The following is a 144,179-nucleotide window of genomic DNA, read 5'->3' as shown; positions in this document are numbered from 1 at the left end:
GTCTGGAGGGGGCTACCTGTGGGTGGCATCATAGGTGAGGGGGGCTGGTGTCCCGTCTGGAAAGGGCTGCCTGCGGGGGGCATCACAGGTAAGGGGGCTGAGGGGTGGTGTCCCGTCTGGAGGGGGCTGACTGCAGGGGGTGTCACAGGTGAGGGGGGCTGGGTGGTGGTATCCTATCTGAAGGGGGCTGCCTGCTGGGGGCATCACAGGTGAGTGGGTTCTGGGGGTGGTGTCCTGCCTGGAGGGGGCTGCCTGCGGGGGGCGTCACAGGTGAGGGGGGCTGGGGGCTGGTGTCCCGTCTGGAGGGGGCTGCCTGCGGGGGGTGACACAGGTGAGGGGGCCTAGGTTGGTGTCCCACCTGGAGGGGGCTGCCTGCGGGGGGTGTCACAGGTGAGGGGGGCTGGGGTTGGTATCCCATCTGGTGGGGGCTGCCTGCAGGGGGTGTCACATGTGAGGGGGGCTAGTGTCCCCTCTGGAGGTGGCTGGGGGCATCACAGGTGAAGGGGGCTGGGGAGGTGGTGTCCTGTCTGGAGGGGGCTGCCTGCAGGGGATGTCACAGGTGAGGGGGTCTGGAGGGTGGTGTCCCGTCTGGAGGGGGCTGCCTGCGAGGGGCGTCGCAGGTGAGGGAGGCTGTTGTCCCATCTGGAGGGGGCTGCCTGCGGGAGGCATCACAGGTGAGGGGCGATTGGGGGTGGTGTCCAGTCTTGAGGGGGCTGCCTGCGGGCGGGCGTCACGGGTAAGGGGAGCTGGGGGTAGTATGTGGACTACAGTGGTTCATGTGCAGTAGGTGGCTATGTGGACAGGGTGGAGGCCGAGGGTGTAGGGTGAACTCACAGGTTTTGTAAGGGATGTTGGGTACACATACAAGGGAGCGCGCGGTTTTGCTTGGGTATGGGCTGGGCTTGCGTGGGGGGCAACCTGGGAATGCAAGGTGTTGTCACACGATTTTGTTGGGTTACGGCCTTGGAATGCGAGTAGTTGTTGCGAGGGAGGGCACGTGTTTTCTCTGCGGTGCGGTCTGGGAATGTGAAGTGTTGTCACGCGATTTGGCTGGAGTTCGGCCTGGCCCTGTGAGGGAGGGCACGCGTTTTCTCTGGGGTGCAGCCTGGGAACGCATGGTGTTGCGCGATTTTGCTGGGGTACAGCCTGGCCTTGCAAGGGACGGCACGTGTTTTCTCTGGGGTGAGGCCTGGGAATGCGTGGTGTTGTTGCGTGATTCCACTGGGGTACGGCCTGGCCTTGCGAGGGAGGCCACACATTGTCTCTGGGGCACGGAACGGAATGCGAGGTGTTGAGGCCACGTGTTTTCTCTGGGGTGCGGCCTGGGAATGCAATGTTTTTTCGTGCAATTTCACTAGGATCTTGGATCCTGGTCCAGGGATGGCGAGGGCACTTGCGCTCTGTTAGTCCTTTCACTTGCTTTTTGATGTGCATGGGGGCGTGTTGGGGGCTTTCCTCGCGCAGCTGGTTTTTACTTGCACGGCGGTTGGTAATGTCTTGAAATCCATGAATACCGTGGCGCAGAATATTTGTTTGTGCCATCGCTCGCGCAGGGTCCTTCTCCGTGTGCAGACCTTGTGCCATTTATGCATCCCATTCCATGAATCTTAATGTGCAATCTATGCCATTTAAACTTGACTGGTTCCAGTTTCTACAGATGTGTCTGTCCTGGGCAAGCTTACCAATGGTTTTTCGAAGACTTCTACTGTGAACCTTATCTCCCACCTTTATTTTCAAGTTTGACGTACAGCCAGTGAGAAGACAAAGTAGCTCTTTTTTTAATTCGTGGGGGGATCCTGTTAAGTTTGCCCTTAGGTGCAAGCCTGGTTCCCTCTGTGTAATTTTCATCATTTGCACGTCGGTATGCAAAAGAAAGGTGTGAAGTGGAGGCAAAATCCCTTTTGCACTCCAGCGAGATAATTGAGTAAATGCTGCCTCCTATTTACTCATGGCAGGCAGCATTTAGAATGGATTCCTACTGAATATGCCTGCTGTTAGATGCTGTGAAAAGCAGGTGGATTCCACAGGACGCCAAAGCATTGGCGCCAGCATGAAAATGTCATGGTGGTTTAAAGGCTGTTGTATTTTTATGGATGGCAGGAAGGGGATTGAAGAATCGTAAATTACGATCTGCCTCTCCGCCATACAAATGAATGAAAATATGACATGGAGTGTTATTCATCCGTTAAATGTTCTCACGTTCTATTTATGCATGAATATGTCATACCTCCAAATACTCAATTACAACAGTAGAAAGTGAGCCTAAAAACATGTGCGCCTGCAAGTTACCATTGTTGCATCAAAGACCACCAAACTCTTACCACCTAGCACTCTGCTCCTAAAGCTCACCCACACCGGGTCCACCCTGTCAGTCTTAGCTACAGGGTCATTTGTCTTAGATCAGCCACTTGATTTAGGTCCCTTGTAGGATTTGAAATCTAAAAGGAAAAGCAGAAATATCTGCACATGTGTTACCACCATCAGTCAGTAGTTGGGACCAAATGTGTGGGGTGGGCAGTTCCAGTCAGAGATTGAGGCGAACAAATCAACTTGTTTTGATACGACTATTCGAAGGATTCCGGAAGAGATAAGGAGTCATGCTTGCGAAACGCTATCGTGAACATATGTGCATGAAATATGAACAAAGTAAAAAGAGGTCGAATGCTTCCGAAGGATCGTTTATAGGCAGACAAAGAAAAGAATACGCGATTTAGAAATAAATGCACAATCTAGAACTCACAATGGTAAATGTCCATTGGTAAGCAAATGGAGGTAGAAGTACTTGCCACACCATGAAGAAAAGAAGGAAACTGGATCGCAAAAAAATGCAGTTGAATTTAATGTTTAAAGGTAATGTATATGGGTCCAGAAGCCCGATCCAAAAGAGTGAAATCCACTTCATGATTTTAGAATAGCCACACAAAATATATTTGAAAATGGTGAAGGTCTATGATAATCCTGAAAACCTGGTGTTGTGCAGCTCTTGCACAGCAGACTTGGAGGCCCTTAATGAGAAAACATTATTTCTCATCTGTACTTTTTAATGTCTTTTAGCTCTGATCCATTCATTGAGCAGCCTAATCATAGCATTTTGTTGAGCACTGTATAGTGCTAGTACAATAGAAAACCCCCAATCCACACGTATTACAAACAGTTATTATTTTGGATGTAGTGTATCTTTTTTTACGTTTGCAATCATATTCACACAAAACAGAACAACTATCCTGCTTAAAAAACCGCAATCTAAGTTATGCAGAGCACTTTTTGAAATGCACGGACCATGTTGATTTCAAGGAAACGCCAAAATCAGTCCCAAGCAGTGTCAATCCTAGTTGGCAACATGAACGAAAAACTAGCTGATAACAGATCAAACAAGAGCCCAGAGATGTATGCTGTAAAATAATTCTTGCATACAGCAGAGGTGTTATCTGGATGTGCGTCAAGCCCAATTCATACAACTGGTCATACACACATTTCAAGGGATTTCTTGTCGAACTTACACTTCATTTTATATTAGTGCCACATCTGCAAGCTTTGTCAGGGTTATTCCGAGCGCCAATATCTATTACATGCACACATTCCTAACAGCTGTATTTCCAGCAGTGTTTTCCAATCTGTCAACCGATAGGTGACTCAGATTGGCAAAGGTTGAAATAAAATCCCGAATGAAGGGCGTATATACTAATCCCCTTTAGTCTCAGACGTTGTTGACTGCATGCTGAGCTCGGTTTTCCACACATCTCAGCGTTTCAAGAGTGTGTCCACTAATCCACCACCTGTTGAATGCCTTTTCCTGCTGCTCCAGGTCAATTTGTATCACTTTGTTCTTGCTAATAGGTTCTGCAGGCGGCGCATAGTCGCCACATTTGGAACTGCTATGACTCCAAAGGCCTGTGGATGTTTGGCCCCACCGAGGATTTTGTCACTGAAAAAATGCTTGTTGGAATATACAAGCCCGTCACTGACACGCAAGCATCACGTGAACAATGGTGTGAACTATATTTACATTTTTAGAATTTCGCCTCCCAATTCGGTGCACTGTGGTGGCAAGTTATTTTTATTGAATTCGTTTCAGGCTGCTCTGTATGATTCTGCTCGCTGAGGTGTGGATGAATTATGTTTAGGAATCGTAGGGACTTTTTTTAATGTCTATTAGACACTTAAAATATCTACACACCAAAAACGTAAGTAATCAACAAAAGTAGTTCAAGGCAGCCATTTTAAAAGAAATTAAATGTGCATACAGGGGACCGCCGACATTAGCACTTTGGTGCTGTTGGGACCCATGCATTCAAGTTTCAACTTTTGCAAGGTGGAACGGAAAACCGAAGATTAAAACTTGTAAAAAAGTAAATGCTGCCTGCAAATTAGCAGTCTAATTTTAAGGTGAATGTTATTTGCATGCAGGGGACCACCAATGCTAGGACACTGGGCCTCATCACGAGTTGGGCGGTAGCTGTTAAATACGGCGGTAACGCTATTACCGCCGCATTTAAGGGTTGGCCCAATCACGAGGTTGGCCCTGCGTGGAGGTGAATGCACCACGACGCAGAGGGAATTTTCTGCGTTATTAGCGCTGGTGCAATTTGCAGTGCTGCTAATAGCACCAACCAGCCCCACTGGAGAATGGGCATCTACTGCCTTACCGCTTCTCGTGATCCGGCACTAATAGCGCCAGACCGATTAGTCTTAACGCTATTTGCTTTGGCGGTATCCCGGCACAATTACCATCGGGATACTGCCAATCTTGTGATGAGGCCCTCTAGAATCTGTTGCCTCCCCTGCAAGCAATTTTAAACATTCCGAAGGCAGAGGGGCAAAAGCAAAGAGTAAAGCGAAGCAAACTCGCTTTTGCTCTTTCATTTTCCTCTCCGTCGCGTGAAAAATAAAATACCACCTGTAAAGTACGCTATGCAGACAGCATTTTCTAATGAATTCCTATGGAATCCACCTGATCTTTAACAGATGCTACACGAAGACGGTTGCCATAGGAATCTATTTGTTTCCCGGCTGCATGAAAATCTCACGCAGGCATGAAAGGAAATAACAAACCAGCCAAGGAATGCAGGACGGAGATATAATCTCTCCTCCGTGCCCCTTCTCTGCCTTTTAACTGCAAGAACATGGGGCTGATCAGGAGATTGAGGCACAAAATCATTCTACCTTGATTTTATGCTACTTTTTCCTGTTCCACCCCATTAAAAATGAGGCTGTTTGCTTTGCAAAAGGCACTTCTAATGGATTCCTGCAGAATCCATTCCTTTTACGCATGCATTCAAATCGCATGCAGGCATAAAATCATGTGTTGTATTAAGCTGCAAGAGGACTGCACAGCGGAAATGTAAACTGTGTTTCATGCCCATATTCCACCTAGAAATGGCAGCAAAATGCCCTGTTGGGTACATATATGGCATAGACCCTCATTTTAAATCGGGCAGAGTGGTAAATCAGGGTGTAAAAGAAAGGCACAATGCTTTTATGCCTTAATTTACCTCACTGCCCCTTTTTTCAAGCAGTGATGGCGCTGATAAGGGTCACACAGATACGATCTCCACCCTGCAATCCTTCTCTGTCTTGTCAGAGTGTATCATTGCATGCATGCATGAGATTTTCATGCAGTTGTACAGAGAATGAATTCCTATGAAATCTACCTCCGTTGTGCACCTGGTCAAGACCAGGTGGATTCCATATGAATCCATTAGTAAATGCTGTCTACAAATCATATATCTGTGGGATGTTTTAACCCACTTTTTGCTCTGCTATGCTGCAGCACTGTGTTATGATGGTGCCAGAAACATCAAAAGGGCTGCAAAACCCTTGTGCGCAGCAAAACTTCTGGAAATCTTGCTTTGCAAAGCGCAAAAAGATGGCTGCCCAATCTGCCACGCAGGTCGTCAGTGGTGGAACAGAGATCTCACCCCTGAAATATGTCACTGGGCTCCACAACAGGTGAAAATGGAGTACAGAAGGAAAACGCAGTGTTTTGATAAATGAAACCCAAAATCTTGCTTTAAATCCCTTTTTCTTTGTTGCTGAAACTGCAGAAGGCCGGTACAAAACACCCTCAAACATCTAAAATTCTTGTTGGGTGCTACAATTCACTTAGTCTCAGAAATCATTGTGAACTCCTGAAACGCTGGAAACATAAATGGATTTCCACAGCAAAAGTGGCCTGTCTTTGGATGTCAAAAATCTCTGGGGAGCAGAGGACTGCAGGCATGACAGACAGCTGCCAGGAGCCTGCCTGATTAAACTTTAAACATGTCTAAACTGAAATCAAATGTTTGCAATCTAAGAGGCCTGTTATTGAGAGTAACCTATGTTGTAATTGTTTGAGCCCATGGTTTAAAATCTGGAATGAGAATTCTAGCTGCTATTTGCAATCACATGTTTGTTTTAAGCTAAGGAAAAATGCAACAGAATTAACAATTAAATCAAGCCTCTCTAAAGATAACCAAACTGGAATAACAGGTTTCCTCACAGAAGCCTTTCCCTCCAGCAGGAAATCACACCAAAGCGATAATTATAGGGGTTGGAAAGAACCTGGTCTACAGAGGAAAAAGGGAACAATGAAAAGCTGCTCCTAAGGATATGTGAGATGTGAGGACAGTCGTAAATGGCCTCTGCCAAGAGCAAACATGGAGGAGACTGCTCTTGGACTGCAGGGGGACAAAGAGAGGCGGACCCAAACAAACATCTGTGGCTGAACATTTACAAAGAACACTTTTTAAAAGACTTATAATTTGCCAGTTAAAATTGTGAAAAATATCAAAGTAACAGATTTGTGAATCTAAATTTTGTCTGCACATTTCAAGAGGTGGCAAAATCGTGTGACATGTTCTGGAAAGAAACGGCAGAAAATGTGATTTTACACAAAATGTATTTCTGCTAGAAGTATGAAACTTTATACACTTATGCCCATGTTAAATGCACACACTTGTAGAAATGTGCTTATGAATTGGACATTGTGTTCCTGATGAAAAGGACAAAATTCTGTGAAAAGCAGAGACAAGATCCCACAGCTATGGGGTTTTGAGGGATAGCTGCTAAATAAAATATGTAATCTGTATATGTTATTCTTATAGAGGTTGCACATGTGTAAATATGTATGGTGCCAAAAGTAGATTTTGTGTTCAAGGGGCTAGGGGTGGATTCTCAGCCTCATAAAATCACACTATAAAGGTGACACACAGTTTCTCTCCTCCTATCAAGGCAGAGAGGATACTCTGACCAATCACCTGCCACAGGGGAAAGCTTAGGCTAAACCAGCCCACACACCCCCTTTATCATAGCATAAATAGAGACAGCTCACCACTCAAAAAGACAGACAGATTCACCCACTATCCTGATACTGGCAGAGCACCCTGCTGCTGAACTCTCCATCTTCCTTGCTCCAGACTCCAGAAACTTGGCAAAGCAGAACCCATTGCATAGCTGAACCATTTTCAGCTAGGCCTCAAATTCCAGAACCCCACAAACCTAAGGGGAAGCATCAAAATATAGCCGGGCTGCGCTGTACTGCTTGCCTGCTGAAATAATTATCATCAGAACCAAAAAGGGCAGATCCAGTCCAGTCCCATGCCATACTGTGACCAGAGCGCCTTGCTGATTGCAGATCCAATCCGATGTGCACAGCTGTCTGTCCTAGAACCAGATCCAATTCCGTGACCAGAATCTGGACAGACCAGAATCCTGACGGGTCTGTTTAAAAACATATCTAGTGAGTTTCTATAGATAGAATTGTGTCACTAGCATATGTACCTTGCTTAGTTAATCCCTATCTTAAACCCATCCTATCTTGTATTCATAACCTGCATTGTTAGGAGTATTTTTGAATTGTCTGAACTCTCTATCCAATCCCTCTTATCTTCCGCCTGTACTAGTATTGTTAAAAGTATCTCTGCGCTGATCTTTTCTCATCTGAAGAAGGCGAGTCCTTAGCAGGCAGTCATTCTGATCAGGTGAATGTGTTCCTGTGGGGTATTCGTTTTGTTCATAGTCATCCTCTAGTGCAGTGGTCTTCAAACTTTTTTGGCCTGTGCCCCCCCTGAGCAAAGTTTGGGCAGGCCGGGCCACCCCAAAAATGTCAAATGGACAGTATGTACAAATTGCTATGAAATATTGCGCAATGTCACTGCACCCTACTCCCAGTATAGTCCCTGGGCTCCCCCAAATGCTCCCATCACGGTCGCTGGGCTCCCTCATCCCACTCCTACCAAGTCCCTGGGCTCTTCCCACCCTGCTTCCACCACTATCTCAGTGCTCCCGCCCATCCTGCTCCCACCACAGTCCCTGAGCTCCCCCCCACCCACATTCCCAACACAGTCCGAGGGCCAGTGGGATCTGGGTTTTTTTAAGTGGCGGGGCATAAATATTTCCCATACAAATGCCATAGCGACCGAGCGCAGCGAGGGAGTCCGAACCAATCAAGGGAGGTTCGGGGGGTTTCCCCCCGTGAATTCTTTTTAAATAATTGGTTAAAATGTTGCATTTTAGACCATAGTTTAAAAGAAATGGGTAAAAAGCCAAACGGTTTGCAATTGGCGCTAGGGTGCCAAGGGGGAAAGCATGGTATTTTTGACTAGACATCTATGATAGATATCCAGTAAAATAAATACCATCCCTGTCCCCTGGGCTCCACAGCACCTCAGAAGGAGAGCTGATTTTGGCAGGTGGGTAGGGGGATTGTGCAACAAAGGCATTTTTAAAATGCCTTTGTTGTACAACCCTCCTTCCCCACTCTACCCCCAACCCCCAAAATCAGCTCTTCGGACCAAAACAAACGCACACAGTTTAGCCAGCCCAGGAGCACTCCCTAAGCTGGAAAAAGCAGCGGAGGGAGTGCTTAGTGTTTCACTGGGCTGACTCCTCAGATCCTCCATAATGGGTGAGGGGGCCACTGGGTGGATACCCCCTCGGCCATTATGGATGAGCTGCTAGCCTCCGACTGGCCCATAGGGCAATAGGAAAATGCCTGTACTAAAAATGCAAAATGCTAGTGTAGGCCAATCAAAATGGGCCACTTTTTTGGCCAATGTGGGCTAGTTTGATGAATTACTTCACTATGCAGCTAGTAGTTTTGACCATTGTTGCTGAATAAATATTCTTTAAATATCAGCATTTGCTTACATTTTGACACCACACGCCCTTGGGTACTATTTAAATGGTCTGTGACTAAAGGAATGAATATATCCATTTGCAACTTCGGGCCACTTTTTCATTGGTGTCTGAGTCAGTTTTATGGTCCAGTCTGACCATGTGTGCTGCCCCTGGCCATTTCCTCCAACCTAAAAAAAAAAGAAAGAAAAATAGTATTTTTTTTTGTGTTTTTTTTTTACATTTCATGCTGCTGGGCTCTCGGGCTTCCCCTGGGATGCGGCCGCGCCCCCCTGGGGGGGCGTGCCCCACAGTTTGAAGACCTCTGCTCTAGTGTAAGAAACCCATTTGTCATTTTAAAAGTGCATTCCTGTTTTCCATTCTTGCGAAAAAACTGAAACATCCATAACTTCCTCAGTTTTCGTGCTAGAAACAAAATTTCAACTTCTGCTTGTAGCTAACATCCACAGCTTTAAATCGCACCCCAAATCCACATCGTTCTCCCGTTATCGCGATTATCGCGCAGTGAAATGATTGTCGCAAATTTTGTTTTCGGGAAATTATGACACATGTAAAACAGCTTTTGATTGCTTCCAACTTGAATTTTAAGATTTCAAATTGTTTCTTGGTATTAAATCATTGCTTGTGTTTGTGTGAAACTATCCAAAGCGGCTCCCATAAGAATTGATAGCAATTTCAGCAATTTAGACCATATTTAGTGTTTTTGCCCAGTCCATCCTCAAAGATAACTTTAAAAGCCATTCTGACCGCTTGATAGTCAATTCCGTTTTTCTCTTGTGTTTGCTGGGGGGGGAGTGGGATTGATATTTTGTTTGAATTCTGCCATTCCTGAATACCTGTTCTCTCCTATCTCTTTACATTGCCTATTGGGGGATTTAGGGGTGTGCTGGCGGAACCTTTAACCACAGTGCTATCTGATCTGAACACACACAAAAGTATTATTTCTGTGCTGAATTGTTTTGCTCACTATTACTCCTTGTGCATTAAAGAGATTATTCAGTGTTACATCACCCCATTGGTGATTATTGTGTACCCATTAAAACATGTGTGTGATTGAATTATAAATACATAAATAAATATTTTAACTTGCAAACCAGCCTGATTCCTGGTTCAGTGTGACCGGGTGTGGGGAAGGGGATTCCAGGAGAGGGGCGTGATATGGGTGGTATATCGTTCAGTCGTATATCGTTCAGAATAAAGAACTTTTAGACAAAAATAAATAAGGATTTCAGTTGTGCATTACATGCTAGGCATTGACTTGGGTGTGTGTCAGATTGAAATCACTTACAGCTTGGGGGCTCGTCACGAGATCCTGAATTAGACATACCACTTGTGACAGTCTAACACAGCATGCTAACTGACAGGCTACATACACCCTGTTGGGCTACCATACTGTGCTACACTGTAAAAACACGCTTCAATAGAAATACTCAAAGGAGGTGGGCCTGTTTTGCAAAAGTAAAGTAACCCTGAGATAAGTCAGAAGGAAATTATTATTTCCAGAATGGCGACCCCAGTGGAATTCAAATGGCAAAAGAACACCTACTTCACAAATTGTCAGGGGTGAATAGGTAGAGCAGGATGAGAATGTTTGGCTGTAGGAAATCAAACAACAAATCACTGCCATAGAATTAGATAAATGGCAGGACCAGGGTCCATTACACCAGGCACTTAGTGAATTGTATATGGCCCCAAGAGTAAAAGAAGAGCAATGTAAAATTGCCAAAATAGCGGCTTACCTATACCTCCACATTGGAGTAATAAAGGAAAAATATGCCGAAAACCTAGATCTGACAAAGAGGCAAGTACAATCCCTAAAGAAAACCCAAACTGATTTGGACTCTGCAGAGCAAAGGTTACAAAAGAGCCAAGAATCAGAGAGAGAAACCAGACAGTACCTGACAAAATTAAAGGAAGATCTGGATCTCCTGCACCAAGAGAAGGTAGAGCAAGATACCAAATTACTGACACTGCAAAAAGAGTGTCAGGAAAGATTGGACTCTCTGCAACAGAGCCAACAAAAGCTGGAAGAGTAATTAACCTTTAACAGAGTATGCGCAGAACAGATGGTCACTTTAGAGAACCGCATAGACCAATTAAAAGAAGAAAATACTACATTAATTATCAAAGACCTTGAATCCCAAACAGAGTTTGATGAAGAGCACCAGAAAGCTGGTGCATTCAAAAAACAAAGGGACGACCTGGCTGCAGAGAGGGGTACTCTAATTCAGGAAAGGGACGCCTTAGGCCAGGAATTCAACCATTTAAAAACCAAGGTGGAAGAAAATCACTTGGCCCTTCAGGGACTGGGTGAACTCCAAATGGACTACGAAAAGCTGTTAGAGCACACCAGGAGGGTGGAAGATGCTCTGGCAAAGAATAATCAGGCTAGTAAGGATCAGACTCAGGAGGTGAGCCTCCTGCAGCAAAAATTGGACAAATGCTCCCAAATCAGACAGGAATCACAGAGAGACAATGAGGCTCTTTGTGAAAAAAAATGACAGGCTCCATAGACAGATAGCCATGCAGGAACAACTAATAGAGACCATTAAGGCCTTAATAGAAGAACAAAAGGGGCAGATTCTTGCATGCCATCAGGCAGTAGGGGCTGAGAGAGATGAGGTCAGATGGGAGAGGGAAACCCCTGAGCATAACCTCAGGAACCCTGTTCTCGCCAGAGACTTTAACCCCTTCAATCCCATGGACTCTGCCACCCCCATGTCCACTGGCTCACATGAACCAAGGGCCACGGGATGGTAGACTTCAACCCAATGGGAAATATGGGGCTAATAGGTCAGCGCCTCCCAGAAATGGATGGGCGGGCATCTATGTACAGGTTCCCAAGTGCTAGGGCCATCTTCACTGATCAGGGAGACTCCGGTGAGGGGAGAATCAGAGAAATGGATCCTCAGAAATATAACCTACCAAGAGATAAGGCAGTAAAATTTGGTGGGGAATTCCATGAGACTAGGCCCACTAAGAGCATACTAAAACCTCTTCCCAGCTAGGATAGTGTGTGGGGGGGGGGGTACTTAACCAATCCTGGGAACAAGGAAGAGTCAGAAGACTCTTCTGAGCACCACAGGTCCCAAGAGGCTAGGCCCCCACATTCTGCCAGCCATTCCCAAGCTCACAGAATCCGGAAGTGTCTAGAAGACCAGACAGCCACCTCTGGTAGCAGTGCCTCTGAGGCAGAGGATGAGTGGACCAGGATGACAAGAACTAAAAAGGCTAACAAAGTTAAGAGGGCTTTACTCAAGGATCCCCTGAAGCAAATAAAAGCTATTAGGAGCGTCATCACGCCCTACCACAAAAATGCTAAATATTCGGTTTGGGAGCACCTTGAATTATTTGAGCAGATGATGGAGACTTTCCATCTGAAGGACAGCCCAAGCTGTATTCAGTATGTAAAATGGATGTTTTCTCCTGAGTACTCCAGCTTCTTTGCGGCCTGGAGGATCAGAACCATTCCAGATGGTCCACCTATAGGGCGGCCATCCTGAAACATTTTTCCATTCATAGGAACCCTCAAGAGGCTCACAAGGCAGCCTACAACTTACAATGTGGGGAAGACCAGTCCCCACAAGAATTTGTTCAGGAATTGAAACTTGCCTTTGCGCAGACCACTAGAAGGGTGCACACTGACAGTAAGGAATTTGTGAACACCTTCTTTCATGCTCTCCCTAAGTACATTATGACCCAGCTAGTGAGGGACTTTCATGAGAAAGACTGGGTCATTGAACAAGCAACGCGCATCTATGAAGTACAGCAGCCGTTGGAAAGTAAAAATCTTAGCAAAATCCCCAAACCAACCAACACCCCTGCTGCTGCTAAGGTGGCAGAGGTGAAGGTTGCCCCCATTTTAGATCTGGAGATGGGGGTGCCTAAAAAGACGCAGGTTCCGACCAACCCCAAACCCAGAAGGCCCTCGGGCCAATCCCAAACAGGGAGTCAGGGAGGTAACCCCACAAATGGGACCCCTAAATCCCCTGACTACATCAGCCCACGCTACAAGGTAAATCGTCCCATCTGGGCTATGTGTGGACTCCTCCAGCCCAAGGGGGGGGGGTCCAATCAGATAGCAGGAAACCCAGGAAACTTCCCTCCTCATTTTTCCCTGGAGGGCAGTAATCCCCCAAATGCTAGACCAAATTTCTTTCCCCAGTACCCACCAAACTTCAACCCCCAAAACAGCCCTTCTTTCTTTCCTGAGCCCAGACAGCCCAATCCGGGAGAGGGGAGGCCAAGTGTGGAGGGGTACCAAAACTATCCTAACCAGGGGTATTATGGGAAAAGGGATAGTTACCCTTCCCGGGATTAACCCAGGGTAGACCTGAGGACCCCGTACCAGCCAGAGCGGGTGTCCCAACTAGGGCGCCAGGTCCAGCACATGGCACAGGATCTGGGTTGCATGCTGAGGGCTCAACAGAACCCTCAGATGAGCATGGCGGCTCAGAATTCCTCAAATCCGGGGTCTGGTGCTCCAGAACAATGACGGGGGAAGAACCCTGACAACCCACCAGTTCCCAGGGAGGAAGCACAAGGGGAAGGGGGGTGTAAAGCCTTAGAGGAAGCTTCCTTCCCCACTTGTGGAAAGCCGCTGGAAACCCAGGAACCAGAACCAAAATCTCCTGTCCCCGAAAGTCTGCAACTCAAGGAGCAGAGGGTGGGTAGGAGAAATAAAGAGCCTAAAAGGCCCATTTTGAAGAGGAGGAGGTGCCAATCTTCCAGTTTGAAGGAGAGGGGTCCTCGGAGGATCCTGGGAAAAAAGATCTTCTCCTTCAAGGATGGGGGAACTCCTCCCAAAGAAAAATGGGTCCCAAAGATTCCAAATCCAGACTGGGTAGATGTGGGGACCGAGTTAAAACCGCCCATCATCAGTACCCAGAATGACCAGCACGAAAATCCCCTGGTTCAAACCCATCCTGGTGGGGTGGGGGGGGCAGCCCAGAATCAGAAACAGGGGAGCCCAAAACTTCCCACATATCTAGCTGTCACCTTTTTCTTACAGGTTCCCAAGATCCCAAACAGAATCCTGCCCAAATCACCTCTCTGTTGATATCCAAAGCAAGGAAATTAACCCACCAGCTGGCCAAAAATGTGCATTGTCTTTGCCCCCTTGAGGAAAAGGAGGGAAGATATTATGCCCCGGTCCAAATACAGTGGCAATGTACAATTTTGGCACTGGTGGACACTGGACCCCAAGCCACCCTTCTGTCAAAAAGGGCCTTTGATCAACTGAATTCGGGAAGGGGGGAGAAATACCAAATCCCTCCCACCCCTCTTCCTGGACAACTTCAGAACTTCGATGGGAAGGAAATTCCTGGCGAGGGGACTGCGGATTTAGACATTAAAATTGGGTGACACATGGTGAAGCACCCGGTCATAGTTGTGACTCCAGAGGGCATACCTTGTTTACTAGGGAATGACATCCTTCGTAGATTGTCTCCCCTCATAGATTATGTAAACATGGTCCTCTGGACCCAGACTAACCGACCAATAACATTAAAACAGAGTGTCAACCATGTTAGTTTGAATGGCACTTGCCACATGGTTGAACAAAAATCTGACCAAATTGAATTTCACTTCCAGAATAATCAAATCCCAGATGTGATAGTAATTGCAGTAGGACAACAAACTGGTGATGGGGGGGTCCTCTATATTTCTTAAAATTAGCCTTCCTTTCAGTTTAAGGTGGAATTCCACACTGGAAGAAAACACTCTGAAATTCTATACAAATTCACAATCAGAAAATCCCATTCCTATAGTCCAAAAAGATGAGAAATCTGCTCAAAGCTTGGCTGATATTCAGAAAGTTGGAGAGCAGTTGTTCATCCCTATTCAGTTAAATGAGGGGAAGGACTCTGTTCTCGCCCGAGTATGTGTGAAGAACGGTAAGAGCTTCATCAGCGTGGCCATGTTCTGCAAACTCCCAAAAGATCCAGCCATTCCCACATTTAAACTGGTAGACAAATGGGAAATGGACCTGGAAACACCCAATTCCAAACATCTCATGCCTAGCAGGTGTATGCTCAAAATGTCCATAGGCAACAAGAGCATAGTCCATAATTGTTTGGTCGTACGAGATGTCCCTGCTTCATTTTATTGAGGCAGTGACAATCGCTATGCCATTAGGTTGGACCTAATAAACTTCAAAGCTTGGTCCCGATTAGCGGGTAATCCCATAGACTTTGATGACCCAGAGAAAGCATTTCGGTCAGTTCAACTGCTGCCATATGAAGTTGAGATTCAGATTGGAGAGGAAGTCACCCTCCCAGAACAGACCTGACAATTTTCACTGGAAGTAAAAATTAAAAGAGGACAGAAACTGAAAAACCCTGACGCCTATGTCCATCTCAATGCCCATTTCCAATAGCAAGGGTTGGGGGTAAACCCAACACCACTAGTCAACACAGAACACGACACCATTCCAATAGAGGTGTATAACAGCAACCTAAAGAGTATCACTGTGGACGCAGGCACCATTAGTGGAATGGCGGTTGATGACTGACATTTTTCCATAGATTTAGGTAATGAACTGTTAGGACCAATCCCCAAGGACTGTTTTGACAGTGATAGCGACAATGACACAACACCGGACAGGATCTTCACCCGGCATGGGGGGAATTTACTGGTGTACTCTTCCTACCCTTATGGTAAGGAAGATGTGACCTGTGACTTCAGGAGGGATGAGGTGATCTTTCAAGTCCACAAGGACTGCCTTCCCCACCTGAAGACATCAGTCCAAATCAATACTTTGACCAGGGACACCTCCACCCAGCTGGAGGAGGCCACTGAGATAGCCAAACCGGAAATCTTTCCAGGCTTCAGGCAGATGGTTGAAGAGAGAGGCAACCTAGCTGATGCCTGTGAGACTCTGGAGCAAAAGCAAAAATAGAAACAAGTTGTCTTAGATTTTCAAGATCTCTTTGCAGTGGACTCATATGACTGTGGTCGCACCGACATCCACACAACAACAATTCCCACAGACCCTGGCATGACTCCAGTGGTTGTGAAGCAATATCGCTTGCCTCTCGAATCAATGGAGTTCCTTACTGAAATAATTAAGAACCTTGATTTCCGTGGGATAATTCGTCCAGTCCACAGCACCTTCAATAATCCGGCCAGTGGAGACTCTGTGCTGACCTAAGGGAGCTCAACAAACGGGTCCATACTTCCCGATGGCCTCTTCCCTACATTGACCAAGGGCTGGCCCAGATCCAGGGGTCACAGGTATTCACTGCAATTGACCTGGCCAATGGGTACTGGACTGTACCTGTCAGTAGGGAGGACCAAAACAAACTAGCCTTTACCTTCGAGGACAGCAGTACACGTGGACCTGGACTCCCTTCGGATACATCAACTCTGGCAATAAATGTAACATCTTTCTGCATAAGGCCATGCCCGACCTGGGTGAAAGGGGTAACCTGTCCTATGTAGATGATGTTCTAGTCAAAAGCTCAACTGTGGAGGAACACATAGGGGAGATCCGTTTTGTTCTGACACAGTTGAGGGCTGCTGGAGCAAAACTCTCAAAAGGCACAGTGGTGTAGAACCCGTGTCAATTTCTTGGGGCATGAGATAACTCCCCAGGGTCTCTGTCCCCATGAAAAGAAAGTAGAAGCGCTCCAGAAAATAAAAGACTCCACAACTCGACGGGAACTAAGGAGCCTCCTTGGACTAACTAATTACAGCAGAAAGTTCATTGAGGATTACGCAGAGATCACAAGACCCCTGATCCATCTGTTGAAGGGGGGGTCAAGTGGGAGTGGGGTCCAGAACAAGCCAAGGCAGTAAGACAACTCAAAAGAAGCCTCTCACAAGCGCCTTGCCTAGCTTACCCTGTCAAAAACAAGGAGTTCTTCTTGGAGACAGGTTTCTCAAATACATGCTTGACTGCAGTAATGTATCAAAAGCATGACAAGGTCAATAAAGTAATCTCCTATGCAAGTAAGACTGATCCTCTGTGGAGGAAAAATTCAACGATTGTGAGAAGGCACTCCTGGCAACGGTGTGGGCATTGAAGAATTTCCGCCCGTTTATCCAGGGGGAACACATCATAGTGGAGACTCCACACCATCCTTTGCAATATCTTCAAAGTGACAGAATCCGGGCCGGAAATGTGAGTAATTCCCGAATTACCTCCAGGATTCTGTCAATGCAAGGCTTTCCTGTGGAGGTCAGATATGGCCAAAACAAGAAGAGTCCCCTCGCGCAAGGTCTGGCTGACTTGCATGTTTGTGCCAGAGAAAACTGTCTCAAGGACGAAAGTCTTAAAATCAAGGACAACATGGAGGCCTACCTTAATTCCCCACACAAAGTCTATGAAGAACACCAGTGTGAGGGAAAGCCCACTGTCTATGTGGATGGGTGTTCCTACCATGTTGACAACAACGGTGAAAAATAACTTGTGGCCGGCGTAGGGAATGCTTGAGTGAATGATGCCCCAGAACCCTCCACTGGGTACAAAATCGGTCCCCGAAGTAGTCAAGTGGCAGAGTTGATGGCTGTGCATCAAGCCATCCTCACTGCTGTCCAACACCAACTCCACAAACTGGTCATAATCACAGATTCAGATTATGTATGGAACGGTTCGTGGAGCACCTGGTTAATTGGAAAACCAGAGGCATGCTATGTGCTAATAACAAACCATTAAAACATGGAAAATTAATACAAAATTTTGATGATCTGGTCACCTCGAATGGGATGACCATCTACTGGAAAAAGATCAAGGGTCATTCTAAAGTAGAGGGACCAGACAAAACTGGAAATGACCTAGCTGATCATCTGGCTAAAACCGGCGCCATCCAAGAGGATCTACTTGTGATCGAGTCCCTGTTGGGGGAAATCCAGGTCACTGCTATCACTAGGTCCCAGACAAATGCTCACAATGAACTCTCAACTGCACAATGGAGTAAGGAGACCCGAGATGCTGATTTTATTACGGCTCAAAAAGGGGATCCAATAATTGGTAAGTTTTATCAACACATTGGAACCCTGAGAACTTTCCCCTGACGGATACCTATTACATTGGGAAAGAGGACCTCAGAGTGTTGATGAAATGTCTAAAAATGTTCTGAATCCTCGACGGGGTGTTGGTGAGGAGATCGGTTGTATTGTGCCTGTCTGAGGTGAGGTAGCTTGTGATGTCATGTGGAATGTTTATGAGTGGATGATGGAATGTTCTGAGTGAGTGTTCTGTATAGTGGCAGTTAGAGCTGGCCTGCTCTGGGTGATGGGAGCCGGTGTTGTCACAGCTAATGTCCTTTATATTTGGATCTGTAACTAAGAATCTGGAAATAAACTTACTTGAAGTGAACTTAATGTGCCTGTAACCTACTTCATAACAATGGCGACGAGGTGGTCTTCGGTAACCCGTGCTACAAGCTGAAGGACTGAGGACCCTGCAGCGGGGGATGCAGGAAGGACAAGCTGCTGGACAAGGACAACATCGCCCCCAGAAACTGTAAGTCCCATCACCCAGGGCATGGGGAAGGAACAGGAGAACTGGCTCATTGCAGATTGGAACAAGCAGTGTTAAGTTCCAGGGAGTGCTGGATCCACGGGACTAAGTGAAAAGAAGGGCCAGTAGCATATGGGAAGTGCAGTTGTCAGCTGGGTCTGTGAGCTTAAAGGGCCAGGCTGCCGGAGAGAGAGAGAGCAAGCCCAGTGGGTGAGAGGGAAATACCTAACTCTTGTGCTGCGTGAACTGTAGAGTGCAACTGTCCCTCTTGGAGCGGGAGCATTGCCCGTGAGGGAAAAGCAGACCTGTATTTTGACAGCAGAGTGGATGCAGTGCCCTGTGCGTCCATAAGCACATTGACTAACAGCTGTAGTGAGAAGTTCCTCGGAAGGCTCCGTTTGGAATTAGCTTGCCCAGCATTAAAGGTGTCCCAGAAGTCTTGGTTTGGACTAGTGACGGTTTGGCAGCAGAAGCTTCTCACTGTTCTGCTCCTGCTGTGGCAATGATGACGTAGTGTTCTTGGGAATGGAGTTGGTGATCGGGTCGAACGCCCGTAAGTTCTAAGGATCAGAATCATAATAACTGCGTCTCGTATTACTCGAAGCAAATGGTGAATGCTGCGAGTAAAGCACCCTCACCTCCACGCAAGGTTACTAGCCTATGATGTGGCTATCCAGCATATGAGGAAGTGACTGTTTTACGTGCCTAGCGTGAGCACGATGTATCCAGAAGACTTCGCAGGGCTGTGTTGCACATGTGGAGTTGAGGGGAGAAGCAGCTATGGCATCAAAAGCGAAATTAGGGTATTTTCGTAAAAGTATTCGTTCAAGTTCATCCAGAGAGGAGGAGGGGCACTGTCTTTCAGCAAGATCGGTGACAAAAGTGCGGCGCTCCGTGGAAAAAGGATGACGCATGAACAAAGACACCGCACTTTATTTGGAATGGTTTTGCTGCGTGGACGCTTATGTACGTTGCCGCAGAATGTTGAGGTGGATAACGAAACGTGTATTTCACTTATGAACAAAGTGTCGTCAGTGACTGCTTATCTCGAGTGCTCTGCATACGAGCAGAAGATGTATCCTTTGCGGTTTGGAACATTTGCTTTTAATGGTGCAATTGTGTTGTATAATGTAAAGGGAGCCTTACAATACAAGTTCGGGTTAATGTGCTGCAGTAATTGAAGATGTTTAGTTGCATTATATGGTGTTACGCTAATATGTTTAAGATTGGGATTTAACATGTACAGCAAATGCTTTTAAATGAAGTGAACCTGGTGGTATTTCCATGAACCTTTCACATGAAGAGTGTGGTGAGTGTGTGTAAATGCTTACTAGGATGTGTTTGGGAATGGTTGTCAAAGGTGTCACATAGCATTTGGTTCTGGATGGGTGTGTGTGGTATATGCTGATTGTGTTTTCAAATGTATGAAGTAATGGTTAATGTTTAACTTCATTTGAGGATTTGCAGCCAGTTTTGTTGCTTGAATGCGACAAGGACTTATAGGTTTGCTTTAGAGCCTAAAAATGGCTATGGACTTTTAGGTTCATAAATGTGTTAATTTTGGGGATTTTGCTTTCTTTCAGCAACATGGTTATTGTATTCAAATGTTTACAACACAGTCCTCGTGAGTGCTTGGTGATGGGTGAGCTTATATTCAGCATGAATTATGCGTGTGGGTCTTAGTGGATATGTCAGGTAGCAAGTGTGTTTGGTGTGAAGACACTTCAGATACAAGTGTTGCAATGCGAAATGCATGGTCTGAGTTATGGGGTAATGGCTGTGGGCGCTATTATCTTTCTATTGGGATATCGGTCTGGTTTATGGAGCTTAACTCATTAGGTAAAAGTTAGGTACTTTTGTTTTAGAGCGAGGTAGTGCCTCGGCTCGTTTTAGCAAAAAGTGTTCGATTTGGATTGTCCAAGTATAGGCATTGGTCTGGTTATGTAGTTTTCTTGATTTGATAACAGTTAAGTACCCGTGTGTGGGTTTTAGAGCGAGGTAGCGCCTTGGCTCGTTAAGCGAAAAGTGGTTTTAGTGCGAGGTAGCGCCTCGACTCTGTAAGCAAAAAGTGGTTTGATTCGGTTTATCCAAGTTATGTCTGGGTGCTGCTCTGGTTAAGGAGTTTGTCCTTAGATAGGTATTATTTGGAACAGCAAGGTGGTTGTTTTGGAGGGAGGGTGCGCCTTCCCTAGGGTGTTACCCTTCTCATCGTGGAGGACAGTAGGTAGCTGGTGATAAAAAGGAGTAGCTGGGGACGCCTGGTAATGACCCGTTAGTATGGTGTATGGTATGTCCTGAGATGGTGAGAAAATTGTTTTCTATGTTACTTGTGACATTTATTGTGGTTTTGTTTTATCTATTGGGTCAGCAGTAAATTTGTGTGAGGATATCAGCTTTGCGAATAAGATCGTTTAGTTTACCAGTCATTGATGTTGGCATTGGGAGTGCGTGGCCACTGCTCCCAATGTGTCTGGGAGGTTTGTACAACGTGGTCTGGTGTGACGTGTATGGTGTCGAGTCCATGGGTGTTTCTGATCTCAGTGATGTTGTGTGTTTCCACTTTGTGAATCCCTGTTGGAGTGAGGCTGTGGTTGTCTTTTTGGAGGCTTTGAGGTCTCAGTTCTCTAGAGTGGCAGTCTAGAGGCCTGCTGGAGTTCCAGGGTGGCAGCCTGGGCACCCGCGTTGTGTAGGCGGGGGCAGGCGGTAGGAGGTGAAGCAGTTTTGTGGTGGTTTAGGGATGTAGGTGAAGTATCCCAGTTTCAGGGTTTGTCAGGTCCTGGGGTGAGAGCCCGGTTGCTTGTTTGTGGCAGGAACAGGTAGATGGATGACAGTATTTTTGTGATTGGTATATGGAATGTAGTTTGTCAGGGTGTGATGTTTTTATGGTTGGGTTTGGCCGTGGAAGTGTCCGTTTGCCAGTTTAGTGTCATGTGTGCGTATATCTTGGAAGGTGGGTTGTATCGAGTTGTCCTGGTATGTGATTTGTTCTATGTGTATGGTTTAGTAAAGGAGGGAGGTGTGTTGTATTGTGCCTGTCTGAGGTGAGGTAGCTTGTGTTGTCATGTGGCATGTTTATGAGTGGATTATGGAATGTTCTGAGTGAGTGTTCTGTGTAGTGGCAGTTAGAGCTGGCCTGCCCTGGGTGATGGGAGCCGGTGTTGTCACAGCTAATGTCCTTTATGTTTTCATTTGGATCTGTAACTAAGAATCTGGAAATAAACTTACTTGAAGTGAACTTAATGTGCCTGTAACCTACTTCATAACAAGATAAATAGCTGGCCATGACCAGTGGGTGGTCCCTACCTCATTCCGAAGCCTGATGCTAAGTCACGCCCATGATGCGGCCACAGCCGGTCATCGGGGGTTTCATACGACATTAGAAATCTTGCGAGAGGTTGCATACTGGCCACACGTGGTGCAGGACCTCGGCCAATACTTGAAGGGGTGTCTTGTGTGTGCACAATTTCAGCCAACATCATTCACACACCGTGCTCCCCTCCAAAAGAGGGGGATGACACTGCCTTGGTCAGATTTACAAGTCGATTTTATTGGGCCCGTGGTTCGCTCCTCTAGGGGGAACAAGTACATGTTGACCGTAACATGCTTGTTCACTAAATGGGTGGAATGTCTCCCGGCCCCAAATTGCAAGGCAGAAACAGCAGCTGCCCTGATGATCAACCACATCTTCTCGCTTTTTGGACTACCCCAAAGGATTGAGTCAGACTGAGGTAGTCACTTCACTAGCGAAGTGATGACAAAGATGTGGGAGATACTTGGGTCAAAAGGAAATTACACATTGCCTACCGGCTAGTCTCTAGTGGTGGAGTTGAGAGATACAACAAGACTATTGTGAGCATATTATAAAAGTTTGTGGCAGATTCTGGGCCAAGTTGGGACATTTGATTACCTCTTGTCCCGATGGCCATCAGATCTACCCCTTCTTCAACAAAAATGTCTCAATTTCAGCTGATGACTGGACGAAGGATGGTGCTACCCCAGCATCTGGTCTACAGAACCCAAGAGCAGACCTTGATAAATACCTCCACAACTCATGAGTATTTTGAGAATCTGAGAAAACACCTTCAACAAGCGTTTGCCTATGCTCCGCGAACCTAGAAAGATCTGCAGACAGTATGAAGACCCACTATGACCTTAAGACAACTAAAAAGGAATACCAAGTAGGAGTCCGGGTCTAGTTGTACAATTTCCAAAGGAACCAAGCCAAGCAGCTCAAATTCCTCCCAACTTGGCGGGGTCCTTTTGAAATTGTAGACAGAATCTCACCAGTCGCCTACAAAATCTGCATCCCCAAGGGCAGTTTGGCAGAAGGGGAAGATAAGTGGGTCCACATAAACCAGCTGAAGAGTTGCCATCCCAAGCATACTTTGCGGCAAATAAAGAAGCCAACCGGAAACCCAGAGGGGGACATTCCGGATAGCTAGAAGAATCCACCTGTTAAAACCATTAGTAAATACAGGCGGGGAATATTGTAGATTGTATTTCAATGTATGCATCTGCCCCACTACATGAGTAGTAGTGGGGAAATTTCCATAACCATGCTCTGTTCTGTCTCATAGGATTGGAACCAAAAATTTCTAACTACCAAGGAGGACCACTCGGGGACCGGGATGACAGACCTAAGGAGCCCGGAGTAACGCTCCATGCTCCCATCCAGAACCGGCAAGGAGAGCATGTTGATCCAGCACTGATGGGAGAAGCAGCTGAATTTCTCAACCTGGACCAAAGAAAGAAAGAACATCCCAATCTCCCGACTTCCCCTTGATGGGCGGTCAAACTCAAGTCGTAAGGGGGGGTTCTGTGGGATGTTTTAACCCACATTTTTCTCTGCTATGCTGAAGCACTGTGTTATGATGGTGCCAGAAACATCAAAATGGCTTCAAAACCCTTGTGTGCGGCAAAACCTCTGGAAATCGTGCTTTGAGAAGCACAAAAAGATGGCTGCCCAATCTGCTACGCAGGTTGTCAGTGGTGGAACAGAGATCTCACCACAGAAATATGTCACTGGGCTCCACAACAAGTGAAAATGGAGTACAGAAGTAAAAGCAGTGCTTTGATAAATGAAACCCAAAATCTTGCTTTAAATCCCTTCTTCTTTGTTGCTAAAACTGCAGAATGCCAGTACAAAACACCCTCAAACATCTAAAATTCTTGCTGGGTGCTACAATTCACTTAGTCTAAGAAATCATTGTGAACTTGCAAGGTCCTGAAACGCTGGAAACATAAATGGATTTCCACAACAAAAGTGGCCTGTCTTTGGATGTCAAAAATCTCTGGGCAGCAGAGGACTGCAGGCATGACAGACAGCTGCCAGGAGCCTGCCTAATTAAACTTTAAACATGTATAAACTGAAATCAAATGTTCGCAATCCAAGAGGCCTGTTATTGAGAGTAACCTATGTTGTAATTGTTTGAGCCCATGGTTTAAAATCTGGAATGAGAATTCTAGCTGCTATTTGAAATCACAAGTTTGTTTTAAGCTAAGGCAAAATGCAACAGAATTAACAATTTCAATCAAGCCTGGCTAAAGCTAACCAAACTGGAATAACAAGTTTCCTCACAGGGGCCTTTCCCTCCTGCATGAAATCAAACCAAAGCGATAATTATAGGGTTTGGAAAGAACCTGGTCTACAGAGGAAAAAGGGAACAATGAACAGCTGCTCCTAAGGAAATGCGAGGTGTGAGGACAGTCGTAAATGGCCTCTGCTAAGAGCAAACAGGGAGGAGACTGCTTTTGGACTGCAGGGGGACAAAGACAAGCCGACCCAAACAACTATCTGTGGCTGAACATTTACAAAGAACACTTTTTTAAAAGACATAATTTGCCTGTTAAAATTGTGAAAAATTCAAAGTAACAGATTTGTGAATCTAAATTTTGGCTGCACATTTCAAGAGGTGGCAAAATAGTGTGACATGTTCTGGAAAGAAATGGCAGAAAATGTGATTTTACACAAAATGTATTTCTGCTAGAAGTATGAAACTTTATAAACTTATGCCCATGTTAAACGCGCACACTTGTAGAAATTTGCTTATAAATTGGACATTTTGTTCCTGATGAAAAGGACACAATTCTGTGAAAAGCCGAGACAAGATCCCACAGCTACAAGGTTTTGAGGGATAGCTGCTATATAAAATATGTAATCTGTATATGCGATTCTTATAGAGTTTGCACATGTGTAAATATGTATGGTGCCAAAAGTAGATTTTGGGTTCAAGGGGCTAGGGGTGGATTCTCAGCCTCATAAAATCACACCATAAAGGTGACACACTGTTTCAATCCTCCTATCAAGGCAGAGAGCAGACTCTGACCAATCACCTGGCACAGGGGAGAGCTTAGGCTAAACCAGCTCAGACACCCCTTTATCATAGCATAAATAGAGACAGCTCACCACTCAAAAAGACAGACAGATTCACCCACTATCCTGATACTGGCGGAGCACCCTGCTGCTGAACTCTCCATCTTCCTTGCTCAAGACTCCAGAAACTTGGCAAAGCAGAACCCATTGCATAGCTGAACCTTTTTCAGATAGTCCTCAAATTCCAGAACCCCACAAACCTAAGGGGAAGCATCAAAATACAGCCGGACTGTGCTCTACTGCTTGCCTACTGAAATAATTATCATCCGAACCAAGAAGGGCAGATCCAATCCAGTGCCGTGCTGTGACCATAGTGCATTGCATATCCAGTCCTGTGCCGTACTGTGACCAGAGCGCCTTGCTGATTGCAGATCCAATCCGATGTGCCCAGCTGTCTGTCCTAGAACCAGATCCAATTCCCTGAGCAGAATCTTGATGGACCAGAATCCTGACGTTCCGTATAAAAACATATCTAGTGAGTATCTATAGATAGAATTGTGTCACTAGAATATGTACCTTGCTTAGTTAATCTCTATCTTAAACCCATCCTATCTTGTATTCAGAGCCTGCATTTTTAGGAGTAGTTTTGAATTGTCTGAACTCTCTATCGAATAACTCTTATCTTCCTCCTGTACCAGTATTGTTAAAACTATCTCTGCGCTGATCTTTTCTTATCTGAAGAAGGCGAGTCCTTAGCAGGCAGTCATTCTGATCAAGTGGCTGTGTTCCTGTGGGGTATTCGTTTTGTTCATACTCATCCTCTAGTGTAAGAAACCCATTTGCCATTTTAAATGTGCATTTCCTGTTTCCATTCAACGACCTCCACTAAAACGTCCATAACTTCCTCAGTTTTTCTGCTAGAAACAAACTTCTGCTCGTAGCCAACATCCACAGGTTTAAATCGAATCTAAAACCGCATCCCAAATCCATATGGTTCTCCCGTTATCGCGATTATCGCGCAGTGAAAAGTTTGCTGCAAATTTCGTTTTTGGGAAATTCTGACACGTGTAAAACAGCTTCTGATTGCTTCCAACTTGAATTTTAAGATTTCAAATTGTTTCTTGGTATTAAATCATTGATTGTGTTTTTGTGCAACTATCCAAAGTGCCTCCCATAAGAATTTATAGCAATTTAAGCAATTTAGACCATATTTAGTGTTTTTGCCCAGTCCATCCTCAAAGATAACATTAAAAGCCATTCTGACCGCTTGACAGTCAATTCTGTTTTTCTCTTGTGTTTGCTGGGGGAAAGTGGGATTGATATTTTGTTTGAATTCTGTCATTCCTGAATACCTGTTCTCTCCTCCTATCGCTTTACATTGCCTTTTGGGGGATTGAGGGGTGTGCAGGGGGAACCTTTAACCACAGTGCTATCTGATCTGAACACACACAAAAGTATTATTTATGTGCTGAAATGTTTTGCTCACTATTACTCCTTGTATATTAAAGAGATTATTCAGTGTTACATCACCCCATTGGTGATTATTGTGTACCCATTAAAACACAGTGTGATTGAATTGTAAATACATAAATAAATATTTTAACTTGCAAACCAGCCTGATTCCTGGTTCAGTGTGACCGGGTGTGGGGAAGGGGATTCCAGGAGAGGGGCGTGATATGGGTGGTATATCGTTCAGTCGTATATCGTTCAGAATAAAGAACTTTTAGACAAAAATAAATAAGGATTTCAGTTGTGCATTACATGCTAGGCATTGACTTGGGTGTGTGTCAGATTGAAATCACTTACAGCTTGGGGGCTCGTCACGAGATCCTGAATTAGACATACCACTTGTGACAGTCTAACACAGCATGCTAACTGACAGGCTACATACACCCTGTTGGGCTACCATACTGTGCTACACTGTAAAAACACCCTTCAATAGAAATACTCAAAGGAGGTGGGCCTGTTTTGCAAAAGTAAAGTAACCCTGAGATAAGTCAGAAGGAAATTAATATTTCCAGAATGGCGACCCCAGTGGAATTCAAGATGGCAAAAGAACACCTACTGCACAAATTGTCAGGGGTGAATAGGTAGAGCAGGATGAGAATGTTTGGCTGTAGGAAATCAAACAACAAATCACTGCCATAGAATTAGATAAATGGCAGGACCAGGGTCCATTACACCAGGCACTTAGTGAATTGTATATGGCCCCAAGAGTAAAAGAAGAGCAATGTAAAATTGCCAAAATAGCGACTTTGCACTGCTAGACGAGGAAAATTGTTGGAACAAACTGATCGCAGGTGACAAACCAGGCTGGGCCCTAGCCACGGTAAACATCATACAACACACCATCAACTTGATGCGCTCCTTAGAGGCCCAGTAGGCCGCCGCTCCTCCGGCAGACAGCCTCTAGTCAGGCTGCCATCTATTTGTCTCTGTACTAGCGGGGAATAGCTCGCTAGCATGCCGCACGCTTTAACAGCAGTCGCTTGTTCTACTTTGGCATAGGTTGGTTGATTTCCTCAGCTTCTCGCCCATAACGTGACCCTTGATCTTCTAGAACCAGACACTGAATTAGAATTTATTGAGTCGGACCTTCAGTCCTTTTTCGTTCGTTTTTGTAAAAAATCCAAAGTGATTAAACACAAAAAATAAATAAATAAATAAATATTTTAACTTTGCAAACCAGCCTGATTCCTGGTTCAGTGTGACCGGGTGGGTTCCAGGAGAGGGGCGTGATATGAGTGGTATATCGTTCAGAATAAAGAACTTTTAGACAAAAATAAATAAGGTTTTCAGTTGTGCATTACATGCCAGGCGTGACTTGGGTGTGTGCCGGATTGAAATCACTTACAATCCAGACATCATTTACTTGTTCACAAGATGGAGGAGTAAAAGTGAGCTCTTCTTGCTGTTACTCTGACCTTTTCCCCTCTGCCTCATGGAGGCTGGTGGTGCCCTGCAGGCAATTTGTGATTTTTTAAATAAAACATGAGCCTGCTATATGAATAAAGTGTTGCGGTAATGCCTTACCTTTCACATTGGGGCTTTATAAATAAACAATAAAGAGCTAAGAGAGGTGTATTGTGTTCCACCTGTCTTACACCTTGTTTTCCGATCTGGGGGATTATCATGGTGGGCCATTTTCAAAGGCCTGGTGCACATTGACAAACTTGACTACTGAGATTTTCATGCAGGTATCCAACAAATGGATTTCTATTCAATATTCAATATGCTTTGGTTTTGCACCTGGTCAAGACCAGGTGGATTCCATAGGAATGAGTCTCGGGGGAATAGCTCAGGGGCAACGTGCTCACCTTGGTAGCAAGACGACACTGAGTAATGCATCCTATCATATTTGGCAACACCGCTTACAAGTGTATTGAAAAATGAAAGTGAAAAAGCAAATTTGCTTTGCTTTTACTTTTTCTTTCTCTTCTCGATCTTGTGAAGTTTAAAATTTGCATTCAATGCACCCAACAGCATGTAAGTCCTAATGTTGGTGGCCCCCTAAATGCAATTAACATTTTTTGTAAAATGTACTGGTTATTCCTTCACAGAGGGTCAGCACCATTGGCATGAGTGAGATTGCACTCACTCACTCACACATACATATCAGTTTCACCAATGGTCGGGATAATATCACACCCACTCTTGCAGATGAGGAGCAGGAGTGGTCAGTGTAACATCAAGCTTATTCTTATCCATCAGGAGAGGTCAGCTAACAAGGTCCCTGACCAACCTGCCACCAATCTGTGAAAATGGAGGAGACATTAGATATATGTATAACTAATGGAATTAAATGATCATATATGTGACTATTAAAATGTGTGATTTCCTTAGTGAGTCATCCGGTTCTAAGGATGATCCCTTCCATGATTTGTCTTCTTGAAAGTCCAAAGATGAATCAAAGGAGGGGTAGGAGGCCCTTCCTCTAAAAAGGCAAAATGCCACAGGGGATTGACCAAAAGCAAGCCTGGTGTAAGTGGTCCAATCTTGCTGTAACAAGTGACCCTTGTCTTCTGATGCCATACACAGAGCTCCTTGTCCTGCAGGAAACAGATAGTTCAGAATGGAAGAGAGTCCTTACAGAAAACCTAGATGTTTAAATCTCTTATGAGGCCACTTTTCCTATCTGGCCACTCTAACACTGCCCCTTTCACATGCCGTGTGACTTCAAAGGCCCTTTGAAGTGCAAGACCCTGGTGTGAGGCTGGACTTTGTTATGTTTGTGCCCATTTGAAGTATGATTCTAGGGAGATCTCCTGGGGAAAGCTCCAATGCTTTGAGGGGCAGTGTTACCCTTCCTCCTGGTGAATCAAATTAAGGCAGCGACTTGGCTATTGTTTCACTTGGAGCAGCTGTTAAAATGAACCTGGCAACGAATATGCATTGATTAGACATCACTGACATGGACCCACAGGGCTGACACTTGTAGGATATCAAATTGGGGTGGCTTTAATAATTGTGTGCTCTTATCATTCACCATACCATAACCGGGTATGACATATTCCTATGGATTATCCTGCCACCAGAATGACAAGGCAAATATTATTGCATTGTATTTCAGAGGTGCACAAGTTTAAATGCTACCTCTGTCTCTAGGGATATGGTGACTCATTAGCTGTCAGGAATGCACCTGCAACCTTTGAACCTGCCCTGTGTTACTGGAGATCAGGGGCTGCAAATGTCAAGAGACTGGTGTAGCAAAGATACATGTATGACATTGACATGGAGCCTTTATGAAAGGGGGTCTGATTAGTAAACCTCCCTTTTAGAAACAAAATTACCTGCATCATTGTATTTATTACTACAAATCAAAAAAGCCAGTCCGTTCACCCCCTCGTCAGATGGCCTTCTACACACACTCATTCACTAAACATTGCAGCATTTCATTTGCTTGACATATCTGTAATAAAACCATGACCAATGATGTTGCCATGAGTGAGATACTTAATAAATAACATAACCAGTGGTAGTTCACTGCTCTAAGGAAATTAGCAGCAAAACGTGTTGTCTTCCATTTAGAGAAACCATGAAATCCAAGCTATAAACACGAGTGAAAGCCTGCATCCGAAGGGATTGTGTCTTCCAACGTATTCCTTATCTTGATAGATCACTACCAGCTTGCTGGCCTCGGAATTATTTTTCAGTAGAGGGTGCTGCACGTCGACGTCCCTCGAGTTGGTGTACCCCGACAGCCTCCGTATCAGCGCCAATGTCATCGTGTGTATAAATAGACTTGCGCAGCATCCGTTGCTCAGTTCCGTTTTTCCACGCTTCGTGGGCCTCGGAATCATGTTGCTCAGTTCTTTCTTCAAGTATTTCTTATTATTCCTCAAAGATATATTCTTCATTCGATGGCTTCCTCTTCCGAACCGTCAACCCTCACGGTCCGGATTGTGGGAAGAAAATGTCATTGACGGATCCTCACAGGATCTGTTTGTGGTGCCTGGGATCGGAGCATCACTGTTCGGAATGCGAGGACTGGATGTCCATGACGGCGAAAGCCTTGAAGGAGCATAAGGGGAAGCTAGAAAGAGGTAAGACTCTTAAAACTTCAACTTCTTCTAAAGTTTCCTCGGTGGAGTCGAGACATTCGTCTCCTCGCCGTCACAGGAAACATTCTCGCTCAAGGTCTCGAAGCGGTTCCCATCAGTCTTCGAGATCTAGACACTAGAAAAAGAGGCATCGTAGATCTCCCTCTTCTTCGTCTTCTTCTACTTCGCCGGAAAGGGTCACCTGCCCACGAAACACAGCTCTCCGGCTAAGTGGGAGGAATTCCGTAAAAAATTGCTTAGCATCTTTGAGAAAGCGGCCTCGACCCCCTCGGAGACGGCTAAAGGTGAGACCCTGGGTGAAAGACCCGAAAATTCGAAACGCTGCAAGTCGTTGCACCCGGCGAAAGAAACTGCCCGAGAGCGTCATGAACCCTTGAGCAAAGGCAGTAAGACCGCGTCATCGACGCGGTCGTAGAAGGTTCCTTCAACTCATAAATCTGCATCATCAATGCCTTTATCGAAGGGTCCGTCGACACACAAATCGGTCAAATCGACGCCGTCTTCGACGCCACTATCGACACCGATAAAGGACAGACCTACTGCTGTTACTACATCTCAGTCAGTAGACGTACCGAGGGCTTCGACCATGACCTCGAGGATGTCGTCGATAACCTCGATGACTCCAAATAGGATTCCGATCCTCTCGAGTTCTTCGAGGCCTCTTCATACTTTTTCGACGCCTTTTTCGGTTTCATCGAAGCCTTTGACTTCCGTGTTGACAACTTCGACGTTTTCTCAACCAGTGACTATAAGCTTGGCCCCTTCTGCTTTAGAAATGGGTTTCAAACCATACCCAAGGTCAGATTATTTCAGAGCTTTGTCCTCTATATATGAGGAAGTGGAGGATTCTGACCATGAAAGACCCTTTGGGTTACAGAGGACCACTACACCTATACCAGAGGAATGTATCTCTGAAGAGAATAGATTGAAGGACCTTCAAGACTCTTTGCATGAGGCAAGTGGTTTAGATACTACTCTAGAAGTAGAATTCGCTAAACCAGACCCAGGGGAACAGGCTGATAACCCTTATAGGGTCTTAATGGCCAGAATAATACAGTTCATGGGGTGGTCTACACCTTCACCTTCTTTTCAACAGGATGATCTTACGGACATTTTACTTAAAGGCCGACAGGAAGATCCTGTGGTTCCCTTTCATACTGCATTGCAGAGCAAAATATCTGTCAACTGGGAAACCCCTGAGATTATCCCGGCAGTTAACAGAAAACTATCTGCCAAATATAGGGTATCTGCTTCTGACCCTAAATATTTGAGAAAACATCCGACCCCAGACAGTTTGGTTGTACAAGCAGCAACTTCATCAAACAGTAGATCTGCATACCCTACTATTCCACAAGACAGGGATGATAAAAGGTTTGACGCTATGTCAAATCAGCGGCTGACTGTCTCCCGGAAGGAGAGGAAAGGGAAGCATTTCTGGACATCATTAAAGATGGTAAAGACGCAATGTGTGAGTCCCTTCAAACTGGCATTGATTCTGCTGACAGTATCAGCAGGGCCATGGCGGCAAGTACTACAATCCACAGATTTGCGTGGTTGCGAAAGTCTGGTTTTGCTCCAGATGTACAGGCCAGACTTTTGAATATGCCCTTTGACGGCACTTCTTTGTTTGGAAGAAGGCTGATGACAGCCTAGAGAAGTTACAAACATCCAAGGCAGCAGCGAAATCTCTTGGAGCTGCAATCAGTCAAACTCCGTATTGCCCATCAGGAACCTCTTGGAGGGGTAGGTCCTTTCGCTTTTATTCCGTATTCGGAAAAGGCAGAGGACATCCGGCTCAAAGGGGCCAAAAAACGATTCACCCACGGTGGACGGGTTAAAAGTACAAAAGCTACAGCAGCAGCAGGTGCCTCCTTGCCCTCGGCATCTGCATCAGCTGCCTCTAAACCACTCTGAGGTCTCTCCTCACAAGACACCAGTAGGGGGCAGGGTAACCCAACATCTGACGGAATGGCAGGCTATTACGTCAGATGCTTGGGCATTGGAGACAGTTGCCCAAGGTTACTGCCTGCCTTTTCTACGCACCCCTCAGAGTCATCCACCGGGAACAACTCTTTGAAGTTTCCAGATCCGCTCCTTTCACAGGAGATTCTAGACCCGCTAGAGAAAAGTGCCATAGAACCGGTACCTGTAGCGGAGAGGAACAAGGGTTGGTATTCCCCCTATTTTCTAGTACCGAAGAAGGACGGAGGACTGAGACCCATCTTGGACTTACGAGAATTGAACAAATTCCTCAGGAAGGACAAGTTCAAGATGGTGACTCTTTCTCAGATCCTTCAGGCCCTCCAACTTCAGGACTGGCTGGTATGTCTAGACCTTCAGGATGCTTATTTCCATGTGCCAATCCATCTCAAACACAGGAAATACCTGAAGTTCGCAATTGGCAACTCACACTATCAATTTCGAGTTCTGCCATTTGGGCTGACCTCCGCCCCGAGGTTCTTCACCAAGCTAATGTCGGTAGTGGCTGCAAATCTAAGGAGGGAAGGGATCCATGTCTACCCCTACCTGGACGATTGGTTGATCAGAGCAGTATCTTTGGAACAAGCTCAGATCCAACTAGATTATGTCTGCCACTTCCTTCACAAACTGGGCTTCTCCCTCAATTTAAAGAAGTCACAGATGATACCATCCCAGAGACTCCAGTTTATCGGAGCGGTCCTGGACACTTCCTTGGGAAAGCCTCGCTATCAGAGGTGAGGGCTCAAGATATTCTGCAGATGGTCACCAAGTTTCAAAATGCCAACGTCTCCCAGCCTTCGACTTTTTGAGGTAGCTAGGCCTCATGGCATCCTGCATCTTCCTTGTGCCAGAGGCTCGCCTGAGAATGAGATCCCTCCAGTGGGCACTAAGAACCCAGTGGTCGCAATTCTCAGGAAGAATGACAATTCTCCTTCAGGTCCCAGACAAAGTGGCTCAAGAGCTTCAGTGGTGGGCCTGTCGGGAGAACATTTTGAGAGGAGAACAGTTTTGGCAACCATGGCCGGAGATAACAGTAGTCACGGATGCCTCACTCACGGGGTGGTCTCCATCGGAGTCCAGACTACATATAAACCTGTTGGAGCTGAGAGCTATCAGACTAGCGCTGAAGGCTTTTCTGCCAACTGTACAAGGGAAAAATGTCCTAATAATGATGGACAACACAATGGCCATGCACTACCTAAACAAAAGAGGAGGTGTAGTATCACTGCCACTGTGCAGAGAGGTGATGCAGCTCTGGTTTTGGGCAATTCAACAAGGAATCTCTCTATCGGCAGTTCACTTAGCCGGAGAGAAGAACTTGACAGCGGACGCTCTGAGCAGGCAGAGCACAGTCTCCCACGAGTGGGAGATAGCTCAGGAAGTCCTTCAAGAGATCTTCACCCTTTGGGGAACCCCTCAAGTGGATCTGTTCACCAACAGTATCAACAGGAAGTGCGATCAGTTTTGTTCAAGGGAATTTCCCCCGAGAGGAGATCTAGAGGACGCTTTTGTAGTGGACTGGGAGTTTCCACTTCTCTATGCGTTACCTCCAGTCCCTGTCATTCCTCATATGATCAGGAGGTTGAGAAGATTCCGGAAGACTATGATCCTAATTGCCCCGGATTGGGCCAGGAGAACGTGGTACCCGGACCTTCTGGACATGTCCATCTGCCCTCCGATTCGTCTTCCACGCAGGGGTGATCTTCTCTCGCAGAAGGGAGGTCAGGTTCGCCATCCAGACATCAGAACTCTCAACCTTCACGCTTGGTATCTGAAAGGTTGAGATACAAGGATTGAGACCTCCCAGATGACATCATGGAGGTGTTGCTTTCGGCTAGAAGGCCAGCAACAAAGACTTTATACCGCTGCCGTTGGAACAAGTTTTGCAGCTGGTGTAGAGAAAAGAATATCGAACCCTTTTCATGCGGTACACCAATGGTGTTATCTTTTTTGCTCTATTTGGCGAATTCAGTTCTTAAAGTTGGTACGATCAAGGGCTACCTCGCATCGCTGTCGAATCTTAAGCGCACTCCGAAGGAGCCATCATATTTCAAATTACCCCTAGTAATCCAATTTCTGAAGGGGTTGACTAATGTCTATCCCCCAAAAGCCGTTCCAAGTTCCCTTGTGGGACTTAAATCTAGTCTTAAATTTCCTGATCGGTACTCCCTTTGAACCACTCCATTCTTGTTCATTAAGATTTCTCACCCTTAAAACAGTCTTAGTAGTGGCTTTGACATCTGCCAGAAGAGTGAGCGAATTACAAGCTCTATATTTCAAGCCTCCTCATACAATTTTTCACAAAGACAAAGTTGTCCTACAAATGAAGCCTAATTTCCTCCCAAATGTAGTATCTGAATTCCACATCACTCAGAAGATAAACTTACCTTCATTCTATCCTCCTCCCCATCCTGGGTAATAGGAAGAGAGGCTACATAGGCTGGATCCAAGGCGAGCCTTGAGTTTTTATATCAGCAAACTTGCTAAGATTAGGCAAGCAGACCAACTGTTTATAGGTTATGCAGGACACAAATTAGGATTGACAATCACAAAACAGACCATTTCCAGATAGATTATTTCAGCCATTCTAGAATGCTACAAATTGGCAGGGAAAGAGCCCCCTCAACACCCTATGGCTCATTCAACCAGGGTTATCGCAGCCTCTTCGGCCCTCCAAAGAGGGGTACCGATTCGAGACAAATGTGCGGCTGCCACATGGTCGTCCGCACATACCTTTACAACATTCTACAATCTGGATTCCTCCTCTAGCTAGGAGACAGGATTTGGCAAAGCTGTGTTACACTCTGTTCATTCTTAAAGGGAAATATTCCAATTTTACTCCCACCTCCATTTACACACCACTGCTATGGGAGTCTATCAAGATAAGGAATACGTCGGAGGACACAATCCCTTCGAAGAACAAGTTACTTCTTACCTTGTAACGTTCTTTCGATGGGATGTTCCTCCGACGTATTCCTTATCGCCCCTCCCATCCATCCCCTCAGTAAAACTTCCCTTGTAGTTGCAGCTTATGCTCCTTCAAGGTCAATAACCAATTCATGCACAGCTACTCTTAAGCTTCAAAACGGAACTGAGCAACGAGTGCTGCGCGAGTCTATTTATACACACGATTACATCGGTGCCGATACGGAGGCTGTCTAGGGACACCAACTCGAGGGACGCCGACGCGCAGCACAATCTACTGAAAATTGTTTACGAGGCCAGCAAGCTGGAAGTGATCTATCAAGATAAGGAATACGTCGGAGGAACATCCCATCGAAAGAACGTTACAAGGTAAGAAGTAACTTGTTCTTTCATGCTTCTCTTTGGTTCTTTCCTCAGAGCCACAAACCTGGAAAGTGGTCACCAACCAAACCAGAGAGCCCTCTCTGGTCTGGGCACTAGTGGACACAGCCGAGTACCCTATTGTACTCCCCGACCGCGCGGACACCGCACCTACAAAGAAGTAAGGCATCCCCTACCTCTGTTTGCCCAGCCGTGTGCACTTCATATTTTTGTCCTTGTCCGGAACAGCCTTCTCTTAAGATGGCTGCCGGCAAATAGAGGAGTTTGTTGACACTCTGCTAGGCAACCTTTCCACTCTTATCTCGGAACGCATCCGCCGGCAGGTGGAAGCCGGCCCCACGAGGCGAAGGCCGAGAGGATAAGGCCCTGTTTGCCCCTGAATATCCAGTGCCTCCTGAATCATGGGAAGGGGAGGAGCCCTCTCCCTCTCATCAGGATCAACTTGCCCAACCCGTGGGCCTTCGAGCAGCCGAATACCCTACTGTACTCCCCGACCACCAGGACCGCGAGGACACTGCACCTACAAAGAAGTAAGGCATCCCCTGCCTCCAGACCGTCGCATCTGTTTGCCCAGCTGTGTGTACTTCATATTTTTGTCTTCATCTGGAATGGCCTGCTCTTAAGATGGCCGCTGGCAAATAGAGGAGTTTGTTGACAGGTTGCTAGGCAACCTTTCCCCTCTTATCTCGGCACGCATCCGCCGGCAGGTGGAAGCCGGCCCCTCGAGGCGAAGGCCCGAGAGGATAAGGCCCTGTTTTCGCTTTCGGCGCCCTTAACCCACCCTCTCTCGAACTCCCAGCCTCTGCAAGACTACTGAAAAAGCAGGTAATGCGCCATCGCCACTCTGTCCGCGTCTCACTGTCTTTGCTATCTGTGCAATGATCTCTCTCACCCACGAAACTGACAACCCCTCTTAGGGCGCAAGGTGAGGCTCCTGACGTGTGCGACTATCCCATTAGTACTAGAACTGTCAACTCGCCACAACACAGGTTTGGAGGTTATGCCTATCCATAGTCCACACGAGCACTAACCCAATCCTTGCACCAAGTGTTTCGTCCTGACTGTATCATCCTGATCAGGCTCGGCCTATATCACAAAGTGCACAAAGTATAACGAGCGAACTGCCTAACTTTGTACATGGTTCGTCTGCTGTCCTCTGAATTCACCTCAATGGAGGATGCTATCCTAGTACTGTACTATGATTTTGGATCTGTATAGTCAATCACGCCAGCTGCCTAGCTTTTGACCTATGGTCTACAACCCAGTGTTGCTATTTGATTATTACCCCCTGATCCCTGTACTGCATATTCCTGTATAGTAATGCATCTGCATAATTAATCATGCAAGCTACCTAGCTTTTTACCAATGATCTACAACTCAGTGATGTTATTTAAATGCCATTCCCTGATCCTCTGCACTGCTTATTACTGCATATCTATAACACACTCTGCACATTACTCGCTCAATACCCCATTTGAATGCACCTTCCTGTTGATGCTACTTTAGCACCAGCTCTGTGTACCCGTCTGAAATAGCCTATTGCCTACTACTATGTGCCAATCAAAATAGCCTATTGCCAGCTATTGTGTACCCATCTGAAATAGCCTATTGCCTGCTACTATGTGCCAATCAAAATAGCCTATTGCCAGCTATTGTGTACCCATCTGAAATAGCCTATTGCCTGCTACTATGTGCCAATCAAAATAGCCTATTGCCAGCTATTGTGTACCCGTCTAAAATAGCCTATTGTCTGCTACTATGTGCCAATCAAAATAGCCTATTGCCAGCCACTGAGTTGCGTTCATACCTTAGCCCATACTGGACCATCCTACTCTGAATAACACGGTCCCCTGCCTTTGCTGAGCTAGACTGCATTTTCTACCACTCCCACCCACCCACTACAATGTGCCTTAGCAAGACCCAGGTGGCCTCTTTGTTGTGCGACACCATACTACTTATTGCCTTAATTATGTCTTTTTCTAAATGCGCACCCTGTCCCACTCTGGACAGAAATAGCAGACTTTGAGGTAGATTACCCGGCCTTCACGAGCCCATAGGCTATAGTAACAAGGCTCTTAACACCAAAAACAAATCTACCTCCCGGTACCCTGAGCCATGTCCTATCCTCACCATAACCCTACAACAACACTACTCAACCTAAACTCATTCTAATAAACGTAACCATACTATCTGGAGCTTTGATCCAACGCCAGGTCTCTAGTGGCCCACGCCACTGAAATAGCTGACACCCTATACTCTGATCACGTTGACCTCCTGGCAATTACCGAATCCTGGCTGCACGAAGCAGCAGGTCCAGCACTGTCACTAGCCATTCCCCGAGAACTATCAGTTAATTCGAATGGACAGACCTAACAGCAGAGGAGGCGGTCTGGCTGTTATAGCAAAAACTAACCTCCCTTTAAGACTATTACCTCAACCTCCCCTCAAATCATGCGGACTGCTCATAGCCAAATTGCCTATCTCTAACTGCCACACCTTAACAATCTACCTAATATATAGGCCACCTGGACCCATTGGAACCTTCGAGGAGGATTTATCTAGCCTCTTAGTCACCAATATGAAAGACTCCTCACAAATCCTACTACTAGGCGACTTTAACTTAGGATTTAATGACCCTGATGACAAACCAGCCCAATTTATAGCCACTATGCTAGGTGAACACGGACTAACCCAAAAAGTTTGTACCCCAACACACGACAAAGGAAGGACAATGAACTGGGTTGCTACCTTGAACTGCGATATTACCATCAACAATGGACAGACCACTACCTTATCGACTTTGCATTGACTCAACAAAGAGAAAATGATGGCACCAGAGCCAAAAAAATATCACTCCTGACAATCTCCTGCCACTGCTACTCCCGACTATCAATGCTCTACCTTACAAATTGGATCCTGAATTCCTTGTAAAAAGTTTCAATAATGGCATGAAGAAAGCATTAAATACTATTGCTCCTCTAAAGCTACAAAAAAGCAAACAACAAGCACACCTAAATGCCTGGTTCACTTCACCCCCCACATAAAAGAATTAATGCAAAAAAGGAAATTAGAATCTCAATGGCGACACACCCCATCTGAAGAAAATAAACTGAAACTTAAACATTTTGCTAATAATTACAAAAAATAAATTCTTCTCACAAAACAAATATCTTCAATGAAAGAATCTGCAATGCAAGTTCCAATACTAAGTAACTGTTTGACATCCTAAGGGAGATGTAATCCCTCATACCCCCACCTGACAACATAGCCAAAGACAAACAATGGTGCACCAGTATTCAAAATGCTCTAGCCAATAAAATAAAAACACTCCAAGCCAAAATCTCCCTTAAAAAGCTTCTCTAACTCCTAACGAGACACCACTCCTCTCTAGCCCCACGACAAACAACTCACTAGGCCCTGACCCATTTAAATTTGCCAAAATCTCCATTCTGGAAACCGAAAGGATCATCGCATCCCTCAAACTGTCCAACTGTAAGGGAGACAGCTGCCCAACCCAACTAATCAAGGATGCTGCAAGGGACGTAGCCCCCTTCAAACTGATTAATTCATCCTTCTCTACCAACACTATCCCAAGCAACCTTAAAGAGTCATGGGTTTTACCCCTCCTCAAGAAGCAAACCCTAGACCCCTCTCTTTCCACCAACTACAGGCCCGTTACCACGCTACCCTTCCTTCTCAAGATAATAGACAGAGTAGCATACTTACAAATCCAGGGCTATCTTGAATCTAACCAGCTCTTAGGTGCCCTCCAATCTGGGTTTAGACCACCGCACGGTACAGAGACAGCCTTAATTGATCTCAAAGTACATATTGATGAGCTCAACGACAAGGGAAACACCGCCATGCTACTCCTCCTTGACCTGTCACCAGCCTTTGATTTGGTGGATCACACAGCCCTGTGCGAACACCTGGCACCGGTTGCCCACTTCTCAAATGAGGCAATAGCTTGGATCCAATCATTTTTGGACAACCGCACAATTAGTTTTCTCCACATTGGCATCAGCAGACCCCATCAAAATAGTTTGCGGTGTACCCCAAGGCTCTTGCATCTCACCAACTCTGTACAACATCTTTACCAAGCCCCTATTTGACAAATTGGACAGACTGGGTGTCAACTACACAAATTACGCAGATGACACTCAGATCCTTATTCCCCTTTCAGCCAATTTTGACTCCGATATGGCCTTGGTAAACAAAATATATCTCATCATTCAGACATGGGTGGCCACGCACAGCCTCTGCCTGAATGATTATAAAACTGAAATCCTGCTCCTCGGATCCGCGACCAACCTAAAAAAAATTAGCCCAAACTACTCTGTATTCAACATTGATGGCAACATAATTCCAGTTGCCAAGGCAGTGAAAACACTAGGCTTTCATCTTGACTCTGCCTTGCCACTGAAGAAACAAGTGAACTCCCTAGAATCCACTACCGCCTACACTTGCAAGCTTATTAGGGCATGCAGAGCCTTCCTCACCCAAGCTAGCTGCATCATCCTTGCCAATGCCCTAATACTCTCCAAACTCAACTATTGCAATGCCTTGTATTTGGGAGCCAACAAATACATCATTGACAAAATTCAAACATTGCAAAATAACGCCCTTAAAACTGCCCTTAACCTACCCACCAGAGAGCACATCTCTAACATAAGAAGAGAACATAAGTGGCTTAATTAGTGACAGAATTTCACTTTAAACAGCCTCACTTACCTTTAAATGTTTTAACAACACAGCCCCCCCTTACCTGGCAGCAAGAATAGTGAGAAGAACATCGACCCGCCCTACCAGTACGGCCAATTCCTACTGCCTACAGATACCCAAATTTAGACTGAAGAAAACAGACGGCAGCAGTTTTCCGGTTAAGGCAGCCCAGTTCTGGAATGCTCTCCCACTTGCATTAGAACTGACCAATCCTACTATTGCTTCAGACGGAATATTCTCACATGGCTATATTCCAATGACTCCAAAGATTAACCTTGCTACAACCTACACCTATAGATCTTACCTAATCTGCCTGTATATTTGTACATTCCTCAACAGATTTGCCGAAACTACTGCCCATGCACTCTCGCCTTGAGGCCAGCCGAATAGGGTGCACCATAAGGCCGATGTGTATGTGTGGTCATCATTACTGTACGTAACGTGATAACATATAGTAGTACTGTGGAACAAGGCGGAACTCGAGCTAGTGTGGGATGGTTTTACCCATGCATCCAAGCCCTACCACAGAACTGTACATTACTGGCATTGAAAACATCATGATGGCCAGAACTCCCCAGAAAATGCACAGGGAAAACATGAAAAATAGGTTGCCATCCATTTTTGCCTCTGTTAATGTTAATACAAGAGACCATTGTCAGGCCCTATCCTTTGGCTACACACAGAGCAAAAACCAGTGCAAAGAAATATGGTGCTGTTCAAAATCTGAAATGTATTAATTCAAGACAGCTCCCAAAAAGGGGTGCAGTACAGGCGCTCGACACTAACCGGCGCTAGCGGTCTAAACACTGACAGGAGGCCTGTCTTTCAGGAGCTGACAAGGAACCTGAGTTAGCTGGAAACTTCAAAGCCTTGCTGGTTAATGAGAATTCTTAACACCTACTCTTCCCAGGCCCCACATCAGAAGGCAATCTAATCTAATTAAAAGTTCAAGAGGCCTCTGTCCATGAGAAGCAGTCACACCTCAGAACTCCACACAACAAGGCAGGAAATCACAGGTTTCTGTTAACCAAATGCAGAGTGGCACCCTGGACTGATGCCCAGCTAGCAGGAAAATCCAGACAAAGGATGCCTTCAGCTGAATGGGGTATGCTGATTTTGGGTGTTAACAGTCAACAACAACTGCTTTGGGAGAGACAGGCCATGTGACATCTGACTCAGCCAGCTAGGGGCGGAGGCAAACCCTTGTGGATTCAGAGAGCCCAGCAAATGTATGTTTTTGCTTATAAAATATTGTATGAAGCTGACAAAAATGTACAATTTGGAGATTTTTAATATGAAGAAGGTCCCTACAATTTGAGACTAAACTCAACTATGTGTGATGTTCTGAGACCGAACCCTGCGATTTATTAATCTTGCAGACACTGGGTTTATGCTAGAGACATGATAACTTATATTAATACGCTCAGGGAGAGGGTGAAAGTCTGTGTAAATTTTGAGGAAAAACCAATATGGCGAAAGTCACTAAAAAGCGCAAAATGTTGTCGTTTCTAAACCCAAGCTCGTAGAAACATGTGCCTTGAACCAAACTGTACCTTAAGCAATCAGTGATGTGTACATGTAATTTCAACGACGTGTGTATCTGGGAAACCTGTTAGTTATGAAAACTTCATTTTCTAAGTAAAAGCAAAGGGGTGTTTCTTCAATAGATTGTAAATTGGTAGCACTGGATAACTCACAACTCTGTTCCCCAGTCAGGCGACAGAGAATCCTATAGCCTATCAGGATCCTCAGAGGGTTGGGCATAGAAAGTCAGCCTTCCCACCCACTTTCAAAAGACATAAAAAGACCCACTGAAACCCAGGTAGGGACTGCTCTTTCCACTTTCTTGCGAAGCACTTTGCCGGACCAGACAATATCCAGAAGGACCATATCCAGAACTTAGACTCCAGATAGATTCCAGAACTTTGAAGCAGAAGGCCTACTGCAAGCTAAAAGTATTCTCAGCTGGCCTTACAATTTTGCAAACTGATTTACCCCAGACTTCCAAGGGGCACATCAGAATAAAACAGCCGGGCTGTGCTGTTTGATTCTAGCCAAGAACTCTGTGCCAGAACCAGACCGCTGTGCAGTGTCAAGAACTTTTGCCAGAACTGCAGACCAGACCCAGAACCAGACCGCTGTGCAGTGCCAAGAACATTTGCCAGAACCAGAGATCCAGACCAGCAGAAGAGAGAGAACCGCAGCTAAACCTGTTGACCAGATCTGTGACGAGGCCCATTCCTTCCAAAATTAGGGGTGAGTATCCAGCCAGAGCTGTGCAAACCAATCTCTTAGTTTAAAATAATCTAATTCAAACCATTTTCACCTATTTAGAACTGCATAGAAATCATGTGCCCATTCTGTAATTTCAAACCTGTGAAAGTGTCATTTGTCATTTGAATCTTACTTTATTTCTGAGAATCTACCTCCACTAAATTGTCCGTATCTTTTGAACCGCACGTCCTAGGAGCGAGACTTTCTACTCCTTATAATTTTTCCGTAATCACGCTCGACGCACTCGGAAAAAGTGCAGCGAATTGCAATTTGACTCACACTTCTTCACCAATCAAAAATAGTTGCCTCTTGTTTGCATTGCTGAAATTCGTTTTCAACCTGACAATCCCTCATGAATCATTGCTAGTGTTCACCTGAACTAATTCAAAGTAGCTGTCACCTACCCTGAATCTCCTATAGGGAATGAAAATCATTTTAAGCATATTTTTCATTTCTTTGCTAATCACATGTAAAGGTATTTTTGCCTGTTTAAAAGCATGCTGGTTGCTCTAAGCGTGCTAGGGGGGGAACTAGAATTTGTATTGCATTTGATTATATTCCTGAAAATTGTGTGCTCTCCTTCCATCTCTTTATATTGCATAGGGGGGGAGTGAATTGCCACAAGGGGAAAAGTGATTGCTGAAACCATATCAGTTTATTTCTGTGCTGCATTCTTTTTCATCATTGCATTTCCTTGAAACCATAAAGTATTCTCAGCTCCCTTATCCTTTCTATACCAACTCCTAAGTAATTAAGAATTGTGCTACTGTGAGATTATCCATTGTTGATCACTGTCATATTCATAAGTGTGCTATCAAATATTAATTTATTCAAAAAAGTGTGATATATACATATTGTTTAATTTTTCATATAAATCTTTTAATTTGCAAAACAAACCTACTTCTTGGCTCAGTGAGGTCAGGGGGATTCAAAGAGAGGGCGTTATACAAGGGTTTATCATCCAGATCTATGAACTTGTCATACAAATATATAAATCAGGGCTTCCCTTGGGCATACGAGACTAGGCATTGACTTAGTTGGAATGCTGAATTGAAGTCACTTAACACCAGTCTCAATAACCATTTTACGGGCACTTTGTACTGTGTTGTAAGGTTTTGAAAATTACAAAAAGGAAAAAGTTGTTCATAATTTCTGTTCATAACATTTATGTTTCTGCTTGGATATCATTATGTTACCCAATGTGACAATATGCAACCCCACTCTGTAACAAAGCTTAATAGCCTGTTCATGGGCTGTTCCGGATTGGTTTGTAAGGTCAGAAATGTATGTTTCTGTTTGGATATCATTATGTTACCCAATGTGACAATATGTAACCACACTCTGTAACAAAGCTTAATATTCTGTCAAAAAAAGAAAATCATTTTGTCTAGGGATGCAAAGGTTACCAAGAGATCTGACTCGATTGTTATTTTTGTTATTTTTACTTATGGCATCTAACCACCAAGGGCAGAACGATCTGTATACCTAGAGCCACACCACCACATTACTGGACTGGACTAGAGGCCCCATTCCAACATGGCGCCCAGGACAACGCTTCCCGAGATAGGTTACTGGCACCCTGACAACAGCGAGAAGGGACAACGGGTTACCATAGTGACACGCACGCCGCTACTACAGCGTTTCTTTACTTTTAACAGTCCATATACAGCCGCGGACAAGACTGACACTTGAGAGGGGGACAGCAGGGGAGACAGAGGATTTACTCAGCCTACCCCACAGAGAGTTTCGAGGTAAGCAGATCTCAACCTTAACCCCCAACCCCCAGGAGCATGCACTCCTTTACGTGTATGCAGGACTATTTGTAGGCTTTCTCCTTGGTATTAAGGACATTTCGCCTATACATTCTTTGGTTTTTACCACTACAGGGGGACTTGTAGCCCTTTGGCCACTATTAGGAAGCCCCGCACTGCGACCCCTCCATCTTTATTGGCAATTTCGAGACATCGCCGCAGGTAATTATCCTTTGTCTGGGGGGGTATACATATTTATGCACATAGACTTTTTTACTATCATATTGATTCTAAACTATGAGGTGGTGACAGAGTCTAATTACTTGGACTGCACCTTTGAAATGCCCCATTATGGGCAGTGGATGCAGCTATCATTATTTTACCAGCCCCGGTAATTGCAACCCACTGTGTATTCCATTATAGATGACTGTAGTACCACACAGTACCGACACAGGTGAATTTTGAAGACGTGCAGCTTCACAATAGAATGTCCACCTTCTTGGCACTCTGGGTGATATTTCACCATCCAACTCAGCAAGGCCTACTAGCACAGGTGGGTGGTTTTCCAACTTTATTTACTTGCATTGGTGCCCCAACCATACTATGTTTGTTTTATGAGAGCCGCGCGCTCTGTAAGCGTAAGGCTAATCATACCTCTGCTTATTTTTGCAGCCACACAGTAGTGAAACTATTGTTTCCTACCACAATTCAACAGAAGGATTGTATGCCTCCACAAGAACCTCCCAGAGGTAATTGGTTTATCTTTGGTTCTAAGGTTCCTAGTTCCTTTGTGAACATTTAGAGACTGACCGTAGCAGTGATAGCTTACAGATTCTCTTTCTCTTTTTAACCTGGACAGGTTATGTATTGTTTGTTTACCTTCACTCAAGCTGGATGCAGAATAGGAATTTGATGCACATTATTTCCTCCTGATGAAAGTTCTGTACATATGACATTTTGGAACTGAAACATGTCGAGAGACTAGATGTCTCTGTATAACAACAGAGTGATAACACTAACATCAACTGTTAAGATATTAATGATTGAAAAATATGATTTATCATCTCTTGCCTTTTTTCTATGCTCCAATTTGAAGGTTAGCCTGTTAATGGCTATTTGTCATAAAAATTTACTTTGATGACACACTATTTAATACTTGTTTTATGAATGTTTTGAATAATTAAAAATACTGATTGTTAAAATACCTTTCCACTGAACTGTCCTTTTAAGTTCTATTTTCCTATACCTAAAATGTAATCCATCCCAGAACAGATAGAACAGGCACTATTAGCAGGTGCTCATGCAGTGTCTACTGGGTTTCCTTCTTTATCTCTATTGCCGAGACTACTACCTGTAATGTTTTCATATGTATCTGGTCCTTCACTTTGTAACTAAGCTTTTAAGTTTCCATGTTTTTCTGCTCTCTGTTGCACCCAGTTACCCTCGGGTTTGGTGTGCCATACAAATCAATAAACAAACAAACAAACTAATGCTTCATTATCACCATGGTTGGACACAACAGCCAATGAGATTGTCCTGCATGTAGGCTATACCGATAAGTCAAAGTCTGCATTCAGAGCAAGGTGTTTGCTGCTCACACTCACCTGATGCCTCCAATTGCCATTATCCAGTCTGCTCTCAGCACCCTCCATCTGCATCAAACAGCCTACATCTTCCCCAGGCTTCCCAAGTCCTGGATGTACTCTTTGCCCTGAATTCATCGTGTGTGTCAGAGGCCTTTTGTTTGGGTCTTGACCTATCCCCTCATTGCAACACTATTATTGTAGTACCCAGCGAGGGGGTGTGGTGGACTCCCAGGCAGGCTCAGAACGGGGGCATTGCCAAATGTTAATCCCGCTGCTCTGAGCCTCCTCCGGGCAGGACGCCATCATATTCCCTGCTGGGGAAAAAAGGTAAGTGCCCTGCTCCCTCCTCAACCTCCTTGCCCCCTCCCCTTTCCACAGATTCCCCCCCCGCATCCTGCCCCATTTACATTCTGCTCTTTGTTCCTTTTCAGGAGCGGATGTGCTGTGTACACTTCGTCCCCCGGCGCATCCGCTCCTGATCTAAGCCGCGCCACAATGGAAATGGAGAAGGGACAACATGTAGTCCCTTCTCCATTTCCATGGCGGCTATTTTATGTGTTTACTTGGTTTCCTATTTTTGTAATGACCGCCATAGAACGAGAGAAGGGACTACATGTAGCTCCTTCTCCCGTTCCATGGTGGCAATCTTATTTGTTTACTTTTTTTTTTTACTGTTTTCAATGGCTGGCATGGAAAGGGGGAACGGACTTTGTATCCCATTCCACGATGGCCAATTTTCTTTCAGCTGCGAAACGCTGGAGCTTCTCACAACTGAAGAAAGACACTTTTAGTGCCCCGGTCCAACGGGTTGGGGTACTAATAGCAATAAGCTCCTTGCTGGGGGGCATTACCACGTCTGGTAACGCCCCAGGGTCTTCGTTAAGTCCCCGCTTTGCTCTTTCCTGTAACAATGGCCCCCGGGGCATTACCAGATGCGATAATGCCCCCCCCCCCCGGCTCGGGGCTTATTGCTTAAATATACACCCAATGCACAAATCCAAGGAATTAACTTCCAACTGTTCATATATATTTCTGGATTTCATATGCAGCATGAAAAATGCAAGCAGTTTAGCATGAACCCTTTGTGCTTCTTTCAGTTATTGATGAAAGAAAGCACAATGTGTATGGAAAATTGTAGAAGCCTCTGGAAAATGTCTTTAGCCACTAAGACACAAGTTGTTATTAACTAGTGTGAGGAACCTGAGGGCATCCTCACTTCTTTTTCCCCAACATCCTCTGCTCAGGTGGCCATCGCTTTTGGATCCCGACCCTGGGGATGAATATGCGAGGGACGATAACCTGGGTGGAGGGAACTTGGGGAATGGGTAGAGGACGTCCTTGGGTGAGACATAGTACCCCATTCCCTTTTCTCAATCAACCCTCTGTCCTTACATCTTTTATGGGTTACTGTCAACCTCATCCCTTGTCATCCTGTCAAAAGGACCCTTTGGTTATACAAAGAAGGTGAAGAGATCAACTATCAAGGAATATCCTCATTTGGGTATTTGTATTTGTATTTGTATTTTGTTTGTTTGTAAAGTGCGCCAGGCCCAAAGGCATCTGGGCACATAATCTTAGGAGAACAAAGTTACAGTTACAAATTAAAACACCAATCAGTATCTACCAGCTTACAATAACATGCTGGTAGGACTCCAGTGATGACAATATGTACAGCAATAGAATGCCACAGACAAATACAGGCATGGATAAGCAAACCTCAGTCTTAAGAGTAGGGTCAAAAGTGAGGGAAGCAAGCAGGACACTATTTTTTTTATTTTTATTTTTTATTAATTTTTTATTGTTTTTCAATCATCAAAACAATGCAGACCAAATATGCAGTACAAAATGCCATAACACAGTTTCAAATGTGTACATCATACAATTTGATCTCCACTCCCCAGAACCCACCCCCCTTACGAGCCCAAGTCTATTTACTCTGTGTTCACGCTGCGCGGTGGGGTCCGTTCTCCGTTGGAATCTGCCAAATCTGGCATCGTACCAAACAATTCTGTTATCAGTGATTTCCAAGCCAACAGGGTTCCCGCCTCTTCTCGCCCTCCCATCATACTGGACTCTTGCCATACCATAGTCTCTGCTTCCGCCCACTTTTGCAATTCTTTCCACCATATCTCAACCTGCGGTTTATGACAAGCCTTCCACCCCATGGCAATCCTCCTCTTAGCCAACACATATGCCAAGTCCTTCAGTTTGTTAACATGCTTCATTTTCTGCGATCTAGGGAACCCCCCCAATAGGCAAGCCCAGGCTGACTCTACCACCAATGTAGTACGTCATGTACGCCCTATGCGTAACATATAATTGTATTTGTTTCAACCTAGCGTTTCTCGACACCTTCTGATGATACTACAAGGCCCGATCCCACATCCTATCTTCCATCGGGGCTCCCACCTCCGTTTCCCAATCTAATCGAAGTTGCGTTGGTTCTTTACCAATCTGAAGCATCAGCATGTCATAGAATCTCGAAATCTCATGCCCTCCCTCTGTTATATCATATATAGTGTCTACAATACCCTCCGGCTCTGCTTCGAGTACAGTTTCGGGCCAAGTCTTCTTAATTTCTCGCACCAATCTATGATATGTAATATATTGACCTACGTGTAGCCCTGTCTCCTCGCCCAACTCCTCCAAACTTATGATGGCTCCCTCCCGCCAAACATCTCCCACCGTAGCCAGCCCCACCGATTCCCAGTGGTTTCTGATCCTCCTTCGCAGTTGCACATCTCCCTTGGCCAGCGCCACCAGCGGTATTTGCGGGGAGCACGGAGCCGGGACTTCCATCATCCTGCACGCGCGGCGCCAAATCCTCCACCCCAGCATCATCATTTTGGGGCGCCCCCTCATGTCTGATTCAGATAACCAGATAATTTCCTTTAAGTAAAATGGGGCACTGTCTGCACTAAACAATCTAGATTCAGGGGTACTTTCATCCGAGAGCCATTTAGCAACATACTGCAATTGGCCCGCTATATAGTAGGCCTCATAGTTGGGGAGCCGTATCCCCCCCTTTTCGTAAAAGTTTTGCAATTTCCACAGTGCCATTCTGCACCTAGTCCCTTGCCACAAAAAGTCCCTGCATATACTATGAAGCTTGGCAAAAAAAACTTCCCAGGTATGAGGTGTGGAATGTTTCCAAAAAAATGCAGGAGCCTGGGCAAAACCACCATCTTAAGCATTGCACTACGCCCCATCATAGCTAGAGGCAGCTTCCCCCGAAATTGCATACTTTTCTCTATTTTCCCCACGGCTACCTCCGTGTTATGCTTATGTTCTTGTTCAACCGTATGATACACATCTATCCCAAGGTACCGAAAGGTATCAACAGCCCAGGGGACTTGCAATACCGGAAGCTGGTCTACGGGGGATCCCTTATAGTTACCCAACGGGAAAATTACAGACTTCTGAGGATTCACAGCTATTCCAGATAGCCCTGCATACCGATCCATAACCTCCAAGATATACTGGAGATTCTCCTCTGGATACTTCAGATACAACAACATATCGTCTGCATATAAAGAGATCAAGTGTCACTCCCCACCCACTTCAATGCCTATGGTGTCATACTGCTGTCTGAGGTATATGGCTAAGGGCTCCAATGCCAATATGTATAACATGGGAGACCATGGGCATCCCTGTCTGGTACCTCTGCCTAACCGCCATCTCTCTGAAATAACAGCTCCCGTCTTAACTCTGGCGAGCGGCGCGCTGTATAACATCTTTGCCCATCTTACATATCCAGGCCCCATCCCATATTCCGTCAGAGCCGCCAGCAGCCATGGCCACTTGACAGAATCAAAGGCCTTTACCGCATCCAAGAACACTACTGCCATGTCACCCTCATTCCCCCCTGCCCATTCAATGACTTGGTGGAGTCGCCTGTGATTGTGAGTTATGTTCCTGTTCAGAACATAACCCGTCTGATCCGGGTGTATGAGTTTGTCTATGACTCTGCGCAGTCTGCTTGCCAAAACAGCTGTTAATATCTTGCTGTCTTGATTCAGCATTGATAGTGGTCTATAGGAGCCACAACTGTTCCCCGGCTTATTCGGTTTAGGGAGCGGAATTATAATTGCTTCCCTTAGCGACTCTGGCAGCTGTCCCATCTCAAACGCTTCATTTAGCATATTCAGCATCGGAGGGAGCACCTCCGCCATGTATGCTTTATAAAACTCGCTCGGAAGCCCATCCGCCCCTGGGGTTTTACCAGTAGGCAATTGTCTCACCACCGCTTCTAGCTCCTCTAAAGTGATTGGTGCATCCAGCTCTTCCCTCTCTTCAGCACTTATCCTGGGCAAACCTATATCTTCGAGTGTTTCTTTTATCCTCTCTTGATTATCCTCCTCAACATCCCCATACAGTTCTCCGTAATACGTGGCAAATTCCTGATTAACTCCCTCCTGGGTGTCCGCTACACTGCCGTCATCCCTTGTTATTGCCCTGATGGTGGGCCTTGGGGTTTCGCTCTTATATAGCCATGCCAAAAGCCGTCCTGTTTTGTCCCCCCCGCGTGCTGCCTCTCTGTGTATTTCTTATAATTCAGTTTACACAACCTATCCCAATGCTCTCCACACGTCGGTTGAAGTTGAAGTATCCGCTCCGCGTTCAAACCAGTATCACCCTCCTCCCTTTGTGCTTTTTCCAACTCCCTCTCAGCCTCTTGTAAATCCGCCAGGACACCGCCCTGCAGGCTTCAGGACTTTGCTATGGCCTCTCCTCTCAACACTACTTTAAAGGCCTCCCATAGCGTGCACGCCGAATCTACACTACCCGTGTTCTCCTCAAAGTAATTTATGATCTCCTCCCTTACCTCTTCCTTGAACACAGGATCTTTAAGCGCTTCCGCTCGGAGCCTCCACGTCGGGATCCTTGCTCTTGGAGGGCGGCATTGCCAGCTAACAACCAAGGGCGAGTGGTCCGACAGGACTCTCGCTTTATATTCCAAGCAGGACACTATATGAGCAATAAGTTATGTGGGGGGAGTATGCAAAGAGTCATACCCTCATACAGGTGTAGAACACATACAAAAAGCCTGAATACAAAGTAAGTACTAGCATGGCAGTAGAGCACTGGGTTTCTCCGATGTTTTGTGCGAAGAGCCATGATTTGTCTTTACTCTTGAAAGATTGGAAGGACGGCTCGGCTCTAATAGCATTGGGAAGAGTATTCCAGAGCTTGTAAGCCAGAACAGAGAAGCTCATCCCACCGGCTTTTTGTAATTTGAATCTGGGAATGGATAGGCTATGGACTTGGGCAGCTCTCATAGGCCGAGTGGGAGTGTAGGGTGGCATGGTAGGTGGGTGCCTGATTGGACAGACACTTGTGAGTCAGGGCAAGTGTTTTCAGTGAAATTCTGTGCTTAACTGGAAGCCAATGTAGAAGACTTCTGTGGTTGGAGATGTGGAGGTTTCTAGGTATATTTAATGCTGCTCTGATGGCATTGTTCTGGATGACTTGTAGTTCAAGGTTAGACTGGCTAGTCCCTAGATAAAGGGCACTGCAGTAGTCTATCTTGGACATAAGTGTTCTAGCCAAGATCATGCAATTGGGAGTGGTTAAGAAAGGTCTACAAGCAGTAATAAGTTTGCATGTATACGCAGATGCTGAACTGACAGCATTAGTTTGACGGCACAGAGATAGTGTGGAGTCAAAGTAGATTCCTAACATTTTAATATCCTTAGAAACCTTAATAACGTTGCCATCAATGATGAATGACTTGAAGGCCTGGTCAAGTTTAATAAGACTTTGGTGGGATCCCAGAATGAGGAGTTACGTCTTATCGTCATTGAGGCAGAGTTCATGTTGCGCCATCCATGCCTGAATGACCATGTAAACGTTCAATGATTTGGTGTCCACTGCATAATCACCTGTGATGGGGATGAGTATCTGGTTGTCATCAGCATAGTTGGTGTACAAGACACCCAGATAATCATGAGCATCAAATAGAGGCTTGGTGAACACATTATAGAGTGTGTGTGACACGCATGAGCCTTGGGTAACTCCACAGTAAATGGGGGCAGGGTCAGCAGATGCTGACAGGGAGAAAACCTGCATGGATCTGTTGCTTAAGAAGGAGGTGATCTAAGCAGTGGAAGAGTCCAAAAAGTGGGCGGCAGATGTGAGGTGCTGACAGAGGATTTGGTGGTTAACCAAATCAAAAGCAGCTGAGAGATCTAGTAATAATATCAAAGCTAATTTCCCGTTGTCTTTCAGTACCTCGATCTGTGTTTTGAGGTCAATAAGGGCGGTTTCCGTCCCATGCCTGGGCAGGAAACCAGATTACCTCAAACCAAGGAGTTTGTTCTCTTCCAGATAGTTCTCGATCTGAAGATAGGCAGCTCGGGCTAAGAATTTGAGCAAAAATGGGACCGTGGTGATGGGCCTGTAGTTAGTTGGTATGCTGGTGTCCAGGGAGGGTTTCTTAAGCAGATGGATAACCCAAGCATCCTTTAAGTTGTCAGGGACTATACCTGTTTTGAAGGATGAATTTATAAAGGCCATAATGAATGGGGCTGTCGTGAGAGGCCTCTATGTTGATGGGGCTGGGCACGAGTCGCCTTGACAGTTGGATGGTTTAATTTTGTTAATGATATTTTCAACTTCGGCAATAGTGAGTTGGGAGAAGCTGAAAGGTTTAATGTTAACAGAGACCTGGTGGGTGGTACTTGAAGGAATATTTCGAAGCTTATCCTTCTGTAGGCAATTTTGCTTGTCTTTGATTTTAGTTTGAAGGGTGGCAATTTTGTCCAGGAGTGCTTTCTGAATGCTCGCACACCATTTACTGTCTTTGGTACAGGAATCAGGGGGCGTAGCAGACGATTCAAATTCCATCAGAATCTTAAACAGTTCTTTGGTGTTGGAATCCGCTTGTGTGATACGTTTGTTAAAGATATCTTTTTTAGCCTGGAAGATGGCCTCCTTGTAATTGATGGATGCTATGATGAGACCATCCTTGTGGGCATCCGATGGATGACTTTTCCACCGGGCTCCAGCGTTGCATTTTTCTTTTCATAGCACTCTCAGCTGTGGTGTAAACCACGAGTTAAGATGGGCACAATGTTTAGATTTCCTAAGTTTGATGGGGGCAATAGAGTTTAGTGCTGTAAGCATAGCATGGTTGTATGCATCCGCTAGAATCGAAGGCTCGGAACAGGAAGCAGATACTCTGTTGAGGGTGGGAAGGATCAGAGGGTGTCATTTGTCTCTTGTTATGTCCCTTCTATTACACATAGGTAGGGCGGACGCAATAGGCTGTTTAGGACAATGGATCGCTTTGATGTTGAAAGTAATAGAATGATGATCAGACCAGGTGCAAGGTAAATTGGTTTGTGAACTGATGTTGCAGTTGGAATCAGCTGGCCAATCGAGTGTAAGCCCTTTGATGTGGGTAGGTTCTTGAATGTGGTGGGTGAAATCCAAGTCGGTTAAAGTATTAGCAAGATTGGTCACAGAAGGGTCATTGGGGTCATGGAGACCCAAGTTGAAATCACCCAGAAGGATTATTTGAGATTTGCTTTTAGATTTGTCTAATAATAAGGAAGTGATCTCATCCGTAAAAGATATGGCAGGGCCAGGTGGTCTATAGCTAAGACCCATCTTAAGCTTCCCATCTTGCCCATCTTGGTTGGGCAAGATGGGAAGCTTAATCGAGAGTAGCTTGGCTGAAGGGATTTTTATGCTAGGCATCACTCTAAGGCCAAGAGAATTTTTAGGAATGAAGGGTCAGTGGATGCTGACTGGGAGAAAACCTGCATGGATCTGTTGCTTAAGAAGGAGGTGATCCAAGCAGTGGAAGAGTCAAAAAAGTGGGCGGCTGATGTGAGGTGCCTCTAGATTGTGAGGTGTTGCAGTCACATCTAGTGATGGAATATTCTGGAGGAATGGCTAGGGAGAGTAAAGGTCTGGATGCAGCATGTAACCATGTCACCGATATGGCGATAAAGTGAAGGTGTTGTGTCTTGATAAGGTCCGCAATGTCCCGAGCATGCGCAGTAAGGGACCTCGCATTGACGAGGGCACCCTTGATCGGTGTGTCTTTAGGAGAGGGAGGTAGAATGTTAGGATGAAGCGTGGGTGGAGATGTAGAAGGCTCCATGAGGGTATGACTAGGCAGAGGAGACGTGGTCTGGATACAAGGCTTCTGAGTGCATCTGATAGTACGGGAAAATCTAAAGCCCAGTCTCTTGTTTCTCAGGTGTAAAGCACAAGGTTGATTCTGCGTGTGTTTTTTGGCAAAGTGTTCGTCCATATAGCGGGGGAATTCAGGTAGCGGTTAGTGGATGGAGGTGTATCGCTCAGCTGTGTCACTTATCAGGGGCCATCCCAAGATATGACTATGTGACTGAGGTAATTGTAGTCATGGCTGGTTCAAGGTGAAACAGTTGGCGAAGTTAGTCATCATGATAGTGGATATGTTAAATGCAGGGAGGCTCGAGTGCTGTTGGTAGGTAACGTGAGTAAGAACCCAAGCCGTACTGGTAAGGAGTAAGAGTAACATTTGAGAGGGTAGCGCTAAGTGGCCCAGTAGCATAACGCACAACTATAGGGTAGGGAAGTAATAATGTGGCGTTGATGTGCTGTGGTGTCACAGTGACCCAGCAGAGAGGGAACTAAATTCTTTTCAGGACAGTCATGTAAGAGCAAGTAGATCACTTTTTAGGTTGAACTCATTTACAGCAATCCTGTATAGCAGCTAAAGTTCCCTTATGGCGCGATTATGTTCAGAACAATCAAGTAAGGGCAACTAAATCACCATTGCATGCGGTTATTTTAGAGCACTCAGTACAAACATGTAACCAATCAATTAGTAGTAGCTAAGTTCGCTTATGGTGCAAAGATGTACATGTGCCTAATGTCGGATTAGCAACGCACCTGACAGGGCTACACAATTCAACATAATGTAGTGAGCGTTATGTGGCAAGATAGCGGATAGGCATAACATTTGAACAGCTGTAAAGAAAGCAGGCATAGGCATAACATAGCGAGTAGGCAAAGTCAGAATCATGTATGGAGAAGCATTTTTCGGTGATCAGTATATGTTAACGCTGGGGCGCAGTGATACATTTCACAGCCAGGAACCAAGTGTCATTTGGGCTATTTTGTATGCATTAGTGATTCGGCGTAATCGAGAGACTAGATGTGACAGAGAGTTTGATTATAAAGTAAAGCCAAGGTAGAACTAAAAGAGGAGGAGAAGAGACAACAGGGCACGTGTGGCAGATGGGACAAATGCTGAAGTACAGTGTCACAGATGGGATGATGATATGCTATAGTTGCGAAGTAGCAGTGTTGAGAGGATTTAACTGCAAATAAAGACCGAATTATATCTGGTCATTGGCTTACCAAATGTTCCTTAAGGCAATGGATGGGAGAGCGACGTTGTTTGAGGTGAAGCCGGCCCCCTGGAAAATGCCTCTATTGGCTCCTGACAGGCTCACGACAGAGGAGAGCCTTTTTGTGTGAGCCTTCGTGGGTGTGCCGGCTCAGTATAAGCTTAATATCAACGGCGGGGACCAATCACAACGGGTCCCTGATTCAAAGAAGGAAGTCAGGACGAAGCTGGGTAAGACATGATATCCTCCTTTCCCTTGCCAAAGTAATCCAATGCTCCCCCTGCCTTTGTAGGCTATTGTCACCCCTTGACATTTCATTCTGACCAAAATGTCCCACAGTCCTTTTATAATTATAGTTGTTATTTTATAATGTGCTTAATACCAACGAGTGGTTTGTAAGTGCAGGATCGGGATTCAAACCTGTGTTGCACTGCGTCAAGTTGTTATTTTATAATGTGCTTAATACCAACGAGTGGTTTGTAAGTGCAGGATCAGGATTCAAACCTGTGTTGCACTGCGTCATCTTGCTTCCAAGACAAACGTATTGCCCCTGAGCTATCCTTCCTCCACTATCCTAAGACTGGGATGAAGAGGAAACAACTAAGTGCTATGCGCTCTCTCCTGCATTCACACCACTTTGGTATTGAAACGAGGAAGAGGGATCTTAAGGAGTTCAACTACAATAGCCAGGCATGTCCCACTAATTAGCTTCACCAAAGTCAGGCAATCAATTTGGAGGACTTGCACTGGCAGCCTGTTAAGAAGCCTCAGGTGTATAAGAGTGAGAGGGAGAGATGGCATAGAGAGAAGCTGGCAAAGGACGCAGCATATGCAGGAACCGGCTGGAGGGAAGCCGGGACAACCAGGAGTGCAAGGAAATGCCAGGGCCAAAACTGGCCATGAGAGGGTCGAGACCCCTTCCTTTCCTCCTCCCTGGTGCCCACAACAGAAACTGTGGAGGCCATAAAAATGACATCACTCTGACACACTATCCCTTCCCAAATCAGGGACCAAAGAATCTATTGACCTATCAAATCAAGAGAGGGGCAGGCTTAGTGATGCTACGCACACACCCACTTTCAAAACACATAAAAGGAGCATTGAAACCCAGGTAGAGACATTTGATTCCATTTTCTGCGGGACGCTCTGCCGGGAGACTCCAGACTTCACATCCATCAATCTCCAGAGACCAGAACTTTACTTCAGAACTTAAAGCAAGGGCCTAAACCAAAAAACTGAGAACTCTTCTCAGCAGGCCTCAGCATCCTTAAAATCATTTGCAAACTATTCCACAGCCGGGCGAGCTGTCTGAATTCTTTGCCAAGAACTTTTGCCAGTACCCAGAAAGCAGTGTTACATCCAGAATCCACTTGATCCGGACCGGAAAGCAGAGCAGTATCCAGAACCAGAGGCCGCTGTATCCAGAGAGGCTAGACCAGCAGAGCAGAGCTGACCCAGATGCTGTGAGCAGAACCGCCCGAAGTCCAGTCCAGTTGACCCGATCCGTGACGAGGCCCAGTTCTTCTAAAAATATAGTGTGAGTACTGCCAGAACTGTGCGAAACCCAATCCCTTAGTTAAAATAATCTAATGCAAACTATTTTAACCTAAGTAGAACTGCCTCCTAGTAATCCTGTCATCTGTCATTCTAAAGCTGCGAGCTGTCATCTGTCTTTCTAAAGCTGCAAACTGTCACCTGTCATTCTGAGTTTTACTTTAAATCCGAAAAACTACCTTTACTAAATTGTCCATATCTTCGTAACCTGAGATTCTAGGCTTTCCAACGAACCTAGAACCGACTTTCTACTCCTTATACTTCCTCCGTAATCACGATTCACGCACTCGCGAAATTTTACTGCAATTTGCCATTTGGCCTGATTTCTTCACCGGTAAAAGTCAGCAGCTCCTTGCTTTCCTTGGCTAAAATCTGTTTAACCTGCTAGTTACTCATAAAGCATTGCTAAAGTGAGCCGGAACTAATATAACGTATCTCTCCCTCACCCTGAACCTCCTGCAGGGAATGAAAAGCAATTTTAGCACCTTTTCACTTCCTTGCAAACCACATTAAAGTAATTTGCCTGTGTTTCAAACTTCTACCTGTTTTCCTCTAAGCTTGCTGGGGGGGAACTGAATTTCGTATTGTATTTGATTGCATTCCTGAGAACTGCATGCTCCTCCTTCCATTTCTTACATTGCATAGGGGGGGGGGTTGAATTGCCAGAGAAAAAGTGATTATATTATCTTTTGCTAAAATCATATCAAGTTATTTCTGTACTGCATTTCATTCCTCATTGCTTTTCCCTTGAAACCATAAAAGTATTTTCGCTGCCTTATCCATCCTATACCAACTCCTCATTGATTGTAAAGAAGTGTGCTAGTGTCAGGTTATCCATTGTTGATCAACATTATATTCATAAGTGTGATATTAATTATTAATTTATTATAAAAGTGTGATATATATATATTGTTTAATTTTTCAAATAAACCTTTTAAATTTGCACAACAAATCTACTTCTTGGCTCAGTGGGGTAAGGGGAATTCAAAGCGAGGGGTGTTATACAAGGGTTCATCATCCAGATTATAACTTGCCATAAAAATATATAAATAAGGGCTTCCCTTGGGTATCCCAGACAAGGCACTGACTTAGTGGGATTGCTTGATTGGAGTCACTGCTCGCCCGGGATCTTCTGGGTTAGATTTAGCACTTTTGCAGCTTAATACAGTGTGCTAACTGACGGGATACATACATCCGGTCGGATCACCACGCTGTGGTATGCTGTAAAGCACTCCTCAAAGGAACGCTCTAAGGAAACGGTCTGTTTTGCAAAACAAAATACAAACTTCTGTAAGTCAGGAAGGAACTCAAATTCCAGAATGATGACCTTGGTAGATATGAAGATAGCTAGGGAGCACCTCTTACATAAACTGTTTGCGAGAGGTGAATGGTCTGAGCAGGACCAAAATGTATGGTTGCAGGCGGTCACACAACAGGTCACTACAACTGGGTCAGATATGTGGAGAGATCAGGGTCCCTTACATGTGGCCCTGAGTGAACTATATATGGCTTCTAAGGCCAAAGATGAACACAATAAGATTGCCAGGATAGCCGCATATTTGTATCTATATATGGGAGCCATGCAGGACAAAGGTGCTGAAGGCCAAGATCTGGCAAATAGGCAACAGATGGCGTTAGAAAAGGCCCAATCTGACCTGGACTCTTCCAGAGGCTGCACAGGAGCCAGGAGTCAGAAAATGATAGTAGACAGTACATCATTAAAATAAAGGAGGATATGGATATCCTGCAACAGGAAAAGGCTGACCAGGATACCAGAATTCTGGCCTTGCAGAAGGAGCACCAAGACAGTTTGGACTCCCTACTGCAGAGCCAGAAAAAGCTGGAGCAACAATTAGATTTCAATAGGGCATGTGCTGAGCAGGTAGTCACCCTGCAAAGCCACCTAGATAGGGAAAAGGCAGAGAGCAATAAACTGATCCTGAAAGACCTGGATACCCAGGCAGAGTTTGATCAAGAGCGCCAGAAAGCTGGTGCCCTTCAAAGGCAAAGGGACGACCTGGTGGCACAGATGCAGACTCTTAGTCAGGAAAGGGACACCTTAGGCCAGGAAGTCTGCCAATTAAAAGAAAAAATTGAAGAAAATCACCTGGCCCTCCAGGGGCTGGGTGACCTCCAAAAAGAGCATCACAACTTGCTAGAGAACACCAGGAGGGTGGAGGAGGCTCTGGCAAGAAAGGAGAAGGCCAGTAGGGATGGGACTCAGGAGGTAACCCTCCTGCAGCAGAGACTGGCCCAATACTACAGGACCAATCAGGAGGCACAGAGAGAAAATCCGGCTCTCTGTCAGCACAATGATAGGCTCCAGCAACAGGTAGCCATGCAGGAGAGACTGATAGAGTCTAGTAAGGCCTTAACTGAGGAACTGAAAGCACAGGCTCTTGCATTGCAACAGGGAGCAGGGGCTGACAGAGATGAGGTTCGCTGGGAAAGGGAAATGCCTGAGCATAACCTCAGGAGCCCTGGTACCAGAGGCCTTCATCTCTCCCAGTCCCTGGACTCTGCCACCCCCATGTCTCCTGGCGCGCATGAGCACAGGGCCACAGGAATGGCAGATTACTATCCAGCCAAAGAATGGGGCTCATAGGCCAGTACCACCCAGGAATGGAGGGGCGGGTATCCGGGTATGGGCACCCAAGCACTGTGCAATTTAGTGGGGAACCCCAGGAGAGTAGGCCCATTAAGGGCATCCTGAAAACCTCTGCCCAGTTAGGTCAGTGGGGGGGTACCCATCAAATCCTGGCAGCAAGGAGGGATCTGAAGACTCCTCTGAGCGTTACAGGACACAGGAGACCAGGTCCCCACATTCTGCCAGCCATTCCCAGGCTCGCAGAATCCGGGAAGACCTGGAAGATCAGACGGGCACCTCTGGGAGCAGTGCTTCAGAGTCAGAGGATGAATGGACCAGGGTGACCCGAACCAAAAATGCCAATAAGGCAAAAAGGGCCTTGCTTAAGGATCCATTGAAACAAATAAAGGCAATAAGGAGTGTCATCACGCCTTATCATAAGAACGCCAAGTATTCTGTTTGGGAACACTTGGAGCTCTATGAGCAAATGATGGAGACTTTCCATTTGAAGGACAGCAGTAGCTGCATCCAGTACGTCAAATGGACATTCTCCCCAGAATACACCAGTTTCTTTGCAGGGCTGGAGGACCAAAACCATTCAAGATGGTCCGCATATAGGGCGGCCATCTTGAAACATTTTTCTGTTCATAGAAATCCTCAAGAGGCTCGCAAGGCAGCCTACAATTTGCAATGTGGGGAGGAAGAATTGAAGCGTGCCTTTGCGCAGACCACCAGAAGTGTGCGCACGGACAGCAGAGAATTTGTCAATACTTTTTTCCATGCCTTGCCCAAATACATCATGACCCAGCTAGTGAGAGATTTTTACGAGAAGAGATCACTAGACTGGGTCATTGAACAGGCTACCCGGATCTATGAGGTGCAGAAGCCCATAGAAAATAAAAGTAATGCGCAGAGAAACCCCACAACCAACAGCACCCCTGCTGCTGCTGAGATGGCAGAGGTAAAGGTTGCCCCGTTTTAGATTTGGAGATGGGGGGCCTAAAAACCTGCCTGCACCAAATAATTCACAGCCCAGAAGGCCCTCGGGCCAGTCACAGACAGGGAGTCGAGGAGGTAGTCCCACAAATGGGGTCCCTCGCTCCCCTGATTATGTAAGTCCCTGCTACAAGGGAAACCGACCCATCCTGGGTTATGTGTGGACTCCCCCAGCCAAAGGGGGGGATCCAGCCAAGCACCTGACCCAGGGACCTTCCCTCCTAACTTCCCACAGGAGGGCAGAAATTCCCCAAACACTGGGCAGAACTTTTCTCCCAGGTATCCACATAATTTCCAACCCCAAAACCATCCATCCTTCTTTCCCCAATTCCCTGAGCCCAGACGGCCTAATCCGGGAGAGGGGAGGCCAAGGGTGGAGGGGTACCCGAATCTTCCCAATCTGGGGTATTACCAGAGAAGGGATAGCTACCCTTCACGGGATCAGCCCAGGGGAGAAAATAGAGCCCCGTATCAGCCTGAGCGGGTTTCACAACTTGAGCGCCAGGTCCAAAATATGGCACGGGATCTGGGTCACATACTGAGGGCTCAACAGAACCCTCAGATGAGCATGCCACCGCAGAATGCCCCAAACTCTGGACCTGGTGCTCCAGAACAATGACGGGGGCAGCACCCCGATAACCCACCGGTTCCCAGGGAGGAGGCACAAGGGGAAGGGGGGTGTAAAGCCTTGGAGGAAGCTTCCTTCCCAACTTGTAAACAGCCCCTGGAAAACCAGGAACCGGAAACAAAATCTCCTACCCCTGAAAGTCTGCCACCCAAGGAGCAGAGAGGAGGTAGGAGAAACAAAGGACCCAAAGAGACCCACTTTGTGGAGGAGGTACAGGTCTTCCAATTTGAGGGAGAGGGATCCTCAGAGGATCCTGAGAAAAGGGTCTTCTCCTTCAGAGATGGGGGAACTCCTCCCCAAGAAAAATGGGTCCCAAGGGATTCACATCCTGACTGGGGAGATGTGGAGACTGAGCTACCGCCGCCCACCATCTCATCCCAGAACCAACAGCAAGAAAATCCCCTTGTTCAAACCCATCCTGGTGACTGCCTCCAAAAAGGGGGGAGTGGGGGTGGCCCAGAACTGGAACCAGGGGAATCCACAATGGCTCTGATCTCCAGTTGCCAAATTTTTCTTTCAGATTCCCGAGACTCTCTACAGAATTTTGCTCAAATCTCTTCTCTCACAATGTCCAAAACAAAAGAATTAGCCCACCAGTTGTCCAAAAATGTGCATTATCTGTGCCCCATTGAGAATAAGGAGGGAAGATATTATGCCCCGGTACAAGTACAGGGGCAGGGTACAATTTCAGCGCTGGTGGACACTGGATCTCAAGCTACCCTTCTGTCCAGGAGGGCCTTTGATGAACTGAATTTAGGAAGGGGAGAGAATTATCGTATTCCTCTCACCTCTCTTCCTGGACAACTGCAGAACTTTGACGGGAAGGAAATTCCTGTCGAGGGGACTGCAGATTTGGACATCAAAATTGGGCGACACAAGGTGAAACACCCGGTCATAGTAGTGACTCCAGAGGGCACCCCTTGTTTACTAGGGAATGACCTCCTGAGAAGGTTGTCACCCCTAATAGATTGCATAAACAAGGTCCTCTGGACCCAGACTAGCCGACCAATAAAATTAAAACAGAGTGTCAACCATGTTAGTTTAAACGGCACCTGCCACATGGTTGAACAAAAATCTCACCAAGTAGAATTTCACTTCCAGAACAACCAAATTCCAGACGTGACAGTAATAGCAGTAGGACAACAGACTGGTGATGGGGGGTCCTCTCTATTTCTGAAAATCAACCTTCCTTCCAGTTTAAGGTGGTATTCCACACTGGAAGGAAACACTCTGAAATTCTTTACCAATCCACAATTAGACACTCCCACTCCTATAGTCCAGAAAGAGGTGAAATCAGCTCAGAGCCTGGCTGGTATTCAGCAAATTGGAGAGCAGTTGTTCATCCCTGTTCAGTTAAATGATGGGAAGGACTCTGTTCTCGCCCGAGTGTGTGTGAACAACGGTAAGAGCTTCATCAGCGAACTCCCAAAAGATCCAGCCATTCCCACATTCAAACTGATAGACAAATGGGAAATGGATCTGGAAACACCCAATTCCAAACATCTCCTGCCAAGCAGGTGTATGCTCAAAATCTTCATTGGCAACAAGAGCATAGTCCATAATTGTTGGGTCGTGCAAGACGTCACTGCCGCCTTTTACTTAGGCAGTGACATTCTCAATCGCTTCGCCATTAGTTTGGACCTAATAAACTTCAAAGCTTGGTCCCGATTAGCGGATAATCCCATGGGCTTTGATGATCAAGAAAAAGCATTTAGTTCAGCTCAATTGCTACCTTATGCAGTTGAAATTCAGCTTAAAGAGGAAGTCACCATCCCCGAAAGGACCCGACAATTCTCCCTGGAAGTGAAAGTTAAAAGAGGACAAAAATTGAAAAACCCTGCTACTTACATACATCTAAATGCTTCTCTCCAACAGCAAGGGTTGGGGGTAAACCCAACTCCATTAGTCAACATAGAACATGACACCATTCCAATAGAGGTGGATAACAGCGACTTAAAGAGTATTACTCTAGCCGCAGGCACCATTATTGGAATGGCGGTTGATGACCGACATTTTTCCATTGATCTAGGAAATTAACTGTTAGGACCAATCCCCAAGGACTGTTTTGACAGTGACAGTGATGACAACACAACACCAGACAGGATTTTCACCCGGCATGGGGGGAACTTCCTGGTGTACACTTCTTGCCCTTATGGTAAGGAAGATGTGACTTGTGACTTCAGAGGGGATGAGGTGATTTTCCAGGTCCATGAGGGCTGACTTTCCCACCTGAAGCCTCCAGTCTAAATCAGCAGTCTGACCAGGGACTTCTCCACCCAGCTGCAGGAGGCCGCTGAGATAGCCAAACCAGAAGTCTTTCCAGGCTTCAGGCAGATGGTGGAAGAGAGAGTCAACCTAGCTGATGCCTGTGTGACTCTGGAACAGAAGCAAAAGTTGAAACAAGTTTTCTTGGATTTCCAAGATCTCTTTGCGGTAGACTCATATGACTGTGGTCGCACCGACATCCACACAACAACAATTCCCACGGACCCTGGAATGACTCCAGTGTTTGTGAAGCAATATCGTTTGCCTCTCGCATCCATGGAGCCCTTACTGAAATAATTAAGAATCTTGAGTCCCGGGGAATAATCCGTCCAGTACGCAGCACCTTCAATAATCCGGTGCTGGGAATATTGAAGCCAAACAGCCAGTGGAGACTCTGCGCCCACCTTAGGGAGCTCAACAAACGGGTCCATACTTACCGATGGCCTCTGCCCTACATTGACCAAGGGCTGGCCCAGATCCAGGGGTCACAGGTATTCACTGCAATGGACCTAACCAATGGATACTGGACAGTGCCTGTCATTAGGGAGGTCCAATACAAACTGGCTTTTACATTTGGGGGCCAGCAGTACACATGGACCCGGACTCCCTTCGGAAACCTCAACTCCGGCAATTAATTCAACATTTACCTACATAAGGCCATGCCCGACCTGGGTGCGAGGGGTAACCTGGCTTATGTAGATGAGGTCCTCATCAAAAGTTCATCTGTGGAAGAACACATAGGGAAGATCCGTTATGTTCTGACACAGTTGAGGGCCGCCGGAGCAAACTTTCCTTTCAGAAGGCACAGTGGTGTAGAACCCGTGTTAATTTCTTGGGGCATGAGATTACTCCTCAGGGTCTCTGTCCCCAAGAAAAGAAAGTGGAAGCACTCCAGAAACTGAAGGATCCCACAACTCTGCGGGAACTAAGGAGCCTCCTTGGACTGACTAATTACAGCAGAAAGTTCATTGAGGGCTACGCAGAGATCACCAGACCCCTGATTCATCTTTTGAAGGGGGGGTCAAGTGGGAATGGGGTCCAGAACAATCTGAGGCAGTAAGACAACTCAAAAGAAGCCTCTCACAAGCGACTTGCCTAGCTTACCCTGTCAGAAACAAGGAATTCTTCCTGGAGACAGGGTTCTCTAATACGTGCTTGACGGCAGTATTATACCAAAAGCACGACAAGGTCAATAAAGTAATCTCCTATGCGAGCAAAACTTTATCCTCTGTGGAGGAAAAATTCAATGATTGTGAGAAGGCACTCCTGGCAACGGTGTGGGCATTGAAGAATTACCGCCGTTTATCCAGGGGGAACACATCATAGTGGAGACTCCACACCAGCCTCTGCAATATCTCCAAAGTGACAGAAACCGGGCCGGAAATGTGAGTAATTCCCGAATTACTTCCTGGATTCTGTCAATGGAAGGCTTTCCTGTAGAGGTCAGATATGGCCAAAACAAGAAGAGTCCCCTCGCGCAAGGTCTGGCTGACTTGCATGATTGTGCCAGAGAAAACTGTCTCGAGGACGAAAGTCTAAAAATCAAGGACAACATGGAGGCATACCTTAATTCCCCACACAAAGTCTTTGAAGAAGACAAGTGTGAGGGAATGCCCACTGTCTATGTGGATGGATGCTCTTACCATGTTGACAACAACGGGGAGAAAGAACTGGTGGCCGGCGTAGGGAATGCATGAGTGAATGAGTCTCCAGAACCCTCCGCTGGATACAAAATTGGTCCCCAAAGTAGTCAGGTGGCAGAATTGATGGCTCTGCATCAGGCCATCCTCACTGCTGTCCAACATCAACTCCACGAACTGGTCATAATCACAGATTCGGATTATGTACAGAACGGGTTCGTGGAGCACTTGGTTAATTGGAAAACCAGAGGCATGTTATGTGCTAATAACAAACCCCTGAAACATGGGAGGTTAATCCAAAATATTGATGATCTGGTCACATCGAATGGGATGACCATCTACTGGAAAAAGATCAAGGGTCATTCCAAAGTAGAGGGACCAGACAAAACTGGAAATGACTTAGCTGATCAGCTGGCCAAAACCGGGGCCATCCAAGGGGATCTAATATAAATAGAGTCCCTGTTTCGGGAAATCCAGGTCACTGCTATCACTAGGTCCCAGACAAATGCTCACAATGATCTTTCAACTGCCCAATGGAGTAAGGAGACCCCTGATGCTGATTTAATTACAGCTCAGAAGGGGGATCCAATAATTGGTAAGTTTTACCAACACATTGAGGACCCTGAGAACTTTCCCCTGACGGATACCGATTACATTGGGAAAGAGGAGCTAAGAGTGTTGATGAAATGTCCAAAAAGGTTCCGAATCCAAGACGGTTTGTTGGTAAGGAAATCCCAAGCTGGCCATGATCAGTGGGGGGTCCCTACCTCATTTCGAAGCCTGATGTTAAGTCACGCCCATGATGCGGCCACCGCCGGTCATAGGGGGTTTCATACAACACTTGATATCTTAAGAGAGGTTGCATACTGGCCACACATGGGGCAGGACCTCGACCAATACTTGAAGGGGTGTCTGGTGTGTGCACAATTTCAGCCAACATCCCTCACACACCGGGGGCCTCTCCAAAAGAGGGGGATGACACTGCCATGGTCAGATTTGCAAATCGACTTTGTAGGCCCTGTAATTCGCTCGTCTAGAGGAAACAAGTACATGTTGACCGTTACATGCTTGTTTACCAAGTGGGTGGAATGTCTCCCGGCCCCAAATTGCAAGGCAGAAACAGCAGCTGCCCTGATGATTAACCACATCTTTTCCCGTTTTGGTCTACCTCAAAGGATTGAGTCAGACAGAGGTAGCCATTTCACCAGCGAGGTAATGACAAAGATGTGGGAGATACTTGGGGTCAAAAGGAAGTTACATATTGCTTACCGGCCAGCTTCTTCTGGGGCAGTAGAGAAATACAACCGAACCATTGTGAGCATCTTAAAAAAGTTTGTGGCAGATTCTGGGCCAAGTTGGGATATCCGATTACCTCTGGTCCTAATGGCCATCAGATCTACCCCTTCATCTGCAACTAAAATGTCACCATTTGAGTTGATGACTGGACGCAAGATGGTGCTTCCTCAGCATTTGCTCTACAGGACCCAAGAGCAAACGTTGATAAATGACTCCACAACTCAAGAGTATGTGGAGAATTTAAGGAAACACCTCCAACATGCTTTTTCCTATGCTCAGCGGAATCTAGAAAGATCAGCTGATAGCATGAAGACCCACTACGACCTGAAAACCACCAGGAAAGTATACGAGGTGGGGGACCGGGTCTATCTATACAATTTCCAAAGGAACCAGGCCAAACAGCGAAAACTTTTGCCTACATGGAAGGGACCGTTTGAAATTATAGACAAAATCTCCCCTGTGGCCTACAAGATCCACATCCCCAAAGGCGGTTTGGCAGAGGGGGAAGACAAGTGGGTCCATATAAATCAGTTAAAGTGTTGCCATCCCAGGCACACTCTGCAACAACTGGAGGAATCCTCTGGAATCCCAGAAGGAGCCGCTCCAGAGTAATTCTGTTCCAACCCTAATATATCCCACATATAGTTTCTAAGATATTATGACTCTTGTAAGCGACTGTCTCTGAATTATATCGTGTTTTTCAAAAGAAGAATGCTATGTCTATTGAGTTATAAAATGTACATGCCGCCCCACTAGATCAATAGTGGGGGAAAAATGTCAATGAATAGGTATTGCCGCTTTTGCTTTATCATCCTAGGAGAGAGGAAAACCATGGAGACTGACCAAGGAGGACGACCGGGGACCGGGAGCAGAGACCCGAGGGGCCCGGGATACCGCCCAATATTCCCATCAGGACCGGCGAGGAGAACCAATCTATCCAACCGGGTGGAGGAAAAAATGCTGAACTGTGCCATCTACAGAATTGGAAGAAGATAATGCGGACATACCAGCACAGGGCTCAAAACATCCTTTGCACTCGACTTCCCCTCGAATCGAATCAAAGCGCAGTCGGGCGGGGGGGTTTGTCAAGGGTTTTGACCCATGTTGAATCAATAGACTGGGTAGATGTGGGGATGAGCTGTCGCCGCCCATTATTCTATCCCAGAACAAACTAAATCAATAGACTGGGTGGATGTGGGGATGAGCTGTCGCTGCCCACATTCACGCCAGAATCCAGGAGAACTGTGCAGTTGGCACAAGACCACTCCAAAGATACAACCTTCTTGTGGGGGGTTCCACATCACCACTCTCCAACTCCCTCACGGTCAGCCGCTTCTCGAAGCAACGAGCTGGGGGTAGATCTCTCTCTGCGGCAGGGGCCTCCCTCTGGAACAGCCTTCCTGCCTCCCTGAAACTTGAGGAGAACCATCTCTGGTTCCGGAAGCACCTCAAAACCTTCCTCTTCACTTCTGCTTTCTCTCTCCCTCTCCCCAGCTAAATTCTTCACCATAACTGCACTGATTCTGCAACTGGGCCACTCTCACCGACCTCGGTCCTGGGCCCAGTCACTCTTCACTTGCACTGCCTCCCTGGCAACCCCTGCACTGCGGGACTGTCTCTGTATCACTACAACCCCCCCCCAGCACTTGTCTGCACTTACCTTGCACTTGCCACCAGCTGGCCCTATTTATTTATTATTTTATTTCTATTCTACTATTTGTACTGCACTCCCCCCTCCCCCTTCCCCTTGCACTTTTTCCCTTCCCCCTACCCCTGCACTTGCGCGGTCTGAATGACACCTGGCCTAGTAGGATCGTTGTCTGTCTTCCCCTTGTTCCCCCCTCCCTGCCTCGTCGTGCCTTGAAACACTTGTGTATAGGCGCGTTACAAATGCCTTATCATATCATATCATAAGGATGCCATCAAAACAATGTTAAGCAAGGGTCCTATTCTATCAAGCAAAAGACCACTCTATTGAAATGCAGTAATTCAAGACAGATCCCAAAAATGGGTGCAGTACCATCTTTGTCCACAAACCGGCGCTAGCGGTCTAAACTCTGACAGGGAAACTGTATTTAGGAGTTGCAAGAGGGGCTGGGACTTCAAAACCTGTTGGTTTGGTTAATTGAAAATCTTAGCCACCTGCTGTTCCCAGAGGCCAAGAGGCTGAGAACTCTTAATACCCCAGAGACTCACCACAGGAGGCAGGATATCACATGGCCCTTCTGAGTGAGAGGGAGGGGGTTTCCCCTTCAGCCTGGAGGAGAGAGACAATAGCACCTTTCAGTTGAATGGGGTATGTTAATTTTGAGTGTTTCCTGTCAACCGCCCTCTGCCAGCAAGGAGAGACATGTGTTTCCTGACCCACCCAAGCTTCTGGAGGCAGACCCAAACACTTTGGGGAGTTGAATTGAAGGCAAATATATGTTTCATAAAAATACTGATAACTCTTTGTAACCAGATGACAGAAATGTGCAATTTGGGGATCCTTAAAATGAAAACTGTGCCCACAATTCAAGACAAAACTCCAATTTGTGTGATGTTCTGGTGCAAAACCCCGCTAATTATGAATATTGCAGACACAGTATTTAAGTTAGCGACCTGGAAATTTACTGGGATATATGTAGAAGGGGGGTGTACATTTGTATAATTTTTGATGAAAAACCAATGTTGCAAAACCCACTAAAATCGAAAATAAGTTGCCATTTTTGAAAGCAAGCTCCTAGAAACGCCAGAGTCGGAACAGAGACTACCTTAAGCAATGTGTAATATGTACATGTAATGTCAACCACTTGTGTACCTGGGAAATATGTATTTGGATCAGAAATAGATTTGTGTGTAAAGATGACAGGGGAGTGTTCTTTCTGGAGGCCATAAAAATGACATCACTCTGACACACTATCCCTTCCCAAATCAGGGACCAAAGAATCTATTGACCTATCAAATCAAGAGAGGGGCAGGCTTAGTGATGCTACGCACACACCCACTTTCAAAACACATAAAAGGAGCATTGAAACCCAGGTAGAGACATTTGATTCCATTTTCTGCGGGACGCTCTGCCGGGAGACTCCAGACTTCACATCCATCAATCTCCAGAGACCAGAACTTTACTTCAGAACTTAAAGCAAGGGCCTAAACCAAAAAACTGAGAACTCTTCTCAGCAGGCCTCAGCATCCTTAAAATCATTTGCAAACTATTCCACAGCCGGGCGAGCTGTCTGAATTCTTTGCCAAGAACTTTTGCCAGTACCCAGAAAGCAGTGTTACATCCAGAATCCACTTGATCCGGACCGGAAAGCAGAGCAGTATCCAGAACCAGAGGCCGCTGTATCCAGAGAGGCTAGACCAGCAGAGCAGAGCTCACCCAGACGCTGTGAGCAGAACCGCCCGAAGTCCAGTCCAGTTGACCCGATCCGTGACGAGGCCCAGTCCTTCTAAAAATATAGTGTGAGTACTGCCAGAACTGTGCGAAACCCAATCCCTTAGTTAAAATAATCTAATGCAAACTATTTTAACCTAAGTAGAACTGCCTCCTAGTAATCCTGTCATCTGTCATTCTAAAGCTGCGAGCTGTCATCTGTCTTTCTAAAGCTGCGAACTGTCACCTGTCATTCTGAGTTTTACTTTAAATCCGAAAAACTACCTTTACTAAATTGTCAGTATCTTCGGAACCTGAGATTCTAGGCTTTCCAACGAACCTAGAACCGACTTTCTACTCCTTATACTTCCTCCGTAATCACGATTCACGCACTCGCGAAATTTTACCACAATTTGCGATTTGGCCTGATTTCTTCACCGGTAAAAGTCAGCAGCTCCTTGCTTTCCTTGGCTAAAATCTGTTTAACCTGCAAGTTACTCAAAGAGCATTGCTAAAGTGAGCCGGAACTAATGTAACATATCTCTCCCTCACCCTGAACCTCCTGCAGGGAATTAAAAGCAATTTTAGCACCTTTTCACTTCCTTGCAAACCACATTAAAAGTAATTCGCCTGTGTTTCAAACTTCTACCTGTTTTCCTCTAAGCTTGCTGGGGGGATACTGAATTTCGTATTGTATTTGATTGCATTCCTGAGAACTGTGTTCTCCTCCTTCCATTTCTTACATTGCATGGGGGGGGGGTGAATTGCCAGAGAAAAAGTGATTATATTATCTTTTGCTAAAATCATATCAAGTTATTTCTGTACTGCATTTCATTCCTCATTGCTTTTCCCTTGAAACCATAAAAGTATTTTCCTATACCAACTCCTCATTGATTGTAAAGAAGTGTGCTAGTGTCAGGTTATCCATTGTTGATCAACATTATATTCATAAGTGTGATATTAATTATTAATTTATTATAAAAGTGTGATATATATATATTGTTTAATTTTTCAAATAAACCTTTTAAATTTGCAAAACAAATCTACTTCTTGGCTCAGTGGGGTCAGGGGGATTCTAAGCAAGGGGTGGTATACAAGGGTTCATCATCCAGATTATAACTTGCCATAAAAATATATAAATAAGGGATTCCCTTGGGCATCCCAGACAAGGCACTGACTTAGTGGGATTGCTTGATTGGAGTCACTTACACTTAACATGGAGACTAAGGCAGTGCCAACCCTGCTATATTGCACTCACATTCAATGTGCAATGGTAAAAACTGCACTTAAACGTAGGGATTAGATTTATTTTTAAATGCAAAATCAATGATAGATGAAAAGAACCAGTGTCCTCCTAATGTCACCCAATTCCATGTAGACTATCACAGTTCCTGCAGCTTCCAAAGCCTTACATTTTTATATATGCTTAACCTGCCCTGATGCAGCTCACCTCAAAGGCTCCCTCGTCTTATTTACTTTCCCATGAAGTGGTACAAGAAGGCAATAAGGAGTGCAAACAGCCCATTTAGGAGATGGCATGTTATTGAGGATGTTGCCTGACCGTGATCATGAGGATAGCAGGAATAAACACCATCTTCACTTAGTCTGACAGGTTGTCACATGCACATATGTCGGGATGGAGGAAACAGCTGAGCGTGGAGGTAACAAGCTGCATTGCCGGATGCAGCCGCCACTTTGGTGCGCATGCCCCATTATCGATTTCATAGTTCACTACAAGGAAAAGTCAAGTTGGGTTGATGGAAGCTTGTGCTCACAAACACGCAAACATACGAGTTGGTGAAAGTGCAAGGACTTATCCAAAGAATGCCAGATGTCAAAGTAGAATGTCTTGTCCATAGATTAGCATGGCAGTTTCTCCCTGAATGATGGAGTTACAGATTGCAGAGGCGTTGCTAGAGGGGGGCAGGGGCAAGAGGGCTATAGCCCTAGGTCTTTTGGTTGTAGCCCCGGATATAAGCTCAGGGGCTACAACCAAAAGGCTATAGCTAGCCCAAATCCCGCCAGTCCCGACATTAGTTTAGCCCTTGATCTTTTCCAGAACCTAGCAACACCCCTGACATATTGGCTGATGGTGTTCTGAGTACCTTGCTATTTTTCACTGTCTCCTAATGGGATCTATACGTTGGCATCAGTCACAATCGGGGCTCTTGAAGATTTGTATACATGCTTCTGACACCTGCCTGTGTTGTGTGATGGTGTGAAGGCAGAGAGGCATACTGTGTTTCTGCAGGGACCGGCATCAAAATCATTGTGTGGCCCACATCCATGGGAACAGACAAGAAGGAATAAAGTCAAGAGTGAGTGATAAAGAGAGGAGGGGAAGGACTGCACGGGGTGAAAGGTCAGAATCACCCAAGGGAGGTGAAGAGGGCCCATTCATTGTGGGACATGGAGGAAGAGAAGAAGAAAGGGAATTTGGCAGTGATGGGTTTAGACAAGGAGATGGAGCAAGGGATTAGGGAGGACTGGTGAAAGGAACACTTGCCCATTATGTGTGGCAAAGTCAAAAGTCAGTACTCTGCAACACATGCCAGGGCGCCTTGGACCCTATTAGAGAGATCAACATCCTGACTACAGTGATGACAGTGAAGAGAACCAATCAAACCAAGAAGGAAGCACACAGGATGCTTGAACCCCAATAACTGTGAGGGACTTTTGATTAACCATCAGGGGGCCGAGTAGGAAGTAGGGACGGACTGATGGAGTATGCTCCTCAAGCAAGTTGAACATTCTCCTTTCCAGTTTTCTTTAGAAATCCTTCACTTAATAATCCAGACCCTCCCAAGTCTTGGACCTATTTTTGTTATAAAAAAGATTTGTTTGCCTCATATTCTTAGTTGGCCATTTATCCCACATCGTAGACACAGTGCTTGCGGGATTTTCACATCCATAGCAATACGCAAAAAAACAACATTTTGAGTGACAGAAAGAGAGTGGAATACTACCGCGGGAAGATTAGGAACGAACACAGCTTTCCATTTTTTTTTTTAAAAATTGCCTTTTTATTAAGGTTTTGTGATTATAACATAGGCAATTCAATAGTACAATCGGCAGAATAATTGAACATGAACAATCACAACTTTTATGTCCCTCCCACTCCCTCCCTACCACCCACTGCCTCCCCCCTCCCTCTCCCACACCATGGCACGATACTAAATAATAATAACCACGAGATTCAACACGTTATCTTCACAAAGACGTATCACCGGTACAAGGTAAGATCAGAATAGGGGTGTGGTCGCCTGAAAGACAAGGGCCATGGTCTGGCAAAAACATCTCTCGCACCGGTCTGTCCCTTCGCACTCGGGGAGGTTTAATTTAGACAGAAACATTTGAGTCCAAGCAGGCCATTCCAGGTGTTGCTCAAGTCTTATGCCGATCTTCCATATTTATCAAAGAAGGGAAGCCACAGGCCCTCAATATTGGACCTAGATTCGTCTATCAAATGAGTTAAGAATTCCCTGTCATAGATTGCTCCTACTTTAGAGACCCACTCTCTCTCTCCTGGGGGTTGAGGCGATTTCCACTTTTGGGCCCAACAACACCTTGCCGCTACAAGCATCTAATGCAGCATGTGGTCATGTTTCACCTTTGGCCCCCCTTCCACTTTAATGCCAAAAAACACCAACCAGGGGGAAAGGGTCCTTTCCATCCTGTCTACCTCTTTGATCCAAGAAAGGACTTCATTCCAAAATGTTTGTACCACACGGCACTTCCATCACATATGTATGTAGTCCCCTTCTTCAGTGTGACATTTCCAGCAATGTGGATTCTCATCTTGGCTATCCTCTGCGGGGGATAGTGCCACCTGTGGATCAGTTTAAGGGCCTGATGGCAGTATTGGGGTGCAGCCGTGGAACGATTGGCCTGTCTACATATCTTGGTCCATCTCTTTTCGGTGATGGGAGTGCCCAGATCTTTCTCCCATTGTACTTGGGAGGATAGGGGTTCCCTTGGGGTGGTAAACAATAAAAAGCTGTACAGCTGTGATAAGAAACTTCTCAAAGTCTGTTAGATCACGCCTAAGGGTATCTCCCCACCTGCTTTCAGTGAGGGCCCCTTTGAGTTGTAGGTAACGAAAGGGGGAGAGATTGGGGAGACCCAAGGCCTCTTGCATCCCCTAATGATATAAACACCCCTTCCAACCATAGCTGTCCAGCTCTACAAAGGCCCGCCTCGTACCATTGTTGGAAGCCTAGGGGCTCATTGATTCCCTCCCAGAGTGGGGGAGCCCAAATGCAGCTCAGGGGCGAAGGCCACGTTGTGAGCCACCGAAGGTAGCCCCCCTCCCTCCATATTGTCCATAACACTCCCAGAACTGGATGGTTCAAAACTCTCCTCGGGATACTCGCCCTGGGAACCCACAACCATTCATCTAGTGTGACCAGGGAAAATAGCAAGTTATCCAGGCCCACCCACTGCTTCTTTGGGCCCATCACCAAGTGACCCACCAGGATTCGCAGCTGTGATGCCTTATAGTAGGTGTCTAAGTCTGGGTAGGGAACTCCGCCCTCGTCCTTGGGTCTTGCTAAGGTGTCATAGGCAATTCTATGGGATTTTCCCGCCCAGAGGTAGCGGAGAAGGGTCCGCTTGGTCTCTAGGAGGAAGGGCTTTGGTATCTGGGTTGGGAGCATTTGGAATAAGTATAAAAATTTGGGGAGGACCACCATCTTTTTGGAATTAAGGCATGCCATCCATGAGAGGCCGGATTTTGCCCAGCGTTCAAGGTCTCGTCTGATCACTGACCAAAGAGGGGGGTAATTCACCCTGAAGAGGTCCGCCAGGTCTGTTGGTATTTGAATCCCCAGGTGACAAAATCCCCCAGGTTGTTTACAAAATGGGAGATCTTCAACATATCGCTTCTCTGAGGCCTTGAGTTGGCCTGCTGGGAACGCAACTGATTTGCCTAGGTTTACTCTATAACCTGCGAGGGCCCCATATTGCTTTAGGCTATGTAGCACCTCGGGGACTGATTGGGACCGGTTAAAAAGATATAATAGGACATCATCGGCAAAGAGGGTAACTTTATGGTTGGTATCTCCTATTTTAATGCCCTGGATCTTATCGTTTCCTCTGATGGCTACGGCCCAGGGTTCCATCACTAGCACGTATATGAAGGAAGGGCTTCAGACTCGCTTCCATTAACTACCACTTTTGCAGAGGGGTGACAGTACAGAGCCGAAATCCATCCTCTCCATTTAGGTCCCATCCCCAGGGATGACATGACCCCCTCCATAAAGGCCCAGCTCACCCTATCGAACGCCTTCTCCGTGTCTAGGGACAGGAGAAGAGCACATTCCATTCTGACTCCTCTTGAGCACAATATATGCAGGGTTTTACGCATGCTATCGGCCCCCTGTCTGTCCAACACAAAGCCGACCTGAACGGGGTGGATTAGTCTGGGAAGGCATTTTTCTAGGTGTGTTGCCAGGATCCTAGTAAAGATCTTTGCATCCATGTTCAAAAGTGAGATGGGTCTGTACGAACCGCACTCCACCAGATCTTTGCCTGGCTTAGGAATCACTGTGATCATGGCCTGCAGGAATGTCGGTGGGATGGTTTCCGAGGTTCTGATTTCATTAAAGAGTTTGGTCAGTGGTTTTATTAGTACCGATTGGTATTGTTTGTAAAAATCATCTGTTTTATCGCCGTCTCCCCCCGGTGTCTTGCCTACCTTCAGTTTTTTGATAGCCCCCTCCACCTCTTCCTCCGTTATGTGCCTCTCCAGGGCCTCCCTCTCGGGGTCTGTAAGCCTGGGCAGGGGGTGGTCTTCAGGATATCTCTGAATATCTTCTGATGATTCGTCCTTTTGTTTGGCATAAAGCTCTTTGTAAAAACTTGCAAAAGATTCAGCTATATATTTAGTTGATGTCTGGATGTTGCCTGTCCCATCTTTAACCCGCTCTATCCGCCTAGCGGCTCTGCTTCCCCTCAGCCTATGGGCCAAGAGAGTTCCCACCCTATCCCCCCTCTCATAATATCGCTGTTTTGTGTATCTAATTTTCTTTACCACTTCACCCATTAGGAGTGTGTGCAGGGCCTGTCTCTTGTCTCTCATTTCGGCAAGGAGTTTTTCTCGGTCTACGTTGCCACTAGTGAGCTGTGCCCTCATGTCCCGTAGTTCCCCGCGGAGTTTAGATTCTATTAGCGCCCTCTCCCTTTTCTTACTGGCGCCTTCTGCGATAAGGAGACCCCTGAACGTGGCCTTTGCCGCCTCCCAGACAGTGGCCATTGGGACCTCCCCTGTGTCATTAATTTAAAAAAAGCCTTCCATTTCCTTCCGTAATGGAATTCCCTAAACACTTGGTCCCTCTTTAGAGTGTTGTTACAGCGCCACCTGTATGACTTGGGGTCGTCCTGCAGTCGCCAGTCCATGGTTAGAAGTTCATGGTCTGACCAAGTCACTGATTCAACCGTGGGGATACCAACCTCTCCGCCTCCCTCTTCCGATATCAAAAGTAGATCAATTCTGGTATATGTTTGATGAGGAGGGGAGAATAACGTGTAGCCCCCGGGGTCTGCCAGCATTTCCACCATACATCCACCCAGTTGTATTCACGTAACAGGTCCCTCATAGCTAGGTTATCTTTTGTGGGGGCTTTTGGCCCTACCCCCCTGGCAGACCACCAGTCCAGTCGGGGGTCGGCGATAAGATTGAAATCCCCACCCAAAATGTTAGCGCCTTCTGCCCATTCATCCATGACTCTAAGGACCTTACGAATAAACTTAATTTGACAAACATTGGGCGCGTACAAGGTAGCAAATGTGACACGCATACCCTGGGACCAGCCCTTGATCCCCAGAAATCTACCCCCAAAGCCCCTTTTGGTTTCAATGTCGGTAAGGTACAATGATTTGCCCAGGATGATACCTACCCCCTCCTTCTTTGAGGATTTGTGTTAGGCCCAGAAATTGCTACCTATTTCTTTTCCCTTTATCGTTGATTCTGCCCCCCTCCTGTAGTGAGTTTCTTGTAGGAAAAGGACTGTCAATTTGTGTTTACAGAACATGTTGCTAGTAAGGTACCGCTTGCTTTGTGAGTTTAGGCCCTTAACATTGAGCGAACCAATCCGCCCCTCAGCCATAATCATTATTGTCTTTGCCCCTTAAAGTTTCTGTGGGTTCCCCCCACGTCATTCGCGTGTTTGAGCCCCAGTCCCATGGTGTGGTGTCCCTGTTTCCCTTGACCCTCCCCCCTCCCTTCCCCAGATCCCCATTTCCCTTACCCGTTTCGTGAGACATTCGTCTCCGTCGCCCAACATACATCAGGGTTGGTAAGACAAACCACCAGGGCCGCTACCCAGGCCCCGGGACGATGAACAATATGGAACACATCCTCTGTTACTTTTACTAAAGGACTTTTTCCCCCCAGAACTTCAGTTAGGATTCAGGCCTCCATCTAGGGTCCCCAATTCGGTTCTCCCCCCCTGTCATCAGCAGACTGGGTTGCATCCCATATATTGCAAGCCCCATCATACATTAACTTTTGGAACAAGGCCGGGGGGGTGCACCCCAACCTCAGGGGCCAAGCCCATAGAGCCTCCAGAGCAGGCAAACCCTCTCCGGTGAACCCCGCGCCAGGCTTCCGGCTTTCTGTAACAAAACCCAAACTTAAACCCAGCCAACAGTGGCTGCTTCAACAGTTAACATACGGTTGCCCCTAGCCGGGGGGGCCCCTGAGCGCCATGCAAACAATTGCGCTGTGAAAATGGTCATCGACTTTCTTCACCATTCCCCCACCCCCTCATCACGATCCCGCTGGCCCACCATGGCCTGCAGAGGGGTGTCTGGTTCTCTGAAATTTTTGCGTGCCTTTCACTTTATGTTTTCCCTGGTTTGTGCCAGGGCCCCGCGGAGTCCGGGTTGGGTCCCTGTCTGTCCCAGATTGTGTCCCAAGGTTTCTGGTGTGGTTCCAACCAGCTCATCGGTAGCCCTCAGGATGTCTTCTTCCGTCACCAGTTGGTGACTTTCCCCTTGCCATTTGAACGCCAGATAGAATGGGTGGCCCCAGCGGTATCTGATTCTCTTTTCCTGCAGCCATCTGGTGATTGCTCCACACTTTTTCCGCATTTGCAGCGTGAGAGCGGACAGGTCCTGATAGATTGCCACCCTGGAGTTGTCATATTGTATGTCCCTTAGAGTCCTCGCCCTTTCCAGTATTCTCGCCTTGTCCCTATAATAGTGGAACCGTGCCAGGACCGAGTGTGGGCCCCTACCACCTCCACCAGCTCGATGGACCCTGTCGATCTGGACGGTCTCCCCAGAGTCAGTCCCCAGTACAATCCTGAAAATTCCCTGTACCTTACTCTCAAGGCCAGCCTGGGTTTCGCCTTCCGCCTCGGTCAAGGCAAAAATCTGCAAGTTACTTCTCCGTTCCTGATTTTCCATGTCGTCCACCTTGAGACGAAGTTCATTCTCCCGTCTCTGTAACTCCCTGAACTTCATCTCCATCTGCGTCTCCATAAGGTCCGTGGATGCCTGATTGTTCTCCACCCCCTCCATTCGGTCCTCAAGTGTGGAGACTTTGGCGGTGAGGTCAGCTAACTTGGCCCCATATCCGTTCTGATGCCCCTGATTTCGTCCAAGATCGTTTGGATGTTGTTCTGCATAGTGTTCATATCAGGGGGCGATGTGGAAGAGGCGCTGGTGTCCATTGTTGACTCCTCAGGTGCGTATTGAAATTTTGCTAGGGCTGTTTTCCAACTCATGGGGTGTTATCCCCCTCTCTTGTAGTGTGATGGAGGGGGCCCGGGCGCGCTCCCGCGTCGGCCCAGGCCTACACGACGGTCAGTCCCACAGTAGAGCCCCGGTAGGATGCGGGGCCCCAGGCGCGCTCCCACGACGGCCCGGGGCTGTAAGGGGGGGAAGAACCAAGAGGCTGTGTCCCACGGAGAGTCAAGAGAGTCCGATCCTCCCCTGTTGGCTTGGGGGGGAGTAACAGTGTGCTGGAGGGGGCCCGGGCGCGCTCCCGCGTCGGCCAAGGCCTACACAAAGTCTTTTGCCGGCTCCGTGACGCAGAGGGGCTCGTGAGGATCTGGTGTCGGGCCGGAGGAGGGAGGGAGAAGGGGGCCCAGGCCAGCGCGATTAGTCGCCGGAAGGGAGGGGGGACACAGCGTCACCCCGTCGGTGCCTGGATGTCCGATGCCCTGATCCGTCACCGGCCATCCCGCGATGTGGTCGCCGCTCACTCCTATGGACCCACCTCTGAGGCTGCGCAGATCGCAGGGATCAGGGTGTCCGCCGTCTAAGTCCTTGAGGGGCTCCCTGGATCCCTGCAGAGGCCGCTGGAAGCTCCCCAGAGTCCGAGGTCAGATCGCTGGCTGCGGCTTGGGGATAACCCGCTGTAAGGCGGTGCACCGTGTCCTCGATTTGTTCGTGGCGTCGGCCTGGTAGAGGGGGGAGGGGCGCGGCCGCTCCGAGTCCAATATCTCCAGTTCTGGTGCACCCTCAGAGTTCGGGAGGGTGTCGCTGGAATCCTTAAAAGTTCCTGTGGCTATTTTCCCAACCCAGGTTTGAGGGGGATAGTGTTCCTTTTTCTTTTGTTACCACGCTGTTATCCCGGGGCCATGCGGGGAGCAGATAGTTCAGGCAGCCATCTTGCCCGTGCCCCCTGGTGGCCTCAGGTTTCCATTTTGAATGTATTGTGTACTATGAAAACGTTCCCAGCCTAAACCTTATGGTTGGTGAGGGGGCTGAAAAGGGGGCCTTGTGTTGCTACCTGAGGCGGAACGATTGGGCCTGGGGTGGTGGGAGGAGGCTCTCATTGCTACCCTCTTCAAACCACAGACTGGAGTCCAGATACACCACATGAGCCACATGGTACTGTTTGATCCTTTAAGTGGTGCCCCTGAGAGAACAGAGACACAATTGCAACACCCAGAGACTGCTTGTTATCAGGTTTCATAGTTAGTAAATTATTATTGAACCATGCAGGACAGGTATGACTTGGGCAACTCAAACATCTGCTTACCCAGCTTGAAAGTCGGAATACACACAGCTGAAACTCACAAAGAGAGGACGTTTTGAGTCTCCAAGCATGTAATGAATGGGTTCAATCCTATGCATCACTCTCATGGAGGCTGTAGATCCGCAGATTTTAACCGGGACCTAGTGACATCATATTCATATTCAAAACTGTTCATTCCTATGCTTATTCCGCAACATACTCATACATAAAAAACCTAACCTGGAGCCTGGCCCAGGGAGATGGAATACACCAATTCAGAATGGCAACAGTGTGGCTTGTTAGAAACTCAGGGTCAGAGAGGTGCAGGAAAGGTGGAGAGTGGAGGCTTTTGGAGATACATGGTTTTGGAGATAGGAGGGAAGGGACAGTAGGAGGTGGGAGAGAGCGGTGTGAAGGAAGGCTGGAAAAACATCAAGAAGGGAAAGGAAAAGGTGTTGGTGAGGGGTGTGCTTGGAGGATGGGGGAATATTGAGAGAGTTAAGCAGAAAGTGGGACAGAGAATAGAAGAGAATAAAGATGAATTTCAAACAAGTGAAGGAAGAGGGGTTAAAGAAAGTTATAATGAGGGAGTGGGGGAGGTGTAAGGAATAGAAAGAAAGATTATTTGTCATCAGATGGGAAGAGAAAGAGGGAAGTGGAGGGGAAGTTGGGGGAATCTAAGTCTCTAAAGGGGACTCCTGGGAGGAGTGGAGGAATGCGCCAAGAGTGAGGCAGTGAGGAGGAGCAGGAGCTCAAGCGGAAGGAGGAGAGGGTGTGTTGGCTGGTGGGCTATAATACAAGGACCCTTAGAGAGGTGGTCAAGACCCTAATCCGACAATTAGTGAGGGACCTAAAGAGATTTCTACCTACTAGAAATGTTGTGACATTCTGCAGGAATGCAAGAACTAACTTCAATACCTTTACGCTTGGATGCGAGTGGAGGTCGAAGAGCCATTCTCCCACATCGTACCCAACCAACGGGAGAACCACAAATGCGCACAAGGTATGCCAGAGACTTTTTCCCTTCACCAAGACTGTGAGTGGTGGGAGTACCTTTACAAGCTCCCAACAAGACTGTGAGTGGCACGAGTGCTGTAAGCTTCTTAAGTGATCTTTTGTTCCCAAGAACTGTTGCTTTGTTGTTCCACACTACTTCTGCTCTGGAGATGTCCTGTGCCTGATGATTTTTTGGAAATAGACATGGAAGTCCTTGAAACCGTTCGGAAGAGCCCACGACTGCTGCCCTGACGCAAAGAGGGTTTCTGCTGACTGGGGAAGGAGTTTGTGTTGAGACTATATAAGTTGGTTTGGCCAAGAGGCTCATTTATTTTGTACCTTCCCAAACCCTCAATTGCAAAACATAGTTTTTGTTTGGGAACAAGGAAACCCACCTGTGGTAGAGCCTATTGAACGTTGCCACTCCCAAACATTCCCTAGCTCTTCCCATGATCCAGAACTACCTTATTGAGACTCAACGTATGTACTGTTGCTTTACTAGACATAAACCTAAAGCCAAAAGTACTAGGGGAAAGAAGAACACAGGAAGCATGAACATCATTGACTGTACATGTACTTGTAGGAGGTGGCCCTGAGGAGGCATAAGGAGTCAACTGTTAACAGAGACAAAGGACGTTTACAATATGCATAGGAGGAACTTGATACAACGTATAAAAATGAACAAAGGTGTGGAGGCAAACCAGCAAAAGAGATTTAGACACTGCCGTAGGACCGGAGGGAAGATGATGCTGGTGAAGTGCTGTGGGAGTCCTCCATGGGTTCTGCAGGAGCAAACCCAGGCAGTAGAGCAAGCAAGAGAGCAGAGATGTCGAACAGACAAAAGAAGCACGGTACAGCTGACAGTCACATCAGTGAACTAGCAGAGCCGGAGAGAAGACCCATCGTCTCAGGCGATGTACCACGATTCCACACAAAGTAACGGGAGGTACGGGAGACCCTGAGGGGACATACGGGTAGAAGGGAGGCAGGTTCACGAAGCTCTCTCTGACCTCAGTAGTAGGAAGCCCGCTACTTGGTATAACCAAAGAAGGGTCTGGGACCTGAAAGAAGACACTGAGAGTGTAAGAGGAAATCTTCTTTTTTTTACAGTGGAAGAGAGAAAACCACTGACCACCAGAGAAGGGTTTGGGACCGAAAGAGAATACTGGGAGCACTAGAGGAAACTTTTCTTGTCACAGTGGGAACTTGAAATCCACTGACCACCAGTGAAGGGTCTGGGACAAGAAAGAAAGTACTGACAGCATTAGAGGAAATGTTCCTCGTCTCAGTGGGAAAGAGAGAATCACTGACTACCAGAGAAGGTTCTGAGATCCCAACAAGATTTGGAGTTTTGCTGACACCAAACCAGAGTGGAAAAACATACATGAAGCTGCAAACAGTGAGTAAGAACTGTGCCAAACAATACCAGGAGAAGGGAGTCATTCTCCTGTTACGAAACCAGGAGTTGTGCTAAAGACGCCAAGGGAAGGGAGTAATTTTTCCAGGTTTTATTGGAAACTGTATCAAACTACACCAGGAGAAAGGAGTCCTTCTCCTGGAGGCAAATCTTGTATATGGGCTCTGTGAAACCCACAAGCCAGGGGAAGGGAGTGTCATGTCCCACAGGAGATGCTAGTCGATTTGGCATGGATGGAGACAGCTTGGAGTCATCTCTCATGTTCCCTCCAACATGGCGGCCCGTATCTGCAGCTGCATTCCAGCCTCACTTCCTACTGCTCTGCGGCTGACTCTGCCCTCGTTGCTAAGGAAGGCTTATCTGGCACCTCAGACTGGGCTTCGGCGCGTTGCTACTTTTCCCAGAACAATGCTTTGTGAGTTTGTTTTCTAGTATCTTCACTTTTCCCTTGAGTTCACCCCCGTCCTCTGACCTAACAACGCTTCCCTTAGGACACCCTGCTTACCCAGGTCACGCTCCTGTGCTACAATCCAATTCTGCTTTCCTTTCTATTCGTTCCGTGGATAGGAGCTTCTCGGGTATGTAGTCCCCATTTCGCTTTCTTGGCCAACGTCACACTTGGTTCTGTTGAGTAATCTTGCTTGTCATTTCAGAAATCTTCCCATTTCCTTGGTTGCTACGAGAACGTGCAACACTGTCTTCCTTTCTGGAAATATGCGTACGCTTCGCTGTGGTCCCTGCTGCAGCTCCACTTCCTCAGAGGGCCGGGAGTACGTCTCTGGTAAGATCCTCTCGCTCCCAGTTATTCTTCTATGGATTGTGTTCTCCCCGCACACCCTCACTTGCCTGTTACGCTCTTCCAGAGTTCGTCTTCTTCTTTTCTCCGCTATGCATCCGAGCTGTCTCAGAACCTCAAGACTCCATTTTGATCCTGCGTTTACTCGCGGCATTCCTGATCCAAAGGTTAATCTTCCTTTCCTTAAGGCTCAGTAGTGCGAAATACCTGAAAACTCCCTAATAACATTCTACCTTTCCATTTAGCAGCCTCTACCAGAAGAAGCTGTCAATCCTGACACCGCCTGATTCTCATCTCTACCAAGACATCCAGAAGGACGCCCAGCCTTCTAAAAGCAAGCAGGGTTTTATTCCCGACAGGGTTTCCCTGCGGTTTCATTCCATCCTGGCAAGATTTTCTATGGGTTCGAAAGGGATCACCAGGAGGCTTCTCGTTCTTGTCCCCGCTGCTGCCTCAGATTCAGGTTGGTGAACTTTGTAATATTGGCTACCATTTTGTGATAATGCTTATACAAGTCTTATAGTTCATACAAACCTCACAGGGAGGCATTCCCCCTGGCATTTTTCATTACAAGAGAACTTTCTTTTGGACGCTATCCAGGCAACAGGAGAAAGGAGCCATTCTTCTGAAGAAGGAACTTTCTGTTTGTTTTTCCTTGAGCTATAGTGTGAGGGACCGATGTAGGTTGTGACATAGGACGGTAGAGTTTATTTTGACGGGCATTCTGACCGAGCCTTTAGTATTAGTTTTGAGGCAGGGAAACCTCTTATAAAGATAAGGATATCTAGGTTTTATTTACACTAATAAATGTCTATAACTATAACCATGTCACCTTTGGGTCAGCTTCCTTCTTCAACACCCTTACACTAACCATCTGTAAAAGAAAGTCATACTATTTAACTTCCATGCTGACTGTGTGCATTCCTGCCCTGCTTTTTACTCTGGTGACAGTAAGGTCTAGGGATTGAATCCAAACTATCTAGCCTCTTCACCAGCACAGGGATCACTAAAATGTCCTCCTCATTTGCATGGGGAAGTATGGACAGCTGGATCTCGGCTATCATCTCTACATGAACCTTTTGTACTTGCAAGTCTACTTCTTATCTTTCTCACATCGGGCCATCCACAATGCCTTCCATGTCTGTCTAATTCCAAGGATTCACAGTCAGAAAGATGAAGTTTTAGAAGTATCTATTATTCAAGAGCAGCCTTGCATTAGTGGCAGGTTACCAAAGGTAATTCCACACACGTCGGAAATATTCTGCATTACACACATTTCCTTTCCTACAGTGTTTCACATTCGCATTGTCTTGACTGCACTCTAATATGATCAAAAGCCACCATTATTTAACTGGGGACGGACATCTCAATCCCTTCAACCGGTCAAACACTATTTCTCTTTGAAGCTGCCTCACATAGAAAGTCTGTTCCAAAGATGTGAGAATTTGCCTTCTCTGCAGTCCTGATCTATGTTCCACTTTAAAGGGCCCACATGCACTCAAGCTGTCACATTAACATCCCCTTCGATAGCACCCCCTCCCTATGTCTGTGATATGTGCACCCTCTCACCAACCTCTTATAGTCTTTCTCCATAGCCCTTTTCCTCCAGAGACTATGGGCCAAATTCCTCAGGTGGGGGGGCCAATTCTCTAACTTCTAGACAATCCGGCACTCTGATACAACTACAGTGGTGATGTGGCGCAATATAAAAGCCTTATAATATAGCATAGTATAAAGGAACAGTGAGGAAATGCCACCTGGCAAGGGTATAGATGCCTTGGTGGTTTTTATTTATTATTAATTAATAAAATGAGACAGGCAATTTCATCTCAGAAATGGTGGTGTGCTAACCAGACCCTCTTGCATTAAGTTCCATGCCAAAAGCATAGTGACATATGTTCCCTGTTGCATCAGTTTGCTCTTCTGCATCCTCTGCTCTTCAGTGGCACATAGCAGTTTCTAAGGTCACAGGTGCCCTCTTGTCAGCTGCTGTGACAGCCAAGTTTCTGCAGTGCAAAGGCTGCATTTAAATCTGCACCTCTCTACAGTTTAATATTTAAACATAAGCCACACCTGAGTTGAGGTATGGTGGGTGAAATTCACATAATTATTAAAGCCACTTCTGATCGGTATCATATGCATCAGTACTGTGAGGCTATGGACAGGCTGTGCGTATTCTCCCTAGGTTCTATATCCCTCCCGCAGCCAGCAGGACAATAGTCAGTGGATGATGCCTCTCTTTTCATCCTTTGTGAGGTCAGGTGACACGTCTCTACAGCAGGAAAGCCCTCAGCAGGAGCTCTACGTGGAAACAGACTTCACAAGCCACAACCTAAACCAAAGGCCTAGCCTCACACCAGGATGTTGCATACCAAAAGGCCTCTGGGTCTGAGAAGGGGGTGGGTTAGGTAGTCAGAGGTAGTTCAGTACAGTTCAAAAGGGTTGTGCCTCTCCTTCCTTCCTGTCTCCTAAACTTCCTCTAGCACAAACCACATTAGTTATAATGCAAGAAGGAAGGACCACTTATCACAAGGACGGGGATTGGACCCCTTAAAGCATGCTTGCTTTCTTCCAGTCCCCTGGGGTCTTTTGTCTATAAAAGAGGGGGTCTCCCAGCCCTTCTGTAATTCACTTTTGAACTATGCGGTACATAAGGAAGAATTGATTTAGATATCTTTTGTGAGAGCAGTCCTCACCAACGCTCTCTGCCAGTGAGGTGAAGATTGAGTTTTCCAAGGTAGAGACCATCTCTGCTGCCCACCCCTTCACCCCCGAGGCAACAGTGTGGATGGACTTCTGCTGGAGTAAGACCTGCCTCTCTGCCAGCTTCTCTGATACCTAGGACTTCAATGCGGGTGAAGGACCCCTTCAGGTGGTTCCCAGCTTATTCCGGTTCGGGAGAATAAGACTTATTTTTTTCCCTGAGCCCCTGAATGGGAATCACAACATCCTGAGTGCCAGAACAGCCAGCATCCTTGTTGAACTGATAAAGACACATTTGAGCTGTGTTTGCTACTCTCTCTTTTTATAGAACCTTGATTGGCCATTCCTTAATGTTGGACTATTGCTGTTATTTGCAACCATCTCACATTCACACCCCTCTCAAAAGTGTAGCCTGCCCTCACCCCAGGATACCAGATAAGGTGAAGGGTGTGTGTCTCTTATATGTGCCAGGTGTCACTCTTATGATTGGGATCACTCTTGTTTTGAAGAGGTGTGAGGGCTGACTAGGCAGTTTAGCCACTACTCATCCTTGTACCCCTCTGGGCAGAAATAGGCTTGCCACATTAACTGTATCGCGTCTACCCATCCATTTCCTGTGGTCTTGGACAGACCTTACAGGAAGAGACACGGCAGTTTAAAATAATAAATCTACATCTCAGTGGGAGTTTTAGGGACGCTATCAGAAAGTACTTGAATTATCTGGCTATACCCCAATATATGCTATGAATTATTTTGCATTGCGACCACCTCCCCTTTTTAGTAGAAAATGTTGTCCACTGGTCTACTTTGTGAGACTTTTATACTCTTGAACATAAGTACCTTAATCAGTAACCTGTCATAAAAGGGATGGGATGAAGAGTAACTCTTACACCAAATAATCAGACAGACTCAGGAAGTTGGCAAAGTCTCATTCAACTGTTTTAATATCAGTTGTCTAAAACAGGGAGTTACAACGGACATCAAGGGACGTTCGAGCGTGCTCTCAGTGTAAATTAGATAAATACTCACTTAAGCACTAAATATTAATCATTAGTGACGTCATACTACGTGGCAAATAAGAGAAACCTATGGGGATTGTCATTGGCTCAGTGGGAATATTTAAGTATACCTTCTATAGAGGCTGGGATTGTGATAGGACATCTACTGTCAGGTGGACAACTTAAGCCTCCCTCTAGTGCATGTGATCCTCAACACTTATTAAGTACACAGAATACTATTGGTTCTTAAACTATAAGGCCCTTCGTTATGTGGCCCTCTATAATTGGTTGGCACGCTCATGCCATGCCTGGATCATTTGGCTCACTAGCAGCATGTAAGCTCATACCCAGGTGCCGGGGGGTGAACTTGACTTCACCTCCCCACCCAATTAGCCCCTCATCTCTCATCGTCCATGCCTTCTGCCATGCAGACTGTCTTTGAACTTGGCCTTGCAGTAGATTCTCTTCTCTGGGAATATAAGGGAATATGGGTACATGCTTATTACAGTTCTGGTCTGCATGCCCAACTCCTGTTTTCATCATCGGCTCAAGTGACAGGAGACCGCAATTCAGCTCATTTTATAACATTTAAGTGTCTTGGCACTCGTGGTGTTCCTTCCTTGCTCCTTGACGAGGGATAATTCAGCTTCTCACGTTCTCTGTTCTTTGAGGATAGCTAACCAGTTTGTGGCTGCCTTCAGTCTTGACACCAGGCCAGACAGCCTTTCTCGGTCCTTCCTCGATTCTAGCTATTCTAGCTATTGTTTGCTGTTGCACAGTTTTCGATCCTTCTTTCTCCATGGGTATGAGTTTACTAAAATTGTGACACCGATGTCCAGTTTCAACATATATTTGGCTTTGCATGCAGTCTATTCACTACATATAGCCAGCTTCTATGATTACTTAGTCTACTTGCGTTGCTGCGTCTGTACATTCATTGAACAGTTTGCATTTTCTGCAGTGTGTCACACACAAATGCAATCTTCTTTTCTGCATAAGGATGTTCAATCGATTCCTTATTTCGTCATCGGCTTCTATAAGGTCCATACATCTTCTTTTTATCTTCTTAGTGTGTCACTTTCAACTCTTGAACGACACCAGCTTCTCTTTTTCCTTTTTTCATATTCCTTCGGGGACCTCTTCCAAGAGATCTCTTCGTGCATACATCTGGTATGGCTTTCTCAGTGAATACCTTTCCTCGAACACTCATCACGGTATGGCCACAACAACTGGTGTCAAATGTGGTGCAGTATAAGGTCTCCAACATACAGGCAGGAGGGAGTGGGACTTCCTGAAGAGGCATTCAGCTGCTCCTCTACACTCCCCCCCCCTCTGGTCGAGTCATCGCCCACACCTTCATTAGTCTCTACATCTTGGGATCTTGTCTTGAAGAAGTGTACTTCAGAGTCCAGATCTTCATCACTCCCTTCAGGGAACCGTCTGATTTAACATGTTTGTCCACACTCCAGGTCGCGTAACTGCATTGTCCATTTGGATGACAATAGACCCATCATCACACGTACTTCTTATGATCCTTTTGATATAGGAACTTCATTCCCTCAGGTGCTACAATGTTGGCCTTTATGTATCCTCTGATTTCTTCATCAGTCAATTCCTTCAGTCCAAATCTTGGTTCAAAGTCAATCATGATCTTCACTCGTACTGCCTTCTTTGCTGTCTTCTTACACTGTGTAATTATCACACAGAATCCGAACATCACCATCACCAATATTGCTCCAAGAAACTTGAAGATGCTTGCCATTAATGTGGAACCGTTGCGAAGATAGATGCAAACCAACTATTGTCTTCAACATCCTGTGTCTCGTCTTCCATCTTATTATGCATGTTCGCCAGCAACGTTATGACCTCTGTCAAGGTCCCATTCTCATCATTGTGAGAAGGTATGAATGTGCAACATGATGGCCCGATTTTGGTGCAAACTCATCCTTCCATCACTGCGATCATATCAAGGACATATCTGTTCTGTAGGGTCATTAGTCGTATGGCCCTCAGCTATTTCTTGACAGCATTGAATCCTTTTATGGTGGTGTTGATTGCATGCAGAAGCTCCCAGCGAGTGATTTGTAACCACTTTGCATTCGCCATTGTCTGGATCCCAGGCATAAAGATAGTTGTGAAGATTGAAGCAGTTTTGCTGAACAGCCTATGCTCGTACGGAATAGCCTTGCATGCCTCTATTGATTTTGCTGAGAAGTAATTCTCTCTCTTGGTTCGATTGAGAAATACGATTGATCTTCTCCTTCTTAAATGGGCATCTGCTTTTGGAAATTCTCCAATGTTCAGGTCGCTCTGAGGAATCACTAATGCTGGAACATGGATGAGCACTAAGGAACACGTTCCTCCCCATTAGGATGGCTGTACCTGCTCCCATCCTGGAGACATCAACTGTAGTTTTGCAGCCTATTTTATTTCCCACATGCTTCTTTCCTTCTCTTCGAAAGCACAGTGTTGCATTTGTCAGTGGGATCACAGCCATTGAACCTGATTCATCTTCTACCCATGTCAACAGTTTGCCATGTTTGGCCCATGACTTCAAACACCCATCATTTACTCTATGTACTTCTCGCACATATTCTTGCTTCAACAGATGTGCTGCACAGGACATCAATCCTTCTTCCCATCCTTTCTTGGACTTCACTCATCCATAGACTAGTAACTGAGTTCTTTCCCAGCATCCAGGCATCCAAGCTATTTATGCTTTATCAGGAAAGTCAATTTTCTTCATTTCTTTTATAACCACTTCATCCTGTCCTGCCCTAGGATACGTGAGAATCTTGCTCTTCCATGCAGGCTCCTTTTCCATCTGCGTTGTCTTGATATAATCATCCTGGAATGGAAAGGACCATTTTGATCTCCATCGCAGAGTGGCCCAATGTCCTTGGAACTGTCCTCGAGTCATGCATGCAGCAAGGTGAACAAGATATCTGGCATTGTGTTCAGGGACTTCTCTAGAGATGAAAGTTTGGGCAGCATTCGTGGCATAGGGTATGAGAGCACAAATGTAACAACGCTCCTTAGATGTTCTCTCCCCTACACTTCTCATGTGTTGATACTACATGTTGTGACCCAAGTGCGCTGCATTATCCAAATATGTATTTATCCCCTCATTATCTTCCTCTGCGCTTCTCTTTTGTCTCCCCAACAAAATGGTTGCAGCCCATGGAAACAACTCTAAAGCAGCTTTACTATGGGAAGACAACACACAGGGTTTTGGCTCATCGGTAATGGACAAATCAACAATAGTTACAGGAGTGGGGAGGATTAAAGGGACATCTGCCTTATTTGGATCAATGTAATTGAAAAGGCGAATCGGGAGAAACAGAAAGGCACAAAACATAATTGTACATATGTATTTCACAAAATAACATATGAATCCCCACCACTTGTGCCATTCTGGAATTTCTTGGGCTTGCTTATTACCTAAAATCGTACCAACTTCAACATTCCTAATTTTTACTTCAATTGGTAAGGGAAAAAAAACACTTTTACTCCTGCAACTGCAATAAATCTGGCAACTGCAATATTTCCTCTACTATTGCTACAAGCAGCCTTCTGATTACAGGGCCATTCTTAGGATCCTGTAAAAAAAGTGCAAATATCAACGTCTCTTCTGACAAGAGCAAGATAAGCTTGAAGGATAAATATAAAAACAGCAAGAACAAGTCTGTGAGCATCTTTTTCTTAAGACCATAGATTCAACCAAATAGCAACTCAGCCAGAAACGAGCCTCGAATTTGTTCGCATTTCCAGTCATCAAATTCAAATTCTAATTTAATTTAAATATTTGTGACACATCAACAACTTTTTTTCAATTTTCAAAAGACTCCTGTGATTCTAGGAAAGAATTGCACACCTGCTGTAATATATATAAGGAGTGTCCATGGGGAGTCAGAGTCCAAATACAAATCTGCATTTATCAGTTAATAGCTTTATTGCCCTTCTTCCTCGTCATCGATCGAGTCTGCACATGCTAAAATTCTTCTTCTTGTCTAGCTTCTGGATCGGCAACGGTGGGAGGTACGGTCTCACCTCTATACAGTTTAATGTCTTTGAAATGAAGCCAAACTCGCCTACCTTGAACTTTTACTGCTGATGGTGTTATGTTTTCAACGATAAAGGGGCCATGAAACCGTGGCTCATGCCATTTATGGGTAAAATTTCAGATCAATATTGTCTCACCAATAAACAGTTTAGGTGCCAATAATAATTCAGTTGATCCGGTTATGAATGGTTTTCATCTGTGTTCTGAGACCGACCCCCTTGGCGCTTGAGTTGATCTGAAATGTGAGAGATGCTAGATGTCATACATGTCAAATATTCATTCATTTCCTAACATTTTTGCTGTGCTATGGGCATCACTTCTACTCTTCGATGGAGATGTAAGAGGCGTTCTCATTCGTCTCCCTGTTACTAGTTTGTGGGGGGTGAGGTGGTGGTCTGAACCAGGCTGATTCCTTAGGGCATATAAAGCTGCTAAGGGCAGGCAGCATAGCCATCCCTTTTCAAAGTTAGCTTGATCTTGGCAATCCTTTCTTTAGGAGGCCGTTGAGTCTCTCACATATCCCGTTTTCTTGCAGGCAATAAGCAGAAGAAAACCTATGCTTAATGTTCAATAAGAGGCCTATCTGTTCAAATACTTCATTAACAAAATGTGGCCCATTATCGGATCTCAGCATTTCACATGCACCCCATCTTGGAAAGACTTCTCGTACTAAAAACTTCACTGCGCAAGTGGCGTTAGGGTGTGTACACAGACCTGCCTCGATCCACCAGGAGAAGGGACACACCACTATTATCAGATACCTGTATCCACTACACTCCTGCAGCATATCAACATAATTAACATGTTAATGCTGAAAATGAACATTTGATCGAGGAATTGCTCCTCTTATCATTCTCAGTGTATACCCAGCGGTCAACATTTGAGATACAATGCAGTTTACTACATAGAATGCAACGTTTTCTAACACATTTGGAATAAACCAGTCTTCTGCAATTGTTGCAGCAAAACTTTCCATAGTTACATGCACGGGGTAATGCAGCTGTTCAAGTGCGACCTTTAATAATACTACTGGCATCGCCGGCTTTCCAGTGCTGTCCTGTCACCATAGTGCTTCTGTGGGCGATAAAGAACACCCCCTTCACTTCCATAAATCCTGCCCTTCCTGTGGCGCACTTTTGTGAATCTCCATTAATTGGGTCATCTGTAAATTTATTAAACGCTTCTTGCACCACCATAACTGTGGCTACTTTTGCTTTGACATTATGTGTATCGAAACTTGAAATATCTGGAGAATATGCAACCCTCTTGGCTTCTACATCTGCGGCTTCATTCCCGCAAGAAATAAAGTCTGTTTGTTTAGTGTGAGCGGCGAATTTAATGACCGCTATGGCTACTGGGAGTTGTAGTGCCTTCATAATCCTCTCCAATAAAGATGTGTGTTGCACTGGAGTGCTGTCCACACGGAGGTATCCCCTCCTTTTGCAACATGCTAGCCCTGCGTGTATGGTTGACGTCACATAGGCAGCGTCACTGTATGCCATCACTTCCTGCCCTTCGTGATTCTCGAGCACGACAATTCTGCTGCTTGCGCCGAAAAGTGGGGTAGTAGTCTTGTACTTACTACTACTTCAAATTCCCCATTCAGTCTATGGGGGTCATTACAACATTGGAGGTAGCCATGCCGCTGTTTGTGGCATGGCTAACCCCTTACTGCATACCAGGTCCGGGTTCCAGGAATGAGGAAATACCGGGCCATTCCAAACTTGGAGGACCCGGTATTTCCTCATTCCTCGAACCCATCCCCATTCCCATTTGAGCCCCCAGAGGGCTCAATGGGAATGGGGAGGGAGCTAACAACGGGCCCATTAATAACGGGCCTGTTGTTAGCTCCCTGGTCTGCTAGCGGGACCCTCTAAGGGCACCTGGTTTTACCAGGCGCCCTTTGCGGGTCCTGCAAGCAGACTCATAATAGGGTGGTAAGGGGTTAACGGCACCATTACCGGTGCCATTAACCCCTTACCGCCCAGCTCGTAATGACCCCCTATGTCTTATTACAGCTGTGCCAGAATGCCTTTCTACACTAGTTTTATCAATTTTTGAAGAACCATCAATAAAGAGAATTTTCCCTCCTGGCAATGCATTTTCTTTTATACAAGGTATGTAATCATAAGATTCAACATAATTTGCACAATCATACGCATGTTCGCCCTCTGTCACTTGCTCAGCTATAAACGTGGCAGGATTCACTATTTTACACCTGACAATTTTGACCGTTGGGTTCGAAATCTTTACTTCATAAGAATAAGCTCTCTGAGATGTCAATGTTCCTTTGGGTTTCTCGAAAATGGCAAACAGAGCATGCTCCACAAAGAGTGTCATAGAGCAGCCCATCACAATACTTGTAGACTTGTCAATTGCGAACGCGGTGACTGCCAATCACTGTTCGAAAGGGAACTGTCCTTTCATAACTGGGTCTAAAATCCCACTGTAACACGCTACAGGTTTGTACCCCAATGTGGTCCTCTGTGTAAGCACTGCAGTCATGACTGTCCCATTCTTGTGCGAAAATAAATAAAATTCCTCAACATAATTGGGAATCCCCAAGACAGGAGCTCTACAAATTGCTTTTTTCAATTCCTCAAATCCTTCCTCCATCTCCTCAGTCCATTCTATTGAAACTTTGTCTACCTGTGCCTTTTATAAAGCCTGCAGAAGGGGTCTTGTGTATGAACTGTAATCAAACACCTAGGCTCTAACATAATTACATAGTCCCAAAAACGTTTCCATCTTTTTTACCATGTGCGGGTTTGTGGTTTTCATAATTGCCTCCGCCCTTTCAGGTGCCACTTTCTTTCCCTCATGTAAGATAAACTGTCCTATGTATAACACCTCTTCTTGACAATACTGCAATTTGTGCTTGTCTACCTTGTATCCCTTGTATCCCTTGTCTGCTAGGAGAGTCATCAGCTGAATCGAGTCTTGTCTACGCTCATCTTCTGTTGTTCTACAAATTAGAATGTTATCTTCGTACTGTATCACCGTGCTTTTCAAATCGACATTGCCTAGGTTCATCTGGAGGACTCTGTTAAAGATAAATGGGGACTGACAGTACCCTTGGTGCAGCCTAGTATGTTTCAGACGAGTCTGGTGAAACATAAATTAAGGCAGGTCTTGTGAGTCTTTGTGCAAAGGGTTTGAGAAAAACACATGTTTCAAATCAATCACTGTGAAATATCGTGCTTCCACTGGGACACTGCATAGTATCATCGCCAGGTTAGGAACTAAAGGAAACTCTGCCTCTACACTCTGGTTAATTGGCCTCATATCTTGTATGAATCTCCACAACCCTCCCTTTGATTTTTTTCACAGGATGCACTGCGATGTTGCACAATGATTCTGATGGCACCAGAATACCTTGTTTCATCAGTGCTGAAATGGTCTGGAATATACCCTCATCAGCCTCTTGAGACATGGGGTACTGTTTTGCTTGAGGTAAAATTGCTCGTGGCTTCAGCTATACCCTTTACTAAACCTACGTCATAGGGGCCTGTGGTACAAAGGATACTTGGCACTTGTCCAAGTCTTCTTCAAAAAATGCTGGACGCTGCCACATTATTGCCATTCTCTGTGGGACTTCCCTTTTCTCTATCCTTATCCAGTATGTGATGCTCATAAAGAACACCACTTCATCGTCTGTTGGGTCATCTTTAAACATTCCATTGTCAGTTATGTCAGTCAGTCTGTACCCTTCTTCGATAGTTATCATTTTCCTCAATGGTCTGCCCTCATAACCCGTTCCTTCGAGCATTGCCATTTCTCTTCGTACTATGGCTGCTTCTAGCTCTATAGGGATAATATGTCCCCCCTCTTCGTCCATAGGCATCTGTGGTCTGAACAGGAATTTGTCAGGTATTCTCACAGTCTTCTCCACTAAGCCAGGTAACCATTTTAATAGAATGCTTACCCCATAAAGGAAAACCTCTGGCTCAACTGGAACACCTCACAGAGTCACTTGCCCTGTGAAATGCAGTATAAACCCTACGTCCCCCTCCCTCCTTTTTCTTTTCACCATGATCATCTCCCTCCCCTAACCCCTCCTCCCCATTCTCACCCTTTTACCCCATCCGATTCCTTCTTCCTTCTCCTCCCCACCCCACTCTCTCCTTCTCAGTTCTACTGCACTACTCTCCCTATTCCCTTCAGTTTAATTGCTCTACTTACTGTTTTGTTGGACTGATTCATAATTGTAAATTGCTTCTACTGGGTGTCCGGTCAAAGGATAGAATGCAAAAGGATCGAATGCAATAGGGTCGAGTCAATAGGACCTAAAACAAAAGGGTCACATTTTTTTTTAAATGTATATATTTTTTGGGGTTTCCGTATAGGAAAAAAAAGTGATTTTTACACCAAAACCAGGGGTTTCGGGGTGGGAACACCCCAAAAAAAAAAAATGCAACCCTTTTGTTTTTGCTCCTTTTGATTCAACCCTATTGTATTTAGATCCTTTTGATTTGATCCTTTGACCTACAACTCTTCTACTGTTATACTGTTATAATGTTAATGTTATATGTATTCTGTTGTTAAAATGTGCAGCATTTTTAGTAAAGCGCTATATAAACATAATAAATACAAATACAAATATAAACTCCTTTCAATTCAGGCGAGGCAAGGGGAGCCAACTGCTCGATACCTTCCTCCTTACGTTGGCTAAGAATCCACTCCTCAGGTGGCGGATCTTTCCTCTCTTCCTGGTACATCTTCCAAAGCTCTAAAATAGCTAACCTTTTCTCCAATTTCTTCCCCTTTTACTCATCGTGCAAGTATGTAGTCATGTGTTGTAATACCGCGTTTGACAGTGATCCCCATTGTGGCCATGGCATAAACATCTTATTTGCCATGCCCTTCACCCATTCCTCACTATACTGTTTGAGCTTGGGCATGTACTTTGCCAATGTCTTACATAAATGCATCAGAGGAGTGACATCTCCCATTGTGACTAGTCTCAATTGAATGTCAATACTTACCAGATTTTATAAAACGGCTTTCACCGCTTTCAATACTTTTTTTAAAACAACAAATATGAGTGTGCTCCAACAATTGCCGCTCAAACCTCTACTCTTCAATTATCTCTGTCTGTCTCTAGATTGGTACCAATTTTTCCACTAAAGTATCTACTTATAGCTTCTCAATTTCACTTAATGATAATTTCACTGCTTCTACGGCCTTCTCAATATTCTACTTCAACAGACAAACAAGACAAACTAGTCGACTTTACACATATACTTAAGATACCCTGTGATCACTTTTTCCTCTTTGCCTCTAATCAATTACCCTATAACAGAGTTTAACTTGTCTCCTTATACAAATCTGTTGATACGTAGCCTAAAGACTCCAACTGGAGTGTGAGACCAGTTCTTCTGGAACTCCCTTGAGTCAGGACTTGTTAGGCGTCATCTCTATCTCTTCATACAATATTTTCAGTTACTTTAAAATTACCACAATCCCGTCCCCTTAATTTGACATTTTCCTCAATCTACTCACCATTCGGTCGTTTGACTGAAGGCCTTCGGTATCGTCTCCTCCTCCAACCGACCACTTTGAACCTTCTGTCTGCAAAGCACCTGTGGAAACCAGGTAGGGATTTCATCGAAGCGGGAGCGTGCCCACCGTCTCAAATTTCTTGCAAGAATTCTATTCAGCTACTCTCCACAGGAAACCCTGTGATCTTCTGGCTAGATGGCAGAGGATATACGATTGTCTGAAGCTCTGGAGCTTAACAGGTCGATGGGTCTTTAACCATCCAACAGTGCTACCACGTGAACATAAGGTCCTTAATCAGTAACCTGTCACACTAAGGATGGGATGCAGAGTAACTCTTACACCAAATAATCAGACCGACTCAGGAAGTTGGCAAAGTCTCATTTGAATGTTTTAATATCAATTATTGAAAACAGGGTGTTACAACAGACATCCGAGCGTGCTTTTAGCGCAAATCACATAAAAACACACTTAAGTACTAAAAATGTATCATAGGTGATGTCATACTATGTGGCAAATAAGAGAAACCTACAGGGTTGTGGTTGGCTAAAGGGGAATATCTAAGTATACCTTCTATAGGGGCTGGGATTGTGATAGGACATCTACTGTCAGCTGGACAATTTAAGCCTGCCTCTAGTGCAAGTCATCCTAAACACTTACTAAGTACACAGAATACTTTTGGTTCTTAAACTATAAGGCCCTTCGTTATGTGGCCCTCTACAATTGGTTGGCATGCTCATGCTATGCCTGGAACATTCAGCTCACTAGAAGCACATAAGCTCATACCGAGGTGCCCGGGGGTGAACTTGACTTCACCTCCTCACCCAATTAGCCCCTCATCTCTCACCAGGCCAGACTACCTCTTTCCTCTTTGAGTGGGCTGACCTCTCCTCCTCCCTCCTGGCCTCGACCATTCAACTCCTCCTCCTTGGAGACTTCAATATCCACCTGGATACTTCCTGTGCCCCCGCTTTACTCTTTTGTGACCTCTGGAACTCTCTCTCTCTCTATTCTTCCCTCTGGCCCGACTCACTCTGCAGGGCACACTCTGGATGTCCTCATCTCTTCTGACACCCCCCCTCTCTAACCCCCTCACCATTCCTCTCTTTTGGAGCAATCACTTTCTCCGTTCCTCCAATCTCCCACTCTATACCCCGCAGGCCAATCCTACACCAGCACTGCCACCTACCTTCTCGGTCATCGGGCCCATGAAGTGTGTGTCAGTTGAGACTTTTGCTGCCACTTTCTCTCCCTCTCCTCCACCTCTGGCCTACTCTGGCTGACTCTCATCCTGACACTGCCCTCTCCAAGCTCATGAGGATCCGCTTGAAGCCCAAAGCCAAGTGCAACTCTTGGTACGACTCTGACCTAGTTACCCTTAAATGCAAGTGCAGGGTGTCTGAGAGGAAATGGCAGGCTTCTTGTGCATTCTCTGACAAACTGGCCTGCCGCCTGGCTCTCTGTCCGCACGAAGAAGAGAGTCCACATCCAAGCCCGCGTCTCTGCGGCATCTGACAACTCAGCCAAACTCTTTAAAATCTGCAAGGAGATAGCCAATCCTGCTGCAGTCTCTTCCTCTCCTGTCCCCTCCCAGGCCCTCTGCACGGCCCTGGCCTCTCATTTCATCTCTAAAACCCAGGACATCCTGTCCACCCTCTCGTCCTCTCCTCATCTTCACTCTTCTCTCTCCGCGACCGCCAGCACCCTGCAGCCACCTCTCCTCCCTCTTTCTCTTCCTTTCCTCTGTTCTCCCCTGACGAGATTTACAGACCAGTCCGATGTATGAAAGTCTCATCAAAACAGGTTCTTCCCTATTCGTCCAAAATCCTCAAGGACCATATTGACACCAACAATTCTGCTCTGGCCGACTTCTGCAACCACTCCTTTGCCTCTGTAGCCTCCCTCACCCCTCTGAAGCACTTGCTTGTGCACCCTCTTCTCAGGAAACACACAGCTGACCCCTCTACTTGTGGTGTTCCCTAGGGGTCTAACCTCTCTCCCTGGCTTTTCAACCAATATCTGGCACCCCTCGCTCACCGTATTGCTGCTCTCTGCTCCAATTTTCAGTGCTATGTGGATGACACTATTCTGCCACCTCTTCTCCCGCTCTCATCTCTGACTGTCTGTTTGCAATCAAGGAGTGGTGTGCCGCCAACGACCTCTGCTTTAATGCCAGTAAGACAGAGATCCTCCTCATCGGCACACATGCACCTTTCTTTCCTGTCACTCTCTTGCTGGCCTCCCTTGGCCCCCTCCCTGCTCCCACCTGTGAGGTTAAGAACCTCAGGGTCATCTTCGACTCCACACTTTCCTTTTCTCCACACTTCTCTGATGTCTTTAAATAGTCAAACTACCAACTGCACCGCCTTAGAGGTGTTCTTCCTTTCCTCTCCTTCCCCCATAAGCTCACTGTCTCTAGAGCTGTGGTTTTCTCTAGGCTGGACTACTGCAAAAGCCTCTTTCTAAATCTGCCTACTCTCAACCCTCTGCAGCTCAACCAGAACAGGACTCCGAGACTTGTCCTTGGCCTCAAGCCCAGGGATCATATCTCGCCAGCACTTAAATCTCTTCATTGCCCCCCAGTGGCTGCAGGGATTAAGTTCAAGACCCTTTTAATTGTCCACAAGGCCTTCCGGGGCATGGGTCCACAATACCTTCAACTCTCCCTTCAGAAATACCTTCCTATTCAAGCTCTTTGCTCCTCCACCTCCAACTCCCTCAGGGTCAGTCGCTTCCCCAAGGAATGAGTTGGGGGTAGATCTCTTTCTTTGGCTGGGGCCTCCCTCTGGAACAGCCTCCCTGCTTCCCTGAAACCTGAAGAGAACCATCTTCGGATCCCGAAGCACCTCAATACCTTGCTCTTTGCTTCTGCGTTCGCCCTTCCTCTCTCCTGCTGACCTGTCTGCTTCAGCATTGGGCACCTGGCTACCCTGTGCTTTCAGTCCCAGATCCCTGCCCACCCATCCACATACCCGCACTGTCTCCTGGCAACCCTTGCACTTGGCTCTGTATCTGCAATCCTACAGCCCCCTTCTGCACTTATTAGACACTTGTATGCGCCTTATTCTTGCACTTACCACCTGCTGGCTGCACTACCTGTTGTTGTTTTGATCTCATGTTCAGCACTTTCCATTCCTCCCCTGTCTCTTGCACTTTCCCCCTTCCCTCTCCTCTGCACTTGCGTGTTCTCAATGTCACTGGGCCTAGTAAGATTGTTGTTTTGTCCTCCATTGTGCCCTTCCTTGCCTCGTCGTGCTCTGAAACACTTGTGTATGGGTGCAATATAAATAAAATATCATATCATATCGTATCGTCCATGCCTTCTGTCATGCAGACTGTCTTTGAACTTGGCCTTGCAGTAGATTCTCTTCTCTGGTAATATAAGGGAGTATGGGTACATGCTTATCACAGTTCTGGTCTGCATGCACAACTCCTGTTTTCATCCTCGGCTCACGTGACAGGAGACTGCAATTCAGCTCATTTTATAACATTTAATTGCCTTGAATTAATAAACTTGACACTCGTGGTGTTCCTTCCTTGCACCTTGATGAGGGATCATTCAGCTTCTCACATTCACTGTTCTTTGAGGATAGATAACCAGTTCTTGGCTGCCTTCAGTCTTGACACCAGGCCAGACAGCCTTTCTCTGTCCTTCCTCGATTCCAGCTATTCTTTGCTGTGACACAGTTTTTGGTCCTTCTTTCTCTGTGAATATGAGTTTACTAAAATTGTTACACCGGGGGGGCGCTGTTGCGCACGTCAAAGATGGCCGCCTAGGTGGAGCGCTCCGGCTCGAGCGAAATCCTGTTACCCCGAATATCCTTCCAGTCAACAACTGCTCGGAAAATAGGACCCGAGGAAGTGCCCCTTAGAAAACGGAGCGCGCCGACACTGGGATTGAGGAGATATTGGTCGGTGAAGTCGCGGCGCTCAGGGAGCTGAGACGTAACCGCTGCGGGGCTCCACGCCGCTCCCGCGCGAGCCCCGAGGGGGAGGTGCGGCCTACCAAAATACAGGCGCTGCTAAGGGGCGGCGGCGCTCCGGCTCTCCCTCTTCGCTGAACGAGAGCTTGGGGCAGCTCCCTCTGCATCGGACCTGAGAGGGCCCCCACCGAGTGCCTGAAGACGGCCGGGATTGCAGATCGTGCCCCGGACTCCTGCGGCAGAAGTCCAGCGGAGGCGCGCTGGTGAAGTAAGTGGGCCGCTGTGGAAGGCGGGGAGCGCCGGGGGCCCAGTAACATCGGGCGGCAAACACTAAGGGGAGGCACGGTGGGCTGCGAAGCACATAGCGCGAGAATGCCCAGCCTGGATCGCCTGGGCACGGGGAGTAAACGCATCAACGAGACCGAGTGCTCCTCTGAGCTGCGTTGGTGGCGGCTCAGAGGAGAGGCAGGGTGCAGGGTGTGAAATTTGCTTAACACACCGAGTACCTCAACAACTTAGAGAACTGTACTGTCACGATCCTCCAGACAGGGAAGCACACACCAGATAAATTAGCACTGGATCCTCCAGGTGCACTGTGACACGGCCAGACTACCGCAAATAGACACGAATTTCTGGAGTGGCAGCCTCCACACCTGCTGAACTCCTTCAGAAGACACCAGAAATTCAGGCATATAAGTGCTGAGAACTGGGGGCGCGATTGGCAGGGTGATATTGGGGACAGGCTGGTAACAGTGCAAAGACACCACTCCAGGACCACAGGGAAGCGAGGCGGGGAGACAGGCCGGAGCGAACATCTGGCCGCCACAACACCAGTTGCTCCAGGGAATCATGTAGCGACCATATGGACGGCATACCCTGTGGCCAATGCCCGTGCATACGCCGGAGCTGTAAAGTTCCGTAACTAGGCCCCTGCAGTGAAGATCTTTCACCCGTAGCAACAAAGGGCCAGTTTCCCGCCTGTACTGCGGCACACCCTGGCTATGGGATCAGGGCAAGGGCTGCACTGCCAACCTCCATTGTAGCCACAGTGGGCAATAACTGAACGCAGGGACAGCGGTTCCATTCACGTGGGAGAGCACAATCCACTCTGCAGGTGGTCACTTTGCCTAATGGGCCGCACTGAGAAGAAGGCCACAGGGGACAGAAAGACCGGCCCAATGGACTCCTTCGCCAGCTCCCAGGCGCAGGTGACAACAGGAGGGGCAACACAAACACCGGAAAATCGAGACACAGATCCCTTGGACCGCCTGGCAACAATTGTGCAGAATGGGTTCCTGGCAGTCAACGTAAAACTGGATGACATAGTGGCGACGATTGGATCCTTGAAAGCGCGAGTGGAAAAGGAAAGCGCACGCATCTCGGAAGCAGAAAACAGGATAAGTATAAATGAAGATGTGCTTTCGCAACATGGCCGTGATATAGCCCTACTCCAGACAGAGCTACGCAAGACTCAAAACAAGTGCGAGGATCTCGAATCCAGGTCCCACAGGAACAATATCCGTATTGTTGGGGTGGCGGAGACGTTTGGCAAAGGCTCCATGGAAAGGCAGGTGGAAGAACTGCTGAAATCCGTACTGGGGGAAGAATCCCTTTCAAACCATTTCCTCGTTGAAAGAGCTCATCGCACCCTTGCACCAACCCCCAAGCCGGGCGCCTCCAACCCGAACCATTATTGCACGTCTCCTGAATTATAGGGACAGGGACACGATACTCCGTCTGGCCAGGGAAAAAGGGACACTGCACCATGAAGAAAACAGGATCCATATATATCCAGACTTTTCTGCGAACATACAAGCACAACATAGATCCTATGAGTTGGTCAAGAAACAGTTACGACTCCGCAATGCGCCTTATGCTTTAATTTTCCCTGCGAAAATGAGAATCCAACATGGAGGCAGGGCCCATTTTTTTGAAAACCCTACAGAGGCAATGGCATACTTGGAGGCCTCCATTCCACTGCCCCCCGAGATCGCATAAGGGACCCAAATGTAAGACCCGGGCCGGGTGGAGGCGGAGGAGATCTGATAGACGGATGAATTGCGCCTCCCTTGCAGCAGTAACATGCTTTTCTTTATGCAAAGTCAACATAGCTGTACTGTACTAAGGTCCGATGTTATCGGGCCGTAGAGTCACCCATGTGGGCGACAAGACGGCTGGTCATTGGACGGCAACGAAGCACCCTCAGGAATGCTCCAATCAGTTATCTGGGTCTATCGTCAAGTTGGGGCAGATGATGTGGGTGGAGGGTGGGACAGGGCGAAAGGGGAAGTTTTTGTTGTTGTGATAACCAACCGGATGAATTTAAGTCTGGGAGGAGAGTTTGCACTGTTGAAGGTTGTTAGTTTGTTGAAATAAGTTCTCGCAGGTTCTGGTGCTACTCTAGTTCTGGTCACTCGTGCATTTATGGTTGTTATAATACATTGCAATGTGTATATATAGGAAATGGGTGACGGGTTGAAGATTAAACTAATGTCATGGAATGTTCGAGGCCTAAATAACCCAATGAAGGCCAGGAAGGTTGGTAATTATGTCACCAGACACGGGCCCCACATTTTAATGTTGCAAGAAATGCATGCACAGGGCTCGGTTAATGAGAAAATACTGGCAAAATGGGGCAAACAGCGCTACTACACAAATTATTCCTCGCAGTCCAGAGGTGTATTCACAAATCACTAGATTTCATCGACAAGGGCCACCTTGTGGACCCGATGGGCAGATATGTGTTGGTCTGGGGGGAAATTGCGGGGGAACACACGACCCTGGTGAACACCTATGGCCCCAATCTCGATGACCCGGACTTCTACTTACACATACTTGAGATCCTTGTTAAGCACGAAGTGGCAACTATACTATGGGGAGGGGACTTTAATGTGGTGCTCGACCAGACTCTGGACATATCCGCCAAGGCAATCAGGCCGCCTTCAAAGACGGCGCTAGCTTTGAAGCAGATCATCCAGCAACTATCCATGCTGGACGCCTGGAGAGTGCTCCACCCAACAAGCAAGCGTTACACGTTCTACTCTTCCGTACATGACAGCGAGTCACGCATAGACTATTGGTTCGTCCCCTCAAATACAACACACGGCCTACAGAATTGCGAAATCCTTCCCCGCACACTATCTGATCATTCCCCGGTGACACTGGAAATTACTCTGGGAGATGCCCCTAGGCCGACTAGGAGATGGAGAATGCCTAGAGATATATTAAAAGACCCAAACGTTGCTAAAACCCTAGACACAGAAATTGCCAATTTCTTTGCAGACAACATCGAGTCTGTTGACCACATCTCATCGGTTTGGGAAGCATTTAAAGTCTGGGCGAGAGGGGCCCTGATATCTAAAACTACGGGCCTTCTAAAGGAGGTACGATGGGACCTGGAGAGGGTGGAGAAGGAACTGAGCGTACTAGAGGAAGTTTACAGCCGGACGCACGGTGGAGACACCCTGGCTGAAATACACAAATCTCTTAGGGAATTTGACCGACTGGCAGTAAGGGAAGTACAATATATAGCAGCCCGTGCAAGGGCTCGCAGATACGGGGAAGGGAATAAAGCAGGGAAAATGCTGGCCAATTTGGTTAAGCATGAAAAACAAATGGCCCCAGTCGCATCAATTCACACGACACAAAACGTGATAATAACAAGCGAGCAGGGAATAAACAATGAATTTGTTGATTTTTACAAAACACTATACGCGAATAAAGGTAGGAAATCCCCATATGAGATCAAAAACTACCTTGCTACATTGGACCTCCCTAAACTTACAGAAGAAAATAAACTAATATTGGAGCAACCTGTCACGGCAGAGTAGCTCACCGAGGCAATCAAGGGGCTTGCGTCTGGCAAAGCGCCGGGCTCGGACAGCCTGGGAGTGGAATTTTATAAGGAATTCCGGGAAGAATTGGTCCCCGTGTTGCTGGAAGTGTGGAGAGAGGCCCTGGGTAAACAAATTTTGCCACAATCGATGCGCGAGGCCATAATTACAGTGCTGCCCAAACCCCGACGCCCGCCACAGGATATGTCATCCTACAGACCCCTGTCCCTGATAAATGTGGATGCCAAGATTTTTGCGAAAGTACTGGCGAACCGCATGCTACCAGTAATGCCAATACCAGTACACACGGATCAAAGCGGGTTTATTCCCCAAAGATCCACTGTCTTAAACCTACGCAGGCTATTCGGCATAATGTCACAGATTAATCCAAACAAGCAAGCAGTAGCGATATCCCTTGACGCCGAGAAAGCGTTTCACTCGGTCTCCTGGGAGTACCTTTTTCTGGTATTGGAAGCGTTCGGGGTGGGCCCGTATTTCATCCAATATGTCAAACTGCTTTATACAGCTCCATGTGCGAAAGTATGCACGAATAGGACTATATCTGAATTGTTCAAGCTGGGCAGGGGTACCAGGCAGGGGTGTGCCTTCTCCCCTATCCTCTTTGCCCTGACAATTGAACCCATGGCGGCGGCAATACTGTTAAGACATAACAACAGAGGCATAACGCTGAAAGGAGCCACCCAAATAATATCATTATACACGGATGATACGCTGCTTTATGTCCGTGAACCCGACAAAAACATTGTCCCTATCATGACAGACATCAACAAATTTGCAGAGTACTCGGGATATACGGTTAACAGTGCCAAATCAGAAGTGCTCCCGCTCACCCCCTCCACAAAATGCCCAGCTCAAATGTGTGGCCTCAAATGGTCTGAACACCACATCAGATACCTTGGGGTACTGGTTTCTAGCAATAAACAAACCTTATAGGCTGATAATCATGATCAGGCACTACAAACACTTAACACTAAACTGCAGGTTTGGAGGCATCTCCCAATTTCATTACACGGTAGGATTGCCATTCTTAAAATGATTGCACTTCCAAAATTGCTATATCTATTTGTAAATATCCCTATATGGCCGGGGAGGGAGTTCTTCTCCAGGCTTCGATCCATGGTGGTGTCGTTTCTTTGGAACGGGAAGACGGCTAGGATCAGCTGGGAGAGAATGACAGAACCATACGAAATGGGGGGTATAGCTGCACCAGACTTTTGAGCTTTATTACACAGTGGCACAGGCACAGTTTGCAAGGTACTGGTACGATGAATCGGACAACTCACCTCACACGCAAATAGAAGAATACACCACGATGCCCACCGACATTAGGTCGCTCATCTTCAGCGCTCGACATAAGGACTCATGTGAATTTGACCCTGTGAGCTACACGGTAAAAGCCTGGGGAGCTATATATAAGAAACTGAAAATAGAGATCCCATATAACCCCGAAATCCCCCTGTGGAAATACCCCAACCCCCAACCCCCCCCCCACATTTGACACCAGTATACAGGAAACTTGGGACCCGAACACAGAGATGAAAGTGGGAGACATGTATATAGAGGGAAAATTTGTGACCCTAGCTGTGTTCTCGAGGGGTATGGGAGGTGGGCAACTCCGGACACTACAGTACTACCGAATGAGGTCCACATATCAAGCACGCTGGCCATCCTTCCCTGATGAACCCCCTTCCCACCCGTGCGTACAGCTGGTCACAACACAGGGTGGACTGGGAATTTCCAAAATTTACAAGTTAATACAGACTCACTCCTCTACGACCAATCAGGTGAAGGAGAAATGGGAAGCAGATATGAAAATGCCAATACCCGAAGATAAGTGGGCAAGATACTGCGCACTCACGAAGAGAGTGTCCCTTAATGCGGGACTGCGCCAAATACAATTTAAAATCCTAAACAGACTGCACTATACCCCCGCCAGGATCGCTACATTTACGCCTGACGACCCAGGCAACTGCCCTAAGTGTGGGTCCCCGGCAGCGGGATCCTATCATATGTATTGGGAGTGTCCAGCTGTCGCACGGTTCTGGGAGAGGCTTGCAGATATGCTAACTGAAATTACACAGATCCCCCCACATTTGACCCCACAAAAATATCTGTTTGGTGATATTGGTAAATGTTCCGAGAAAATCAGAAGGCTGTTCAATGTGTCATGTTTCATAGCCAAGAAATGTATGTATACTGAAAGCGTGGAAGAGCCCGAACACCCCCACCATGGACACTTTCCTGCGTGAGTTAACCTACATTAATGAATGCGAGGAGCAGTATGTACTGACTCAACCAAGTATGAGTAGGCCAAAGGACATCTAGGGCCCCTTCAGGGCATACCTCTGTGATATGCTTTCAGACAACGAAACAACCATGTAAATGACAGATTGTTAAACATTCAATGGTAATATTGTTGTATATGCGACTGAATACTGTGTTAATTGGGTGCCAATGTAACTGCTGAGACCATCAATAAAAAAAGGTTTACATCTTTTTTTTTTAAAAATTATAATTGTTACACCGATGTCCAGTCTCAACATATATAATGGCGGCTTCACCTGCAGTCTATTCACCACATATAGCCAGATTCTATTATGCTGTGTCTGTACATTCATTGAACGGTTTGCATTTTCTGCAGTGTGTTGCACACACATGCAATCTTCTTTTCTGCATAAGGATGTTCACTTGATTCCTTATTTCGTCATCAGCTACTATAAGGTCCATAAATCTTCTTCTTCTTATCTTCGTAGTGCATCACTGTCAGCTCTTGCGACTTCACCAGCTTCTCTTTTTCCTTTTTTCATATTCCTTTGGGGACCTCTTCCAAGGGACTGTCAACTCTTCTTGCATACATCTGGTATGGATTTCTCAGTAGATACTTTTCCTCGAACACGCGTCGTGGTATGGTCACAACTACTGGTGTCAAACATGGTGCAGTTTCAGGCTTCCAACATACAGGGGGCGGGAATTCCTGCAGAGGCATTCGGCTGCTCCTCTAAACTCTGTGTTTTAATTATCGTATAGAGGTTTTTAAGATTAATTGATTATAAATGCCTAGTGACTTGTTTGTTACTTATAGTTTTAGTTTCCAGTTGTTCATTTTAACACAGTTGTCATCTTTTATGTTATTCTATTTTTGGGCATTACAATGTTTTCATATCCACCTAACTCCTGTATGGTTTTCACCCATACAAACTTCTTATATTTCTTCTTTTCCGAATTTGAAAAGACCCCCACAAAAATGTGAGAAATGGACAGTAAATTACCAAAAGGTGTTAATAATACTGGACAGATCACTAGCAGAATTCCACTCGTAGCCTTTATGAAAAATGTATGGGTACATTTGTTATTTCGCTTTTGAGCACCAACTGCAGTTGTAGGGATTTCAAATAAGGCTTATTCGATGTTGAAACAAGGCACCACAAGAAAAACTAGATATAGCTTCTGAGCTTGCTGTATTTATGCCCAGAGTCTGTGCCTATACATTTTAGCTCAAACTTGACATTCACCCACTGAAGTGAAATCGCCTGGGAGAAAGGCTATGTACATAGTTATACATAGGTGTTGCTCGGAGGGGGTGGGGTAGCTAGTTTGGCTAGTGGTTTTGGGAAGGTTCAAAGATCACAAGATGCCTACTTGACCGCTGCACCTACAGCAAAGTCACTGCCACACAGGCATTTAAGATATGCCCCCGGTACCAGAACTGTGATGATCATGAGTACCCCATGCTCGTGGCAGGGTAATCTCTAAGAACAAGCTATGCCTGAGTATATACATAGTGCATGGCGCTACTTATGATTATGGCCACCACGTCCCAATTGATATTGTGCATGTGTCAGCTCCTGTGAGTCAGCTCTGCTGTGGAAAGGAATGTGTATCCGGGTCAGACGGGCTGATACTGCCATAGAAACCAAAAAGACCCAGCTGGTCTTTGATTCTCTTTGTGAGGGCCTGTAGCACACTCCCCAAGAGACAGCCACACAGCAGGAAGCTGTCCTGGGACCAGGTATCAAAGAAGCACAACCAATCAGGATGAGTAACCTCACACCAGGATGCAGCATGTATAAAGGTCTTTGTTCTCAGTCGGAAGAAAGGGGGCAGGGTATGATATGCAAGAGTGCTCTGGTCCCTGGACGAAGCCTTCCACCATCTTGTCACTGTCTCTCTTTCTGCTTCTTGTCTCCTCCACTTCCTCTGGAGCAAAGCACTTTGGGTGTGACATCAACAGGGCAAGGTCCACTCCAGCCAGGCGCGGGGACTGGTCCACTAAAGCAGGCTAGCTTTAGACCAATCACCTGAAGACTTGTGCTTTTAAAAGAGGGGGTTTCACACCCTTTCCACAGAATTACAACCGTTCCCCAAGGATCCTTTAAGGCATAAGAGACATTCTGAATATTCTCACCTGGACTTCCTTTGGGACAGTTGCTCTGTCCAAAGCCCTCAGCCTGAAGTGAATAAGGAACAGTCCAAGACAGAAGGAAGATCTGTCCCCTAATATCTCCCAGGAACCATCAGTAGTGAGCAGTGCTGTGGACCAAGACCAACCACTCTGCAGCAGATCTACTGAGCCAGAAGAGCAGACCCTGAACTGGAGTATCTTGTCCTTGAGTTCTTTGCGAAGGCCTCACAGCACCCAGACCAGCCAGAGCTCCCTGTTCTATCGCACCAAACCGGTCACTTCTGTTCCCCTCATCCTGAACGACAGGGAAGGTGCTACTACTTGTCTCTGCGTTCCTACAATCATCTGAACTATTCCACTGCATCTAAACCAGCTTGACAATGTATCGTGTCCTAGCGAAGCACGTCACCTGTTAGGTCCGGAGCAACGGCTCAATGCCAGAACCTGAACCGAATTTCTGGAAGGTCACTCGCTGACTCTAACCGGGGGTTACAACCACGGCTTGGCCCAGCTAGCCCAAACAACTGTTGCCTCATTGACAGCACATCAACGCACCCTCAATCACCACTTTGACAACCATTGCCCACCGACTCAAACCGCTGGATCGTCATTCACCAACCTCTTCCAGCGGCTAAATCCTGACTCTGCCTGGCCAACTGTGAAGCGTTCTTGGGACCGCTTGACCTGCATCATTGAACCACCGCTCTTTGGCTGCACAGAGTACCCGAATTCGCCACTACTCAACACCTGCTAGCTGCCAGGGTCTCCACGATCCTACATGACTGAACTGAGCCTGATCAGCTCGCATTGTCATTCGACACCAGGTCTGATGCGCCAGCCCACAGAAAACTGAATCCAGGTACTGTTGACAATGAGCTGCCCCCAATGTCCATTTGGACCTTGGAGACTGATTAGGTCACAATTGCTACTGTTTTCAACCCAATATCTTTTTTATGGTAGTACCTTACCTATCACACAGCAAACTATACTCAGAGTGATACTTTCTTCAGTCAGTTGCGTCTTCTCTGTTCTTTCCTTCGGGGTGAGTTTTTGTTTGGTAATCTCTTTTTGTTCTACATGCAGATGTGTTTTTATTAAAGTATTCTTATTTGTATAGAACCTTGATTGGACATTCCGTTTATCTTGGACTGTGATACCATGTTGTTTGGGTCACTACTGGTTCACCTTCATACTCCTCTTGAGATTATAAACTTCCCTCAGCCCATGTTACCACAAAAGGCAAAGGAGGTATATCCCTTGATTGACCCTGTTATACCTTTATGATTGCATTGTGTTTTGGTTTGTAGAAGTGTGAGGACTGAGAGGGCCATTTTACCCCTACTAATCCTTGTACTCCTGCAAAGCTGAATCCAATTCATCACACTGGTGGCGGAGGTGGGATTTGAAACAGACTGTGCCTACAGCTCAGCAAGCCAAAATAAGCGTGTGCACTTAACGTTAGCTTTTACTGCCAATGTATTTTTTACGACCATGGAACTCGACATGAGCATGGTGCAGACATTGACAGCAAGTGTTTTGCGTAACAACTGTTGAGTGAGGGCTCTCCCTCATGGTAGTAAGGTTAAGAAGATCGAACTGCTGATCTTGAATCTTTTGAGGGAGTTAGGAGGATGTAGGTTTGCCCAGGGACCAGCCGCGAGCTGGATCCGCTAACCCTATTGTCCACACACCTGGGAGGGGGGGTGAAAACTGCTGAGGAGAGCGACAGTGATAGCGCTTCTCAGCATTCCTCCCTCCAAATGTTTTGGTCATCTCGCAAAGGTCACAAGCCTCCCGTAATTTGGGCTCCTCCATAGGTTCCTGCGTTTTGGCCAGGCATCTAGGGCACCTTGCTGTGCTTGACCTCGACAGGCTCTACATCCTGGAGGAAAGGAGAATAGCCCTAGATGATCGGAAACAGCAGTCTTCTGAGGCACTGGCAGAGAAAAAGCAAAGAGACTTTGTGATGCTGTGCAAAATGAAGCTTGAGACTCAGAAGGAAGCCACAAAAATGTACAGTGGAGAAGGAAGTGTCTCCAGCAGTGGCTCCCAAGGAAATTCTAGGTGTCACCTCCCCAAGGACTTAGTCAACCCATATGAGGAGGGGAAAGATATTTTTGACTGGTTCAAAAAGGTGGACTTATCTTTCCACCTTCAGGAGGTAGAGGAGGAGTTGCGGAGTGCAGCCCTTATGAGCCTTCTACTGGCAGTTGAAACTAATGTCACTATTCTGTTGACTCCGGAGGAGAGGTCTATCTATTCCAAGATGATGTCTGCGGTCCTCCAGAGGTTCTGAAAGACCCCAGAACAGTATCTCAAGAGCTTTAGAGAGCTCGCCAGGAAGGGGAGTCAATTATTTGAGGTGTTTATGGATCAATCCCTGAAATATCTGAGTGGTTGGGTTACAGATAAGAAAGTTCACAAATTCATGGGCATATTCAATCTGATTGCATGTGAGAATTTGCTTAAACAATGTGAGATGGCGGTACCCCAGCATTTAGTGGATAAACTATCAAGGACCCTCAGGAACTTGCAAAGGCTGCCTATCAGTTTGTGGCTACTTGCATCCAGAAAAAGGTTGCGGACAGTGTCTCCAAACCAGATGACAAAAAGAGTAGAGAAACATAAATCAAAAGAGGGTAACGACAGAGGGTCTCACCCTCTTTCCAAGAAAGGGCCCCAAAAGTCTCAGGGTAGAAATCCGTCACCTACATCGTCTGCTCCAGCAGAAAGGAGAATTGAGGACACCCCTAGCAGTAGGGTATCCACACTCCCAGCCCCTCTACCAGATCATCCCTGGTCCTCCCAGATAAATCACAGGATTTGTTGGTGTGGTGGGTCAGAAGAAATGATAAAATTTCAGCTGATTATATTGAACAATAATAAAATGGCCTACCTTTCCCTATTACTATAGGCTACTCCCTGCCTATATAAATAACTAAGTCTGCTGTCCAAAAACTAATACTAACTGACCCTAACGCCATTCTAACAAAAATAAGGTTAAGAGAATGTCTCCCTTCTCATGATTGTCTCTTTCAAAGAATTTGCTTCAAGGATATTGCTAGTAGGCTATTGTTAAATAGTCTTTTGTTACCTGTACAAGTTCTTGAAATTCTTTCATAAGGTCTTTAGGTTCTCCTTCTTCCCTCTTGATTTGTTTCCAGGAATCCCTCGTAGCTCTCTTTCTTATCTTTTGTTCTAGGCTGATCTTCCTTTTGGATGATCCCCTATATGGCTTAGGGAGTCCCTCATAGGAACGAGAGTCCTTGTCCCCAAAGGGTGAGTATCTCCGGGTGAGGTCGCACTTGCCTTAACCCTTAGGGAAGGATTGTGGAGCGGGCTCACCTCCCCAGCATGATGGGGGAGTCAGGAGGGCTCCGCCTTGCAGAGAAGGCATGAATTCCTCGTCACAATGGTTTCACCCGATGCCCACTGGCTATTGTGAAGTTCAGCTCTGCTTCACTGTAAAAGATGCCATTCCAGTAGACTGTTTAGAAATGATAGACGTGATGCTGAAGTTATTGCACTGGTCACATGATCAAGGGCCACGGAAGCAGCTTGTGAAGCAGCCCTGGTGGCCATGGGTCCAGTGGCTCTGTCATGGCAACTTGCCCAGGATCAAAGGAACTGCAACATCAAGTTGTGGGAGCAAGAGGTAGCCTTGTTCACGCACATCACTTTGGGACGTTTATACACAGGGGGCCTGGTTGGACTCAATCCTTTTGGACTGGTTGGACTCAAGGCTTTGGGGCCAGGCTCATGAAGAAGCATAAGCAAGACTCTTTATTATGGGCAGGAGTGCTTTTCAGGAACTTTCCACGTGTGTGCAGTTAGTCCGGGTGTGGCTTTCCATCTTGAGCTGCACGTGCAACTTTCCATCTATAAGATGCACGTGCAACTTCAAGGAGTGGCAGCGTGTGGCAAGTAGAATAGAACTAGTGTGCGTGGCCTTAAGAGCTCAACTATAAAAGCCAACCCAAGTCACACGCTTCACGTTAATCTGCATTCACATGCAGCGTAACGCTCACCGCCTCTTGGGATAAAGCAGCACTTACCTTTGGGAATCCAGTCTCCTGCCCATACGCTTACCTCCTGGAGTCAGCATTCACCTGCATTCTTCAATGCTGAGCCTGGCGTCCATTCTTCATCCTCCGGTATGCAGGACTTCAGCTCTGGGCCCCGCAGCATGACGTCTTCTTCATCCTCCGGCACGCAGGACTTCAGCTCTGGGCATCGCAGCATGGCATTGTCATCCTCCGGCACGCAGGACTTCAGCTCTGGGCACTGCAGCACGACATCTTCTTCATCCACGAAGGCGGATCCTGTAAAAAGACAAAAGGCAAGGTTAGACATTGCGAACTTTCAGTCTGAGGTCACGCTTGCAAAATTCTTTGCGCTTATCCTTAAAAGCTCACTTACCTGCTGCCGGAACGACGCGGGATCCTCCGCTCCTCATCAGGAGCCACCTCGTGCTCTGTAGCTCTGCTGGGCCGCAATCAAACCTATTTGGTAGAAAGATAGACATTATTACAGAGCTGACAACAGGCTGTGAGAAAGACGATACAAACACTTCAAGACAAGAGAAAACTGAAAGACACTTACCAGAAAGGCGTGGAATAGTCGCAGCTGGACTGGACACCACGTAAGAAGGACTATTGAAGGAACTCGGTCCTCATCCTAAAAGCACCCCTGCCAGAAGTAGCAGGACGGAGAGCTCACCATCAATAATCTACAGGTGAGCCTTAATGGGTCGATGCATGCTCACTGAAACCATGCTATGGGAATAAGGGTTTGAGAGGGAATTCACTCACAGGCCAGCAAACTTATGTCCTCTCATATCGACGCAGGAGCAGTGTTCCAATGCATCGCAGCAGCCCACAGCCTATTTGCCGTGGGACAAAGCAGACAGGGGGGTTCTACTTCCTGGGAGGGCTGCAACCGTGCCCCAACGTCCCCGTAGAAACCAGGTGAGCGTAACAGGCTCTTCCAGCTGACAATGGCATAACACTGGCTCCACCAGTACTATCCAGTCCAGATACAGACTCTACAGAGACGCCTGCTCCTGCCGGAGAGGGCCTAGTGGCCACTGATGTGCCTGCCGAGCCTGCACCCGACTCAGAGAGCTTAGGGCTGCCTAGAGGCATAGAACCCAATCCTTAGGTTGAGGAGACAGGATTTCAGACCACACGGGTCTCCCCGAGCTAAGTGACTTATCCTTAGATGGGGGCCTAAGCCAGGCACTCAGGAGTGCTCTGGACACTGGAAGAAGCCTTTCACCATCTTGTTCCTCATTGTCTCCCTTTCCCTTTCCTGTCTCCTCTGCTTCCTCTGGAGCAAAACTCTTTAAGTGTGACACCAACAGTGCAAAGTCCACTCCAGCCAGGAGCAGGGATTGGTCCACTAACGCATGCTAGCTTTATGCCAATCACCTGAGGACTTGTGCCTGTAAATGAAGGGGTTTCGCACTTTTTCAGAAGAATTCCCTCAGTTCCCCAAGGCACCATTAATACCAAAGAGACGTTCTGAACATTCTCATCTGGACTTTCTTTGGGGCAGTTGCACTGTCCAAAGCCCTAAGCCTAAGGTGAAGTAGGAGCCGTCCAAGACAGAAGGAAGATCTGTCCCCTAACCACTCCTAGGGAACATCTGGAGTGGCTAGTCCTGTGGACCAGCACCAGCCACTCTGCGACATATCTTCTGAGACAGAAGAGCCAACCTGTAACTGGGCTATCCTTTCTTTGAGTCCTTTGCGAAGGCCTCACAACAAATGGCCAGTCAGACCAGCAGAAGATCCCTGTTCTATCGCACCAAACTTGTCGCTCAGTGTTCCCCACATCCTGAATAATAGGGCGGTGCTGCTGCTGGTATCTGCGTTGCTCCATCCAACCAAACTATTGCACTTCATCTAAACCAGCTAGACTCTGCATTGTGTCCTCACAAAGTATGTCACGTGTTAGGCCCGAAGTGACTGCTCAATGCTGGAACCCTGGAGGGTCACCAGCCAAGTGTAATTGCCTGGTTACAACCATGGCTCAGCCCAGGAAACCCGAAGAACTGATACCTCATTGAAAGCACATTGAAACACCCTCAATCACCACTGCGATGACTGTTGCCCATCGACTGGAACAGCTGAAGGGTTACTCACCAACCTCGGCCTAGCCAACTGTGAAGCATTCTTGGGACCACCCCAACCTGCATCATTGAACCCCCGCGGTTTGACCACACAAAGTACCCGTATTCACCCCTACCTGTTGCATGCTTGTTGCGATGGCCTCCACAATCCTATGTGCCCGAATTGAGCCTGATCAGCTGGCATCATCTTTCGACACCGGGTCTAATGCGTCAGCCCACCAACAACTGAATCCAGGTACTGTTGATACTGAACTGCCCCTACAGTCCACTTCGACCCTATAGACTGGTTAGGTCACGACTGCTTGTGTTTTCAACCCAAAATCCTTTTTGATGGTTTCACCTTACCTTGCACCCCTGGAACTATGCTCAGGTTGCTACTTTCTCCAGTCTGTTACACCTCTTCTGCTCTTTCATTTGGGGTGGGTTTTGTGTAGTAATCTCATTTCGTTCTATGTGCTGATGGTGTGTTTTATTAAAGTGTTTATATTTTTATAGAACCTTGATTGGGCATTCCCTTTATTTTCGAATGTAATATTTTGTTGTTTGGGTCAATACTGGTTCCCCTTCACGCCCCTCTTAAGAGTGTTATCTTGGGGATATCTCTTGATTGATCTTGTTTTACCTTTATAATTGCATTGTATTTTGGTTTGTAGAAGTGTGTGGGCTGAGTGGCCCATTTTACCCCTACTCATCGTTGTACTCCTGCGAGGCAGAATACAATTCATCACATCTGTCTCTACCAGTTACTTGACATCATCATTATTACCAAGACTGCAGGAATGAGGAATTATGGGCGTGTACAGAATTCAGTCGATGTCTCAGAAAAAGATGCGCTATGATCAAAACTCATCTGCATTTACTTGTTATATCTTGCAGAGTAGATCAGCATCAGATGTTGCCATTTGGGGTGTGCTTGGACAGACCTGCAAAAGGTTGGGCAACTTCTGGAATGGCACACACAATGATGCAGACAAGTTAAAAGAGCATTGGCAAAGGCAACAGTTTTGGCTTTGCTAAAGGGAAGCATTTGGCTGTACAGGTTTCCTCCACTGTCGCAGGCATATGGAGAATATCCACAGGAGGGAAGTGCAGCACCTCTACAATCCCCCTGCCCATTCAATTTTACCAGTACTGTTGCCTTTCTGTCTGCATTGTCTGTTGGATTCCATGTGCCAAATATCTATAGCAATATGCTTGCCTGCCTTGTTTTGACACTAAATCATTATCCAGGAGATAAAACTAATGGTGACCCTAAAGTGCCAAATCTATGTGGTCTAACTAGATTGCACTGATGTAACTTTTATGAGCCAACGTTAACAATTGTGCTAAAACACCATCTACATGTCAGAACGAATAGTGATGTTAGGGCACCATCGATGAGTGTAAACTGTTCAGTTTCACTAGGTGGTGATAAATTCACCCATATGAGCAGAAACTAATAGTGGTGCGAAACCTCTCCTATGAGCCAAATCTATGAGATTTTGGGCTTATCTGGTCAGCTTTTTGTGTTTTAATGCATTCTACTAATAGGTGGGAGTCAGAAGACCCCAGCCTTTCAGCTTCTACATATTAGACCTTGTTAGGGAGAATTCTCAGAAATGTGCTTATTCCCTTCACCTTACAGACCCCCAGCAACTTTGCTGGATTTTTTTTCCTGGAGAGGGTGTGAGGCTTTTTTTCCACTCTCATGTATTTTGATGTGTGATTTACTCTTGTGTTCTTTGATTATGGAGTTTTAGATAACTCCATAGGCATCATCATTTCATTGTTGTGTCACACGGCACCTCTAGTGCAGTGGCACAGGGATGTCCTTTGGACTTCCCAAGGTTTAAATACCTTCTCTGGGATGAACTGCTTTTCGCCAGAGAATGTAAAGTTAAATTGACTTTACTAGTCTTTTTAAATTCATAGACCCAGCACACGCTATCTTCCTATAGAGTGCTGGAAGGGTTACTTAGTGTCCCCTGGGTCTAAACACTTGTAGCTGCCAAAAGCTACCCTTTCCTACTGAAATGGCTGGTGGCAGTGGTTTTATAACGAACTACCATGATTTTTCCCGACCGCGAACACTGGTAGCTAAAAATCGGGGCCGCCATGTTTTTCAATATGACGCCCAAGACCCCTCTGTAAAAACAGATTCCGGTCATCTTTTTTCGCTGTTTCTTAGTGGAAAGGTCCTTCTGGGGTTTAACTCTGCGCGCCCAACCAGGTTTGGTCCCTTTGTTCGTGAGCCTTTGGCGGGCTTCAGGACTGAAGTCCGCCCTTGACGTCTGAGTGTCTGGGGTGGGCAGGAAGTGAGGGAGGTGCCCGAAACTACCTCTGCTCGGCCTCCTAGAAGACCCAAATGCACTCTGGCGTGATTGGCTGGCTGACTGTCCGGCAAGGACAGCCACCCTGCTGGGTGAGTGACAGGTAGGCTGGAATGAAAGGGAGAAAACTTTTTAAAAGGCGAGTCTCCAGGACTGGAAGGCAGAGTCGACAACTGGAACGAAAGAACCAAAGACGAGCTGGAACAGGACAGCTGCTGCAACCACCAGACCGTTGGTTTGTCCGGTGAAGCCCTGCTGCAAATCCGAATTGCCAGAACTGCATTCGACAGAGAAGCTCCTTCAAGGACGGCTTCTTCCTTTGAGTTGGGGGGACCAATCAGCTCAGAAGACACCTGGATACCATTCTCAAAGCTGATTAAGGTTTAGCCTGGGAGAGGGAAACCAGTTTGTGTCTTGAAGTAATGGCTACTTGAACCGAAGTGACTCCATTTTGTTTCCTCCGACGACGATCCCGTGCAGTGCATGAGGCCCCCGATATCCTCCCTCTTGTCCCTGTGACAGAGGCTCGGGAACAGCGAGATCTGCAGGAAATGCCAGGAACCAACGTCTTCAGCTGCACCTTTTTTGCTTCACATTAAAGTACTGTGCCATTGTATTGCTCACCCAGAGTGCACGGACAGTCCTTAATCACCAATGCAATTGCAGAGCCAATACTTTAAACGCAGGTAGATGACACAATGACTTACAACCACACGCACTCTTAGAAAATAATGAGCACTTATACGGCTATTTATTCAAAGATTGGAAGCAACAAGTGATAACACAGAAATAAATCACAGAAAAGACAGAGAATTCAAAAGACAATACATCACCATGGGCGTAACTGAATCCCGCATCTCGCCAGAAGCGGCTGGAAGACCCCGATAACAACCAGGTCGAGAGCACAACAGCCCAAAGGTATGCCGGACGGAAGCGTCCCCCCTCCGACTGAGGTCTTTGTACTTGTCCCGTCTGACCGTTGAGGGGTTCCGCATATATGCACTCCTCAAAAAGGGGTGGTAATTTCTCAAACCTTCTGGCAACGCACTTGCGCATTGATGGGCAAACATTGGTTGCCAGCTGGGTCAACCGACAGTAACCTCAAGGAGCAAAGTGCTTCCCTCCTCTAAGAACAAACGCCACGGAAAACAGTCCCATAACTCACAAGACACAACAAAGCCAGCTTTCCCAGCAGAATGTCCTTGACTGCATACCAGGTTTGAAAAGCAAGTTTTCTTCAGCAAAGTAAATTCAGCTCTCAGCAAAATGAGTACAGCTTTTCACTGCGGCATGAAGTAAATATCCATTATGGCTCTGAGTGCCCCCAGAATACACTGCGCACCAGCTCCATGTTTCAGCTCAAGCATAACAATTCCACCCTTGGATATTTATCTTCCATAAGAGGAGCCGGTCTCTGAAACCGACGTAATATTAAAACTAAGTTGGGAATGCATTGAATACAACAACAACAAGCTATTATGATAGCTAATATAATGCAAATACAAGAAAAAGCGTAATGCAGTGTACCCCCAATATCAGGAATCTATGAAAATAACCAATCCTACCAATTCCCAGTATGATCTTGGGACACTTGAGAAATGAGATCCCTCAAACCTCGAATATGACTTTCAATGGATCATGAATGGTCACTTAGATTGAAACAACACATACCTTCAACTGCGTTACAACCTAAATTATGCTTTAGCAATAGATAATCAACAGCAGCCCTGTTTTGCAAAGTTGCTTCTCTAATAACTTTGCTATCAAGGAGTAACTCTTCTAATGCCTGAGAAGTATGATTGAGTCCTTTGACTACTAAACATGCTAATTTGCTCAAAGACTTGTAACCCCCAGCAGCTAAACCCCAAACTCCCACTAAGGAAAGGGTTAATGCTAGAACCTCAGCTTCTGATAGCAAATGCACATGTGAATCACAATCGGGGATAGACCCACAGACTCAAAAGTTGACCTTTTGCCTTGAGATATCGCTGGGTGTAAAGGGAACATCATTAGTCCTAATCGAGTTAAGGCACATGGACCTCCGGAAATGTTAGCTGGAATATAAGTGTATGTGATGTTGCCACATGAAAAGAGCCATCCTGTTGGAAGTTTCACATGATTCAGATGACTGGCAGCTATCACCGTATGATTACAAGACATAGTGTTATTTACACTGGTACATGTGCGTGGAATTTGTGAACACAATTGTTTCTCGAACACAGTGTGATTTTGCTGTTTGGTTAAATTGAGCTGGTGGCATTTGCCAATTTCTTTTGCATTGCATGTCATAAGGTAACACACATCACCTTGAGTTATATTATAGGTTATAATACGTGTCAAATTTCTCCATTTGCGATCTGTTTCCTGGCAAAACCTGCAGTACTCATAGACGGAAAGGGATTGCCTGATATCGGAATTTTGAACCAAAGAATCATTGTGCGTGACTCTGAAAATATGCTTTAGAACCGGAACTGGCATTGGCACTGCTACTAAGCACGTAGTCAGTAAGTCTTCAGGATTGGGCACGTCAGTAAGGTAAAAGTGCGTAATGTTGAGCACCTGTTGTGCCAGGTATGTCCACATATTCTCCGTTTGGGTGATCATGGGAGCATGTTTTCGCCATCCTGAAGATGCCTCTCGCATAACTGGTATCAATGTTGTTTTCACTTGCGCCTGACGTGTTTGCCGCATTTTATGAATCCATGTCTTCGGTCTGGCTGGCTTTTCGGCATCGGCATAGGGCTGCTTTTGCACATCATTACTCATCATTATCAGTTTCTCCTTGATCGCTGGCACAGATGTGACATTTTTCATTGGTAGCAGCATGCCGTTTAACTCTCCCGAACAGAGTCCATTTAGTCCCATTACACCAGCCAGACACAGGATCTACAAGGCAAACCCAGAAAAGAGATATCAGTGTTGTAAATTACTCTCTCAGGTAAAATTTATCTGCGGGCACATATTGCCATTTCTATCTTCGGGCTCCATTACTAAAACTAGTTGGTCTTTGCCTGATGCAATGACATCTGCGGGCACTGGTGGGCCACTTGGCCTTTCCACCCACACCTTCACACCCGGTACCATACTGTCTGAAGAGCCAAAACCACGATCCCCACGGGTAGTTAACACTGTAGGAAGCTCCCCCTTCTTAATCATTGACAACTTAACAGGAATAATAATCAGTTGGGCCACCCGATCGCCCTTGTGGATCGGTAACAATTGGTCCCCACTATTCATCAGGATGACTTTGATCTCGCCTTGGTAATCGGCATCAATTACCCCTCCCAACACTTGAACTCCATTCAATGCTAGGCCAGATCCAGGGGCAATCCATCCCATATGCTCTGGGGGAATTTGTACTCCAATCCCTGTTTCAATTACAACCATCCCTCTTGGGTCTAATCTGATTTCCTCATGGGAATGCAAGTCTACCCCTGTTGACTCTGGAGTCGCTCGATAGGGAGCTAAAGAACCCGGGGTAATGTCCCAGAACTATAGGGTTTCTCTGACTGAATTGGGTTGAATCTGTAAAGCAGGAGTCATTAGCCGCATCAAAGGAGTTTCATGCTCATTCACAGGCCTATTGTTTAGCACTTGCACCGCATCAAACACACAATCACGCCTGCCTGCCAAATTGCCATCTCCAGATTTGCGCAGCTGTTCTTTCAACAACCCATTCATTCGTTCAATCAGCCCTGAATCGGCAGGGTAATAAGGCACATGGTAGAGCCACTCAATGCTCTTTTCCTGACAATATTCCTTATCAATTTGCCTTTGAAGGGTGACACATTGTCACTTTGAATCTGCAAAGGCACGCCGTAATGCAATATGATCTGATCTAATAACCTAACTGTGTTCAGTTGTGTGGCACGCTTGCACGGCAAAACCATCATGTATCCTGAGTATGTATCCACAATAGTGCATGTATACTGACAACCTTTACTGATTGGCAGGGGACCGATGTAATCAATCTGCCAAATTTGACCTGGTAATTTTCCTCTTCGCAATGTACCCCGAACAATCTGAGGGATAGGCCTATGCTGTTGGTGTTGGCACACTGGACATTAAAAAATGATCGTTTTCACTACCTCTAAAGGAATACTGATTCCTCCAGCTTGTGCCCACCTATAGTAGCATTTCTCCAAGGTGCCCACATTTCTGGTGAGCCCACTTGGCCAAACCCTCCAAATCGTCTTCCTGAGCCTCCGCATCCACAGATGAAATCTTGGTGTGTTCATCTGTAACAGAATTAAACCAACGTTCTAATGAGTCTGTAGCACAATGCACGTCCACATGATACACAGTAACTTCACTTTGTGATAACATTTCTGCAATATCTTGCCACAGTTCTTTTCCCCACAACTCTTTGGAATGAATCTTCCACCCATTCTTTTGCCAGGTTGGCAACCACACCGCCAACCCATTCGCCACTGACCATGAATCTGTGTATAAATGACATCGGGGTTTCTTGTTTCAATGCCTGGTAAACTGCGTAAAGCTCTGCAAACTGACTGCTCTTCCCTTTCCCTGACGTTTTTTAAATCTTTTTTGTCTTGGGATTGTACGACACCGCTTTCCAGTATCACTCTTCTCCCACATATCGGGCTGAGCCATCCGTGAACCAGGCATGCTCTGTCTGCTCCACGGTCAAATTGCCATAAGGTACTCCTCATTTCACGGGAGACTCGTGTTTTTCAGGCACTTCCGGTGGTATGTAATCTGAGGGCGGTATGTTGGCTACTTGCTCATGTAATTTCGCAACTCCACCCTTACCTGATTTGGCTATGTCTTGAATGTACCATTTCCATTTAATTATGCTGGCTTCTTCAGCATGTCCTATTCTATGTGTTTTAGGAGAGCTCAGTACCCATTGCATAATCGGTATTTCTGGCCTCATCAATACATCATGGCCCACCGTCATTTGCTCGGTATCAACATGGGCCCAATAACATGCCAGCAACTGCTTCTCAAACGGAGTGTATGAGTTACCAGCATCGGGTAACTTACGACTCCAGAACCCCAATGGCACACGTTTCCTGTCCTGTTTCTGCCACACACTCCAGTTAGCATAATTGTCTTGTACAGACACATTCAATTCCACTTCGCCTTCCTTCAATGGCCATAAATCAAGCACCTGTTGCACAGTGTATTTTGCTAAATCAAATGCTTTCTGCTGCTCTTCCCCCCACTGAAACTCATATTTCTTTCGTGTCACTTTGTAGAGGGGGGGCAGTATCTGCCCTAAATGGGGAATGTGCTGTCTCCAAAACCCAAACAGCCCTATAAACTGCTGAGCTTGCTTTTTGTTCACTGGAGTGGTGAACTCAAGTATTTTCTGTCGGGCTTTCGACACCATTTCTCGATGCCTATTATGCCACTGAATCCCTAGGAATATCACTGTTTCAGCTGGGCCTTGAATTTTATTCGGGTAAATCTCCCACCCTTCCTTCTTCAATCCTTCCCTAATGAATTCTAACTGGTTTTGCACACTGTGCTCATCCTTGCCCTGAATCAAAATATCATCAATGTAGTGAGAGATTTGTATGTCAGGTTTACACGGTATCTTGTCTAAGTGCTCTGCCACCAGCCGGTGACAGATAGTCGGGCTATGTATGTACCCCATAGGTAACCTTGTAAAGGTGTACTGACGCCCGCTCCAAGAAAATGCAAACTGCTCTTGGCACTCTTCAGCAATTGGCTCAGATAAAAATGTATTGGCTAAATCTACCACTGCATACCAAGTCCCCTCAAACTTTTGGACATTCTCAATCAAGGTAATGGCATCTGGGACCGTGGGCACTAAGGGATGAGTGTGTTTATTCAACTCACGGTAATCCACCGTCAAAGACCCATCCATGTCAATAAAGGTTCCCCTGATTTTTGTCTCAAACGGGTAATCATTTCCCCAACCTCCTGCTGGGTGTAATCCTCCAGCGTGGTTAAATCCACAACCCCACCTGCAGGATTCTGCGGGTGGGACCCGGCTCACCGTCTTCTAACTGGCTAAGCAAACACTGTCTTCTGCTTAATTTCCATTTTGTGGTCTGACTCATTTTCTGAACTACTCTCTGGACTGGTTGAGTCAAAAATGTCACCATCCCAATTATCCGGATCCCAGTCCACACCGGCGGTAGCGATTACAGCTGCCACCTTTCTTTGGTTGACCCCTCCCCGTCTTTTCCTATACTTATACCGGGCTACTCTGACTGCTGCCCCCTCGGCCACAGCCTGGTATGTGTCAGCCTTATCTTTAAAAAGTTTCATTTGAATCTGCTGCATTAACGCAGTCTGCTGTTCTTCAGCCAGCTCTCTTTCCAATCGCAGAATCTCATTTTTCATTTCCAAATTCCTTTGATGTATTTTCCTATAGGGATGCAGGAGGACCCAACCCCGCCTACACAGCGCAGTGCATTCCCTTCCCCTTTCCACTGAAACTTGTTGTAAGCACAACATTACAACAGACGGGTCAGCATCTCCCAATCCCTGATCCCATGTTTCACTTAGTCCTGCGCCGCATGCCCACACATGGGCCAATTTATCATATGGGCTCTTAGCCCAACCTGAGATGATAACATCAGAACATTCACCGCCAGCGGGAATGCTCTTTTTCCTGAAAAAACTATTCATCATTGCAATACTGTACAAAACCTCTTTATTCTATATATTTTTTCCTTTCCACACTGCAATCACTCACACAGGCACGCACACACCAAGAAAAAAAAGAGATTAACACAATCCAACACTCGCTGCCAAATTACTTTCACTTGCAATGTAAACAAAGCCTATCTGCGTTCAAACAGATTCTTTAATATTTGGAACAATTCATCACAAATACCCTGCTCACAGCGCCAAAATGTATTGTTTGCCCATAGTGCACGGACAGTCATTAATCACCAATGCAATTGCAGAGCCAATACTTTAAACGCAGGTAGACGACGCAGTGACTTACAACCACACGCACTCTTAGAAAATAATGAGCACTTATACGGCTATTTATTAAAAGCTTGGAAGCAACAAGTGATAACACAGAAATAAATCACAGAAAAGACAGAGAATTCAAAAGAAAATACATCACCGTGGGCGTAACTGAATCCCTCATCTCGCCAGAAGCGGCTGCAAGACCCCGATAACAGCCAGGCCGAGAGCACAACAGCCCACAGGCATGCTGGACGGAAGCGTCCCCCCTCCGACTGAGGTCTTTGAACTTGTCCCATCTGACCGTTGAGGGGTTCCGCATATATGCACTCCTCAAAAAAGGGGTGGTAATTTCTCGAACCTTCTGGCAACGCACTTGCGCACTGATGGGCAACCGTTGGTTGCCAGCTGGGTCAACCAACAGTGACCTCAAGGAGCAAAGTGCTTCCCTCCTCTAAGAACAAACACCACGGAAAACAGTCCCATGACTCATAACATGACACAACAAAGCCAGCTTTCCCAGCAGAATGTCCTTGACTGCATACCAGGTTTGAAAAGCATGTTTTCTTCCGCAAAGTAAATTCAGCTCTCAGCAAAATGAGTACAGCTTTTCACTGCGGCGTGAAGTAAATATCCATTATGGCTCTGAGTGTCCCCAGAATACACTGCGCACCAGCGCCATGTTTCAGCTCAAGCATAACAGCCATCCGGTTGAAAGATCCTAACTCTCGCGGTGAAAGTTTGTGAAACTTTCCCAACTTGGAGGCCTAATCAGCTTGTGACCCAGCATATCATTCTTTTTCGTCTAAACGACTTCTGAGAACTTTTACAAAGACTTCTCAGTTTGTTACCAGAACTGATCTTTCCTATCCAAGAACTTTGGCCTGGCCTATTGAATTGAACTGACCCTCCTGGTACACTGAACATTTGCATTGCCCAACAGAAGTGTTTTCTAATCCATTGTACAAACGTATATCTTTCTAGTCCCATTGAAAGTAATTGAAGTGCCATTTGGCTCCTTCCTTTTTCAGGGGAGCACAAACTGGCCCTACAACTTAGTTTGTTACTGTAGTGTATTGGTGTTTCATATTAAGTTGATTTCTACTAGTGAATGTTTTCTAATTGATTGTGTAAATAAATGTATTTTTTTACCAAGAAACCTTGAGTGTAAGTGTCTACTTGAACCACTGTGATTGTGATACTTCTGTGTAACTTCAACTACTGCTCACATTCCCTCTTGGGATACGCCTGGCTGCACAGCTTGCTACCAAAAAGTGCGTGGTACAGACTTATACAAAAGGTTTGTTTTTGATAACACCTGTAGTCTTAATTGTGTGTGGTGTTCCCAGAGGGTACTCCATGCAATTCTGCCTAAAAGACCCCGTTACTTTTTTCGGTTTTTAAAATTCTTTGTACCTTTCTTTCTGCCATTATGTTTTTTAAAGTGGACCTTATTCAGGACAGCCTTTTTACAGAAGACATGTGTTATGAACTAATCCCCTGGTACAAATGACACTGGAGTCTAAGGAAGGTGACCGCCACCTCTCACCCCCGCTGCAGCACAGTGCCATAGACAAACAGCCCCTCACCAACAGTGTCCTGCTCCTACTGAATGCCGGTCCGTGGCATGGCCTCCTCTTCCTTTAAACTGGCCCCACGCAGCCACAGTGAATCATCAGTGCGGGCCCGCTGCCTCTCTTCATGGAAGCAACGCCCTGACCACATCCAGAGGACAGAACCTCCTCCGAGCGCGAACACCAGACAACCCTCCCGCCATTGGAAGCTCCTGCCATGTCATCATTTGCCCTTTAAACCACTCAGGACGGAGCCCTGCCAATGCCCAGGAGTGGAGCGCCCCTCGACCCTGATGTCACTGCCGGCCTCACTGCCTCCAGCTGGCTCACAGCTCTGGTGATCACTGCACAGCTCCTGCTACTGCCAAATGTAGGTAAGCACTCAGCATCGTATGTGTACAGCTCCACTCTCTTGGATGCGCTTGACCTCACATGGCTCACCTGACCGCCGCTTGCAGCCCTGTATTCAGCTCCTGAGCCGGCACCTCTATCACTTCTTCTATTCTTCGCTGCCAGGGACGTCATTTCACCAAAATGCCAGGGGTAGTGGAAGTGACATCAGATAACCCCTGACCTCTGATGACATCACAGGAAGTGATGGCATTTGACCCACCCCGAAGTGACATCACGAGAAGCGATGGACCACAACCGTTTACCCCATGACAAAACAGGAAGTCGCATCACATAGCATTGTTTCTAAGTACACTATGAAAAATATGGTTACAATATTACTGTAACATGATATACATTTCATACAAGAACGGATCACCATATGTATCGGCATAAAAAACATGCTATAACTGCAACTTGCGAAAAGCAAAATACATAGTCCGAAATGGATGCTTATTGTACTCTAAATGCTTTTTGGAGAATTTTGTCTGCATTGTGAATTTGAGGTGTTCAAGAACAGACTAAATCAGTGACTCATCCCCTGAAGCGTGCCTGAAATAAACCTTTAATGAGTCTAGCAGTTATTGTATGGAATTCCAGAAAGGCAAATAGCTCAAATAGCTATATGGCATTGGCCACAGCCCAGGAGCTTCAATTTGTAAAAAAAAAGAAAGGGAGACCACAGGGGTAGCAAGGGAGACCTCGGGGGTCACAAGTGCGACCCCCGGGGGCCCCTAAATGATGCCCCTGTTTGGTGCACCCAGCTGTGCAACTGAACTGGCCCTAGGTGCAGCTGCCTTGCTCTGGCAACACCTCACTCCGCTGTACTGCTAGGATACTTCGAACCAGCTGCCTCACACAGCTATGGTTGGCTGCCCCTGGCAGGAACTTCTTGGTGTCCAAACTGCCCCTTGCAGCAGTTACCTCTGGCAACACATGGCTGACACTTCAGCTACACACTGCTCTCTGCAGCTCCAGCTGATCCACTGTCTGACTGCTGCTTCCACTGGAGAGAGAGTCTTTTCTTTTGGGTGCAAGGGGCCAGTGGATGACTCTTCCTCTGGGTGTCACTGTCCTCATCTCACAGCTCCTTTTTGTTCCTTCTTTCAGCTGTCTCCCACACAGTACTGGTTCCCTGGGTTCTTCAGGCAGCTCATCACCACTGTTACGATGTGACCTCCTGGTACAGATGACACTGGAGTCTCAGGTAGGTGATGTAACTCTTTACTAAGTTAGTAGTTACAAGTAGTTAGCCATAGATACATCAAGGACACAGAAAGGACACATACATAAGGAGACATCCACTAGCATCCCCTGTTTCACTCCAGTCCCACTTCAACTGAGATTCCTGGAACACACTGCCCACAATATTCTTTCAGCAGTCAGTATCCAGGCAGTCATAACCTCCCAAGCTCACATGGCAACAGGAGGGAAGGCACATCCAAGATAAAACAACATTCTTCAAACACTATTTTAACAATGTACTATTTTAACGATTATTTATTGTTATTGCATCTCCTCCCAAGAGGGTTCCTGAAACTAATTACATATATAATAAAGAAGCGAAAAAATATTCAAAAGACCCCAACAGAAAAACCAGCATGCACAGGGCAGACAACCATGGTGGAGGACAAAAAAGACAAACCAATAAGGACTAATTTGGGGTTCGCAGTCAATTACAATCTGAGTACACAATACCAACAGTACAAATTTGAGGTCAAAGTCTCTGCTGTGGCCTCTCGACACAAATAACAGGAGTCTGTCCAGGAAGAGTGTGGGGGGTGGGGGGAGGGGTTGCAGTTTTAAAGATGGTAGAGATAGATGAAGATAATTTCTGGGCAGCGCTACCAGGCACCAAGCGCGGCCTGGTAACTGGTGCCCCATGGCAGCTCGGCAGGGGAAGAGGAGCAGCAACATGCAAATAGGGCTGCCTCCCCTCTCCGCCTTTTCCCCAGCCAGGCAACATGCAGTCGTAACGAGTCAGGGCACGAAGGAAGGGTGAGGTGGGAAACAGCACCTCGGCCTTCCTTCACAAACAGGTGCTAAGCACCCAGGACGCGGAAAGCCAGGGAGCCAGGGAATAACAATAAGGGGCACTCTAAGGTGCTCAGACAGTCGACGCCTCCCCGGCCTGGGTGCTGGCCTTACAGCCTTCTACAAAAGACCAAGGCTAGCTCCTGGTCCTATATAACAATCTGCATTGCTGCAGAATGACACAGATAGTTTGGGACCCTGCACGGGGACCCAAACACAAGCGGGTACACTGTGAACACAGCGTCTCGCTATTTTCCTTTTCCACAAAAACCCTCCCACCCTAGAAAAGGGAGAGAACTAATGGAAGAAAAATCCAGACACCGTATGGTGACCACGCACAAGTCGTGGGACAAGGAAGGCGGCACGGGCCAGAGGGGATAACCTCAGGACCCAGTGCCCAAAAGTACTATATTCCATGTATGTGATTATTACTTTACATTTGTTTATAACCATATCTGTACAATAAAATCCCATGGCCTTTTATTGCCAACACCCAACAAACGTGCGGTCCAATATCAAGCGGGGATGGGTAGAATTGCATCCCATACAACCCCCACAAAAGGAGATTCCTGCCTGCATATGGGTCCACCAGTTACTGTGTGGCAGCCTCTTGAAAGTCCCACAGTTGCCAGTCCATGTGCATGGGGGGACGAATAGAGAAAGCTAGTCACGGGCAATCAGCCCCAAAAATGGCTTCCTGCAGAGCAGTCACAGGAGAAGCAGCGTTGCTCCACATGGGAAAACAGATGTGTGGGTAAAATATGACCAAAGGGGATCAAATGCTCAGAGACTACTGGATGCACGTTAAAACCTGCTGCACAGCAACAATGCAGAAGCAGTTCAAAATCCACATGTAAGCAGTGCAAGCCATCATGATTACTTGCATCTGTTCAATCCTCTAGCCTTTATTCTGAAAGCATCTCTCTTTTTGTATTTGGAGCTACAGCTCCGCTTTCAGACTAGTTGTGTCGATTGGTGCAGTGTCTGGATGACTCACTCTAACCCTGTGCCGCAGCACGCACAATGACACCACGGTGAGCAGAGCTCTCACTGCAATGTTGCGCCAGATCATATACTGCAACACCATGACAAGCAATGCTCGAGACCACCAGTGCTCCTTGGCGACTATGCCACCAACATTCTCACCAACTTGTACATGCATGTAGGCAGGGCCAGCCTTAAGGCAGGGCCGAATGGGCGACCGCCCAGGGCACTATTAGCTCCCCCACCACGCCAGATTGGGGGGAGTCTTTCAAGGGCTCCACGAGATGGCGTGGTGGGAGAAGGCATGGCAGGCGCCCTATTGAAAATAAATGCACCCAGAGAGGGAGTGGGCGCATTTAATACAAATAGGGTGCTGATGCTTTCACATTGGGACCATATTGAGGTGATTACCTCCCCACTCCGGTGCAGGAACGGGGCAGTTTTTTTTAGAATAGGGTGCTGATGCTTTTGCACCAGCACCCTATTCCAGTGATTAACTCCCTGCTTTGGCGTGGGAGTGGGGAGTTAAAAATAAAACTGGCACCCCCCCGGCAGTGACCAAGGATATGCGGGAGGGGGCACATTTTTATTTCACTGCCTGGGGTGCTGCCGCTGCTAAGGCCGGCTCTGCATGCAGGTGTGAAGGACCTGCATCATGTCACTCCACCACGACCTAAAGTAATCACCTGATTTAGCATCTAACCCAGTAGTCGAAGTGTACGAAAAGAAGTAGTGGAGCTATGTTCCTTGCCGATCTGCCCCGTTCTCCACAAACCTCATGGCTGCGCCCCCTCCCAGACACAATTCAAACCCCCAAACAAACAAACCTGTTATTTAAGGGAATGTTCAGTGCAGTGTAAGCGTCAACTTCTTCCTACACTTTTGTTTTATAACTAGACTGTTCCAGAACGGTTTCTTTTTTAAAATAAAAGTTAGTGACAGTGAAACTTAAAAATAAAAGTATAGGAGCACCGCTTCCGACCGCTTCAACCTCTGATCTAACCTCATATTACTAAAGCTCTACCTATGAGCCAACATTATGTAGCCTTTCTTGGCGGAGCCATTGTTTCGCTAAGTAGCCATAACCCCTGCATTTGCCTATTTACCACTATTGCCAATTAGTCCTCTGTGCATGCTCCCTCGCTGTGCTTTATTTCTTTTCAAGCATGGAATTGGCATGACACAGTATTTTCATATGGCAAACTTGGCCGCAGTTTTATTTCCATAACAACAGAATTATTCGTACACATTTGTAAACTTCAGTTGCAAGTGTGGCGCTTGCTCCGTGTCCGATTTCACCTGCTTCCCCTATGTCTTTGTATAGTTTCCTTGTTAGGCCCCCAACTCCCCCGACTCTTTGTACCTGAGCCTATCCTGCCCAGGCAGGTGTCCGTGGGTGGGAGAGCGCCGTTTCTTTTGGGGGAAGCTGAGCCTTAGTTGTTACCACCAGACGCCCCTGCCGTTAGGCCCCCAAGAGGCGCTGGTCCGGAAGAGCGAAGAACCATTCCGGTTCCCTTCTGGCTCATCCGGAGTCTATCATTTGTGCTTGGTCGCCCAAACACCGCCACACCACTAGGTGGGTTCCCGCCCACCGTGGCTCCCCTTCTTCCTGTTTCCTTCTCACAGCTCCAGCAACTTGGTACAAATGTTCCAGAAAAAGAGCTCCATTCCATTGCAGACAGGTGCACCCCATCCTTCAGAAAGTATTCGGGGGTTTTCCCGTTAATCAGGCCATGCCTGATTTGATGGAAGCCTCTGCCCCTGCAAAATTTCGCCACGGCCCCATTCAGTTTCCTCCTTGATTTCTCGACTGCTGAATGGTTCTCGGCCCCTCTCCATTCTGCCCTGGGAATTACCTCTGACCATACGATCTCCGTTTCACCCAACTGTGCAGAGATCTCCTGTAATGAGTTTGTAAGGTCCATCAACAAAACCCCCCTTCCCCAGGCTGGTCAGGTCGTTCCCTCCCAAATATATCACCAGCACCTCAGGCTTCTGCTGCCTACCCAGCAATTTCTGCAACAGCCCTCTTAGCTGTGCCCACTTCATCCCCGGCACCCCGTGCCACTCAATTCTGAATTCGCCGGCTGTCAGCTCCTCCTGCTGCCGAGTCCAGCTTGCCTTGGCCCTTGAGACGAACGAGTGCCCCACTACCCATACGGTGCGCCTCCTCTTTCCTTGTACTGCTGGGAAATGACAAGTGGAGGGAACGGCATGGTTACTCACATCTTTTCCAGCCTGATATATCTTTTGTAGCACCCTGAGGACCATCTCCTCAACCTCATGATGTCCTCCTCCCCCAAGCCCCCAACTGCCGCGGAAGTGGCGGCCCCTATTCGAAATGAGTGCGTCCCAAACCAGCCCCCCGTCAACCCTATTTTGCCAGCCACGGTGCCTCTGCCTCTGATGGCTGATGCTGCCGGAGGAAGTTGGCCGCCGCCGCCACTGGGCATACTCTGCTTGCCTGGATGGCCTGCAGTGTTAACGCCGCCCCCTTCCCCTTCTGATCCGTTTTTGACCTTCTCACATATATGATCACCTGGGAGTCGTTCACCTGTACGTCCCTCAAGCGTAAAAACCCGCTCCCCTTGCCATCTTTATTCTCTGGCACCAGCTCGCTGACCCTGAGAGCCCCAAAGAATGCCATTGTAAAGGCAGCCGTGAACAGCACCCTCTCGGCCTCGTCGTTACATATAGCGTCCAGACATTTAATTAACCCGTGTAGTTTTAATATATCGATTGGCCGCCTCTCATCTGGTTTTGGTGCGGTTTGCTTTGCCCAGCCTCTCATGGCCAGCGTGATGAAGTGTTCCTTGGTAGGATCCCTTTCCCCCTTCAGTTTGGCGTAATGCGCAATGGCCACCAAGTGGTACCCCACCCATGCTCGGGTCTTCCCCGCCTTCCAGCACCAGCCCACAAAGGCCCGTACCGGGTTCTCCCCTTGATCGCCTGGGAGCACCTCCTCCTGGAATTGCGTAAAATGTTCCCAACATGCCCTGTATCTTTTAGCTGTACCTGGTGCCAGCGCTGTCTCTACCAGGGAGCTCAGATCACCCCAATCATCCCCCACCACTGATCCTCGAACGGGCCATTTCCTTCCTTGCTTCGGGGCAGCTTTCCCGGAACCTGTCCCACTGTAAACGAGACAGAGAATCAGCGGCCGTATTTTTTATACCAGGGATATGTCGTGCCCTGACCTCAATGTTCAAACTTAACAGACTCTTGGTGAGTTCCCTGAGTAGCCTTAGCACCCTTAGATTGCTGGATGACCCTGTGTTGATAATCTGGACCACTGCTAGATTGTCCGACCACAAAGCAACTTTTTTGTTCTCTAAGTGTTCCCCCCACAACTTGAATGCCACTATAATGGGGAACAGCTCCAATAGCGTAATGTCCTTTGTGACCCCTTCCTTATGCCATTCCAGTGGCCATGCGTTGCCACACCACCTGTCCCCCAGGATTGCCCCAAAACCCAAGGACCCAGAGGAATCGGTAAACAGTTTGAGCCCCTGACTGCTAGCCCAGTCCGACCTCCAGATTGCCACCCCATTGAATTCTGTTAGGAAGGTGTCCCACATCCTGAGATCCTCTTTTACCTCAGCTCCCAGCAGGACATGCTGTGCGGCATGTTGCAAACCTACTGTTTTCAATTCCATACTCCTGGCAAACGCCTTGCCCAATGGTATTACTCTCCCCGCAAAATTGAGGTTGCCCGCCAGTGACTGCAACTCTCGTAGGGTTGCCTTGCTTTTCCCCAACAGGCTTCGTATCATGACCTGTAGTTTCTGTACCTTGTCCTGTGGGAGCTTACATTAGCCCTTTATTGAATCAATTTCAATCCCCAGAAATGTCAATGTGGTGGCTGGACCCATGGTCTTCCCTGGTGCCAACGGCACCCCCAACTGTCCCATCGTCACCTGAAATTCTTCCATCAGGGCCCCGCATTCCTCCGTCCCCTTTCTACCAATGAAGAGGAAATCATCTAGGTAATGCAACATTCCCCCCTCATTCGTTTTTTGCCTCACTGTAAATTCCAAGAAGGTGCTGAATGCCTCAAAATAAGCGCATGAGATAGCGCAACCCATTGGCAGACACTTGTCGTAGAAGTAGTCGTTGCCCACCTTGAAACCCAGCAAACGGTAACTGTCTTTGTGGATTGGTAACAATCGAAATGCTGACTCTGTCTGCTTTCCCCAACAGGGCCCCCTCCCCCGCCGCTTTCACCATTTGCACTGCATCCTCCAGTGAGGCGTACTGCACCCTGCACAACTCCTCAGGTATGCTATCATTCACTGACTGCCCCTCGGGGAATGAAAGGTGGTGTATCAGGTGGAACTGGCCCTCTTCCTTCTTTGGTACCAACCCTAGTGGGGATACCACCAAATTGTCCATGGGTGGGGCCAGAAATGGGCCTGCCACCCTTCCTAGATTCACTTCCTTTTCCACCTTCCTCTGCACCACCTCTGGTTTCTCCAATGCCGACCTCAGGTTGGCTGCCTCTTTCCCACCCTGGCAATCCGCCCCAGGGATCTGAAAACCCCACCTGAATCCTTGCTACAACAACTTTGCATCCGCCTTATTGTGATACACATTCAGAAAAGGAGTCATGGCGAAGAGGTTAACAGGCGTGGGTAAGCTGCATTTAATCACCATTTCGTCATTCACAGTTTCTCCTACATTGCATTGCTTTGCCGTAACCTCAATCACTATTGGCTTTCTCTTTTGTTTTGCTACTGTTTTTGTGTTTGGCCTCGCCTGTGGTGGATCTGCGGGGACCGGCGCCGCCTCCCCTCTGGTGCTTGTACCTGCATGCTTTACCATATGAACAGTACCCCTCTGCAAACCTCCAGAAGTTCTCTTGCTCCCCCTGGTGAGCTGCTGCCCGATACACCCAGGAGGAGGGCCCGCGAAAGGACCCCCTCCCTCGCTGTGTGTACCCCCCTCTGCCCCTCCCGGCCCGGGACCTCTCCCCTTGTGGCTTGTCCTCTGGCTCCCTGGAGGGTACTACCTTGTCGATGTATCCCCCGACATCCAGCTCATCCCACGACATTGCCGGCCATATTTGCATTTTTAACCTGAAACCCCGGTCATAGTCCAACCACCCATCCCCACCATACTTCTGATACAAGTCATGCATGTACTGCTCATAAGCTATCATTGCTAGCGCATCCAGCGGGTATCTTTCCAACATTACTGACATATACATCCTATATACTTTAAGACAATTGTTAATGGAGTGCTCTACTTTGGCGCTCTCCCTGTCTCTCTTTTCCTTCTCCTTCTCGGACAGTTCACTTCAGCCCTCCTCCCACGGGAACAATCCCCAATAACTTGAAGATTTCTATAAATTCCTTCCTCCACAACCTTTCTTTGACTGCCCATGGGATATGCCATACCAGGAAATTCACTGTTGCCCGCATTGGAGCAAACCCTGGCATTGGTCTACCATACTGAGTTGCCTGTCCCCAGGCTCCCCCTGGTCCAAAGTTGCTCTGGCCTGCAGCTGGCATCTGTGCTGTGTTCTGAACCCCTAATAGGTCAGCCCCAGGCCCCAGCCCCCATCCACTCTGGCCCGCTTGTGCACCTGCAGGAGCCACTGGTACCGCTAGTTGAGCCATCCCTGTGGTGCTAGGTGCCCCGGCCCTTGGCTCCACCACTCCTGTCCCCTTGCTGCCCCTGTTGTGGTAGCCACCTGAGACTGTTGACTGCCCCCCGGTGGCCCCACACTAGGCAGGCCGACTGATAAAAAAAAACCAGGTGGGATCCCGCTTCTTTGAGGCAATTGGCTTATCCCCCCTCCTGGAGCCCATGCTTGGCCCCCATTTCCCCCAGCGGACCTCCAACGCCCTGGGATGCCCCTTGCTGGGACCATGCTCCCACAGTACCTCCCCTTCCTTCCATAAAACCGGCATTAGTAATCACATTTGGCCCTTGCCCATTCTTTCCCCGTGCCTGCATGCATTCCATCACCATACCTTTCACCATCTCCAGGGATGTGGTTCCTTCCACAGCTACATCCACCGTTCTGGTTGCAGGAGTGCTGGGTGAGCTCACACGGTTCCCTGGAGCCTCAACAGGTGTAGGAGCCGTTAAGGCCACATCCCTCTGCGCCTTCCCCTTCTGTCGAGGCCTCTTGGTGCTGTTGGCCTGTTCTTGGTTTGCCTTGGCCTTCGCCGTCAATGTCCTCTTTCTTTTCTTCAACTGCACTTCTTCCTCCTCGTCCTCTTCCACGCTGTGAATCTCCACTTCCATCACCGTTGCTTCACTGGCGCTGTCTTGAAATAAAAGTGGTGAGCTCTCTACCACCTGGCTGTGTCCTCACCTTTCCTGGCCCGGTTGGGCCACCATTGTTGTCATCCAATCTGGCCCATGAGTAGCCGCTGCTACCCTGGCCATCTCCAAAAAGGCTGCCAGATCCTTTGCTTGCGTATGCACTGCAGGGCCAACTGCCCTTTCCTTTCCCCTTCTGGGATGCTTGTTGCTGTTCCCCGTTACTCCTGTCTCCTTGTTGCCCCTTTGCGCCCAGGCTTTTCAGTTTGCTTTCGTGCCTTTTGCCCTCCTGCCTGCTGCTCCAGAAACTTGAATCTGGCCTCCGGTGTCCAGGCATTAGGCAAGTTCTGCACGGTGTGCCAGTGCCTGTTTGCTCGCACCACTGTTCTCTTTTTGTCCTGGTGCGCAGATCGCTGTTGTGCAGCACGCTTGGCATGCACGGGTCTTTCCAGTGTGGGGGGGCCATGACTCTGAATGCGTGTGCTACTGCTGCCCGCGGGACAAGGCCGTCCGCTTCCGGGTGCCCGCTTTGTCCGTCTGCTTCTCTTTAAGCAAGGTCGTGGCCGCAGACGCTCGCACTGGCCCCTGCGGTCCTGGTTCCCCCACCGGTCGCCTGCGGGTGTCCGCTCGGGCAGTCCGGGCCTTAGTATGGGGCTGCGGCCCCATTCGTACCTGCTCCTCCCTTCCTCATCGGTGCTCTCCCTCCGCCGGCTTCCCGGTCGCTGCCCCGTCAGCTTCCGGGTTGCTTCCTGTCTCGTGGCGCGGCTCCCAGTACTCGCTGCCTTGCCACAGGACCTAGTCTCATGCGCTGGTCCTCTTCGTCGCTGGTGTGCTGCACTCTGGGGCGGTCGTCCTTCGTCCAGCAAGGTCCCTTCAGCCGTACCACGAGATCCCACGAAGTCTCCTCTTCCGAAATCCACACAAAAAATGAAATCCTTTCCTCTGTACGGCGAGTCAGCAGGGTCCCACTGCAAGAGCGAGATGTCTCAGACCCTGCTGATTATAAAGGGGCTCGTCCCGCCCATTTCTTTTGTTTTGCCCTTCGCGGGCTTCCGGGGTTTTGGCGCCGTTCCGCCCCCGCACCCTCCTCTTTCCCAGGGGGAGGGGAACAAGTTGCATTGGGGACTCAGCAGTGGTTAACCGGCTGCCTCCTCCATTTTCTTTGGTTTTTCCCGTCGTCAGCGGCAAAACAAATAGTGGGGCTTATCTGACGACGACGACATGTTCTGCCTTCACAATGCCACCCTGCGCACTACACAAGTTAAAGCAAAATGTTACCTGCCAGTCATCAACGAGATAAAACTAAAAGTTATAAGGACATTTCTCGAATTACAGCAGTGCTTTGCAAATGTAAACTTCACCGTTTCCGCTAGATCACTGTTATGTCCCTCTACGAAAGATGACCAAACATGGTGCCCTTTCTTGCGCCACGTGAGACTCAAAAGACAACGTCCAATATGTCTGAAATAAATTGGTTGGTTGTTGTCATAAACACGAGGCGTGGTCTAGCCCCTCTGCACTGCTCCTTCTGCGGTTGGGCTGGTCTGGTTTACATGTGAGTGCCACTTGGGTTATGTTACCTTGCATTTTTATAGGGCCTCCTGCCATTGTTCATATGATATGATATGATTGGTTATTTATAATGCGCTACATACCCAGAGGTTTCTAAGCGCGGACCCGGGGATTGAACCTGTGTTGCTCCGTGTCCTCTTGCTTCCAAGGCGAGCACACAGAGGCAAAGCAAGTGTGTGCTAGAACATACCGTACTGTGGCAGAGGTGAGCAAAACAGTGGTGTAAAATGCTACCTCTGTGCACTCTCAGTGGATTAAAAACATTAACTCAATCATTTCCATCACATTTTCTTGCTCTCTGTAAAGTCATGACAAGATGAGTTTCAGCATTTAGGCATTTCTACTATTGTTCCAATGTTCACTTTGATTCAAATGAAACCCCACTCTAAGCAAGAGCCATATTCCCTCGACTTTGGCAGGCGCGCTTAATACCCAATTTAGACTATTCTAAATACGATGCTGGTGTACGTCACCTGTTTGTTGTGCTTTTAATCGTTACCATCTGCACTGCGCGTTACCGATATGTTATTTACACGGCGCTGTCATTCAGAGCGTTATTTATAGCTCCCGCGTGTAGAGCCTGGATTTCATCCATCATGTGAGCGCAGGGTTTTACTTCAAGAACCTTATATCCCAAAATGTTCCATGCTGCAAAGGGACACATAGTGCATTTTCTGTAAGAACTCGGTACTTTTCCTGTGCTGCCAAATAGTTGCCTTTAGCCAAATAGTTCCCGGCGCACCTATGAAGACGGCGACTAACACTCCTACGGTGCGAATATGTTGTAGCCAACGTGAAATGATGTATATGCCGAATAGATGGCAGACACAAAGCTAACCGTCATAGTGTTTGTAGTCATTCTGAAAGATGACGCACTGTGCCTCTTTGTTAAACCCATCAAGTTTAACTGTCAAAATGGAAGTTATCTTGGCACAGGTTAATGGTTGAAATGTTTCTCAAAATTATGCTTTGAGACTTCCCTATTCATCGCAAGGCTCTCTTTCCCAGACAGTTGTCACAGCACTGATAAGATGTGTCATCAGCCCACAAAATGGAGGTTTAATGTTGGTTGTGTAAGCTGATTCCGCAGACTGCTGAAGTGAATAGCCTTCCGGAGACAGAGTCGAAGGGAGAGCTGGAGAGGGAGTCAGGACAAAAGAAGCCATAGTGTGCCTGGAATGATGGGGCGCTCACATTTCTAATGCAACATTTTGTATTTAAAATAAGTTTCATAAGAAAGTACTGATTTACAGGCAACGTATGACTCCCCCTTCTTATCCACCCAATTAAGATGCACATTTTAATCGTCTTTCTTCTATCGAACATTACAGGCAACTGCATTGATTAATATGAGAGCTAATTAGACCCCATGGGATGTTTTAATTGTGAGCAGTATTTGTCAAGGCAGGGATATTTTCTTTTCTAGGTTAGAATTATCCTCCTAATTTTTGCACTGTGTTTATGGTTGTGCATTGTGGGATTCCCAAGTATGCAAAATAAATGATAAAAGCATCTCAACATTTATAAACATGCACCGAACCGTGAAATGAAAAGTCAGAGTACAGGAGAGTCTTATTTATTCCATACTTTGTATTCAGATCTTGAATGCAGACAAGCAACTTGCACGCCTTTTTGCATGCTTACTGTATACATTGATTTTTTTAAATTACATTGCGTCCTTCATGTAGCGCCCTTAAGTCGCCACTGTCAATGGTACACAGTAGAACCCCGAGTCGTGATGTTAAAAGTGTAAAAATCGCTAACAGTGCCCCAATGATATTACCATCAAGAAGCTGTCCCCATATCAATGGGACATTCCTAATAGTTTGGTGACGACAGAACCCTTGTTTTATTGCACTGCAAAGCTCACGTAATGAAGAAAGGCAGGTATGCCAGATCCCATTACAAATTGAATCATAAAACAGAAAACAGTGGAACCAAACATAAATGAATCCCAGATTCTGAACATCCTCAATTTCCTCAATTCATGAGAAGAAAAAGAGAATGAGACTTCATTTATCACCATGAAGCAAATTAAATTGACTCAGGCATGTGCTTGTATATATATATATATATAGTACACAGCCACAGTAGTGGCTGTGTAGTTATGGTTAAGTTGCTGTTTCCATAGGAAGAGCACTTTTTGGGCAACCTATAACTCCACTGCCGCTGGACGAATCCTCACCAAACTTTGCCAAAAAAGAATATGGGGCACTCTTTTTTTTGCAAAGTTTGGTGATGTTTGGTGCAGGGGGACAAAAGTTATGGGGGGGTCCCAAAAACGTTTTTTTCCCATAGACTGAATGGGGGAAAAACTTTGCGCACGCCTACAGGTCAAACCGTTGGACGGATTTTCACCAAATTTACGGCAGGGGCAGGGGCTTGGTCCCGAATGTACATCTGGTGACAATCCGTCCAGTAGTTTCATTTAAAACAACCAAAAAATATGTCTCAAAAAATGAGTGATATCTATGTCCGCTCCGCGGTCACACTTCTCTGTTCGCTGCACGGACAAGATACCGATTGGCCAGGGGGTGGCGTCATGACCGCGGACACGCAACGTCTTCGCCGATTGGCTGCAGCAAGCCGTGATGTGCGTCAGAATGTGTGGATGCGCCTGACATCTTGGATCTGAAGACAGCGCGGTCGCCACCAGAGGCGAAATGCTGTTTTAGAAACTATTTTTGTCTCCTACAGTGCGTGGGGAGGTTCACAGAGTAAGAGATGGGTTAAATACTGTACTTGTTTGGGCGGCAGGTGTTAATGATGTAATTGCCATGCAAAATGCTGTTTCGGAAACTATTTTGATCTCCTACAGTGCTTCGGTGGGTTCAGAGAGTAAGAGATGGGTGAAATACTGTACTTATTTGGGCGGCAGGTGTTAATGATGTATTCTCTATTCCCGCCTTGTTCGGGATGTTTGTACATGCAGAAAATGAGGGGTCTAATAAGGGTAATATTTCAGTCCGTGCTGTGTACAGGCACCTTGAAACTGTTCTAAGGACACGCATGGTGTTAGCGAACATTGAAATTGAGTACATGTCGTTATTACATTATTTTTTTCCTATGGTGTGCTATTGATTAGTACGCCGCCATGGGTGTGACATGCTGCGGTGGTTGAGGCCAGGGCCTAGAGCCTTGGATGCATGGCCTTAGGCCGTAGGCCGAAGGCCATACTTCCAAGACTGTAGGCCCTGGCCACAACCACCACAGCATGTCACAGCAATGGATACACCTGTAGTATTGATTATCGATTAGATGGTTGTGGGGAGTGTGTACAGTCTTATGTGCATGGCCGAAGGCCATACACCCAAGACCAAAGTTATAAGCACTGGAGGTATAAGCCACTGCACACCCACAGATTGTAATATCTATGGACATACAGCTAGGAGTCTAGCCTCTGGCCAGAACAAGGGAAGCATACCACACCTATCGATACAACCGTACTACTGCACATCACTCAGGTGGTTGTTGGCAGGATGTACAGTTTTGGGTGCATGGCTGCAGGCCGTAGGCCATACGCCATACTCCTAAAACTCTAGGCCCTGGCCAGAAGCACCACATCATATTACTGCAACGCATACACTCGTACTATAGCTTAGCAGTATGATGGTTCTGGGGAGGGTGTACAGTCTTGGGTGCAACCTTATAAGAAGTGGAGTTATAAGCCAATGTACACCCATACATTCAAATAACTATGGACATATTTCCAAATCTCTAGGTCCTGCCCACATCCACTGCAGCATATTAGACAGGAATGTTAGACGCTGTGTTGTTATGGTGAAGTTGTTCTTTCCATAGGAAGAGCACTTTTTGGGTAACTTATAACTGTGCTCCCTTTGGACGATTCCTCACCAAAGTTTGCAAAAAAAATATATCGGACACTCTGAATTTCTTTGGAAAGTTTGGTAATGTTTGGTCCGGGGCGGGGGGACTTATAAAAGGGGGGTTCTCAAAACATCTCTTTTCCCCTTAGACTGAATGGGGGAAAACGTTTGTGCAGGTGAACATGTGGTGCTTTCCCTGATTAATTCTGGAACAGCGTGAAGTATGCCAGCTTTCTTCGGTGCCCCCGCTATCATTTACTAATGTTTTGGTGTACGCGGACATCGCCAGAAACACATACAAAACAAGACAGCATTGCCCTTGTCACACTTATGTAATACTATTTCAGAAGGTGACCTTTGAGTGGGGTGAGATGGGATGTGGGAGCACAAACTGAAAAAGTGGAGTTTTCTTGTCACCAAAGTCATACGTTTAAATGGAAGTTCATGCTCACTGTACCACTACCAATTAGTGCATGTGGGTTAAAATGTTTTTGGAATAATATTGCCGTCAGACTGGCATCCTAAGTTTTGAAAACTAAGGCCACCATCTGCACTGTTTGCTGGAAACAGCGAATCTGGAGGTGTATGGGAGTAGCGGTTCTCATTAATGGATTTCAATATGTTGTTGCAAAATAAGAATTTTTTTGCCTTCTGAGTGAAGGTCACATGAGTTGTTTTTTTGGCTGGACGCTCAATACACCCGCGCATCCAGGGGCGTAGGAGACAGATAAAATCTGGGGGTGACAGGGGACATCTTTGGGACTTTGATTTATTTATTTATTTATTTATTGTGTTTTAGTCAAAGAACTCGACCTTTCACAAAATTATGATTAAAATAGCAGTACGTATTAAATTACAAATATCACTGTATAAAACAAGAGAAAAGAAGAAAAGAAAACAGAAGAAAATTAAAGGATGCTGCAGCAAAGAACTTGTCTTTGTATGTTGCATTACTGGATTTTTCATCTGACTATGAGCTCCTGGTAAGAGAGGAAATAACAATTACTTCCAGTGGGCCACAGCTAGGACGCCAGCTCGTTAAGAGGCAGATCACCTGTAAATAGACTCCTGCCAAATAAAGGAGTTATAGCCTTTTCTACCAACTGCAAGTTGCTACTTTTTTTGTGTGGGGCAAGGAGACAAGTGTGTCTCTTGGAAAGGAAAGATGGGGGTTTCAAAGAAAAAGGAAATCTTGTTTTTACCTCTGAGTAAGCCCTGTTACGGGAGTAGAGGGACCAGGTTTGTGATGTTGCTGCTTTGACTCTCCTCCGGGTGGGGTACAGCAAACAAGGAGGATGAGCGATGGCAAGCCCACCCCCTTATAAGCACTCCCCAGGTCTGCAGCCGGATGTGTCGGACCCAGGGGAAGCCTAGTAGGTGGGGTGTATGTGGACCCAGGAGGGTGGGCAGAGGGGCAGCCCGCTATGTGGGCTGCCCCTCTAGCACCTTGCGAGGGCCGGGCCAGCCGCTCACGATGAGTCTTGTCCTTCTTATTCCATCTCATTCTGGCTTCAGAGCCTAGCCTTTCTTTGCCTTTGTTATTCTGAATGCAGAGCTGGACTCTGTTCCTTTCTCGTTTAACATTTGCTGCAAAGCCTGATCTATTTGATTCTCTCATATGTTACTAGGACGGCAGAGCATGGGTCCTCTGCCCTGTTAAATTATTCAAAGAGCCCCTCTGCCCTTTCTTTGCCTCTCCCATGTCTCACTGCTTGCTTGCTTAATACATACCTCGTTGCTTGAACACTCAACATATTCTCCCTAACACAGAAATGGCAGCTGCAATCTGTCTTAACTTCTATTTGTTCCGTGTCTTGAATTGGCCTCTTATTTCCGCTTTTCTGTCTGCAGGGGAAAGGCATTTGCCAGTCACTGCCATGATGGTTCTACCTGGCCATAAGAGGGCAACAGCTAGCCAATATTGGAAGAACATGGGGATATTATGCCAGAGGCTGGCAGCTGCCTTCCTAATGCCTACACAATTCAGTGGATGAAGAAACGCGAGAGCACACATATTGCTTATAAAGGAAGGGGATGATGTCACACTTGGTTAAGACATTTTGATCACGCCAGGAGCTAATTTACAGCTGCATTTAAGCAATTACCTTTTAGACTTCTGGCTTTAAATAACGTTAGTATCACCTGGAAAGCACAGAGGTTGCTCAACAGGGTTCCTGGAGCACGAGGGGTACCCTACTCTGGGCATGGATGATTGGAGGGCATTCTTGCCCTGTTTTGGAGCCTGGCCCCTACAGCCATGATGGGGGGAGGGGCCTATTACTTTTGGTTGTACGTACCCTTTGAGGGTGGGCAGACATTGCCTCCTGCTTTAGCCCACTAACAGCTCTGCTTTTCAACTTTATCACACATACCTGTCAGGTGGCATGTAACTCAATGCTACTAATGTTATCAGCCTCAGAAGTCTGGAATCCTTTGCCACATCAACTAGGGTACAGGCTCGCTACCTGAGACTTACCCATGTCTGAGTCGGCATCTGTCACCCTGTGGGGAAGACACACACAGAAAGAGCAGGGCACAGTGCCCTTGTGGGTTTTCCACACTTCTTCCTCGGGGTGGGCACAATTCACTCCGCAGAGAAAGTGGCACATGCTGGGCAACATTCTCCCACTTTGACAATGTCACCCAAAGTGCGAAATTGGCCATTTGAAACACCTCTGTCGACTTATTATTGCGCAATCCACACTGATGGGTTTCAACACCTGCTTAAACCGAGATGGCAATTAAGAGCATTTGCCAACGCACTCAAGAAGCACAGGACACCCTCTTACCAGCGACATGCCATGCTCACTCATTCTGATCACGAATTGTCATTTATCTGGGGTCATGTTAAATGTATTTATTTATTTATTTATTTAATACCTGTGTAGCATCACGCAAAACCCCCAAGCATCAAGGCGCAAAGTAAACTGCATGGAGTGGACCACTTCTATTGGCGCACGTTTTTATTTTTCCGCCACAAAATGGAAGATTTTAGCATAAAAGGCAGGTGAAATCACATTGCTTTTCCACTTTGGAAGAGTATAAATACCTCACGCAATTAGCAATTGCTGGCGGAATTGACAATGGCTCCCTCTGGACTCTGCCCACTTTTACCAGGTTTAATTTCCAAGCAGATACCAGAGGAATCCCTTTCCTTATTTCCAGCATGAGAATCCATGCTGGCAGTAAGGCCGCATTCGTCTGGTGGGGCGGGAAATACAGGGGGTCCTGGTGTGTCCACTCGGATCCCGAACTCCACCCAGAAAATGCATGAAAATCTGGCCAGTTAGAAAAAGCGACAGTAATAGTGTTTTCCACCACTTTTTCTGAACCAATTGACCTGGAAAATGCTGTGTTGCATCGGAAACTGAATGCATTCACTCTGCCTATTATCCCACCGGAACATTAAGCCAGGTGCTGAACACAGGTGTTACATATTCCTGTGCACAATCTGCATTTGGAGAATTAACTAACTGAGCTACCTTACAAATGATATCTCCTCTGGGGCTTTACCGTCTTAACCCCTTAACTGCCATGGGTATTCCCCCCCAGTGCCAAACCTTTTTTTGGTGATTTCGGTATGTCGCCATTCAATCCCTTGTAACTTCTTTGTTACATGAGATATCTCGGCCAAAGTTGGCCCCTTTTTTCCCACATGTAGGCGGTCGTAACGCCACCCAGGAATCCTAGTTTGCTGTAGTGGGGTGAGAGAAAATAACCAACAAGGAGAACATTTGTTTTTTTTTCAGAAAATGCCAATAAAATGTTGTACAAAGAAGCCTGTTGAGTTTTCCTTGTAAGAGCTAGGAA

Source organism: Ambystoma mexicanum, chromosome 6q (assembly GCF_040938575.1).
Source record: "Ambystoma mexicanum isolate Mex_15411 chromosome 6q, UKY_AmexF1_1, whole genome shotgun sequence".
Classification (NCBI taxonomy): Eukaryota; Metazoa; Chordata; class Amphibia; order Caudata; family Ambystomatidae; genus Ambystoma; species Ambystoma mexicanum.
Note: the sequence above shows the minus strand (reverse complement) of the source record.